The 144,179-nt window shown below is 45.6% G+C and overlaps 2 protein-coding genes across 4 annotated transcripts; both read left to right on the forward strand.

Annotated features, from left to right (window-relative positions):
- The first annotated feature begins 13,544 nt into the window (after positions 1 to 13,544).
- SPRED2 (sprouty related EVH1 domain containing 2) lies at positions 13,545 to 108,344 on the forward strand. Of its 3 annotated transcripts, XM_083435419.1 has the most exons (7): positions 61,342 to 61,447; positions 65,161 to 65,318; positions 81,121 to 81,298; positions 84,401 to 84,569; positions 85,435 to 85,499; positions 99,539 to 99,688; positions 103,120 to 108,344. In XM_083435419.1, the coding sequence occupies exons 3-7, from the start codon at positions 81,155 to 81,157 to the stop codon at positions 103,771 to 103,773; spliced, it is 1,182 nt and encodes a 393-aa protein (XP_083291545.1). In that variant the 5' UTR covers positions 61,342 to 61,447; positions 65,161 to 65,318; positions 81,121 to 81,154; the 3' UTR covers positions 103,774 to 108,344. The 3 variants fall into 3 exon arrangements, with proteins under 3 accessions (XP_083291546.1, XP_083291544.1, XP_083291545.1); XM_083435420.1 differs by lacking the exons at positions 61,342 to 61,447; positions 65,161 to 65,318 and adding an exon at positions 13,545 to 14,042; XM_083435418.1 differs by lacking the exon at positions 65,161 to 65,318 and having other exon boundaries at positions 61,330 to 61,447.
- A 13,772-nt stretch (positions 108,345 to 122,116) lies between these two features.
- On the forward strand, positions 122,117 to 124,371 carry LOC310675130 (uncharacterized protein). Its single transcript, XM_083435261.1, has 2 exons — positions 122,117 to 123,214; positions 124,116 to 124,371. The coding sequence occupies exons 1-2, from the start codon at positions 122,345 to 122,347 to the stop codon at positions 124,152 to 124,154; spliced, it is 909 nt and encodes a 302-aa protein (XP_083291387.1). The 5' UTR covers positions 122,117 to 122,344; the 3' UTR covers positions 124,155 to 124,371.
- Positions 124,372 to 144,179: the final 19,808 nt, after the last annotated feature.

The following is a 144,179-nucleotide window of genomic DNA, read 5'->3' on the forward strand; positions in this document are numbered from 1 at the left end:
CTCATCTCACTCTATAGGACGGGAGCCAGCGCTGTCCGGAGACACTTCCGGGTCACGTGGCCAGCGTGACAAGCTGCATCTGGAGAGCCAGCGCAGCACACGGAACGCCGTTTACCTTCCCGCTGGTAAGTGGTCCCTATTTATCTACTTGCACCCAGAGGTGCTTTCGAACTGCTAGGTTGGCAGGCGCTGGGACCGAACAGCAGGAGCTCACTCCGTCGTGGGGATTCGAACCGCCGACCATGCGATCGGCAAGTCCTACACGCTGAGGCTTTAACCCACAGCGCCACCCGCGGCCATTATTACCCTGGTGCAATTGGAGATGGATATGGGAGTGAGTGATCTTGAATGCAACTTCCTTCCCTCCTTTTAAAACAAGCGCCCGGATCCATCCCAAATAAATTAGAGCCTCCCAGATCACAAGCAAATCACGATGGTATCGTCGTGTCTTTATGTTCACTTTTTGCCACAAGGAGTGGAACTCCTTATGCTGGGCTCATTCCTTGGTAAAACTCTGCAAGCCATTTAAGTGTTTTGATGTGCAATTAAAAGAATGATCACAAGGTGTCACTATCACCCAAGACATGAACCAGGAGAATTCAATCACTACCACAGCAAGAAGAAAACAGGCTCCTACCTATGCACAGGAAGTGAGAAGTAAAAAGAGTTCAGTGTGCTTTGAGGGGTGGGGGAGAGATGGGCAATACCAATAGTGAGACTGATGACACCTCAGTTTTCTGAACTATTTTGCTTCTGCAAATAAAAGTGTAAATGCACCAACGGAGGCTTCCATGCTGCCTTTCAAGGCAGCCCCACAAGCACTCAACCACCATTGACAGCAAGGCTTCTTAAGGGTTGACAGAAAGCATGGAACTTTAATTTGCCTGTAAAGGTGTACCTTATGTGTGGTGCTCCCAGTTCACCTCATTGCGCGTCTGATCAGCCTTTCTTGCAGGGGGCACAGAACTTCTGCCAGGGCTTCTTTCCTCTGCAGGGCCTCGGGCACACAATTTATGAGGGGGCGCAAAAGCGGGGACACGGGTGGCGCTGTGGTCTAAACCTCTGAGCCTCTTGGGCTTGCCGATCAGAAGGTTGGCGGTTCGAATCCCTGCAACGGAGTGAGCTCTGTTGCTCAGTCCCAGCTCCTGCCAACCTAGCAGTTCGAAAGCACGCCAAAAAGTGCAAGTAGATAAATAGGTACCACTCCAGCGGGAAGGTAAATGGCGTTTCCGTGCACTGCTCTAGTTTCGCCAGAAGCGGCTTAATCATGCTGGCCACATGACCCGGAAAAACTGTCTGCAGACAAACGCCGGCTCCCTTGGCCTGTAAAGCGAGATGAGCGCCCACTCACTCAGCACATGTGCCCACATTGGGCTCTGGCAACTGATGCTACGCCGCTGAATCCATGAAGCATTTCCCCACCCAAGTTGATGGTTTTAATAGATCAAGAGATAATGCGCTCTGTAACTCTCAAACCATCCCATCCCATAATGTTTCCCACTGTCCTAGAATCCTCCTAGTTCAGGAAAGGGCAATTGGGATGATCCATTTTCGTATTTGCGTGTGGGAAGGCACACCTCAACAGTACGTCTGTAGCAACCTTTTGCACCTACAGAATATTTAAATGCCTGGCACTAAACATTCCAGTGCCGCATAGGAGCAGAAAAATCTAAATTCCAGAACATTTTCTTTCCATCTTTTCCACTGGTTTCTACATCTTTTGAAAAGTTAACTGGCTTTTGCTATCAAGAGCCCTTAAAAAAAAAAAGGCATGATGATAGGAGCACTTTCCTTATGTCGAAATCTTCCACACAGAGAAGATGATGAGATTACTTCTCCATATATAATTACATCCAGTCAAATAGTTACCCCCTGGTGAGAGATATTTCCCTAAAGACCTCCACTTCAGCTCAAGTACTTCTCAGCTAATGCAGACTTAACTGTTCTGTTAATGCACGATAAACACAGCTGAATTAATTGTTTGAAGACATATTCATTTGGAACATCTGGATTGCCTTTTTGCAAGATTAAAAAAACAAAGTTAGGCTGAATACATTACAGTGGACAGTCTTCCCCAACCTAGTGCCCCCCCCCCCAGAAGTTGTTCGGCTGCAACTCCCATTGCAGTGGTGTCCAAACTTTTTTTCAAGGAGGGCCAGATTTGATGAAGTGAAGGGCCGCGAGGGCCGACCAAAGTTGTTGACCTTTTTCCTTTTTTTAGGATTTTACCCCAGAATTGCTTTTTTTAGGATTGAACTTGTTGAGATGTTTTTTTTTTAGGATTGATTGAGGGGTTTTTTTAGGATATTACCCCAGGAAAGATGCTGGGAAAGATGGAGGGCACAAGGAGAAGGGGACGACAGAGGGCGAGATGGCTGGACAGTGTTCTCGAAGCTACCAACATGAGTTTGACCAAACTGCGGGAGGCAGTGGAAGACAGGAGGAGTGCCTGGTGTGCTCTGGTCCATGGGGTCACGAAGAGTCGAACACGACTAAACGACTAAACAACAACAACTGCGGACAGAAGCAGTATCTGGGCGGAAATCAGCAAAATGTCTCAGAAAGCCATGTGGACAGTGCCCCCCCCCCCCAAATAGCCAAAACTTTGGGCAAAAGTAAAAAAAAAAAAGCTCAACTATCTTGCCAAAAAAACCCAACAACTTTTGAGCTCAGATTTTCACTTTTTGAAAGATGGCAACCCTTGTTGTTTAGTTGTGTCCGACTCGTCATGACCCCATGGACCAGAGCACGCCAGGCACACCTGTCTTCCACTGCCTCCCGCAGTTTGGTCAAACTCATGCTGGTAGCTTCGAGAACACTGTCCAACCATCTCGCCCTCTGTCGTCCCCTTCTCCTTGTGCCCTCCATCTTTCCCAACATCAGGGTCTCTTCCAGGGAGTCTTCTCTTCTCATGAGGTGGCCAAAGTCTTGGAGCCTCAGCTTCAGGATCAGCCTTTCCAGTGAGCACTCAGGGCTGATTTCCTTAAGAATGGATAGGTTTGATCTTCTTGCAGTCCATGGGACTCTCAAGAGTCTCCTCCAGCACCATATTGGCAACCCTACTTACCCCCAAATTTTTGTGTGTGACTAGAATTTGCCTTAGAATATATTAAAGTTTCTGTACACATCTACTGTTATGTTTACACTAAGGGTTAATGGAGCATCTTCACAAAATGGCTGCTCCAAAACTGCAAAGTTGCTGCCTCTAATCCATGTTGACAGCCATGAGCTGATTGCAAGTGAGAAGGCAGGTGGATGAGGTCTGAGGCAATCACCATAATGACCCAGTCACCATAATGATCCAAGGCAGAGGGGTTTTGTGGGTTGGCCAAGCTGGATTTAGAAGTGGTAAGCGCCACCTCCATCCCATTGGCAAAGACTGAGAAGAAAATAGAAGCAACACGTTGAAGCTAACATGCCTGGCTCTTCAGACATTCCTCAGCATCCAATGACATATGACAGCCACACATTAACATCAATGTTTCAGCCCCCAACAAGTACAATGGCAAATCTGCCCATGAAGCACAAAATGGTGGGGTGGCTGTTGGTTCTTCTGTAAAGTTAGAGCAAAGCCAAACCTGTTTTGACCTGGATTCTTGGAAGGAATGTAAGCAAGCAAAGCCGACAGGGTTCAGAGATAAAAACAAAACAATAACAATGAAAGGGCTAAATGCTGCTAAGAGATTAGCTAATGACAATAAGAGGCTGGTTGCTGCCTGCAGAAACCTGAAAGGAAAGTGGAGGGTTCCAGGCATTGGAAGCCATTGCTATGACAACCAGGCAAGCTTCTTAATGAAGATATTTACAAAAGAAAAAGTATTGCAAAGCCAGGATTAATACACACATGTGTAACGAGAGGGACGCGGGTGGCACTGTGGTCTAAACCACAGAGCCTAGGGCTTGCCGATCAGAAGAGCGGTGGTTCGAATCCCCACGATGGGGTGAACTCCCGTTGCTCGGTCCCTGCTCCTGCCAACCTAGCAGTTGGAAAACATGCCAGAGAAAGTAGATAAATAGGTACCACTCTGGTGGGAAGGTAAACGGTGTTTCCGTGTGCTGCTCTGGTTCGCCAGAAGTGGCTTAGTCATGCTCGCCACATGACCTGGAAAAACTGTCTGCAGACAAACGTCAGCTCCCTCGGCCAGTAAAGCAAGATGAGCATTGCAACCCCAGAGTCGTCCACGATTGGACTTACGGTAGCTGTCGGGGTCCTTTACCTTTATGTACAGAGAAAGCAAGTGATACATTCATGTGGAAGCAACACAATGCCTTTACCATGACTCCAACAGCATTCTGAAACACAGTAACTGGTCTTTCATATTATGCATTTAATTCAGTTCCATGCATGCTTACCTGCAATTAAACCCTACTGAACTAAATGAGGTTTTCTCCCAACCAAGTAAAGGCCATTCCATACCATAGAAGCCGCGGTCCCTTTGCCCCCCTAATAAAATATTTGAGCAGGCCGGGCCTCCCCAAAGTTGATAGGCAATGCCATTCAAATTGTGTATGTGCACCACATCATGTGATCGACAAATACACGTGCCTGCCTTGTATGCATCAAAACAGACTTGGAAAACCTTTTACATTTCAGATTAAGCTCACATCCACAAGGATTCGGTTTTAAGATGTTTTCTCCCTAGTGGCTGCTGTGGCTGAGATGGAGGGGAGATTACTGTACCATTGTTTAACAAAAACCAACGATATAAAGCAAGACTTGAACGCTGCTATACTTCAGCAAAACAAAAGCTGCTGAGTTGGAATCCATGTGCAGATTGGAAAATATCAGCTTTGGACTGAATCGAGACTGGGAGTGGCAAGCTCGCTACAGAAATACTGTAAGTACCCTTCCCTTGGTGTTCCTATTCATCATTGCTTTGCCAGTTCATTATGGGTTGGGAGAGAGTCACACCCACTCTGATTACTTCCTTTATCTTTTTCAGTGGACTTTGTTTGCATTTGATTCTGCAAGGTAATGGGACAGGGCTATCTCTTGCAGTGTGCGCTTCCTGGTCCCAGTTTATAATGAAAAGCAACATGGCACACAGACAGACACCTCTGTCAGCTGAAGATTACACTTGGTGCATCTGACAAAGTGTGATGCACCTCACAGAGCTGTCTCTCTCTCACACAAATCTTGTGGTGTGTGTGTGTAGTAATTAGATTTGTTACCCCACCCTAACCATGAAGTCCTGGTGAGGCTTGCAACGATTTAAATATATAGTAGTAAAAGCAGTTACAACATATTACAATCAAGAGAGCAGGGTGGGATTGAATGAGACATCTCAGGTGTCAAAGGCCAGGAGAAAAAAGTGTGTCTTCAACATGTGATGAAAACTACACAATGAATGTCCCAGAGGGAAAGCGAAAACTGAGGGGCTGCCACAGAGAATGCCCCCCTGCAAACTTCTAATTGTGGTGGAACTACAGGTGAAATGTGCAGGTATTAATACCTGAGAATGTCTACAGGAAAGGAGGATCCCCCCCCCCCCGATTTTGGGGGCCCAAGTAGTTTAAGGCTTCAAACCCTAATGTGAGCACTTTGAGTTGCCCCTGAAACAAATTGACAACCATTGCAGTATATGCAAGTACGGTAATCTAACTGCTCTGCCAATGGAAGGCTACAGGCCTGCACTTTTTGAGGGAGTGCAACTCCATGCAAAACAGGCTGCCTCCTCAGAACAAATAACATCTCTTCTTTTCAGGATTCAGCTTCAATTTATGGGGCCATATCCAGGCCTTTTTCAACTCCAATCTAGCACCTCAACCACCTTTCCTGATTCAGACTGAAGGCACAGCTGGGTGTCAACTGTATTTTGCTAACACCTGACTCCAAATCTCCTAATGACAGTTCCCAGCACTTTCAGATGAATGTTAATAATAATAATAATTTATTTATACCCCGGGCCATGTGGCTGGGTTACCCCAGCCACTCTGGGCGGCTTTCAACAAAATATTAAAATACAATAGTCTATTAAACATTAAGAAGAAGAAGAGTTTTGATTTTATATCCCGCTTTATCACTACCTGAAGGAGTCTCAAAGCGGCTAACATCCTCCTTTCCCTTCCTCCCCCACAACAAACACTCTGTGAGGTGAGTGGGGCTGAGAGACTTCAGAGAAGTGTGACTGGCCCAGGGTCACCCAGCAGCTGCATGTGGAGGAGCGGGGAATCGAACCCAGTTCACCAGATTACGAGTCCACCGCTCTTAACCACTACACCACACTGGCTCTCCTTTTAAAAGCTTCCCTAAACAGGGCTGCCTTCAAATGTCCATTCCACTGTCAAACAGCTCTGACAGTCAGAAAGTTCTTCCTGATGTTTAGTCGGAATCGTCTTTCATGTAACTTGAAGCCATTGGTTTGGGTCCTACCCTGCCATTTTCTCTTACAAAAAAAGTGGGTTTTGACCATTATGTGAAGCCTGTGCCATGCCAGAACTCTGGCTTTCCAAGAAGTTTTTGGGGGCCGTGCAAGCAGCTCAGCCTCCCATCCCGCCAAAGCCACCGCCCTGGGCCATGTGCCCTCTGGAGGCCCTCTGCATCCTCCTCCAGAGGTGCCCAAAGGTTCTGCTGGGGCAGAGGAAGGGGTTGCAGATGGGTGGTGGAGGTGGTCCCTTGCCCACTGCTTCCTCTTCTTGGCTGGTATGTCCCAAGACGTGAGCGTTTGTTGTCCTTGTTCTGCTCTCAGCCAGTTCCTGGCTGTTTTCTGGGAGTCGGCCAAGCCTAGGGAAGCAGTCAAGGTGGGCTGGGAGCTCATTGCTGAGACAGCGAGGAACAAGGGGAGCAGGGACAGCGGTGGCTGGAGGAAGAAAGGCCCAGTGGAGCCTCAGAAGTTACCATGCAATGATTACACCATGAAAGGTCATCGTCCAATTTTGGGAGTTAAAAAACAGGGTGTGACGATTACGCGGTGACAACGATTATGCAGTGAAATGCGGTATGTTTTACAAGAAAAATCGTTCTCGCACCAAGAAGAGAAGAGTTTGGATTTGATATCCCGCTTTATCACTACCCTAAGGAGTCTCAAAAGGACGCAGGTGGCGCTGTGGGTTAAAGCACAGAGCCTAGGGCTTGCTGATCAGAAGGTCGGTGGTTCAAATCCCCAAGAAGGGGTGAGCTCCCGTCGTTCGGTCCCTGCTCCCACCAACCTAGCAGTTCGAAAGCACAAAGTGCAAGTAGATAAATAGGTACCGCTCCGGCAGGAAGGTAAATGGTGTTTCCGTGTGCTGCTCTGGTTCGCCAGAAGCAGCTCAGTCATGCTGGCCACATGACCCGGAAGCTGTACGCAGGCTCCATCAGCGAGATGAGCTCCGCAACCCCAGAGTCGTCCGCTACTAGACCTAATGGTCAGGGATCCCTTTACCTTTAAGGAGTCTCAAAGCGGCTCACAATCTCCTTTCCCTTCCTCCCCCACAACAGACACCCTGTGAAGTGGGTGGGGCTGAGAGACTTCAGAGAGAAGTGTGACTAGCCCAAGGTCACCCAGCATGTGGAGGAGCGGTGAAACGAACCCAGTTCACCAGATTACAAGTCTACCGTTCTTAACCACTACACCACACTGGCTCTCAACCCAAGCAATGGTGACCTACTACAGATGTCATGACAGATCTTTTTTATATATAAAAAAAGCTTTATTAATTTTGCAGAAAGCAATCAACAAAAACAATCCAAGATCAATACAAATTACAAAAAGAAAAAGAAAAAAATTAAGTCCATACATCACAGATTCCACTAGGACTTCCTGTCACCCCAATGTGTTTCCTGGGTTACATTATCAACTGCACACTTTCCATTGTCTCTTATAAATTATCTCAGATTGGATGTCATGACAGCTCTTGGCAAATTACCTTATCTGGTGATCATGGAAGTGCCTGCATTTAACCTATGTTGACTATTGGATCAAGCAAAATCTGTTTTAAAAACTTGTCGCGTTTTCACTAACTGCAATACACTGCATTGAAAAAGCTGTGAACACTATATATTTGCAGCATAAACTTTCCTCTAGAAGGAGCGGAACTCATGTATCATGCCAAAGCTGACTAAGCAGAACCTGCTGCCTTGAAGTAATGCAGCAATGGCTGATCCGGTGCAAATCAATAATTAGAGATAAAGCGGTGTGCTTCACTTTATTACATCCTGTTAGCAATATTCCTAAGGACGTGATCTTGTGACACTCAGAATAGCATCACAGCTTCAATGCTATTCAAAGTTTCTGGGGAACGAACCCCACGGAAATCTTTGAAATGTACTTCTGACTAAGCACTCATGGGATTGCACCGTCAGAGATCAGTGAACAGTTTCTCTTACTCCTCACATTGCTCGCACCCACCTCTGTGGAAGATTTCATCCCTTAAAGTTGTTAGGTCAAAATATATTAGATTAAGAGTTGGATCCCTCACAACACACTCTCTTGCCTAGGGCTTGCCAATCAGAAGGTTGGCAGTTCAAATCCCCGCGACGGGGTGAGCTCCCGTTGCTCGGTCCCAGCTCCTGCCAACCTAGCAGTTCGAAAGCATGTCAAAGTGCAAGTACAGTGGTATCTCAGGTTAAGTACTTAATTCATTCCGGAGGTCCATACTTAACCTGAAACTGTTCTTAACCTGAAGCACCACTTTAGCTAATGGGGCCTCCCGCTGCTGCCGCGCCGCCGGAGCCCGATTTCTGTTCTCATTCTGAAGCAAAGTTCTTAACCCGAGGTACTATTTCTGGGTTAGTGGAGTCTGTAACCTGAAACACGCTGATTCCCGGACTGTCTGCAGGCTGCCTTTGGAAGGCGATTGGGCCAGATCCGGCCCCCGGACCTTAGTTTGCCTACCCATGATCTAATGGGTTTTTAAAATACCTTTTTGCCAAGGGGTTTCTACAATCCCCATAGTTCTGGAATTTCCTGCCTAATCCTCACCTTGCCCACCTTAGTGAAAACTGGCTAAAACTGACCATCTTGTTTGCTTAAAAAAAAAGGATGAAAGGCTTTGATAGTGAGCAATTATCTGAACCTAGGCATCTCTGTTTGCGATCGGCCTTCAAATCACCTTACCATTGTGGGGATGGATCTCGCTTAGAAGTTGAGTACCATGTACTTGTGTTAATCTTCTGGTCAGAACATGCGTTGCTACTCTTATACTGGCAATTATAGCTTCTGAACTGGGAGCCTTTCTAGGTACAACTAGGTAGGTGTTTGTTCTCCTCAGAAAGAAAGGGAGTGGGATGAAGCACAACAGTAAATCGGATGGGGGGAGAGTAGGATGTGTTAAGTTGTGGGTGAACATATCAGACGACACAGTGATTCTTCAAACAGCTCTTGTTTATTCACAGGCCAGAACACAACTGAACTGAAGGGTTCAGCCAGCCTGCTTATATAGAGCTCCACTATAACGCAACAGTAACCACTTTCTGTAACTATCCAATCACTGAATGTCACTTTCGATCCCTTATTTGCATATGTGGACCTGAGTGAAAACTATCTACAGTATCCCTCTGCTGGCCCAGGGTGAGAACTTCAGTACATAACAGGATAAATCGACTTCCTGACCTTTCCAGCAGCCCAGGGACCACATTGTTAAGGTTCCAGTGGCAACTGGACTCATTCTTGCAGCTCTGTTTGCTTTGGCTTACATCTCTCATCAGCCTTAGGACAGCATGGCTGTCCTGGCTGGTGCTGATGCAAATTGCAAAACAAAACGATTGGAGGGCGCCAAGTTACCAAAGGCTGGGGAGTGTCAGAGCACAATCTCCATCGCTTTGCACTCTTAACAGCAAGCCCAGCTCATTTCAATGACCGTCATTTTAATTGCCTGAATAATAATAATAATAATAATAATAATAATAATATTTATACCCCGCCCACCAGGCTGGGCTTCCCCAGCCACTCTGGGCGGTTTCCAAAAAAATATTAAAATACTGTAATACATTAAACATTAAAAGCTTCCCTAAACAGGGCTGCCTTCAGATGTCTTCTAAAAGTCTGGTAGTTGTTTTTCTCTTTGACATTGGGTGGGAGGGCGTTCCACAGGGCGGGAGCCACTACTGAGAAGGCCCTCTGCCTGGTTCCCTGTAACTTGGCTTCTCGCAGCGAGGGAACTGCCAGAAGGCCCTCGGCGCTGGACCGCAGTGTCCGGGCAGAACTATGGGGGTGGAGACATTCCTTCAGGTATACAGGACCGAAGCCGTTTAGGGCTTTAAAGGTCAGCACCAACACTTTGAACTGTGCTTGGAAACGTACAAAGTCAGCCTTGAGGTCTGGGACAGAAGAGAAATACGGAGCAATGCCTTCCAAAACAGGGCTTTCGTGATGGAACTATACCAGGGATCCACTGAACATATTAAGGCAATAATAAAGGTAAAGGTAAAGGTACCCCTGCCCGTATGGGCCAGTCTTGACAGACTCTAGGGTTGTGCGCCCATCTCACTCAAAGAGGCCAAGGGCCAGCGCTGTCCGAAGACACTTCCGGGTCACGTGGCCAGCGCGACATCGCTGCTCTGGCGAGCCAGAGCCGCACACGGAAACGCCGTTTACCTTCCCGCCAGTAAGCGGTCCCTATTTATCTACTTGCACCCAGGGTGCTTTCGAACTGCTAGGTTGGCAGACACTGGGACCGAGCAACGGGAGCGCACCCCGCCGCGGGGATTCGAACCGCCGACCTTTCGATCGGCAAGCCCTAGGCACTGAGGCTTTTACCCACAGCGCCACCCGCGTCCCAAGGCAATAATACAGGATCTCAAATTGAAAAAGTAATGATGACTTCTCATATCCTGTAGACACATGTGCTGGCTAGGCTGTTTATGCCTGGCAGCCACTGCCACCGAATTCCATGCAGCTACTCGCAGTTGGCACCGCTGTACATTCATGTGAGGTTTTGCAGAATTGCCCATTAAGTATTATAGGATAATAGGTATGCATGCTGCGCACTTAAAATACATAGCAATCATGACTTATTACCCTGCATGGGATTCTGTTTACAGCATACCTTAGGGGAAGGCACTTTATATAAGCGGGCAATAAAATGACTTATGAAAACAACCACTAGGGAAAGAGATAAAAACAGTCTACAAACAGAGATGCCCCATGCTTCTGACTTAGCACTGGAGATGGTAAACGTAAACAGATTTAAAATATGTACAAGTTATTAGGAAGTTATTAGGGACGCAGGTGGTGCTGTGGGTTAAACCACAGAGCCTAGGGCTTGCCGATCAGAAGGTCGGCAGTTCGAATCCCTATGACCTTGCTCCTGCCAACCTAGCAGTTCAAAAGCACATCAAAGTGCAAGTAGATAAATAGGTGCCGCTCCGGTGGGAAGGTAAACGGCGTTTTCGTGCGCTGCTCTGGTTCGCCAGAAGCGGCTTAGTCATGCTGGCCACATGACCCGGAAGCTGTATGCCGGTTGGAGGTCTAAAGGTTCCCAACACCTGGTCTATTGACCTTATTGAATGTGCAAGAAGACCCTACTAAAGACAAGGCCATAAACTGTGCGTGAAGGATATTAATATTTTTTGAACACTGTGTGAAGTTCACTGTAGGAAGGATATATTTACTGCAGGGATGGCTAACCTGTGGTCTCCCAGTATTGCTGGACTACAACTCCCATCGTTCTTGACCATTGGCCATACTAAGCGGGGCTGATGGGAGTTGATGTCTCCCATGTTATACTATTTTATTGATATGTCTCTAGGATTCTTTTTATGGATCAAATTTTTATGTGTGTGACCTTTGTTGTATATTTCATTGTTTCTCCCCCCCCCCCCCCCGCTTGTAAACTGCCTTGTGTTTAGTAATATAGAAAGGTGGTATACAAATTAAAACTGAAATGAAATGATGTCCAACAGTTTCTGCCTCAAACTCAGTCATACCATGTTGAAGGCATATAAACCAGTATGCTGACAATCTGGTTATATTTCTTAACATAAGAGGAATCAGCAAAGGAATCAGTGGAGGAGCTAAACAGAAGTGCAAAAATGTAAGGTTCTAAGGTTAATGCAGCTAAAAACGAGCTACTTGCTTTGAAAATTGAGGGAAGGTCGACTGAAGATGGAAACTAGAGTATTAGATTGTGTAAAACTGTGAGGTATTCAAGAAAGGGTGTTGGATACTAATTATATGAATAAGCTGCATGCCAATATGAAATGTTTCTAACATGTGAAGTGTGAAATAGGGAAACTCTTGTTGATAGGTTTATTGTAGGTAAGGTGAGATTTTCCATATATATATTTTTTTCCATTTTATTTGACTGTGAAATATAACCAATGTATAATTGTGGGTTGAGTACCGTTAAAATAAAAACAAAAATGAATTTTTAAAAGAAACATTACGATCACAGCAGGCCAATTAATAATAATAACAATAATTTGTGTATTGCTTGGAGTGAAGGAAATTGCAAAGGATCTCTTGGAAGATGGCATTAGCAACCTGTCGAATAATTCTGCCTCCTCTCCTTCAGCACCTTTGGGCCCAATCCCACAAGGAAACCATCCTAACTACCAAGCTAGCACTTCGCATTTAATTCAAAAGATCCGAAATGCCCTGGCCTGGTTTCCTCGGCCACTATACATTTATAAAGAAACCAGAGGCCTTTCTTCTTGGAATAACAGGTTTAGAATTGCCCAAGAAAGATGTTAAATTATTTTTGTATGCCACAACTGCTGCTCGTGTTCTGTTAGCTAAAAAGTGGAAAACCCAAGAATTACCAACAATAGAAGAATGGCAGATGAAGATGATGGATTTTTCGGAGCCAGCCAACCTAACTGGAAGAGTCCGCAACCAGGAGGAGGAGGAGTATCAGAAAGAGTGTATTAACATTAATGATTACTTAAATATGTTAAGTTAAATTAACAGAAAACAGCTTGCAGATACTTAATTGGCTCAGGATTTTATTTATGTTGAGTGTCGAATCAATATGTTTAATTTCATAATGTGACGATCTAAGGATGTTCATGTTTAAGTTAAATTTTATAAGAACTGTGATTTGGAAAAGGACATGCAATGAAATTCAACCAAGGGGAAGCGAGGAAGTCACTTAACAACGTTAACAAGTATAATTTTAAATAAGGCTATGATTTATGTTTGTTTGCCTTGTGTGTTTGTTTGTTTGTTTGTTTGTTTATAATATTGTGAAAACCAATAAAAAATTTTGGGGGGGAAATAAGTGTAATTTTCAACCAGGCTATGATTTATGTTTGTTTGTCTTATGTGTTTGTTGTTTATAATATTGTGAAAACCAATTTAAAAAATGGGGGGGGGGGGAGCTGCGATCGGTTCGCGGAGCATTCTGCACACGCTCAGAGAAGCTCCGTCGCTGCGCCGCACGTGCCGGGACCCTGGAAGCTCCGGGGGGGGGGGTGATACCCTTACCCACCCACCCGCGGGCCAAGGGGTCGCCCCGTTTCCCCCCGGAGCATCCCCCGGGGCCCCGGAGATCCCGAGCCCGAGGGCGGGTCGGGCAGCGGAGCCGCGCTGGCCCCAGGCCGCCGCCGCCGCCTCCCGCCCATCTCGAGTCCCGGGAGCGCGGGAGGGAAGCGGCGCTGGCGCGGGGCCGGCCCGCCTCGCTCTCCCTCCCCGACAGCAGCTGGGCTGGGATCACGTCATCGCTTCCGCCCAGCTTCCTCCTCCTGTTGGCGGCTGCGAGAATCCAACATGGAGTAAAGGCAGCGATGGGGCTCGGACGGGGCCGCCGGCTGCTGCTGCCGCTGCTGCCGTGGAGGAGGCGCCCGGGCGCACCGGACGACAAGGCGCCCACGCCGCGCTGCCTCCCCGCGCGCTGAGCCCGCGCTGCCTCGCCTGTCCCGACCAGGCCTTCGAGGGGGGGGGGGCGGGCGACCGGCCCCCCGCCTGCTTCCCTGCCTGCCTTCTCCATCCCTGCCCCCCAGGCGGCCTTCCCCGCCGCCCGTCCCGTCCTCCCCCCGCTCTTCTCTCGCGCGCTCCCCGCATCTCTCCCGGCGATGTGAAGCCCCGGGAAGATGAGGAAGAGGCGCGCAGCCCCCCAGGCGGCTGGCGGAGGGGGATGAGCTCCGACGGGGAGAAGATGACCGAAGAAGCCCACCCCGACGAGTAAGTGGCCGGCCGCGGAGTGGGGGGGGGGCGGGCGGCGGCGAGGGAGGGAGGGGGAACATCTGGCGGGGAACATCTGGAGAGCGCGCTGCTCGGCCGGGGCATCTTTGCCCTTTCCCAAGTCTCTTCCCCCCCCCCGACGACGCCCCCTCCTGGGTGGCGAGGCTGTGGCGGAGGGCGCCCCGCTTCTCCTTTCTCGTGGGGGGGGAGATGTTGCACGGCCCCCCCTCTGGGAAGTGGCTTTGAGGGGGGGGCGGCTAAGAGGACGCCTTGCCTTCCCTTCGCCGGATGTGCTTGGGGCCAATGCCCCGCGGCGCCCTCGCTTCTTCGCGGTCCGCTCTCTGTTCCGCGGCTCGGTCCCCCCCCCTCACGCCCCCTTCGCGTCCGCCATTGCTGCGTCGTGTTCCTCCCCCCCCCCCACCCCTCTTGAATCGCGCTCATTTGCATAACGCGTTTCCATTCATAAAAAAAGAGAGAGGGAGAGAGCAAGCCGCCCTCCGCTCTGGCCGCGGGAGAAAGCGAGCTCACGGCGGGGGTGGGCTTGGGGGGGGGGGAGGCCGGGCCTCTGCTGCCGGGCGGATCCGGGCCCCGCCGAGGGGAGAAAGCGAGGCTTCGGCTCTCCCGCGCGGCGAGGAAGGCCCCCGGCCTGGGCCGGCGCCGAAGTTGCGCTGGGGGGGGGGGGATCGGGTGGGCAGCGGCTCCCGTCGGCCTGCGAAGCTGTGCAGGGGGCGGCGTTTGTCTCCGCTTGTTACTATGCCACGCATTCGTGTGCTTTTCTGTTGCAAGCCGCCCTGCGGTCCTCGGGCGAAAGGCGGCGCAGGAACTGAAATAAAAAACAACTAGCAGAAGGCGAGGCAGCCTCGGGCCCCAGGCGCTGCTCGGAGCTCGTGGTTGGCGTTGCAGCCGATCGGCATTCTGTGTGTGTGTGTGAGCGGGAGCTTGCGTGCAAATAAAAGGGGGGGGGTCTTAATTAATTTCAAGCCGCCTTTTCCCTCGAAAGCTTTCTAATTTCCAGGCGAATCCCGCGCTTGATCTCCGTGCAACCGCACCTCTCCTGCAAGGCACGGCTTTCCTTTGGCGAAGTGGCGGGGCGGGGCTGCTGAGGCTAGTAGCGGTGAAAGGTGACTTGCCTCGGGGACAAACCTCTCTCTCTCTCTCTCTCTCGGGCTCGGCAGCGTTTCCTCCGCACCGCGGCACTTTCCCTCGGCCTGTGTTTTTTGTGAATAAGACGGGTTCCCGTTATTGTCACATGATCTTGACATTCATAAATCCGGTAACCTTCAGCCTTCGTTCATTCACCAACTCGCTGTCGTTGCTGCCTTGCCCTTTTCCTGAATAGGGAGGGAGAAGCAGGGGTTATACACACACAGTGTGTGTGTGTGTGTGTGTGTGTGTGTGGAGGGGGGGGGGGACAGAGATAGAGAAAAGGCAAGCCTGCAGAATTAGGAAATAGGCGCCCTGGTCCAAAATAGTCCTTATTGGCACCAGAAAGGGGCCTCGTTTCCATGCTGGAAATGGGAAGTGAGTCACTTTCTTTCCTCCCCCCCCCCTCCTCCTTAATGCAACGTTTGATGGTCGAAGGTTTGAAGCGCACATCCGTGGAGAGGATGTTGCTGTTGCTAATTCAGCTTTGTGGAAATGGGGAGGGCTGGAGGGAAAGAGCCGTTCTTACATAAATCGCCCTCGCCCGTTTCTAGCTGGAGTTTGACAAGAGAGAATCTTAGCAGTATTGTGAATCGTCTGCTGCTTAGTTTGTGATCTGTAGCTGCCGCGGAAATAATATATAGCTGCACTTACTGCTGCAAAACCCTCTCGGGCTTCTGGGCCTTGCAAAGGTGGAAGGAAGATTGCTTCAACATCCATCTTGCTTGTGGCTCTGCTTCCAAGGCTGCTTTGAATACAGGGCTGTGGTTTGTTGTTGGGCCCAGAATTGAAGGGCCTGCATTGTTCCTAAGGTCTTCTGTTCTTCTGATCAAGCCTTAAACTCCTCACCTTGACAGGTTGCTGCTGTGAGGACAGGGAAAGGGCCAGAGTACAGGTTTTTACACTTACTTGCCCGATTCTCTCTCTTCGTGGAGAAGTCTCTTCTTAGGGTGGCAAAATGAAAACTGCTCCTGGGCAACAGACAGGGTGGAAATCATGGGCCCTGCAATGATTGGCAGCTTTGTTCTGTTCTCTCTCACCCCATCCCCAAGAAGTAAGAGATAAATTCATTGCTCTTGTGGGAACAGCCTGAACTTTGGAGCTTTTTAAAAAACATTCTGCAAACACTTACACTGTGAGAGAAAGAAACAAACAGTGCATTAGGAGTAAGCCCATGCTGCAAAGTAGGGATAGTAGACAAGGCTGAGAGATTACCATATATAGGACCATATTTTGGGGCCTGTGGGAGCGTGACTTAGAACAGCTTTTTAATGTAGTTCAGAGCTGCATTCCCCATATTGTAGATTTGGTATGAGGGTTGCAACTAGGAAAAAATGGCTGGCTTTCACTTCATAGCTTTATGTTTGTAGCTGTTTTGAACTAATTACTCCGCTGCAGCAAAGGCAAATCCCATTAAAATTTAGTTACAGCCACTCATTTTGCTCTCCTCCAAGCTGATGATGCTGGCATGCTGGTGATCTTGAATATGTCCACATGCAATCCAAAGGAATAGCTCAAAGTTAGAATCCAGTGGGCATTTGCCTTATCTGTGTGGCACCTAACCATGAGATACCTTACATCACACTTACTGTTTCAGCACCACCAACATCTAGAAATGCCCTTTATTCTGTGAGACCAACACAGTTGTTGCAGAATCTCTGTCCCTTTTATAGTAAGCAGTCTGATGCAAGCTTATTTGGCATGGGTACAAGGATGATAAAAACAGTTGCCTAGTCCTCTCTACCAATGGCGGTGGCTATTTTAGTTTCGGCAGGGGTGGGGTGTCTGCTATAAGCAACCATTTTTAGCATTCATTTATAGCAGGGTTGGGGAGAGTGTGGCCCTGCAGATGTTGATGGGCTGAGCTCCCATCACCCCTGATTATGGACCATGCTGCCTGGGGCTGGGGCTTCCAACAAGATCTCGTAAGACCCCAGGCTTCCCACCATTGATTTCACAGTATGGAAAGTGCAAGACTCAAAACAAAAATCCTTCCTTCTTGCAGATGGCTGCAAAATATTAGCAGCTGTAAATCAGGATAGCCAACCCTTTCCAGCACAGAGGGCCACATTGACAGTGTTTAATGAACCAGAGGGCCACAGCTAATTCGTAGGATAAATGTAACTGTAAAAGGGTAAAGGGACCCCTAACAGTTAAGTCCAGTTACGAATGACTCTGGGGTTGTGGCGCGCATCTCGCTTTACTGGCCGAGGGAGCCAACGTGTAACTGTATGCTCCAAATATTATTTTTTGGCCTGGCCAGTGCCAGACATGTTATCCTTTTTCCTTCTAATAGTCGTATTGTAATATTAATGCAGGTGATTTGTTAGACCTGAAAATGGAAATTGCAAATTTGTGTTTCATTCCCTGCTTTCATGGATGCCATTTTTGCCATCGGTTATATTTGGATGCATAGGGACGTGGGTGGCGCTGTGGGTTAAACCACAGAGCCTAGGACTTGCCAATCAGAAGGTCGGCGGTTCGAATCCCCGCCACGGGGTGAGCTCCCGTTGCTCGGTCCCTGCTCCTGCCAACCTAGCAGTTCGAAAGCACATCAAAGTGCAAGTAGATAAATAGGTACTGCTCTGGCAGGAAGGTAAACAGTGTTTCCGTGCGCTGCTCTGGTTCGCCAGAAGTGGCTTAGTCATGCTGGCCACATGACCCGGAAACTGTACACTGGCTCCCTCGGCCAATAAAGCGAGATGAGCGCCGCAACCCCAGAGTCGGTCACGACTGGACCTAATGGTCAGGGGTCCCTTTACCTTTACCTTTATATTTGGATGCATGAGGATGAAGAACTAGTTTTGTAAATGCGGGGGGGGGGGTGCATATTGTCTGCTTGAGCTCTAATCTGTTTATCAGGGACATCCCTGTGATGACTGCTTCTTGTTCTTCAGAAACTGAATGGTGTCTTTTCAGCACATACCGCCTTGTTCAGACATCTTGACTTTGCACAACAGGGAGAAATGTATTGGCCGTTAAAGACTATGTCTTTCTCCCCCCCCCCCCCTTTGATTTAGCTAATACCATTATTGATGGCAGAGATTCTAGGCCATTTGCATGAATATTTACATTTGTTACAGGATTCCATGCTCTTGAATACTAACCTAGGTAACTTCCTGTATCCCTGTACATTAATCGACAGTTAAGTGTGCAAGACATTTCCCTTCGGTGCATTATGTTAACGAAGGTTGAACGGGAATGGAAGTATTAAGTCTTTTTACATGTAGCTTTCTGTTAGCAATATGCCATTTAAATAGCAGCTGGTTGGGGGGGGGCTGAAGTTATCCAATGATTTTAATGTACTTTCTTGTAAATGTTCAATTAACTGATTACTGTTAAGCTTTAGTTTCATTTCCTATTAGAAACAATCTTTAAAAGTAACTGATCGCTGTAAGTATTACCAATGGAGACACTACCTAAAACCTTACGGATATGATCTGATATAAAGATATTTTGTGCCGGCATATAAATTCTTCAGGTGTGATATACTGCTTGTATCCTCAAAGCGTGGTAAGATGGTTTTACAACCAGCTAGCCTGGTATGCTAACATTGTAAAAAGTACGATTGCTAAAGCATTGCTAAAGGATAACACTATAACACTAATATTTCCAAGGTTTACAGTTGTGGAAATACATTGTCAGAGAACAACTCCCAAAATCCATATTCTTAAGACTACCACACACAGAATCATTAATGAAATGCATATCTACATAGAAGTGGTTATTTTACAAATAGGATTGCAGCCTGTCTAAGCAACAACAACAATAAAAATTTCTAAACACACTGTCACTGTTGATGCATTCTGAAGAAGATATTGGTGAACTGCATATTTTAAACTTCTGCCTCATTCAATTTTGCCTCATTCTGCCTGGTTTGATTTTTTAATGTTCTGAAAGTACTCATAAGACTTCCAGGAAAGAAGGAACTATTTTTCTTCTTCCACTGAGAGGTTTCTCTGAAAAGATTTCAAGGGAAGTTGGAGTTCCTTGAAGGCTTTTTGTGAGGTTGGGGAGGGGATCTTCAAGAAGATGATCTGACAAGTTGCGAAAAAAGTTTCTAACAGTAAGAGCTGTTTGACAGTGGAACGGACCCCCTTGGGAGATTGTGGACTATCCTTCCTTGGAGGTCTTTAAGTAGAGGTTGGAAGGCCATCTGTCATGGATGTTGTAGCTGAGATTTCTGCATTGCAGAGGGTTGGACTAGATGACCCTTGGGTCTCTTCCAACTCTACGATTCTATGATTACTTGGAAGAGGGGTTTGGTTAACGTTAAAGAATGAGGATTGGATGTGTATTCTAGGTTGCGTTTAGAATCTTCTGCAATATCCAGAACTTCCTTTGCAGACAAATGTATGGAAGGGGCCTAAGGTATAAAGTTTGAAAGAAGATGTATTCTGAAGCAAGAGGTAAAGGTAAATGACCCCTGACCGTTAAGTCCAGTTGCGGACGACTCTGAGGTTGTGGTGCTCATCTCGCTTTACTGGCCGAGGGAGCCGGCGTACAGCTTCCGGGTCATGTGGCCAGCAGGACTAAGCCACTTCTGGCGAACCAGAGCAGCGCACAGAAACACTGTTTACCTTCCCGCCGGAGCGGCACCTACTTATCTACTTCCACTTTGACATGCTTTCGAACTGCTAGGTTGGCAGGAGCTGGGATTGAGCAACAGGAGCTCACACCGTTGCGGGGATTCGAACCGCCGGCCTTCTGATCGGCAAGCCCTAGGCTCAGTGGTTTAGACCACAGCAAGAGAGATGTATATAAAACATCTGGATAGCTCAGTTGGTTAGAGTGTGGTGCTGATAATGCAACGGTTGCAGGTTCAATTCCCGTATGGGACAGCTGCATATTTCTACATTGCAGGAGGTTGGAATAGATGATCCTCAGTGTCCCTTCCTAGTCTACAATTCTATGAAAACTCTGGAATTAAAGGATATTTTTCCTTGGATGTTGGTTCCTCCTCCCCTTGCCCTGCAGTGTTAGACATCCTTTGGTCTAGTGTAAATCATGCTTTTAAGTGAAGCTGGTCATTAGAATCATAGAATAGAATCATAGAATCATAGAGTTGGAAGAGACCACAAGGGCCATCAAGTCCAACCCCCTGCCAAGCAGGAAACACCATCAGAGCACTCCTGACATATGGTTGTCAAGCCTCTGCTTAAAGACCTCCAAAGAAGGAGACTCCACCACACTCCTTGGCAGCAAATTCCACTGTCGAACAGCTCTTACTGTCAGGAAGTTCTTCCTAATGTTTAGATGGAATCTTCTTTCTTGTAGTGTGGATCCATTGCTCCGTGTCCGCTTCTCTGGAGCAGCAGAAAACAACCTTTCTCCCTCCTCTATGTGACATCCTTTTATATATTTGAACACGGCTATCATATCACCCCTTAACCTCCTCTTCTCCAGGCTAAACATGCCCAGCTCCCTTAGCCGTTCCTCAGAAGGCATCGTTTCCAGGCCTTTGACCATTTTGGTTGCCCTCCTCTGGACACGTTCCAGTTTGTCAGTGTCCTTCTTGAACTGTGGTGCCCAGAACTGGACACAGTACTCCAGGTGAGCTCTGACCAGAGCAGAATACAGAATACATTTGTAAGCTGACCTTCACAGTTTTGCTAATTTGGTTTGGAGGTACCTTTCCGCCCCTTCCATTGTAAGATCAGGTGTTAGACTGCAATTCAACAGCTTGTTCCAGGGTTATTCCACTAAGCGGGAGCAGGGAACCTTTTCATCTCCGTTGTTTCCTGCCCCTCCACTCAGGTCACTTTGTCAAGTGAGGAGCCATCCCTTGCATGGCACCAGGTCACCCATTTTTTCTTTGCAGTGTGATTTGAGTTCAAGACACACTGCAGAGGAAGAGCCCAGCCAATTCAAGGGGAAGCTTGAAGTCACCACTAATCAACTGAGCAGTGGTGACTTAAAGCCCTGCTTGGATCAGCTCAGTGGCGTAGTGGGGGGGGGGTGCTGGGGGGGCCGGCCGCACCGGGCGCAACATCTGGGGGGCGCGCACTCGCACTCGCAGCTCTCTGCCCCTACCTGGCTCACTCACTCTCTCTCACTGCAGTGCTGGCTGTGCGAATCCAATCCGAGCCGCCGGGTCGCCGCCCACTGTGGAGGGGAGGGTGCCAGGCGTGCAGTGCAGTGCGGAGAGAGAGCGAGGGACTATCTGGGGGAGGGACAGTGCAGTGGGGGGGGGCGCAAATTACTTGCCTTGCCCTGGGTGCTGACAACCCACGCTACGCCACTGGATCAGCTACACCCCAGAGCTTCCAATTGGATAGTACCTTCATGCGACAAAATGGCTTCCCTATGTAGCCCCTAATTAAGGTCCTCCACTGCTGCATTGAGGTCATTGGCACTTCTTTGGAGTAGGCGACCTAAGGATTTCGGCCTTAGAAAATAAAATTAACCTGTTTGTGGTACTCTGATGCTGAATGGATAAATAACCCAAAGTTTCCGGTCTGTGAAATCCAAAAGATTGAAACCAGGCTTCCTCAACCTCGGCCCTCCAGATGTTTTTGGCCTACAACCCCCATGATCCCTAGCTAGCAGGACCAGTGGTCAGGGATGATGGGAACTGTAGTCTCAAAACATCTGGAGGACTGAGGTCGAGGAAGTCTGGTTTAAACCTTAAGTGTGGGTGGGAGTGGTGGCATCGTGGGAACATTTCTATAAATTGCCATTTAAGGCAGAAGCAAGAGCTCGTGTGAGTAAATTAAGGATATAACTGATAATTAAGAATAATAAAAGTGCTTATTTTCCTTGCTAGCTGCCCACCTAGTAGCAGTGTTGGATTTGCTGCAGATCTGTCCACTGAGGGCAGAGCAGGCAAGCAGGCTGTGTCAGATCTGCCTCCACTGGACCCATTGCAACATCCCTGTCATCCTTACCTGCTTTAGAGTCCTGTTTTATAGGTTGTAAAACTGCCTGGTGTCGGCTTCTGTTTTGTGGTTAAGAAGGTTCTTGCTCAAGGGAATTTCCGGTGGAATAGGAAAGAAGCACGGGAGGCCAGGAAGCTGTCTCCTAAGAATAGGCTGAAGGCTGGAGCTGAGCTGGTTTGAGTCTGAAATTGCCTGGGTGGGAATCAAACGTAAGTGTCCCTGAGCTCCTTGGAAGAACACGGGTAAAAGTGGAATGAAATAAATGCATGCCTCTGTATGGGACAATATGGTTTGGTTTTGTTGTTTGTCTAAGGCGCACCGACTGGGTGAAAACTCCATGTCCCTGCCATAGAATGCTGCTTGTAGATGAATGTTTCCTATGTATGTAATCGTTTCTAGCTTTAGAAATCTAGACTTGCAATGGAAAAAAGCCCCTTCCAGGGAAAGCCCTGGAGGAGAAGGGAGATAGAAGGCTGTGAGGCGACAGGGACTTTCAGTCTCAACAACTGATTCTCAGGGAGTAAGACTACCAAGAAGTGTCATTAGGCCTGACACTCAACCAAGTTTGTGGAGATCATAAAGAGTTACCGTATTTTTCGCTCTATAAGACACACCAGACCACAAGACGCACCTAGTTTTTGGAGGAGGAAAACAAGAAAAAAATATTCTGAATCTCAGAAGCCAGAACAGCAAGAGGGATCGCTGCGCAGCGAAAGCAGCAATCCCTCTTGCTGTTCTGGCTTCTGGGATAGCTGCGCAGCCTGCATTCGCTTCATAAGACGCACACACATTTCCCCTTACTTTTTGGGAGGGAAAAAGTGAGTCTTATAGAGCAAAAAATACGGTAATTCCGACTTTGAGCAGTGTTTTATTGCCAGCTCACTCTTAGACATAAGACATTTGTTTCAAGCTTGTGACATTGGAAGCAGAAGTTTGCATCTCTATGATACTGGCCTAATGTGGGCATAACACTGACCATGGTTTGCAAATTGGGAGCCAGCTGAATGAATACACATTCCTGTTTTCTCTTCCTCCTTCTCACGTCAGTTTATGGAAAGATGAAGTGTCTTGATTCCAGGTTCCATAAAGTCATTTTCCTCCTGTGCACTGGCAGAGTGTGTCCCTTTTTCCTCCATCCTCTTCTGCCTCGTCCTGCACACCCAGCACAATGATATTTTTGCTGAGCTTTTCTGCAAGGCTATGGTGGCGGCACTATGCTGCTGCTCATAAGTCCCACAGAAAGCCCAGTGCGAGGGAGAAACACGACCTCAAGGGAGGGGGTCAGTGTTGGCTGCCTGATGAGCCTGCAGTGATGGGAAGGGCCGTATCTGGGGCACAGCACATGCAATGCTTGCAGAAGGCCCCAGTTTTAATTCCTGACAGCTCCAAGTGGGATGGTGATATACCCCTTTCTGAAACCTTGGGAGAGCTGCAGCCGCTTTGAGAAGGTGGACCTGGTGGTCTAATTCTGTATAAGGCAGATTCCTGTGAGTAAGCAAAGCCAGTTTGCCTGTTCTCCTGGTCCGATGACAGGAATTGCTTCGTGATATTTCGGTACTTATGTTAGTAATGACACATTCTGTGGAAAAGCTGGGGTAAAAACAGTGTTAGAATCTCAGGTATATAAGCCAAGTGCAAAATGGCTTCTTAAGCCAAGGTTACACTCACCATTTTTGGGCATTTTACACTATTTTACAGTTGCCACTTTTGGGCAAGACAGCTCTAAAGTCTTATTTTCCAAATGATGGCCTGACCGTGATTGGTTCTCAGTTAAACATCTGGCTACGTCAGATGACTACCTTGAGCTAGGTTAAGAGCTTTGAAAACATAAAGAAGAAAAGTCCCATGATCCAGGGACAGTCCACATGTATATTGGCCTACTCCGACTTCTTTTTCGTAATGGCGACTGTTCCTGCTCAGGCTGCACAGAAAAAGCATTTTGGTTCCAGAATTCATTCTGCTTGTGCAGATAAAATATAACTGATAGAAGACTACAGGGTGTGGTATTAGCTTGCAAAAACAGTCCAGATTCAATTATCCCCAGGCATGCGCCTCCATGGTGGCAAAATGGAACGTGTCCAGAGGAGGGCAACCAAAATGGTCAAAGGCCTGGAAACGATGCCTTATGAGGAACGGCTAAGGGAGCTGGGCATGTTTAGCCTGGAGAAGAGGAGGTTAAGGGGTGATATGGTAGCCATGTTCAAATATATAAAAGGATGTCACATAGAGGAGGGAGAAAGGTTGTTTTCTGCTGCTCCAGAGAAGTGGACACGGAGCAATGGATCCAAACTACAAGAAAGAAGATTCCACCTAAACATTAGGAAGAACTTCCTGACAGTAAGAGCTGTTTGACAGTGGAATTTGCTGCCAAGGAGTGTGGTGGAGTCTCCTTCTTTGGAGGTCTTTAAGCAGAGGCTTGACAACCATATGTCAGGAGTGCTCTGATGGTGTTTCCTGCTTGGCAGGGGGTTGGACTCAATGGCCCTTGTGGTCTCTTCCAACTCTATGATTCTATGATTCCATGGTGGAGATGTCATCTGCCATCTTGGCGCCCAGGCATCATTACTTTGTTGCAAGTGGTTGAAAGCCAAGTGCAAAATGTGTCTGGCACCTGGCTAATTTCGAACACTGGGTAAGAAACAGACCTGTGTCTGGATATGCCCTTTTTGATATATTTTTTTAAAGTAACCAATAATAGTATATGGAGGACTTTAACGTGTTTAGCCTGTGTCATGTGCTATCTCAGTGATCTTTAAAAACAGCCTAAGGTAAAGGTAAAGGTACCCCTGCCCGTACGGGCCAGTCGTGTCCGACTCTAGGGTTGTGCGCCCATCTCACTTAAGAGGCTGGGGGCCAGCGCTGTCCGGAGACACTCCCGGGTCACGTGGCCAGCGTGACAAAGCTGCTCTGGTGAGCCAGCACCAGCGCAGCACACGGAAACGCCGTTTACCTTCCCGCTATAAAGCGGTACCTATTTATCTACTTGCACTTAGGGGTGCTTTCGAACTGCTAGGTGGGCAGGAGCTGGGACCGAAAGACAGGAGCTCACCCCGGCGCGGGGATTCGAACCGTCGACCATGCGATCGGCAAGCCCTAGGCGCTGAGGTTTTACCTACAGCGCCACCCGCGTCACACCCAAAAACAGCCTAGGCCACTCTTATTCCAAAATTGCTGATGGGGGCTGAGGGAAGAATATCCCACCTGCATTTCAATCTCTCTTACTGTTAATTTTACTTTTTTAAAAAAAAAATATATAGTTCTAGTATTTATTGGAAACCTCTTAGAGATTTTATTACAGTTAAGCAGTACATCAATTTTGTTCCATAAATAAAATCCTGTTGCCCGCTTGATTAATTATTGTGGTGGCCTTGCCCAGCCTTGCCCTCCAGATGTTCTGAACTACAACTCCCAGCCAGCACAGCTGTTCTATCAGCTCTTCTAACAACTTTAAAAACCGAACGTTAATGTGCCTTTAATACGTGATTTTTGCTGCTGCGTGGGTGGGAGGGCATAGGCTGCTGCGGTTGCTTCTCAATGATTGTTGTTGTTAGTATTTTTCCTGAGCAAGAGAACATTTCATGCGCTGCTTTTGTTCTTTGAGCTCTGGAACCAAGCGTCCGTGGATAGCAGTGAGAACAGGCGCAACAAATCTGAATATAACGTTACTTTGCTTCAGAGGACTCCCAATGATTGCTCTGTGTGATTTTAGTTCTATCTCTCACTCCCAGGCAGCCCCTTCCTATGAAATATTATCAGTGGCTTTGTAGTAACAGTAATTACCCAACTGTATTTATCCTCAGGGAGCACTGGCTGTGCGGAGGGACCCCTGTTGTGCTCTCCTGTCGCCACATCAGCCTGCACTTTTAAGGCAGGAAAGGCTGTCCTGGGAAATATAAGCATGAGTGGCTTGCATCCAAAACAAAACAAAAATTAAGCTCCTTTTAGTTTAAATAGTGGGCACTGGGCAAGAAGAGGGTTTGAACGGGTGGTTTTAGCAGTATACTTGCCTTCAAAGTTGAAATGTTTTAACTTCTGTATGTAAGGGCTTTTTGAAGTTCCATAGTAAGGAATTTGCAGGCCAGAGAGACATAGCTTTTATCTAGTTAACGGTGTTATTGCAGCGCTGCAGTCCGCGGTACACATGTGTGTGTGCACGTGTATAGTCACACCTTGACACCAGGCAACTTGACCTGGAAAAAAGCATTCCTGCAATGAGGAATGACAGAGATCACAGGTAAGGTAAAGGGATCCCTGACCATTAGGTCCAGTCGTGGCCGACTCTGGGGTTGCAACACTCATCTCACTTTACTGGCCGAGGGAGCCAGTGTACAGCTTCCGGGTCATGTGGCCAGAATGACTAAGCCACTTCTGGCGAACCAGAGCAGCACACAGAAACGCCATTTCCCTTCCTGCCGGAGCAGTACCTATTTATCTACTTGCACTTGGATGTGTTTTCGAACTGCTAGGTTGGCAGGAGCAGGGACCGAGCAACGGGAGCTCACCCCGTCGCGGGGATTTGAACCGCCGACCTTCTGATTGGCCTAATCCTTCCCTCTCCAGGTGTGGGTTTCTCTGCACCCCTTCCTGTGTACCACTTAAGAGTTGGAAGGTAGCCTCCCAGTTGAGCCAATGGGAATGGTGGTTTTTGATTTTTGGTTCTCTGTCTCCAAATGCTTAATTGCTCCACAGGGGATATACAGTGGTGCCTCGGAAGACGAAAAACTCGCAAGACGAAAGAGTTTTTCGTTTTCTGAGTTGCTTCGCAAGATGGATTTCCCTATGTGCTTGCTTCGCAAGACGAAACGTCTTGCGCCTTTTTTTTAAAACCGCCAATGCATTCCTATGGGAAACCGTCAATACACAGTGGTGCTTCGCAAGACGAAAAAATTCACAAGACGAAAAAACTCGCAGAACGAATTAATTTCGTCTTGCGAGGCACCACTGTATTTGGCAGGGTGGTCATATAACCCGACCAATTCACCCACCCACATGCCTTTAGCAATTAGTCAAAACCAGGGGTCAGCAAACTTTTTCAGCAGGGGGCTGGTCCACTGTCCCTCAGACCTTGTGATGGGCTGGACTGTATTTTTTTTTTTGGGGGGGGGTGAACAAATTCCTGTGCCCCACAAACAACCCAGAGATGCATTTTAAATAAAAGCACACATTCTACTCATGTAAAAATACGCTGATTCCTGGACCGTCTGCGGGCCGGATTTAGAAGGCGATTGGGCCAGATCCGGCCCCTGGGCCTAAGTTTGCCTACCCATGGTCAAAACAGTTATTGGAGTCAATAGAAAGCTTGTTCTTTCTCTTTAAGCATGGTCGCCAAATGGAAAGGAACAAGGAGGGATGGTTCTGTGGGCCACATCTGGTCATGGGCTAGCAGTTCCCCTCTTCTGCTTCAGAGGAACATGGAAGAGGGAAGAAGCTTGTTTTCTCCTGCTCTGGAAGGTAGGATTCAAACCAGTGGCTTCACGCGCCAAGAAAGGAGATCCCAAATAAACACACGGAAAAGCTCTCTGACAGTAAGAGCTGTTCAACAGCGGAACAGTCTCCCTCAGGAGGTTGTGGACTCTCCTTTCTTGGAGGTTTGGAAGCAGACATTGGATGGCCATCTGTCATGGATGCTTTAGCTGAAATTCCTGCATTGTGGTAGGTTGGACTAGATGATCCTCAGGGTCCATTCCAACTCTATAGTTCTATGATTCTGTGAGCTGGAGCAATTCTAACTACCGTATTTTTTGCACCATAACACTCACTTTTTACCTCCTAAAAAGTAAGGGGAAATGTCTGTGCGTGTTATGGAGGGAATGCCTACGGGTGGCATGCCTACGGATTTTCCTCCTCTAAAAACTATGTGCGTGTTATGGTCGGGTGCGTGCTATAGAGCGAAAAATACGGTACTTAATTCAGTTGTGATTCTGGTATCTGAGGTATAAGGAATAGTAATCTAGCTGTTGGGATTAGTAATAATTGAGCGAATGAGTTTATTGTGCAAGCAGAGGGCTTGACAGATGCTGAATACATATGCAGCAGATCTTTGAATGCAAATTAGATTCGCAAAATATACAACATTGTACAACTTGTCTCTAACTCTGCTGGCATTATATGCAACAATTTAGAATATTCTGGAATTTGAGAATATTTAAGAAACTGAATACCTCTGTTCCCACTTAGTAATTTTTATTCCCTGTTAATTCAGTGCAAGCCTCTTTATACTAGACGAGAGAGCTGCAAATATCCCATGATCTTGGGTATCTAGGCACTCAGACCTTTGTAGAACCAGGAAATTTTGGAATATTTTCAATCTTCTTTTTTAAGTTAAGTACTGAAAATATAAAGGTAAACAAAATTGAATATAAAGTTTTCTTCCTTCTTTGGTCAAATGCTAGGTAAAGGTAAAGGTACCCCTGCCCGTACGGGCCAGTCTTGACAGACTCTAGGGTTGTGCGCCCATCTCACTCAAGAGGCCGGGGGCCAGCGCTGTCCGGAGACACTTCCGGGTCACGTGGGCAGCGTGACATCACTGCTCTGGCGAGTCAGAGCCGCACACGGAAACGCCGTTTACCTTCCCGCTAGTAAGCGGTCCCTATTTATCTACTTGCCCCCGGGGGTGCTTTCGAACTGCTAGGTTGGCAGGCGCTGGGACCAAACAACGGGAGCACACCCCGCCGCGGGGATTCGAACCGCCGACCTTTCGATCGGCAAGCCCTAGGCGCTGAGGCTTTTACCCACAGCGCCACCCGCGTCCCTGGTCAAATGCTACCCACTCTTAATTTGTTTGGTGTGTGTCCTCCAACTGGTTAATGGAAGTTGTAGAGGTTGGCTTTGCATATATTTGGACCAACTACATGGAGAAGCAGCATATGAAATACAATTATGGCAGAAGCTGTGAAAGTTCTTGGTTTGTGAATGAAGTGTTTATGGTACACAGAAAAAACTGCAGTAAAGTTGGTTCTCTGCTTCCATTAGAGCAGCATCTCACCTTTTTGGAGGTGTTTCTTGCACTGGGACATAGGAGTTTATGTGGTGTGTCCTTTTCCTTGCACATTAGTGATCCCTTGTTTCACCCCAAAAGCAAACTATGTGATTGGGGAATGTTCATTCGTGAAATGGGTTCCTAAATACTGGTAGGATTGGGATGATGACATTTACTGTTGCCTTTTTTTAATAATATTTATTATTATTATTATTATTATTATTATTATTATTATTATTATTTTCACATAAAAGAAGAAAAAGAAACATACAAAAATAAAAAACAAATAAAAAAAACCAATTCAATTTTCATAGTATTTCTTACATTTGCTTGTTTCCCGGACTTCCCCATTTACTGTTGTCTTTAAGTACTTCTTTGTATAACTCTGAATTGGAGCATAAGTTGCACATTATTTTAATTCCTCTATGACTTAGATCAAGGGACGCGGGTGGCACTGTGGGTAAAAGCCTCAGCGCCTAGGGCTTGCCGATCGTCAGGTCGGTGGTTCGAATCCCCGCAGCGGGGTGCGCTCCCGCTGTTCGGTCCCAGCGCCTGCCAACCTAGCAGTTCAAAAGCACCCCTGGGGGCAAGTAGATAAATAGGGACCGCTTACTAGCGGGAAGGTAAACGGCGTTTCCGTGTGCGGCTCTGGCTCGCCAGAGTAGCGATGTCTCGCTGGCCACGTGACCCGGAAGTGTCTTCGGACAGCGCTGGCCCCCGGCCTCTTGAGTGAGATGGGCGCACAACCCTAGAGTCTGTCAAGACTTGCCCGTACGGGCAGGGGTACCTTTACCTTTACTATGACTTAGATCAGGGGTGCCCAAACTTTTTTCAAAGAGGGCCAGATTTGGTGAAGTGAACATGCGTGAGGGTCTGCCAAAGTTGTTGAGCTCTTTTTAATGATTTTTTAAGGATTGAAGTTGTTGAGCTTTCTTTACGGTTTTACCCCAAAGTTCTTAAGCTTTTTTAAGGGTTTGACCCCAATAAATAAACTGCCACAGGGGCCGGATAAAACCAGTTGTGGGGTGGATTAGGCCCCCGAAGCAAAGTTGACACGCCTGACTTAGATTCAGACTTGGCCCCATCATGGATGACCACCTTTACTCGCCTCTCTCAGGATCTTGAGAAATTGGATTGGCGCAGAGACGTGACACAGAGCATAAGGCAAGTCAAAATGGTCTCCTCGAAGAAGGGCAGTTAAATCAGAGGAGCAGCTTCTTCCTTCTTCCTTGCCCCCTCTCATTCTCTCTGTTTCTTTCAAGGCATTCAGGGGAATGACCACCTAGAGACAAGGCGAACACTGTATAGTTAACTCCTGCTTTCAGCCTATATTTTCCACAAACATGTTTTAACAGTGTAATTTTAGAACTGTTAAGATGGGAGGGGGGAAGGTCCTGTGCTTGTATTTTAACACTTGGTAAGGAATCTTCTGCCTGTTTATATAGGCTGTGAGTAAAAAGTTATGCCCTGGAGCTGATCTAGGTTATGAAAAATTCAAGTTGAAACATATACAGGAGTGGTGTGTGTGCGTGCGCGCGCACACAAACGTGAATCTCAAGTTGAAGCAAAGCACATAAATGCTATGAATACACTAATGCTCAAATGCCGGAGTGGGTGGGAGGCTGGGACGTGTGTGTGTGTGTGTGTGTGTGTGTGTGTTTTTCTTATCCCTTGTCTTCTGGCTATGGACCTGATATTTAATGAAATCATGCAATCAGCCTGAACCATTGCCATCTCAGTATGTATTAAAAAAATCTAAAACATTGCAGGCATTTTACCTGGTTTCTTATCACATGTAGTGAGGAAAATTCTGAGATGTGTGGTGTTCAGTGGATCAGGCCCCCAGCCATTCCTTTATGGCTTTTGATTCTAGGTTTGAAAATGAATGCATTTGTCTATCCAATCCTTTTTTTTTTTTCATATGATGAATTTTATAAGGATAAAAACAGTTCATCTTTGAGTACTTGGAATGTATGGAGCTGATACTTTGCCCTCTGTTGGGAATACAAGTTCTCTTAACCTTGTATTCCTCCCATGATCCCACTGTAGGAAGAGGAATGGGATTGATAGCCAGCAGAATCTTCATAACAGCAGTCTGTTGAAAATCTTAAAGGAGAGCAACTAAACATCATCTTCTGACCTTGAAATCTAAGGTTATGTCCCTGTTTTTGACAGTCAAGAAAATCAAATTGCGTCTTATAGAGCGAAAAATACGGTAGATACTTGGTGAGCTCATTTGTATATTCTTACATTTGCCCTGAAATCTTTGTTGGGTGTTGGCCGCACCAGGCTACAAAGGTTAAGCAATACATTTAGTACTTTTGAAGCCTAGGTATCCCCTGTATATCTTGAAATCAAAGAATTAATAGCTAACTTTGCTAAACTTGAACGGCTAGGCATCAGAGCCACATTATTTAGCAACTCAGATTTAGCAAAGTTATTTGAAATGGCACAATGGGTGATATGATATCTTGCAAACGGAGAAGAGTTGTCTTGCGCTGATCTGATTCATCATGCTTAGTTCTTGGAAAGCTTATCTTATTTCCAGTTACATTGTTGAGGAACCTTCTATGCAGATAACTCTGATTTGTTCTGACACATCTTAAGAGATGTGATTTTCAGAACCAGAAGGCAGGAGGTGAGCCATAAAATTGGGAAGTTAGAACATTTCAATTGTATTTCGTTATCTCATCCACCGTATCACGAACAGGCAACATTTCGTATGCAACTTTTTGGGTTCAATGTACTAATCAGATAGGGAAAACTAAGACTGCATTTTCAGAAATCTCCTCTGTGAATAATTGCTAGGCTTGTGAGGTGAGATGTGAAGCTCTGCTGGCCTCACCTGAAATTTTAAATGGGTGCTTTTTCATGGCTTTCCTTCCAATGTGCATCTAGAGTTAGCAGATATTTTGCATTTCAGGGCGCAGTCATTACAGTTCACCTCCCAGCAAAAGGAAGCACAATGCTCAATAGCAATACATACTTTAAATCAGGATCTAGTGCAATCTTGATGGGGTTTTGATGTGTGCATTTTGGAAACCGTTTTTGCATTGGATGTGATACCGGAGGCAGTGGGCATTCTCTCTACCAGATGGGTCAAATGGGCAGCTCTAATATTATCCCTGCATTTTCAGACACAGCAGTCAATCACTTCTGCTGCTTCTCCCCCACCCCCACCCCAGTGTGTGTGTGTGTGTACTGTAGTGGTACCTCTACTTTCGTTCACCTCCAGTTCACCTGCAAACCTGGAAATATTTTCCGGGTTTCGCTGCGCGTGCATGCACGAAAACACTCTACGCACCATGCGCAGAAGCGCTAAACCGTGCATGTGTAGAAGCGGCACCTCCGGTTGCAAATTCCTCAGGATATGACTGGAGCTCCAGAACGGATCCCATTCGCAACCAGAGGTACCACTGTACTACATACAGTGGTGCCTCGCAAGACGAAATTAATTCGTTCCACAAGTTTTTTCGTTGTACGAGTTTTTTCGTCTTGCGAAGCACCACTGCAGTTAAACACTAACAATGGCGGGGAGGAGCAGGGAGAAGCAGGGCAGCTGCCGCAGCCGGTACCTCAGACTCACCCGCGCGTTGTGGCCACCGTGCGACGCGGCTGCTGGAGGGCGGCGGGGCTCAGGAGCGCGACTCCGGCCGCAACGCTGGCTGCTGGCGGCAACGGCTCTCTGAGAGGAGCACGCGAGGGGGGTGGGCAGCGGCGCGAGGCAGCTGGAAGGTCGGCCGTCAGCCGGAAAGTGGAAGGGAGCCGGAGGAGCGGGGAAGCGAGCGTGCGTGCGTGCAGTGACCGTCGCCATGACAGGAGAGGCAGGGCTGTTTTGTCTAGCGAAGCAAGCCCTTAGGAAAATCCGTCTTGCAAAGCACCTCAGAAAACGAAAAACCCTTTCGTCTAGCAAGTTTTTCATCTTCCGAGGCATTTGTCTTGCGGGGTACCACTGTAGTAGGAAGAAATAGGATGCTGTTTTGTAATGCTTTGGAAGAGAGCTCACAATGGGCAAAACACAGATAGTGATTAGTCCCCTCAAGGCTGTTTCTAGACTTAGCCCAGAAAGATTCACACAGGCATGTTATATAAGGCTTAAAGCCGCAAATTTAAAATTGCCATGGAACCAGCAGTCCCCTAACTCTGGTATCTACCTTTGTTAATGAGACATGGTTGTTTTCTTTGTTAATTCATATAGTGTTTAAAGCAGGCATGGCCAAACATGGCCCTCCAGATGCTTTGGGACTACAATTCCCATCATCCCTGACCACTAGTCCTGTTAGCTAGGGATGATGGGAGTTGTAGTCTGAAAAAAACTTCTGGAGGGCCAAGTTTGGCCACGCCTGGAAACTTTAAAGGAACATAAAATGCGGCTGGAGGCAGAAAAGCTTATGACCATCGATAAAATGGAAGGTCATTGTTTCTGTCTCTCGGTCCAGACCATAGCATCTCTTTTTCTAAGGGCTGGTGAAGACAATTCTTTGCATGCTGGATTCTTTCCAGTGTGGTGTAGTGGTTAAGAGCGGTAGTCTCGTAATCTGGGGAACCGGATTCACTTCCCCACTCCTCCACATGCAGCTGCTGGGTAACCTTGGGCCAGTCACACTTCTTTGAAGTCTCTCAGCCCCACTCACCCCACAGAGTGTTTGTTGTGGGGGAGGAAGGGAAAGGAGAATGTTAGCCGCTTTGAGACTCCTGAAGGGGAGTGAAAGGCGGGATATCAAATCCAAACTCCTCCTCCTTCTCTTCTTCTTCTTCTTCTTCTTCTTCTTCTTCTTCTTCTTCTTCTTCTTCTTTCGCTGGCCTCCTCCCTTGCTCTCTCCACCGGGGCCTTTCCCCCTCACCACCTCACTGCAGGAAGCATTGAATGGTCAAACCAGAGAGATCTTGGGCCCTGCATCACTAAGTCAGTCAAATCTCATGTTCAGTTTAAACACAGGATCTTCTTGGTTGGGTCTTTTCCTGATACAAGGCGATTTGGAGGATGAATGAAGCAGGGACATGCTGGGGCGTCCTCACAATTCCCTCCCCAGGTAAAATTTGGGAGCCACATGCCATCAGAATGGGCTGTAGGGACATCATTTGTATTTTTGTTGAATTTGCTGATGGAAGTGAGATTTCCAAGGCACTCATGGCAGGGAATTGAAAGGGCATTCTGTGTCTCCTAAGCCACACTTCTAGACTTCAGCTTTGGTTGTAATTAATGCTGAATTAGATACAGGTAGAAGTTGACTTCAGTACTTGGTAACAATAAATAAATCCTTCAAGCACGAGGCTGGGCTCTTTAGGAATATTTGCTGGGAGAGTGACTTTACGTGAGAAAGAGAGAGAGAGAGAAAGAACGCATAATGTTTGTAGAAGCGTTACAATTTTTCTGAATGGAGTAAATGCATTGATGATTAGCTTCTATCTCCAGCATGCTTATATGAAATACAGTGGTACCCCGCAAGACGAATGCCTCGGAAGACGAAAAACTCACTATACGAAAGGGTTTTTCGTTTTCTGAGGTGCTTCGCAAGATGGATTTTCCTAAGGGCTTGCTTCGCTAGACGAAACGGCCCTGCCTCTCGTGTCATGGCGACGGTCACTGCACGCACGCACACTCGCTTCCCCGCTCCTCCGGCTCTCTCCCACCTTCCCGCTGACGGTTGGTGCCTCGCGCCGCTGCCCACCCCCCTCACGCGCTCCCCTCAGAGAGCCGTTGCAGCCAGCGTTGCAGCCAGAGTCGCGCTCCTGAGCCCCACCGCCCTCCAGCAGCCGCGTCGCACGGTGGCCACAACACGCGGGTGAGTCTGAGGTACCAGCTGCGGCAGCTGCCCTGCTTCTCCCCGCCCCTCCCCGCCGTGGTGCTTCGCAAGACGAAAAAACTCGCACAACGAAAAAACTCGCGGAACGAATTAATTTTGTCTTGCAAGGCACCACTGTAAATAGTGTTTCACTGCTGCATGCTCTTGCATTTCTGCTCAAGGGTTTACAGTGGAAATTTTATCTTGCAGGCAGGATTTGTAGCCCAGCCTACATAATAGGGCTGGACGATAACTGGTTTTCAACATTGCGATATACCACCAACTAAATCATGATACTTTTATGTATCACCATGTCTGATAGCATGCTTCAACTCATACACACCAACTCTATGGGGCCCCAAAGTATGCAGGGATGATGGGGCTGAATCCCCCCCAGTGTTGAGGGGCTGGACCCTGCTGGGCCTCCTCACGGTGGCGGCGGCGGCTGAGTTCCTTTGCAGGCCAACCGTGGTGGTGGAAATGACGAAGCATACAGTCATACCTCGGGTTACAGACGCTTCAGGTTGCGTGTTTTCGGGTTGCACACCACACCGAACCTGGAAGTACCAGAACGGATTACTTCCGGGTTTTGGCGCTCACGCATTCGCAGAACTACTAAGTTGCGCTTTGCGCAGAAGCGCTGAATGGCAACCTGTGCATGCGCAGACATGGCGCTGCGGGTTGCAAACATGCCTCCTGCACGGATCACATTCACAACCGAAGCGTCCACTGTATAAGGAAATAAGAAGAAGATGAAGCATATAAGGAAATACAGTGGTACCTCGGGTTACATACGCTTCAGGTTACAGACTGCGCTAACCCAGAAATAGTGCTTCAGGGTAAGAACTTTGCTTCAGGATGAGAACAGAAATTGTGTGGCGGCAGCGCAGCAGCACCGGGAAATCCCATTAGCTAAAGTGGTGCTTCAGGTTAAGAACAGTTTCAAGTTAAGAACGGACCTCTGGAACGAATTAAGTACTTAACCTGAGGTACCACTGTATAGGGTTGGAGGTACAGAGATGTAAACAACACAGCAAGGTTTGGGTTTTTTTGTCTGTTTTCTCTGAAGTAAAGGCACCACCAATACAGAGGCACAAACACACACACACACATGCAAAAGAAGGCAAAGGCAACAAGATACCAGGAGCAAGCAGGGAGACGGAGGGGCCTTGCTGCCATGAAAAGTATCTGTTTGGGAAATCTGCTGCCGAGGGCTCTGCTTTCCAGATCTTGCTGTACCAATTGGCTGGCATGTCCCTCCCTGGGCTGGGAGCTGCCGTGTCTGGGCTCTGCTGGCTGCTTAAAGTTCAGTTCAGCTTTGCGTTTCTGCCGCTGGTTCTTTGGTTGTCTAGCCATGGGCGTGTGTGTGCACGTGTCTTTGCTCCTGGGTTGTTAGCAGGATCCGTGTCATTAGATGAACTCTGGAAGTTTTGGGGGTGAGAGCAGGAAGTTACGCTTAAAGAGTTGGTTTGTGTGCTCATTGGGAAAATGGCTGCCCACCCTCAGCGTGAGGTGCCTTCTTGCCAAGAAAAGTGCTGCCCCCCTGAGAAGCTGTCAGTCCCCACCTTTTGCTCACCTTTCCCTCACGGTATATCGCCTGGTTCAAGCACTTGCCCACGATGTCATTTCAATACTAGTATTGGACGCTATAGCAATTTATTGCATAGCCCTACTACACAATTCATTCCGTACTGACATTCCATACTCCTAGTGAGGCTTTACAATATTATTTGCACAAGATCAAAACATGGATTTGGATTTCTTTGGAGGTGAAGCAAGGGGTGTGATACGGAAGGGGGGGCATGTCTTCTTCACCTCCTTCTTCGCTACAATATATCCATTTATTTCCAATTGTCAATGACAAAAGGGACTAAAATCTATAAAATTCATAGAAAATCAACGTGCCAATTTGCTCAATTTCTCTAGGACTCCATGACACCTCCCCTGTCCTCCATAATCCCTCAAGCAAGGTGTCAAGCCCCTAATCCTGTCAAATCACTCTGCCAAGCCCTTCCTCTGGGCAATGCCAGGTGGCAGACTATGCATACGTGGACCATTGTCTTCTCATCACCGGGACTCAGGATGTGCTTATCTACGCATATCTCCAGCTCTGCATATTCCCCCCTCCCTATGTTAATCCTGTGTAACCCAACCTCTTCTTAATATATTCATGATGTAGTCTGTGTAACCCAACCTCTTCTTAATGTATTCATGATGTAACATGATGTAACTGGGATGTATTTTGCACTGTATTCTGGGACATGGAGGGAAGTTTCAAAAGTTCATGTCACCCCTTTCTCGCCTTGAACCTGTTGCGCAATAAACATCTATCTTCTGCAGTTTGCTCCTGTCTCCGGCTGAACTCATTTTCCTCCGCAGGGACCCGCGGACTTAGTCCAACGAGCTGGGTGGCAGAGCAGCCTCGCACCCAGATTTTGCCATAACAGGGTGTATGTGCACATACATGTCAGGTCTATAAGCTGTGCTTGTGCAGCTGTTTTGTATTTCTGGTACTTAAAACTAGGGGTAGACAACCTAAGGCCCGGGGGCCGGGTGCAGCCCAATCGCCTTCTCAATCCGGCCCGGGAATCAGCGTGCTTTTACATGAGTAGAATGTGTCCTTTTATTTAAAATGCATCTCTGCATTTTAAATAAATAATAACCCAGAGATGCATTTTAAATAAAAGGACACATTCTGCTCATGTAAAGACATGCTGATTCCCGGACCGTCCGCGGGCCGGATTGAGAAGGTGATTGGGCTGCATCCGGCCCCTGGGCCTTAGGTTGTCTACACCTGAGCTAGACTGATGATTGGGAGAGGGCACCAGGATCATATAATACGGGTCCTAAAGGATGTATACTGGCTCCCAGTATGTTTCCGAGCACAATTTAAAGTGTTGGTCCAGCTCCGAGGGCCTTCTGGCAGTTGCCTCACTTGTGAGAAGCAAAGTTACAGGGAACTAGGCAGAGGGCCTTTTTGGTAGTGGTGCCCACCCTGTGGAACGCCCTCCCATCAGATGTCAAGGAGATGAGTAAGTATAAAACCATTAGAAGACATCTGAAGGCAGTCCTGTATAGGGAAGCCTTTTAATGTGTAATGTTTTGTTATGTTTTTATGTATGTTGGAAGCCATCCAGAGTGGCTGTGACAACCCAGTCAGATGGTCAGGATACAAATAAAATGTTGTTGTTGTTAATACAGTGGTGCCTCGCAAGACGGAAAACCCGCAAGACGAAAGGGTTTTCCGTTTGCAGAGGCGCTTCGCAGGACGAATTTCCCTATGGGCTTGCTTTGCAAGACGAAAAATGATGAAAAAATTTGAATTTTTTTTTTGCTCCAAAACCCCTTATTTTGAATCGCTAAGCTGCTAAAAGCATTTTAGCAGCAAAACCGCTAATCCCCCACCCCTTAAAAAGCCATTTTTAGCCCTTAAATCGCCAATAGTGCTAATAGCGCTACTCCGTCAATGGGCTTGCTTCGCAAGACGAAAAAACCGCAAGACGAAAAGACCCGCGGAACGGATTCTTTTCGTCTTGCGAGGCACCACTGTAGTCTTGAATAAAATACCTCTTTGCAAAGGGCCTTTAATTGCTGGTCGTTCTTTGTTTTGTTTACAAAGTTTTAAGACTGAGGGGTGGCGTACGGTTGCATATATATATCCTGAGGTGAAGTTGGCGGTGTTGAGGACATAACATTTTTCAAGTGCTTTATTCTTCAGCAACAATTTCCCCCATTTCATAAGTCTATTGCTAACTGCGAATGCCTGCCAATTGCAATAGAAGACAAGCTTGGCAGTTTCAATCTTTCAAGCTTTGTTTACTAAAATTCAAGTAAAGTAAACACATTGAGTTAGATCACACTCTAGGGTGTCAAGAAAATTTCCAGTGAAAACCACCCAAATTTCCATTGGAAGACTTTATGGTAACTTTACCAGTTTTCTCCCCCCCACCCAAAAAAAAATATAATAATAATATTGCTGGAATTCAGCTGTCCATATAGAGAACTTTCACTTGTTTAGGAGCCAGATAATCAAAGGGTTGTGAAACCTGTTTTGCCTCAAGAAATTCCTTTTTTAAAAAAATAATATTTTATTATGATTTTCCATAACATTACAAAAATAAAAAACAAAAACAAAAAACAAAAACAAAAAAGCAATTAAAAACAATTCAATCTTTCATAACATATCTTGCATTTGCTTGTTTCCCGGACCTCCCCTCCCCTCACCTCCCCTCTTTGTATTCCAATTCAATTTATTTATTCAGCAAATCCTTTCCCTCTTTACCTTTATCTTTATCTTGATCTTAATATATTATGACTTTAACTTTTCACCTGTTAACACCATTTTTGCATATTCCTTCATAACATTATTACTAAAAACCCCTTAACCTCAATCCAACATCATTCTAACATTAATTTTGCAATATTTCTGTAGATAGTCTTTAAATTTCTTCCAATCTTCTTCCACCAACTCTTCTCCCTGGTCTCGGATTCTGCCGGTCATTTCCGAAGAAATTCCTGTCTTCCCATCACTAGGCATCAAATCAGTGGATACCTTTAAATGGGCTTATATGGCGATTTGACCCCATATATTGCTTCCTTCCCCTTCCCCAAAAGTTAGCTCTCATCACTCTTGTACCTTTTTTAAGAAAGGAGAGGCTGTCACTGCCCACCTTTTCCTCCACCAAACTGCATGCCACTAGAACAGGCTGTTTCCATGGCAATGCAGCTTGTTTCCATGGCAGAGTGCTGCTAATGTGGCGGACTTCGTGGTTCACTTTGTTCACTCTGTTCCTAAATCCGGAAAACTGAAAGCAGCCTCCTTAGTCCAAATGATCGGGACCGGAATCGGCGGGTAGGCTGGCAGGTGGGAAGCAAGCACTGGGACTGCTGCCTGTGTTTAAGACGTCGTGTCAGAGCTGGATTTGAAGTTCACCCCCCGTTGCCTGTTCCAAGGTCTTAATTCTGTGCTTTGAACCTGAAATGAAAATGTCTTTGCATATGCGGAAGGATTGAAATAGTCTCGCAATACCTGCAACCCGGAGTTTCCATCTTCTTTGCAGATCTGTCTGTTGTGCCTCTAACAGCAACTTGGTCTGCAGACATGAACAGGTGGCAGATTATTCCCTCTGGGAAATGAAAATATAATAATAATAATAATAATAACAACAACAACAACAACAACAACAACAACAACAACAACAACAACAATTTATTTGTACCCCGCCCATCTGGATGGGTTTCCCCAACCACTCTGGGCGGCTTCCAACGAAGATGAAAAATACACTAAAATGTCACATATTAAAAACTTCTCTGAACAGGGCTGCCTTCAGATGTCTTCTGAATGTCAGGTAGTTGTTTATCGCTTTGACATCTGATGGGAGGGCGTTCCACAGGGCGGGCGCCACTACCGAGAAGGCCCTCTGCCTGGTTCCCTGTAACTTCACATCTCGCAGTGAGGGAACCGCCAGAAGGCCCTCTGTGCTGGACCTCAGTGTCCGGGCAGAACGATGGGGGTGGAGATGTTCCTTCAGGTATACTGGACCGAGGCCGTTTAGGGCTTTAACCAACACTTTGAATTGTGCTCAGAAACGTACTGGGAGCCAATGTAGGTCTTTCAAGACCGGTGTTATGTGGTTTCAGCGGCCACTCCCAGTCACCATTTGCCCATAGTTTCAAGCACCCCAGGCTGCTGTTGACCTAGTCTAAGGGTAGCCAACAAGGTCCCTTCAGTTATTGTGAACTAGAATTAGTGACGGCCAGTATGGCCAGTGGTTATGGGGTTTGTATTCTGCAACATCTGAAGAGCTCCCTGCACCTGGTGTGTTCTTAGTTACCTGACAACCTTGTTACTGAAAAAGGCTTCCAGATCAGAGGGTACGATTGATAAGCAAGCTCTCATCTTTAAGTGCATTGTGTCAAGCCAACCACATCCCTTCCCCAGTGCCTGCAGTGAATAAAGGATCTAATTGTAGTGTCTCCAAGTATGTCCTGGGGGACGAGGCTTCAAGCATCTCTAGCAGATGTGTGTGTTGAAATTGATTCCTAAACACCTGTTCTATCCAGCAGCTTCTCCAGAGCCATTAGTCAAGCCAATTCATATTTTTGCAAGTTCTTAACTTGTATCTATGTAGTTTTTCATCTCGATGATGCGCTCAGGTGTTCCAAAAGTTAGCACACTTGCTGTTCTAGAGGGATTCTTCTTCTTCACTTTGAAAGTAGTTTTGAAAGCAGAAAAATGACTTGCTGCACCCATGTTTTAGAACCACACACACAAAAGGCGAATACTGAACTCTGTGCATGTGCACTCACAGTGGCACCGTGTAAAGGGAGTTGTTCTTAGGCTGGGTTATGAGTGTGTTCTATCTTTTATTCACTTTGTGAAAAAAAGGGCTTTTATGTGGTTCATGAAATGTCCTTTTCTGCTCAAAAATCTGATACTGTTCAGTCCTATGCAGTGATTGTGCCTAGGAATTCTGCATGTGTTTTTCCCTTCTAGGCAGTTAGCAGCTTGGTTTCCTGCATCTTCTGATAGAGCAGGTTTTTTTAATTGAGAAAAAAAAAATCACGGTGAAATCTTTCATTTTAATGGTGTGTGAGAAATACAAGCAATACTGGCCTGGAATGGGAGTGTAGTTTGTATAATGTTACACTGAAGCGTAAGGTTATACTGGCATATAGTTTATCAGAGGAGATAGGGAAGCCTGTGGTAACTTTACACTAAGTAGTTACATCCTAAGAATTTGACCTGTGGTCTAAGATGCCTTAGTGAGAGGACTTGACGACCAGCAGGGGTTGCAGGCTGTTGTGATAACCCAAGAATCCAAAGGCACCACTAAATGTGATTGGAAAAGTTCTTAACCTGCTGCTGGCCATTGTGCAAAGGGCTACATAGAAAGTGCTTCAGTTTTATCTCTCTAAAATAAATAAGAGCAGTTGCATTTGTAGGCGTACTTTACACGCTTTCTCTAGGGCTGATAGTAAGCAGAGTATGTATAATTCAGCTCTGCATTCTGTTCTTGCCAATACAGTGGTACCTCACAAGACGAATGCCTCACAAGAAGAAAAACTCGCAAGACGAAAGAGTTTTTCGTTTTTTGCGTTGCTTCGCAAGACGAATTTCCCTATGGGCTTGCTTGGCAAGACGAAAACATCTTGCGCCTTTTTTAAAAAACCGTCAATGCATTCCTGTGGGAAACCGTCAATGCACAGTGGTGCTTCGCAAGACGAAAAAATTCACAAGACGAAAAAACTCGCAGAATGAATTAATTTCGTCTTGCGAGGCACCACTGTATTGTCTTTGTGTGTGTGTGTATTTGTTTCTGTGTTTATAATCAGCACTTTCATAAAGAGATATCATGGTGGTATGCATCACAAAAGAATATGATATGCAGCATATCATTTTTAAAAGTAATTTTGTAAGTTGTGTGTGCTTGTTTCTCATTTTGATCCTTTTACATGGTTTGTATGTTTTGTGGTATTTTATGCCTTGAGACTTGCCATTATTTTTATTAATTACTGTTTAGTAATCATTTATTGTAATTGGACTGGTAAGTGTAAACTATGTAACTATTATTTTCTGATGTTTAATTTTACTGTTTACTATTAGATTCTAATGGATTATTGAATATTGCTTTATTTGATATAAGTTGTTTATTTCAAAGTTGTTGTGACGTTTTGTCTTGGATCAGATTGTTATTATTAATGTTTGATGTTTTATTGTGTGTTTATATGTGTTAGAAACTGCCCAGAGTGTCTGGGGCAACCCAGTCAGATGGACAGGGGTATATATGTAAAAAATTATTAAGAATAAAATAAGTGAAAACCATCCATAAATACAGTTTGGTTAAAAAATGAAAATTCATACGTGGTTCAGTTCCTGGTTCTTTCCGTACCAATTATTTTAGAATTCTGTTCTCTAGTGTTAGCATAGTTACTACAGTGGTACCTCGCAAGACGAATGCCTCGCAAGACGAAAAACTCACAAGAAGAAAGAGTTTTTTGTTTTTTTAGTTGCTTCGCAAGACAAATTTCCCTATGGGCTTGCTTCGCAAGACGAAAACGTCTTGCGCCTTTTTATTAAAACCGTCAATGCATGGGAAACCGTCAATGCATTTCCTATGGGAAACCATGCTTCGCAAGACGAAAAATTCACAAGACGAAAAAACTCGCAGAACGAATTAATTTCGTCTTGCGAGGCACCACTGTACTGTCAAGAGCTGAGATATCTCTAAAACAATGCAAATACGACTAAGAAATCAACCTGGCCATTGCCAACACCCAAGCAACACTGGTCACAGATAAGCCCCAATGGTGGAATCCAGCATGGTCTGAGTCCTTCCTCTCCACCCCCTTTTAGCTGCTCTTTTCTGTGAAAAGGAACTGAAGGTTCCATGGCATATGTGGGTAGACATAATTGGATGTTACCCCAAATCAATAACTTTTACAACAAAAAGGAGTAATAACGCAATCTCTGCTTCTCTCCTTTGCATTGTCTCCCAGAATCAGAGTTCTTATAGGGCTGCCTGGAGCAGTGGGGGCAAAACTCATCAATTTAAAGCAGTTTAAATGGTTAATCTTCTTTAAGAGGTTGGGGAATGTAGAGTAGACTCAAGTGCCTTGCTAACCAAACCAACTCAAAGTAGCGTGAATCAAGAGTCAAAGAGGGGAGAGCGAAACTACATAGAAGAAATGTATTGCAAAACTAAGTGGAAAATTAAAATGTTTGGGTGGAGGGAACACCAGAAGGATTGATGGTGTTGGGTTATAGCGTTGTGAAGAACACAACCATAGCAGAATTATTTCCCATGTGTGGAATTCAACACTTAAAATGACTTTTCCATATGACCTTATGGGGGCAGAGGGACTCAGGAACAGCTTCACCCATGGTATACTGCCAGGTGAAGCAACCATTGCAGTTTGGCCCTTATACTGATCTTGTTTTGGTTTTTTTTTTTAAATGATATTTTATTAATTTTACAGTCAATAAACACACAATACAAACAAACAAATACAAAAAATAAAAATAAAAATAACACATACAAACAATACAACAACAAATTTATAAAATAAAGGAAAAAAGAAAAAGAAAAAAAATTAAAATCATTGTGTCTTTACATTATTTGACTTTAGCCTGGGTCTGCGACTTCCCCAAACCTTCCCACTCTGTATTCCAAATCTTATATTCTGACAGTAAGTTCTTACCCTCTGGCTTATCTTTAGTTCAACTTAATCTTAATATCTTAACATAGTTACATTTCCATATATCTTAAAACATTAGTCTTTCTTAGTCTTTAGGTTTTTATGCTGATATTCTTTTAAGTTCAGTCTAATGTCATCAAACATTCATTATCTTATAGTGTTTCTGTAAATAGTCTTTGAACTTCCTCCAGTCTTCCTTCACCGTCTCTTCTCCCTGGTCTCTGATTCTGCCAGTCATTTCTGCCAACTCCATATAGTTGATAACCTTCATCTGCCATTCTTCCAGCGTGGGTAATTCTTGTGTCTTCCAATACTGTGCAAGGAGTATTGCTGCTGCTGTTGTAGTGTACATAAAGAATGTCCTGTCCTTCCCCTGAACCTGTTGGTTGACCATACCCAGGAGAAAGGCTTCTGGGTTCTTCCGGAATGTGTATTTAAACACTTTTTTCAGTTCATTATAGATCATCTCCCAGAAGACCTTAATCCTTGGGCACGTCCACCAAAGGCCCTTATACTGATCTTGGACGATGTATCAATACATTGCCCAGACCTACTGTCCTGGATTTAAACACCATGTATGTAACCACTTTTGTCTGGACTGGGAATTCCTGCGTTGGCTTATCATCAGTGGTGGTTAGTTCCTGTGGCAACAACTGGTCATAGAAATCACCCATCCACCACAAGTACCTCATATCACTAGTTCTGTAAGAATAATACTTGCATACAACATACTTTCATGCGTATTACGTCAGATCTGGTGCTGACTGAGTCTGCTATCAGTACAGATTATCCTTTCTGGATTATCAGTAGGAGTGGTTTACTTTGAGTCGGGTGGGGTTATAATTTCCCTAATTTTATTCTTCTGGGTGTATAATGGTGGTGATTTTTCATCATTTACATTAGGAATAGCCAACATGGCGCCCATCAGATGTTGTGGACTCCAGTTCCCATCTGCCCCAGACAGAATGGTGAGGGAGGATCAGGGTTGGGGGTCTGCAACATCTGAATGACACCATGTTGAAGCCCCTTGACTTCTGTGATACCTAGAAAAATCTTTTGAGAAGTACTGACTCTTATAATCTGTACAGTTAAAATGTTAAAGGTGAGCTTCAGTATTAAATATGTCTTTGAGCTAGATGGTGGTGAGTGAGAAATCAAGCTGTAATGCTACGTTATGTCCCCAGAATATGGATTTCCATGACATTTGTCTTCAGCCTAAGCATTCTGTTACTGAATGGTGGTGGTGATGCCAGTGTTAGAAACTGAGATATGAAAGCTAGCAGCTAAATGGCACCTTAAACCTAGGTTATGGGCTCAACAACGAAATGTCTAGGCATGCATTTTTTAAAAATAGTTTTTATTGGTTTTTCGATATATACATCCTTTATGAAATATATCTCTAACAATTTTCCATTTTTTCCTGCCCCCCCCCCCCCGGACTTCCCTCATACTTCCACCTTGTTTTACTTTCAATTTATTCATCCTGCGTAGTATTTCCCCAATTAATTCCTAATACATTTACATCTAATTTTTTTATTATATACATTTGTGAATGTTTACTCAAACTTTGCCAGTGAGTCCAACTCTTCATCTTGTATCTTCATATATATTGTAAATGGTTCCCATTCTATTTTAAAGTCTTTGTTGTCCCTTTCATGTAATTTATCTGTTAATTTGCTAATTCTGCATATTCCATGAGTTTCTCTTGCCACTGTTCTTTCGTTGGGGTTTCTTCTGTCTTCCAAGCTTTTGCTGGTAGAATTCTTGCCGCTGTTGTTGCATACATAAATCATTTCCAGTTGTCTTTTCTTATTTCTTGATCTAAAATCCCTAGGAGGAATGCTTCTGGTTTCTTAACGTAAGTCTTTTTAAACATTTTTTTCAATTCATTAAATATCATTTCCCAATAATTTCTGACCTTTCTGCATTCCCACCACATAGGATAAAATGTACCATCTTTTTCTTTACATCTCCAACAAGTTTTTGATCCCGTCTTATACATTTTAGCCACTTTCTCTGGTGTAATGTATCATCTAGGCACACATTTTTATAACAAGAATACAAAGCTGAAAGTGAATGAACTGCAGCTAAAATATTATGTTCATATTTCACATGATCTAGTCCTTCCCCTGCCCACCCCCATATATTCTTTTTTTTAAATAATTTTTATTGACTGGTTTTATGTTACAAAAAACAATACAGCCATACTACCACTAAATATAATTAAGAAATAAAAATTACATACATCGCTATTTAGTTTGCTATTTGTTATTTACCGTCATATTTCCTCCCAAACATTGCATACAACAACACACATATGTGCAGACACCCACACCTGCACAGAAAATGATAATAATGAAAGTAAATATTTTTCCCCCTTTTATCTTCCAAAATCTTTTCTTCAACTTTGACTTCCTGTCAAGTCCCTTTGCATATTTTTTTATCTTACATTTGAATGTACACAAAACAATAAACCTTTCTATATAATTTTTCTAATACATTCTGAAAACATAATAAATCCTTAATTGTTGTCCACCTCCTTTTAGTTCCTTTATCATTCGAAGGCTAGCACAGAGTCAAAACTATTATTGTATTTTTGAACGTATCTTCTATAACCATCCCATTTTTCCGCAAATTTTTGCTTTGAGTTTCCTCTGAGTTTACTAGTCAGTTGAGCCGTCTCCACCAATTCCTGTAATTTCATTTGCCAATCTGTTATTTTTCTTAAGAGGGGTCTCTTCTCCCGTCTTCAGAGACTAGCTGGAAATAGGGAGGCAGTTCTTTCACTCTGCAGTTTTACTCTGAAATCTTAGGGGCAAAGTACTGTGCCCAGAGCTCAGAAACCGCTCACGCTAATGAAATTCCCCCAAATGTGCCTAGAACAATGGGAGTTTCAAACACTGGGTGCTACATTTGACTGACTTATCAGTTGCACATGCCAGTGGCAGATTATAGGGTTGCGAGCTCTTGCTCTTTCCATCTCTGTAAAATTAGTCCATTTTCACCCCTCGATAAATTTCCAGGTTGGATCCTCTGCAAATGGCATATGTAGTCCCAACTTGGTAAGTCAAATACAGGCTTGTCACGCTTTGGGAGGAGATTTACCTTTCTCCTGTCTATTATTAGAATTAGGTTTGGATACTCCCACTTGTGCTGCCATCTCCAAAATGTACCTCGCTTGCATGTTACAGGTATCTGACAAGAACTTGATATTCACTGTTTATGGCATGGTTTGCAATTCCCCAAAGCAGATGTGTCTAAAGTGGCAAAGTATTTGAAGTCAAATAGAGCAGAACAATTTTTAAAAGTAAACTCATCTAGCATAGGCACAAGCATTCCACTGATCCACCGCATTACCCAATTTGCACAGCTTTGGTTATAGCAGCAAGAGCCTCTGTTATCAAGAGACAGAAAAATGGCAACATGGGTTATTTACAAGATCAAAGGGGAAAGGCTCTTGGACTCAAAAGTCAGTGAATTTGCTGATCAGAACTGCCTAACTGTGTGCCAATGAGCACTAGGGTATTACTGTCAGAAGACACATTCAAAATTCGTAAGGTTCTGCACTTAGACAGGAAGATCTAGGGGCACAAGTATTAGATGAGAGACACCTGGCTTACTAGCAGGACATGTGAAAAGGATCTAGAGGTCTTGGTGGACCACAAGCTGAACATGAGTCAACAGTGTGATGCAGCAGCAAAAAAAGCTAATGCTATTCTAGGCTGCATCAGCTGAAATAATAGTGTTCAGATCAAGGGAAATGATAGTATTGCTCTATTCTGCCTTGGTCAGAGCACACCTTGAATACTGTGTCCAATTCTGGGCACCACAATTTAAGAAGGTGTTGACAAGCTGGAACGTCCGCAGAGGAGGGCAACCAAGATGATCAAGGGTCTGGAAACTAAGCCTTATGAGGAGTGCTTGAAGGAGCTGGGTATGTTTAGCCTGGAAAAGAGGAGATGTGATAGCCATCTTCAAATATCTCAGGGGCTATCACATGGAAGATGGAGCATGCTTGTATTTTCCTGCTCTGAGAGTAGAACTCGAACCAATGGCTTCAAGTTACAAGAAAGGAGAATCCGACTAAACGTACAGAAAACGTTTCTGACAGTAAGAGCTGTTTGACAGTGGAATGGTCTCCTTCGGGAGGTTGTGGACTCTCCTTCCTTGGAGGTTTTTAAGCTGAGGTTGGATGGCCATCTGTCATGGATGCTTTAGCTGAGATTTTGTATTGCAGGGAGGGGGTGGATCAGATGATCCTTGGATCTTTTCCAACTCTATGATCCTATGATATGATTCTCTTAAAGGTAAAGGTACCCCTGCCCGTACGGGCCAGTCTTGACAGACTCTAGGGTTGTGCTCCCATCTCACTCAAGAGGCCGGGGGCCAGCGCTGTCCGGAGACACTTCCGGGTCACGTGGCCAGCGTGACAAAGCCGCATCTGGCGAGCCAGAGCCGCACACGGAACGCCGTTTACCTTCCCGCTAGTAAGCGGTCCCTATTTATCTACTTGCACCCGGGAGTGCTTTCGAACTGCTAGGTTGGCAGGCGCTGGGACCGAGCAACGGGAGCTCACCCTGCTGCGGGGATTCGAACCGCCGACCTTTCGATCGGCAAGCCCTAGGCGCTGAGGCTTTTACCCACAGCGCCACCCGCCATCTCTTTCTCCCCCCTCAAATTGGAGTGCAACAAGGGGGAAAGGCAAGACCATCCTTATAGTGTAACTGTGAGTAAAATTTTGTACAGTACGTCTCTTTACTACATTTTTTGGTCTTTAAGATACCACAAGAATTATTTGTTGCTTTTGCTTTATGGACTTTCTTTCTTTCTTTGGAGATTAGTTGAGATTTGGACATCAAATGATTGTGGCAATGTAACCTGGAGCATAAGGGACACGGGTGGCGCTGTGGTCTAAACCACAGAGCCCAGGGCTTGCTGATCAGCAGGTCAGCGGTTCAAATCCCCGTGACGGGGTGAGCACCCGTTGCTCGGTCCCTGCTCCTGCCCATCTAGCAGTTCAAAAGCACATCAAAGTGGTGGGAAGGTAAATGGTGTTTCCGTGCGCTGCTCTGGTTCGCCAGAAGCAGCTTAGTCATGTTGGCCACATGACCCAGAAGCTGTCTGCGGACAAACATCGGCTCCCTCAGCCTATAAGGCGAGATCAGTGTGCAACCCCAGAGTCGTCCGCGACTGGATCTAGGTCAGGGGTCCCTTTACCTTTACCCTGGAGCATAAGAGACTGGTGAGAGGACAAAAGGAGATCCACAGATTTTGGTTTGCCCTAGTAGCCAGCCGTTATTTATGGTTGTCATAGATCTTTTCCCAAGAGTCATCTGCCATGCTCAGGGAACTTGGAGGAGGGATTTGATCAAAAACACACTTGAACTTACTACTTCCCTGGAGCCTGGCAGGAAGCAAATGAGAATTTAGCAGTAGAAGTGAGTATCTGATCCCTCCTTTTGAGATCCCTGCAGTTTGCAGAAAATTTGCTGGGATAGAGGGGATTTTCCTGATCACTTTGAACGATACTTACCTTTATCTGTCTTGCTTGGCATGCCATAAGTGATTAAAATGTTTAAAGCAATAATGCAAAACTCGACAACTCAAAACATAACATCAATCACCTATGGGGAATAAACAGTCACAACTAAGCAAAAACTGCAGTTAAAATGCTTGAGCAACTGATTCTTTTAGGGCTTTTCTTTTAGTGTTAATGACAGTGCACATTTTTAACTCCCCCCCCCCCAATTGTTTGATGTTCCAAATGCACGCTGACTGGCTGCAGCCCCATGCAGTTCATAATCTTGTTGGAAAATGCATGGTTTTCCTGGTGAGTGAAGATGCTCTTAGTCACTTGCAGAAAAGTCCCCAAAGCAGTTGTTTTTATGCTTGGAGGAGATAATGGCATATTGGGGGGGGGACGGACGGACTAGCAAGCCCTGTTCTTTCCTCCTACAGGTGTTTCAGGTAGGCAAAAGTATTCAGGGACCACTCTGAAAGCGAAGTTATGGCTATGGCTCAAGCTGTGTTTCAGACCGGTGGGTTTGGCCCCCTTGATTCTGAGGGACAACTTTAAATCTCCATGGGAAGGGGAGATAGTGGAGGAAGTGCAGAAGTGCGGGTTGTCCTCCCTTTATATAGAGTCCATGACGTATAGCCATGCAAAGGCGGTGATCGCTCAAAGGTTAAGGGATATTGCCAGACAGGAGGACATAGCCTGTGTGAAACCTGGGTTGTTTCTGGGGGAGCAGTTGTATCGGGCTGCCCCAGGTCGCTACCTGGCGGATATCCCCTACGTGGAATACCGCAGACTATTTACTGTGGCTAGGCTGAATGTTCTTGACTTGGCGGTTCTGAAGGGAAGATATGGAGGAGTCCCATATGACCAGAGATTATGCCACTGTGCATTGGGTGAGGTAGAATCCACAGAGCACATTTTACTGAGTTGTCCCATCTACAACGATTTAAGACAGTATCTTATAACTCCATACTTACCCCAGCTCAGTTCCTGACAAAGAGGAAAGCAGACAGCGTATCTGGGAAAACAACTTTGTCAGTGGCTAAATTCCTTTTCCTGGCACTCAAGTGTCAGAAGCGTATAATTGAATGCCTTGATGTGGGTTATCTGTGAGAGGTCTAGTATTGTGGCCCTACCTTATTTATGTACCCCCATGATGTTATAGATTATATTTATTGTGTAATGTTTTATTTCTGACTATCGGTCGAATAAAGGAAATTGATTGATGGTTCAGGGACCACTGTACAAGGGGCATGTGCAGGAAAGTGTACGATGCTCATGAGTAGAACAGGCTTCTGCTTGGGCAATGAAACTCTCCCTGCTTCTCTTTTGTACTGCAGCTCCCATGCCCTCCTCCGTCTACTCTGGAGGTGTGGGGGACCCTGTCTAATGCATCTGCGAAGGGGAAGCCCCATCATAAGTAGAAGGGTGCTTGCACAACATTGAATTCCACCCTCAGTTGTTTTTTCGTTTTGAAATAAAAATAAAAATGGATGCTTTAGATAGATTTGTGGGATCTTTGCCTCGTATCGTATAAAACAGCCAAAACAAAACCAGCATTTTGGAAAAGGTGCAAAGAGAACAGCTTTAATCATGAATCCTTTTCTTTTCTTCTTTTACTGTTACAGAAAAGCTTGCCAGCAGCATGTCTAGACATGATGTTTTGTAGCATCCCTCTGTACAGTATATAGTCAAATTTAAACAGTGCTGGGGCGTGTAATGAATTTCTGAGTGACTACTAAATTCCTTGCATGGTGCTTCAGGGCATGAACAAAGAAGCCAAAGGATGTTAATCTTGGAAGTGAGAGTAGTCTGCAAGTTGTCTTGGTTTATAGATAACTCTTCTTAGTCCTGCTGGTACCCTTGATTATTCACCTGGTTATTCTTATACACCTGGCTATTCTTAAAAATTGTCCTCTTGTCTAAAGTTTGACATTGGCATGAGCTATAGTTCTACAGCAGGCATAGGCAAACTCTGGCCCTCCAGATGTTTGGGACTACAATTCCCATCATCCCTGACCACTGGTCCTGTTAGCTAGGGATGATGGGAATTGTAGTCCCGAACATCTGGAGGGCCAGAGTTTGCCTAGGCCTGGTCTATAGGGTACATAAAGGTGACAGGATACACTGCAGTAACTTGAAATCTGCCACCTTCTCCTCTTAAGAGTAAGCAGAGTGCTGCAAAGGAAAGGAACCTTAATCTTCCATTTATTTTATTTTTATTGGTGGTGTTATTCATTTATGGTGACTTCCAATGCGCTAGAACGGGCGTCATACAAAAGTACAACCTAGGCAATGAAACAGGAATGAAATGAATGGCAAGAATTCACAACAGAATCACGGTTCCTAAAACTCCCACATTTTCGCAGTCTCTCCCCACCCCACCCTTTTCTCCTAAGCCACACAGAAGAAGACACAAGGGATCCTTTCTGCCCCGCCAGTGCTTTCCCCTGGGGAAATGGCTTTTCAGATGGATTGTGTTTAGGAGACGTCAGATGGTACCCCCAAGAGTTAGCTGACAGGCTGTGTGCTCAAGCAAAATAGTTCAGGCAAAACTAATTCCAGGGGCATGTTTGTGCCTGATACAGTGTCACTGCCAGTAGATGCAGGAAAAAATGTATAGGAGAGCTTTTGTATATTTACCTGAAAAGTGTTAATCATTAGTGGAAGGCGGGGGGGGGGGGTGGAATCCACATGCCAGCAGCTGTAGGAACAAGCAGGAACAACAGAGGCAGAAGCTGGGCATTAGGTTTGTTTGTGCAGTTTGCTAGGAATCCCCTAGTTCAGGTCTTGACTCCCACATGAACTCTCTGCAGACAAGCTGCTCCCTTTTTAGCCTTACCTTCTCACACCACCAGGACGCGGGCGGCACTGTGGTGTAAACCACAGAGCCTAGGGCATGCCGATCAGAAGGTCGGTGGTTCGAATCCCCGCGACGGGGTGAGCTCCCGTTGCTCGGTCCCAGCTCCCGCTAACCTAGCAGTTCGAAAGCACACCAGTGCAAGTAGATAAATAGGTACCGCTCCAGCGGGAAGGTAAATGGCGTTTCCGTGCACTGCTCTGGTTTCGCCAGAAGCGGCTTAGTCATGCTGGCCACATGACCCAGAAAAACTGTCTGCGGAAGCGGACAAACGCTGGCTCCCTCGGCCTGTAAAGCGAGACGAGCGCCTCAACCCCAGAGTTGTCCGCCACTGGACTTAACTGTCAGGGGTCTTTTACCTTTACCTTCTCACACCGCCACCCTATCTGCTGTATGGCTGTGATGATAGTGAGCAACATTACTGGGTTGCTGAATAGATTGCTGAGGGAAACCCTTACATGCATCTTGGGGGAATCACACATAGTAAGGGGCTTTTGGCCCAACCCAGGGTCATGCAGCCCTTTGGACCCGCCCCAATGTCACATGAGCTAAAACCCTGCGCTGCTGTGCTTCTAGTTCACATGGGAAGCTATGGGCCTAGGCTTCTCCCTGCAGATGTCCACATCTCAGGTGTGTCGATTGGGACCAGGGATTGGAGGCCACATGACCTTGAGGTGGCTCCAACAATGAAGTTCTCACCTACAAATCCACACATGTACACGAAGCGCATGTGAAGCTCTTTGTGAACACAGAAATGCTATTGGCCTAGGTTCTTTCTGGGATAGTGCACGTTTTGGGGAAAGAATTATGTTCGTTCCACTAACCCAAAACTTTGCTAATTACATGTCGTCTGTTTCCCCTCTCCCGGGATTCTAGAAGGCAGTTCCTAGAGCAAAGAATAGGAAGTGTCCTCTCAGTCTGTCAGAGGCTGTCTTCACATACACAGGAAGTCCCTAACTCACCCACAGTTTGAGACCCATTGGCTACCCTCACCTGGTTTAGTTGGCCAGTCAAAGCAGTTCCTGGGGTGTGGCTGCTGTTGCATGCTGACAACTTTGAGGAGCACAGGTGAGATCTGAGTGCAGGATGGGGGCCAAAGGTGCACAGACTACCCCAGAAGGGGCGCAGTGTACACCTCCGGTTGCGGACGGGATCCGTTCCGGAGGTCCGGTCGGATCCCGAGGTTTCCGCAACCTGAAGCCCGCTTCTGCGCATGTGTGCGCGGTGAAACCTGGTAAAATACTTCCGGGTTTGCCGCGCGCATCCCAAAGTTTATGTAACCAGAGGGTTACGTAAACAGAAGTACGACTACATATCATAGGATCCAAATTCAATCAATCACTGATTTTATTTATGCTTCGGTCTCTTTAATCCCCAGTGCCAGTTTCTTAAATTTGGATTTGGGATGGGTTTATGGGAGCAGCACTGGATGTTGCAAATCTTATTTTGAAGCCTTGGGATTCTGAACATGTAGCTTCTAGTTTAAATTGTATCATTTATTTATTATTCTTTACATTAATGCTGTACATTGAAGCATGGACTTCACAATTTATTCTTTTCATTACCTTGCAGCTTGTGTGAGGATTTTTTTTGCTGGCATTGGCTAGATCTCACATTTTATTGGTGGAAACTGCTTTAATTGTTAAAACCCATCACGTTATAGCTGATCTGTTTTACCGTAAAGGCTGAAGTTTAAATTTATATATATATAAAATGTGTTACCTCTTCCTTGGTTATTAGATGAGGGAAAGTGGAGTATCTTTTCGGTTAGGCCAACTTAAAGTTCACTCCTAACTTTAAGAGGTTAAGTTTTTGAAAGCCCTCCTCAGAACAATTCCAGGAGTACAGAATCAAAATTGCTTTTCAACAACCTTGGTAAATCTGTGGATAAAATTGTGTTTCTTTCTTTTTAACCTGGTAAAAGTTGGGTGTTGTAGAACCCACACCTTAAATTCAGCTCCTGAGAGATGTACCGCATTTTTTGCCCCATAGGACGTACCTAGTTTTTTTGGGGTGAAATAAAGAGGAAAAAAATTATTTCCCCCCCCCAGGTGCGGGGCTGGGGCGGGGGAAGCCCGAGCTTCCCCAGCCCCCAGAACAGGCTGCTATCCGCAAGCCGTGGGAGAGCTGCACGAAGCCCGAAGCTTGGGGTGTGCTGAGCTCAGCGCGCCCCAAGCTTCTGGGTGCCGGGCAAGCTCTCCACTAGCCGTGGGAGAGCTTCGTCTCCCACGGCTAGTGGATAGCTTCCTGAAGCCTGGAGAGCGAGAGGGGTCGGTGCGCACCGACCCCCCTCGCTCTCCAGGCTTCAGCGAAAGCCTGCATTCGCCCCATAGGACGCACACACATTTCCCCTTTATTTTTGGAGGGGAAAAAGTGCGTCCTATAGGGCGAAAAATACGGTACTTCCACCTGTGAACCTACTGAAGGGAGCAAAGGGTGCTGACTGAGTACTGCGAATTTGCCAGTGTTAATACACACACACACAAATGTTACCTACATTGATTAGCTGATAGGACTGGTGCTCAAAACTGGTACTGGAGATACAGTGGTGCCCCGCAAGACGAATGCCTCGCAAGACGGAAAACCCGCTAGACGAAAGGGTTTTCCATTTTGGAGGTGCTTTGCAAAACTAATTTCCTATGGGCTTGCTTCGCAAGACGAAAATGTCTTGCGATTCCTGGGGGTTTTTTTCCGCTCCCCACCCACTTTTTCTAAGGCACTAAGCTGCTAATAGCCTTTTAGCAGCTAATCCGCTAATCCCTTAAGCCTTTAATAGCCGCTAATAGCCGCTAAACCGCTAATAGCGCTAATCCGTTAATGGGGTTGCTTCGCAAGACGAAAAAACCGCTAGACGAAGACACGGAACGGATTAATTTCGTCTTGCGAGGCACTACTGTAGCACTTTATGGAATCTGGCTTCACAAAAAGCCGCCTTATATTTTTATACGTAGGTTTTGTAATGGGGTCACTAGGTTTTCTCTGACAGCTCAGCTTCCCACATAACCACAGTGACTGAGACTTTCTACTTCAGTTTCTAGGTAAAAAGATGACCTCTAAGGATTGTTCCCTAATCTATGGCATTTCTCATCTGAAGTATTATTAGACTATTATTTTTAGGTTTCTCTTTCATATACCTGACTGTTCCACTTTCCTGAAACCTTACCTATGATACGCATTTTCAAAAAGGCTATTAAAAATGAACCCACTCTTAGAGCTGGCTGAAATCCGGGTACTTAGCTTTTTACATTCAAAGGGGACATTCATCCAAATTGATTCATGGTGCCCAGGAAATGCTAAAGTTTCTGTCTATTTATATACCTGATTTGTTTCAAGAGATAAATTTCTTTACTTAGAAAAACTAGGAAGAGAAGGAATTTGATATACAGTGGTTGTTGTTGTTTAGTCGTGTCCAACACTTCGTGACCCCATGGACCAGAACACACCAGGCACTCCTGACTTCCACTGCCTTCCACAGCTTGGTCAAACTCATGCTGGTCGCTTCAAGAACACTGTCCAACCATCTCGTCCTCTGTCGTCCCCTTCTCCTTGTGTCCTCCATCTTTCCCAGCATCAGGGTCTTTTCCAGGGAGTCTTCTCTTCTCACGAGGTGGCCAAAGTACTGGAGCCTCAGTTTCACTATCTGTCCTTCCAGTGAGCACTCAGGGCTGATTTCCTTATACAGTGGTACCTTGGGTTAAGTACTTAATTAGTTCCAGAGGTCCGTTCTTAACCTGAAATTGTTCTTAACCTGAAGCACCACTTTAGCTAAAGGGGCCTCCTGCTGCTGCCGCGCCACAGGAGCACAATTTCTGTTCTCATCCTGAAGCAAAGTTCTTAACCTGAGGTAATATTTCTGGGTTAGCGAAGTATGTAACCTGAAGCGTTGCCTGTTACATAATTTTGCAGCCAGCTTAGATAGCAAAAAATGGGGAGAATGAAAACTAAGGTTTACACATGAGAAGCAGCCAAACAGGTTTCAAGTGGGTCCAGGAATGCCCCAAACAATTCTAATATTATTGGACATCCAAAGATTGTGACAGATAGGTCTGCTATGACCAGAAAGTATGAATAAACCGTATGCATGCAGAGCAAATGGTTCTCAACCACCCACCCCAAACGATCCAAGTTACAGGTCAAAATTGCCCGTGTATGTACAGGAGAAATTCTAGAAAGCTTCTGCCTATTTTGCAGATTAGAGAGACAAGCTTCAAGGGAAATCTATGAATTCATGTTAGAGAGTTCAAATGCAAATGCAAGCTCCCCTTCGCTACTTCTCCTTTTGCAGCGGATGCAACACAGTCACAAGACACCTATAAATGCACATAGAAACTCTGCCTCCATACATGATGTCAGAAAGACAAGAGACTCGCTTCCTCATTCAAGCAACACAGCCAAGAGGAGCAGATAAGGAGACAGACATGTAGAGATGTATGAGAGATGCTAATATAGCAATGATGTGAAATTATTTAGGTATGCAGTGACAGCAGCAAGAATTTTGATGGCCCAGAAATGGAAACAGGAAGAAATGTCGACTAAGGAAGAATGGAGAATGAAGCTGATGGAATATGCAGAGATGGACAAATTGACCGGAAAAATTCGGAACCAACGCGATCAGAGATTTACCGAGGACTGGAATAAATTTACAGAGTATATCAAAAATGTATGTGAGGAGCAACTAACGCTTGTTGGCTTTCAAGAAGCTTTGTGAAAAAGATTGATTGAAATGTTGCTTCAAAGATATGATAAGATTAAGATCGGTAAAGTGCAATATAAATTTAAGAAATGTGAGTAGTAGTGATAATATGGAGACTTGTCAGATAGGCTGAGGGAAGTCCAAAAGATGTATATGTAAAAGGCGAATGTTAAATATGGATGGAATGTATATTGGAAACTGAATAAAAATTAATTATAAATATATATATATATATATATAGCAACCACCACCCGAATTTAAGGGAGAAAGAAGACTCAGAAAGGTACAAGAAAAAGAACCAACACACATACCTGTCTCCTCCTAGAACTGCTAGCACATTTGCAAAGCTTAAGCAGGGTTGGGTCTGGTTTCGAGTTGGATAGGGGGCTGTGTGTTGAGATTACTGCATTGCAGGCAGTTGGAGTAGACCAGGCTTTCTCAACCTCAGCCCTCCAGGTGTTTTTGGCCTACAACTCCCATGATCCCTAGCTAGCAGGACCAGTAGTCAGGGATGAAGGGAATTGTATTGCTGTATTGTTTTTAACCCTTGATTGGAAGCCACCCAGAGTAGCTGGGGAAACTCAGCCAGATGGACAGGGTATAAATTATAAATTATTATTATTGTAGTCGCAAAACATCTGGAGGGCCGAGGTTGAGGAAGCCTAGATGACTCTCAGGTACCTCCCAACTCTTCAATTTTATGAGTCTATCATGCCTTTCTCTCTCCCTCTTTTGATCCGTTTAAAGTTGTCGTATTTTTCGCTCTGTAAGACGCACCAGACCACAAGACGCACCTAGTTTTTGGAGGAGGAAAACAAGAAAAAAAATTCCGAATCTCAGAAGCCAGAACAGCAAGAGGGATCGCTGCGCAGTGAAAGCAGCAATCCCTCTCACTGTTCTGGCTTCTGGGATAGCTGCGCAGCCTGCATTCGCTCCATAAGAAGCACACGCATTTCCCCTTACTTTTTAGGAGGGGAAGAGTGAGTCTTATAGAGCAAAAAAGACGGTAGTTTAAGATCACAAAGCTGGTAGCCATAGTTTTCCCGTTCAGATGGGAAGATATGGTTAATTAGATACTTCCTGTGCATTGTGAAAACAGTTTGTGCTGATCTCTCCTTAAGTCAAGATATGATCCAAACAATGCTGTGTCAATATTACATGCAGGACAACAGGGATGGCTTGGCTTTTTGGTTTGAGGTGTCTGTTGAGAAATCATGGAAGTTTTACCAACAATGATGGCTTAAGCTGTTGTTGGTTCACATCCCTTGCACCAGGCATGTCCAGAGTTCGTTTCGGGGGCCTAATCTGGCCCGCCGGTCAGTTTAATCCATCCCCTTTGGCAGTTTATTTCCTGGGGTAAAACCCTAAAAAAACCTCACCAACTTCAATCCTAAAAGAAGCTCAACAACTCCAACCCTAAAAAAAGGTAAACAACTTTGGTCAGCCCTTTGGTCGGCCCTTCACTTCATCAAATCCGGCCCTCTTTGAAAAAAGTTTGGCCACCACTGCTTTATGTCAATTAAATCATATAATATATGCCTGAAGACTCTACATATTCCATTCTGGAATACCCATTGGATTTCCCTTTTCTTTTTCCTCTTTTGAAACAGAGGCAGCTTTCATATTGTCACTGGGGTTGTTGTTTTTTTTGGGGGGGGGGAGTTTAATAACATACTGGCAAATTCAGGTTGTAAAATTAAAGTGGATTTGGTGCTTTTGCACAACAAACCTGTTTCTATCTCCTCCCCCCCCCCTGCCCCCAACCTTCAAACAACTTGACTTCTTGCAGTTAGGAAAGTGACAGGAAAATGCACTGGGAAGTGTGGGGTGAGAATTCTTTGGTGTAACATTGTGTAACCTCCCTTCAAAGAAAATTGGAGCGAATGCCCAAGAAAGAGCTGATATGCAGACAAATCAGGATGAATGTTCAGTAAACAGATCTGTCTGGAAGCAGCCAGAGTGTGAAAGGCTTGTCTTTGGTTTGTTTTCAAGTACACCCCCTGCCTGCCTCAGGATGATAAACAGGCCTGTTATGGTGTTTTTAATCTCTCTTATGGAAGGAAGTATGCTTTTAAATAAACATCAGATACCTTTTTCATTTCTGCTATCTTGAATGAAAATGAAATCTTTAAAATACCTTGCTGTTTGTGTGTGCGCGTGCCACACTGTGCTCTTGAAACGGTTTCAAAGGTACTTCATAATTTCCCCCTTTCTCTCCTTGAAAAATCCAAGTGAATTAAAAGCAATTAGAGCTTCAAAGCCAGCTATATTTAAAAATAGTGGCATTTTTGTGAATGTTTCTTCAATAGAGTCCTTCGCCTATTGGAAACAGCAAGCCTGGATTTCTTCCAGCCTTCTCCTATATTATTTGATAACTTAGTTGTGACTAAAGCCTTTAACATACTCTGAATATTCAGATAAATGCTGCTTTTTAATTTTAAAAAGAGCACCCTGTGCTCCTTTTGATCTGACTCACTTATCCCTTTCATCAACGCCTGCCGTCCTCTTCGCAAACCACTTCTGCTACTGAGCTCTGTCATCTGTAGGCTGCACAGTTAATACGGGATTGATCAAAACTGGGTGGTTGTGATGCATAGCTAGATTTACATAAGCCTGCAGAACTATCTGCCTTGTTTCAGGCTTCTCTTGGCTGTCAAAATCTAGAGAATTCTAGTTCCACACTCTGCTCTACATACCTCTTAACTGTCCCTCCAGGCGATTCCAGTGGCTGGTCCCAACATGTGGAATTGGGGGGGGGGGTCCACCTGCTCCTGCTCTCTGATTGTTATGTAGCCTCCCCCTTCTCTTAGGCAGAGGCTTGTCCTGTTCCTCCGCACCCTTCTCTTTTGTAGGAAGTTTGTGCTAACATCCAGTTTTGACTTGCTTATAGGGGAGCTTCAGTTGTGGTTTGCTGGTCCCAGCCTTGGTAGCCCTTGCACTTGGAAATGCAAGTGTGCAAATGCAGGAGAGCACTTGTGCGGTAGAACTAATATTCCCACAACTTCCCCCATCTACCTCTCTCCCCCCCCCCCCGCCATGTTTAAATCAGTTGAGCTCCAACACCAGAAATATGCTCAACCTCTGGGAGCAAAGGGGCTTTAAAAGAATTGGTGAGTGCAGAAGGGGTTAAACGCCCCCTTCTCGACATGCCAGTTCTCCAATACAAATGACCCCTATGCCCCTCCCCCCAATGGTTGTTGGACCTTGGCAATTGATGCTTCCCTATGAAGGACATGTCTTATGACATGGGTAGGCAAACTAAGGCCCGGGGGCCAGATCCGGCCCAATCGCCTTCTGAACGGACGGTCCAGGAATCAGCGTGTTTTTACATGAGTAGAATGTGTGCTTTCATTTAAAATGTATCTCTGGGTTATTTGTGGGGCCTGCCTGGTGTTTTCACATTAGTAGAATGTGTGATTTCATTTAAAATGCATCTCTGGGTTATTCATGGGGCATTTTTATTTTTATTTTCAGAATATAGTTTGCTGACTCCTGTAAGCCCCAAGTGATCAGCCAGATGGGACCAATATGTAGTTCCATAATGACCAAATCACGAAGCGGAGGAAGAAAATAAAAATATATAATGGAATTAAGTATTTATTTCAATGACATTGTGATAAATATTTCAGTGCATTTTAAGGACAGATGTTCTTTTATCAGCGGAAGCTATTTTTAACAGATTCCGTCCATAAGCCGCAATGCAAGGCTCTTGCTAACTTCTCAGGGGGGCAGTGGGCTGGCCTCGCATGGCTCTGTGGCCTGTGTTTGACTGGGTTGGTCACTGTTTTGTGCAGGTGCGGTCCTCTCCCCAGGTGTACATTGCACCAAATCGGAGTAGCACCAGCCCCTAGCATCCTTAGCGGTCCTGAGTAAAATGTTTGTGTTTGCAGCTTTTAACCTCCTAACACTGGAAGCAGTGCTGAGACATTCAGTTGGTTCAGGGCAATGCAAGGGTGGTTGTTCAGTAGTGAGGGCAGGATATAAATGGTTATAGCAGGATGCTGCTGCTGGTTTTTAAAACAACACCAACGGAGAAGATGGAAGAGTAAAGGTGGAAGTGTTGGGTCAGTTTTTGGTTTAATTCACTGTGGGAATGCTGAAACATGAGGAACTACGCAACTGGCCTATAAAATGCAGAATAGTCCTCTGATGACTCATCTAGTACAATGCAGTATATTTGTCAAGGAGACTGAATCATGCAAGCGGGGGGGGGGGGAGCCACTTTTCTACTAACCAGCTGGTACTCGAGTCAGCAAGGCAATCCATTTTATCGTATGGTTTATAGTGGCAATAATGGTAAAAACTGCACGCGGGGTTATAAAATGTAGAGGAAATGGCATCTGTCGGCAGGTACGTGTCTTCCTCTTTTAGATGCTGTGTGTGCCTGGGCTCAGGTAGCCGGATTTTTCCTCTTTCCGTGGTTTCTAGCCTCCCTTTTTAAAAACAAGTCTGTAAATTCTGCAGTGGTGTGTTGTGGAAAGAAGGCACATTTTAATGGCTGACATTTAAGATGTTTCACCGAGGAGAGTAACTTGTGCTTACATGACCCCTTTGGACTGAAATGTGGAGTTTGGGGGGGGGGGATGAAGGCTACCTTTTCATGAACTGAGTGACAGGGCAAAAAGGGAACTGGATTTTGAATGGCAAAGCACTGGGACTGCGGCTCTTTATCTATATGAGTTGGCAGGTGACTAACATTCCTTGAAGGGTGAGTGTATCTATCATAGGTGATTTGAGTTGTGGTAAATTAGACTAACCAACGGTGTATGCAGTAATAACAGAGGGCTCTTGCCCTGGGGAGGATTTCCCTCTCACCAAATTCAAAAGGGACAATTTCTTTTATCCTTCGCAAAATGCTGTATTGCTATTTATTTTTGTCTGTATGTGCTTTATGCAGCTTTAAAAAAAACAAAAGAAACCAGGGATGAAAAAAAGACAAATTCAACCACAGGTCGAGGTACATTTATGGAAGTCTGTGGGGACACTTACATTTTGCCAATGGCCTGGTGGTGCAGCTTGGTGATTTATAGCTATGCCTGTAAAGCATAACAAAGCCTAGGGGTAGGGCCAGTTTTGCTGATAGATGTGCTTAGCATCACAGCTTAAGCTAATGGTCCCTAAAGGTAAAGGACCCCTGACAGTAAAGTACAGTCGCGAACAACTCTGGGGTTGCTGTGCTCATCTCGCTTTACTGGCCGAGGGAGCCGACGTTTGTCTGCAGACACTTTATCTGGGTTATGTGGCCAGCATGACTAAGCCGCTTCTGGCGAAACCAGAGCAGCGCACGGAAACACCGTTTACCTTCCCATCGGAGCGGTGCCTATTTATCTATTTGCACTTTGACGTGCTTTTGAACTGCTAGGTTGGCAGGAGCTGGGACTGAGCAACGGGAGCTCACCCCGTTGCGGGGATTTGAACCGCCAACCTTCTGATCGGCAAGCCCTAGGCTTAGTGGTTAGAGCACAGCACCACCTAGGTCCCCTTCAAAGCCCCTCCAAAACTTTAAGCAGGCTTCACCAGCAAAAGCTCATCTTCCAACAGAGCCCATCTTCCTATCATTTCTGTATCTGTAGAATATTTTGCCAAAAGACAGAAGTGAATTTTGATAGAGAAACGTTATTGAATAAATGCTTTCCCTTTTGTATTAATTTGCTGTTAACAAAATGCAGACATAACAGCAGCAAAGAAAACACAATAATCCAAAATGTTAATCATAAGGCATCACAGCCTGGAAGGACAAATGCTTTGACACATGGCTCGGCAAGCAATACTTGTATTAATGAACTGTAGCCATAGCACATGTGACCATGCTATCTACAGGGAGACTTGTCTGGGGAGTTTTAGAAGAAACAGGAACAATAGTAGTTGTCTAACGACAAGGTTATCTTGATTTTTAAAAATGACATACATCATCTGTATGTCTTTTTTCCCCTTTTTTTATTAAGTAACAAATAATTCTCTGAGGACCGTTTTCAGCCGTGGATGCAATTGTAGAAGAATTATCAATTCATTGAAATTCCCACTTCTGTGTGTTCACTCTCTCAATATGACACCTAGTTGTTTTATTAAAAGCAATTGTACCTCACACTCTGCGCATCTTACAGTATTTGAAATCTACAATTATCTGAAAGAAACAGGAGCCATCACTTAAAAACAAATACTTGCTGCATGAAGCAAAAGTCTGCTGGAATAAAACAAAGTGTTCACCAATTGGCAAAGAAGAAGAAGAAGAGGAAAGGCAAGAGAGGATATGTGTATATGTCTGTATTTTCACAGTTTATTACATGCTCATTCTATGAACATCAGGGAAGGAAACTGTGAGTGAGTGGTTCCTGGATCTTGGAAGACAGAAAGGTGCCTGCCCTGTGTAACCTCCCAGATAGATTACTATGTGGGTCTATCTTTGGAGTCAGTCTGGGGGCTGCCATTTGTGTACTTGTGAGATAACAAAAGGCGAGGTGGATGAAATACCCTGAGTTGGATTATATTGTTTTCAGTGTTGCTTTCAATCTTTCTTGTCCCCACTCACCTCCATCCTGCGTTCATTTTATTTTATTTTGAAGAACAGAGTTTATGACTCATAGGACAGAAAGTTGGGCAGGGGGAGGAACAAAGGAGGCAAAGAGAAGAGAAATAAATGTTTGATGTAAATCAGAAAACGTAGCTCATTCCCAAATTCCTTTTGTTGGAATGTTAAATAATGTGATGTTTCGCTCGAAAACTTGGTCCAGAGATTTGCCTTTTCACCTACGGAATTCATGTCACTTTTCAGCCTGCAATTCTCTTGTGATTTTCAATACTGTGATCAGTAATCATTAAGTTCTCCCTTCCCCACCCACGGTCTCAAGCTGTCAGGATCAGACCAGCATGCACAGATCTAATCCAAAGAATCTAGCCAAAGTATTACAATAGTCTGCCCCCGATCAAACAGTGAACCCCAAAGAAACACTTTCAAAGAGAATGTGAAATATGACTAGTAAACAAGGCAAATCGACAAGGATGTGAAGAAAGCATGACAAGTTGCACAGTGCCTTTTTTCTTGCTATCAAGAATCTCCATCACATAAACACAGTGACCTTGGACTTTCCCATCCAGTTGTGTGAGGCTTCTCCACATTTTGAGTGTTCTGCTGATCTTGCTTTTTGTTTGTAACTTGTCTCACTCACCAGCTGATTATAACCTGGGATCTAAAAACAGATCTTCATAAGGCTGAAACATCAACCATCACCAACAAAAGCCACCCCCAAAAAGGCATCTTGCTTTGGCAACTCTGCAGGGGGGGGGGCATAGGCTTTTTGCTGAGCCCACTCTATTCTGCACTTCTGGCCATTTGCAGCCTAAACTTTTGCAGAAAAAATATCCTAGAAGAATGCTGTGGCAATTTCAACCAGATGTAAGGGAAAATATGACCTTGAATGTCTTTGGGGCTCCAGGCTTTTTAAGGGCTTGTTGAGATAGTATCTCCTTGAGTTATGTCTGGAAAACAACACTCCTGCATCTTCCCGATGGCTGAAAATGAAGCTGTGAAATGGGACCCAGAGGGACATCACAAGAAGGTTTCATTGCGCTGAGCAGCAATTACCTTTTGTGTCTTTTCTGCCAGGGATGCGCAGAAGCACTCCAGTAGCTCCACATCTAAAAGAACAGGACACCATGTCCCCAGATAACTCTTGCCCAAGATCAACCGATAGGGCAGCAGAGTGCAATCAAAGTGATAGCATCTCCCAATGATTCCTGGATATATGCTTTCTCCTGGGATAGAAATCCTTTTGCCTATCCCAAGCAAAAAACCTAATTGGCATCCCATTTTCCACTGTTTCATGCAAGGAAAAGCACGGCAGATTGCACAATCCTTTTTTTCTGGGAGGAAAACTGCCTCATCCTAACAACAAGGGAACTCCTCCCATTCACTGGTCTACATGTCAACAATCTCATGCTTCTATTAATAGGTTTGTTTTATCCCATGGGTGGTATCCTAGAAAGCAACTCCCTTCCATTGGCCCATCTGGGGTAAAATAAATTTCATTGGTTAACTTCAAAAGCTATGATGTCATTGATTCCAGATCTCAGACCAACCCTCCAATAAATAGAGAGAAGAGTTTTTGCTGGTCCACATCTTCCACTTCCACTTCCAGAAACATGACTAAGGCAATACCAGAGGTGTGGCGATTAGAGGACCTGTTTTTCTCCAGGCATCTAAGCTTTATATATTCTAGAAGAGGTAAACCTTTGAATGAAAAGCATTTTAGTTATAAAAAAAAAAACTAGGAATGTGATCTTTTGGTACTTGTCTTTTGAGCCAGCGTTCTTGTCCTTTGTTGATATTGTAACAAAATGCTTTAGCCTAGGAATTCTGCTTATGTGATTCTGGTAAAAGTGATGCTTTCTCTGTGTGCAAGCAATGCAGACTAATGTATACTTTCCAAAAGGATTTATTGCTATTTATCATACAAGGACCTGCAGCCCTTATAGCCTGCTGTAAGTAGGAGCAGATATTCTTTTTATGGTGTTAGGAGACTTACCCACAGTGTTTAAAAGTAAACCATTTCAATTTCCCAATGTTGGATGGAAATGGCGGAAATGACCGGCAGAATCCGAGACCAGGGAGAAGAGTCGATGGAAGAAAATTGGAAAAAATTTAAAGTATATTTACAGAAATACTGCAAAATTAATGAATGTTAGAAGAATATTGGGATGAAGCTACATGGTTTTAGCAGAAGTGTTATTAAGAATTATATGAATATTAATTGTTAATGTGATAAAGTGGAAAATTTAAAGTTAAATTGTGTTAGGATAAATTATAGAACAAAAATTGAATAAGAGGGAAAGGATTTGTTGAACCAGTTAATTTGAAGCAGAACACAAAAAAGGGAGGTGCGAGGAAGTCGAGGAAATAAGCTAATGAAAGATATAGATATAAAATTTGGGTGTGTGTTTTTGTTTTTGTTTTTTATGTTGTATTGTTGTATTGTATTCTTTTTATTGTTGATGTATTGTTTGTTGAATCCATGTATTGTTTTTATTGATTGTTTTTTCTTTTTATAACTATAAAATATCTAATAAATATTATTATTTAAAAAAAAAAAATTCCCAATGTTGGCTTGTGTTTACAGAGTCTCAAACGTAGGCTGTATTCATCACCAAGAGTAGACCACTTGGATAGCAGCTGAGGAGGTAGCATCTTGCTAGCCACCAGAATAGTTTGGTGTTTGAGTTTTGGGGTTTCTTGGTGGGTTGTTGCTGCTAGTGATTTAGTTTCCATGCAAATTTAAGTCGGTGTTAAAATTTACTGGTCACCACTAAAACTTGTACTGTGCTAAACTTGCAGCCATTCTACACATCACACAGAATGTGATGATAGCCTAGGATTGCATATTCATTCGCTTGCCACAAAGAAAGCTGCGCTAAACCTTTTCCCCCCTCTGGTTTCCTAGTTATGCAGGGAATTCTGTCTGTGCAGAAGCACACTCAGATCTGACAGATATGTCATACCCGCCACCAGAAGTAGCACGATTCAGGAACTTGCTGCTTTAATCTGCATAATGTATTGATAGGTTCTTGATCTGCAAAGAAAAGAACTTTGTGTAATCACCTGCGTTAGAAAAGCTGTGATTCCCGCGAGTGTTTTGAAGAAGAGTTTCAGGCAGAGACTCAGCAAATAGATCCAGAGATCAGGGCCAGCTTAGCTTCAAACTGTGGTGACACGCATGGCCATCTGAAGGGCGTTTGTTGAAAGTTAAGAACATTGCTGCTAGCAATATATATTACAGCTTCTATAGCCTACGTATACTAGCGGTGTTTAAAATGAGAGTCTCCATAGCGACCCGTACTTAAAAGTAGAAGTCGGCAAATGTGTCCTCTTCTTTTGCTCTTCAAAATATGGCAGCCCTAGGTAAAAGATCTGAGGAACTGCTGTAGTTAAATGATTCCTCCAGTAGATTTGAGATTAGAGTTCAATTTTGTTTTTAGAGAATGCTAGCCTTCAGATAATGCTCTGTTTTTCCCGAAAACAAAAAACACCTACCAGGCAGCCAATGAAATTTGCTCTTTCCAAGTAATTGGATCAATCTGGTTTATTCCTTTTTACCATGACCTCATGTGAATGCGAATGCAGAATGTGAAGCTGAATGGAGTTAGTGCAGATTCTGAATGGTGTTTCAGCCATTAATTTGCCTCTTTATTGGATTCCGCCCTTTCCTTTTGTCTGTTCCCATTTAACAACCTCCACCTTTGACCTCTGACACTATAATGTTCTTTTGCTGAATGGATGCTTTAGAGCCAGATGATTATTCCATTGTAAATTGTGGAGTCATTAGGAGCACTCTATTCTTAAAGCTTTTTGCTGTGCCAAATGGTTTGTTCTATGCTTGAAGATTCTGGAGAGAAATAAAGGGGTTTGTGCTCCACAGAACTCAGTTTGGTCATAGCGCAAAGTGTAAGAATATGTGGGTTACATGCACCCAGCCACATCAGTGCAAAGTAATTTAATGCATGTCTAATTATAGAATTATTGAAGAATTATAAGTCAAATGCTTGGGGAAAGTTTGCTCATTTTAATTTCCCCCTTGCTTGTAAAATAAACATGTTCTGAAATCATTTCAGATTACAACTTGTTTATGGCGAGAGGAGTAATTGTTCGTTTTTATGCAGTTTGTCTCTGTTTTACCAGTGAATTCAAAGTTGCTTTTTTTACTTCTTTAGTGCATTTGTGTCTTTTGAGTGGTGAGGGGGATGGGAGGTGTTAACTATGAAATGAAACCCATCTAAGAGAGAAGCAATTTAGGCTTTTCCAAGTTATTTCTTGTATTGGCCAACACTTTAAATTAAAAGTGTAAAGAAGAATTATTAAAGTTTGGAAGAGTTTCAGCTCCCCATTTTGGTCTGTTGAAGGCCAGAGACTTGCTTCTGACTTCATAGCAAAAATCCCCTTTCCATCACACCCAAACGCTTTAATAATTTGCAGTTTGGGGATCCATGGCCCCTTCTGATGGTTACAAGATGGAATTATGCTTTTAAATATAGTGATGTCTTGCTATTTCCAATCTGAGAAATCTGCAAGCAGATCAGCCTACCACATAATCTTAGCTGAACAGAGCAGAATGCCATCCGCTGGTGCCATTATCAAAGGACCTGACAGAAGGGCTGTCCCCCAGCCTCCCATATGACGCTTGGTTTCTAACACGCCCACCCCCATTCAGAACTCAAGTGAAATCAGAAGTGTTCGCTCCCACTACAAAATTCAAGTACCGTATTTTTTGCTCTATAAGACTCACTTTTTCCCTCCTAAAAAGTAAGGGGAAATGTGTGTGCGTCTTATGGAGTGAATGCAGGCTGCGCAGCTATCCCAGAAGCCAGAACAGCAAGAGGGATTGCTGCTTTCACTGCGCAGTGATCCCTCTTGCTGTTCTGGCTTCTGAGATTCAGAATATTTTTTTTTCTTGTTTTCTTACTCCAAAAACTAGGTGCATCTTGTGGTCTGGTGCGTCTTATAGAGCGAAAAATACATATTTTCTATTACTGCTATTGCAAAAAGTTGCTGTTGCAAAAAGTCACTGTGGTCAGAACTGAGCTTTGCATAGAATTGTCATTGGATTCTAATGGTCTTTTGGCTCAACTGTTTATAATTGTTGAGAAGTATGAGCTCCTCTCTCTCAGCTTTCTACTGAAAAGTAAAGACAGCTTTATTTGAGGCTGACCGAGCTGCTGCAAGGGTTGTGTGTACACACACAACACACACTGCTGTTCTTGTTTACTTTGATTTCCTTTTCCTTCTTAAATACTCTTTCAGCCATATTAAGGTACTTTGGCATGAGATGGGGAATGCATTTACATATGTTTTCTCTACACCTGGTTGTTTACCTGCCTACTACTTCCATGCATATGATGAAGTGGGCTCTTCCTCCTTGGAGGTTTATACCACAGTAGGTCTGTTTCAAGTGTTACATCTGTTATGGTGCTTCTTTTTTAAAGCCTTAAGGCTAATGGGAGGAGGTGGCACTCAAAATGTTTTCACACTGTGCCTAATGCAAGTTAGCACAGCTACTCCTTTTCCTGTATCAGTTTAGCCACTCCTTTAAACTTTAGGCAGGGAGCAGATGATTTAACAGGTTGGGACTTCCCTTTCCCCTTTTACCATAATTTTAAGCATGGTAATGCAACACTGGGATGCAGGTGGCTCTGTGGGTTAAACCACAGAGCCTAGGACTTGCCGATCAGAAGGTCAGCGGTTTGAATCCCCGCAATGGGGTGAGCTCCCGTTGCTCAGTGCCTGCTCCTGCCAACCTAGCAGTTTGAAAGCACGTCAAGCGCAAGTAGATAAATAGGTCCTGCTCCAGCGGGAAGGTAAATGGCGTTTCCGTGCTCTGCTCTGGTTTGCCAGAAGCGGCTTAGTCATGCTGGCCACATGACCCGGAAGCTGTCTGCGGACAAACATCGGCTCCCTCGGCCTGTAAAGCTAGAAGAGCGCCGCAACCCCAGAGTCGTCTGTGACTGGACTTAACTGTCAGGGGTCTTTTACCTTTACCTTCTCGCACCACCACCAAGTAGATAAATAGGTACCACTCCGGTGGGAAGGTAAACGGCATTTCCGTGTGCTGCTCTGGTTCACCAGAAGCGGCTTAGTCATGCTGGACACGTGACCAAGAAGCTGTACGCCAGCTCCCTCGGCCAATAAAGCGAGATGAGCGCCGCAACCCCAGAGTCAGTCACGACTGGACCTAATGGTCAGGGGTCCCTTTACCTTTACCTTAATACAACACTAAGAATGAAAAAGTTCACATTGATTACTTAAAAAGAGCCCATTGATGAATTGTTGGAGCTTGTGGTGATGGCTGCAGCTTGGGAGCAAATTGAATTAATTTTGGTTATTCTCTTGCACACAAACTAGAATGTTGAATCCATGTTTTAAGGTTGGCATCCTGATCCTGGCTTGTTTGGAAACCATGAACCATAATTCCCAGCCTGCGGAGAACGGGAAGCTGTGGTTAAACTGGTGTGTCCTTGGTTTGTTTGTCCTCTTACCCACTTGCATCAAAGGAGGTGAGAAGCCAGGATTAAAAGTTGCATGAAGGTGCATGAAGTTATTGTGTATCTTGGTGCACTGATTACACAAAGATCATAGAATCATAGAATCATAGAGTTGGAAGAGACCAGAAAGGCCATCGAGTCCAACCCCCTGCCAAGCAGGAAACACCATCAGAGCACTCCTGACATATGGTTGTCAAGCCTCTGCTTAAAGGCCTCCAAAGAAGGAGACTCCACCACACTCCTTGGCAGCAAATTCCACTGTCGAACAGCTCTCACTGTCAGGAAGTTCTTCCTAATGTTTAGGTGGAATCTTCTTTCTTGTAGAAAGATGCACACACTCTCAGCCTGGCATGGGGATAACAATTCCAACCTAACTAAAACATTGTTGTAAGGCAGGGGTAGGCAACCTAAGGCCCATGGGCCACAAGCAGCCCACGGGAATCGTTAACCAATATACCTGAAGGAGCATCTCCACCCCCATCATTCAGCCCGGACACTGAGGTCCAGAGACAAGGGCCTTCTGGTGGTTCCCTCGCTGCAAGAAGCCAAGTTACAGGGAACCAGGCAGAGGGCCTTCTTGGTAGTGGCACCTGCCCTGTGGAACGCCCTCCCACAAGATGTCAAAGAGAAAAATAACTACCAAACTTTTAGAAGACATCTGAAGGCAGCCCTGTTCAGGGAAGCTTTTAATGTTTAATAGATTACTGTATTTTAATATTCTGTTGGAAGCTGCCCAGAGTGGCTGGGGAAACCCAGCCAGGTGGCTGTGGTATAAATAATAAATTATTTTTATTATTATTAACTGGCCCACAAGCCAACCCCCAACCGAGCTGCCCACTTAGCGAGTCCCTGTGCGCTGCGCTAAACCAGCATGGCGTGGGGACTTGCTTCTGCGGCGCTGCAAAATGCGTCTGTGCGGACACAGACACCGGAAATCGTGGGCGCGCACTTACACGCCCGCACGATCTGGCCAACGGGGAGACCTCCGCTGGAGTGCACCGGCCCCAGGCGAGGTAAACATTGCTGACCCCCGTTGTAAGGATTATTGCGTAAGTACAGTGGTGCCTCGCAAGACGAAAATAATCCGTTCCGCGAGTCTTTTCGTCTTGCGGTTTTTTCGTCTTGCGAAGCAAGCCCATTAGCGGATTAGCGCTATTAGCGCTATTGACAGTTTAAGGGCTAAAAACGGCTTTTTAAGGCTTAAGGGATTAGCGGTTTTGCTGCTAAAATGCTTTTAGCAGCTTAGCGCTTCAGAAAAAGGGGTTTTGGAGCAAAAAAAAATCGCAAGAATTTTTGTCAATTTTCGTCTTGCGAAGCAAGCCCATAGGGAAATTCGTCTTGCGGGTTTTCCGTCTTGCGAGGCATTCGTCTTGCGGGGCACCACTGTATTTTGAACTACTTAAAAGCACTACATAAATAGTAAATATTAATAATAAGTATAATTATTGTACAAAATGCATTTTGGAAGGAAATTAGTTGTTTATGTTATAGCAAGAAAGCTGACAGTTAGTGTGTTTTGAGCTATATTTGAGTAACCAAATTTGTGAGTCTTCTCCTTGCTGCTTTCTAAATGAAAGAGAATTGGGGGAGGGGGAGTGCTGTTAGCGCCGCACATTTAGAGACAGCAGATAATTAAACGCATATGTTCTGCTTCTTGACCCAAGTCCTATGTTTGCCAAGGAACACTTAAAGAATACAGTCCAGAAAGTATTTTTAGATTTTAAGCACCCCTGGAGATAAACTGCAAGTACTGTAGTTGTATTTTAAGTCAAAGCAAGATGATTCTGCAGTGCAGACTTAAAAATAAATAAACTGAAAGGATGCTGTTGTTACACTGAATCTGTTTCGGTGAATAGCAAACGAAATATAAAAAGGTAAAGGACCCCTGACAGTTAAGTCCAGTCGCAGACGACTCTGGGGTTGAGGCGCTCATCTCGCTTTATTGGCCGAGGGAGCCAGCGTTTGTCCGCAGACAGTTTGTCCGGATCATGTGGCCAGCATGACTAAGCCGCTTCTGGGAAAACCAGAGCAGCACATGGAAACAGCGCAAGAGAATGGGCTTGGTGGATGCTGGCGTGTAGGGCATATGATTGGCATCTCACCACCCCCCAAAAAGCCTCCAATATATTTCGCTTCTGTATGGTATACTGCCCAGCTATGCTGAAGACAACCTTGTAAGTGGGAGTCTCCATTTTGCTTTTCCTGCTAATTGGTGTGGGGCTACCCACCTCAGTAAAGGGACGCGGGTGGCGCTGTGGGTTAAAGCCTCAGCGCCTAGGGCTTGCCGATCGAAAGGTCGGCGGTTCGAATCCCCGCGGCGGGGTGCGCTCCCGCTGTTCGTTCCCAGCGCCTGCCAACCTAGCAGTTCGAAAGCACCCCCGGGGGCAAGTAGATAAATAGGGACCGCTTACTAGCGGGAAGGTAAACGGCGTTTCCATGTGCGGCTCTGGCTCGCCAGAGCAGCGATGTCACGCTGGCCACGTGACCCAGAAGTGTCTTCGGACAGCGCTGGCCCTTGGCCTCTTTGAGTGAGATGGGCGCACAACCCTAGAGTCTGTCAAGACTGGCCCGTATGGGCAGGGGTACCTTTACCTTTACCTTACTCACCTCAGTATTGGATGAATTGATGAGTCTTGTTCTGGGTGGGATGAATGCAAACCTTGAGACACTGCGATGGAAGGCAAGGGCTGGCAGGTTTCCACGTAGCTCAGGAGTCCAGAGACCTGCATTTTCCCTAAGCTTCCACCACCATAGATATCAGTTGAGCTAAAGTAGCTAAATCAGCCAATTAACACAAGTCAGAGCAGACTGCACAGATGAAACTCTGCTGTAAGAATGGACTTGAGTTGTTGGGCTTACAGGTTACACATTACAAGGGACACGTTCAAGGGCATCTGTGACCTTGGTGGTTCTGCTATGCAAAGTGGATACAGGAAAGGATCTGTGGAGCTATTGCTGGGCAAGGGCGATTTCACTCCAGTATAGCACCAGGGCTAAATCCTGCCATGGTGCAGCCGTCATGTCCTGCATTTTACAGAATGGCATATTACTGCATATGGCAATCTCTTGTTTCCACCAGATCGTTCTGTTGGCTGTCTGGGGAGATGGTGGTACATTTATTGTGTGAGTTTTGTCTTGAAGAGTTCAAAATATGTTTATATTCTGGGGGGAAGGGCCGTTTCTTCTGAGACAGAAGGTACAGTGGCCATACAATAGAGTACAGTCATACTTCGGGTTGAAGTAGCTTCAGGATAAATACCGTATTTTTCGCTCTATTAGACACACTTTTCACCTCTTAAAAAATAAGGGGAAATGTGTGTGCGTCTTATGGAGCGAATGCAGGCTGCATGGCTTCAGCGAAAGCAACGCGAAGCCGTCGATGAAATGGAAATGAAAAGGAGAAATGGAAGGGGTTCCGCTTCTCCTGCCGCTTCGCTGAAGGGGCGCTGCGCAGAGAGGGAGAGAATATTTTTTTCTTGTTCTCCTCTAAAACTAGGTGCGTCTTATGGTCGGGTGTGTCTTATAGAGCGAAAAATATGGTATTTTCGGGTTGCACGCTGCAGCAGCCTGGAATTAACGGAGCACGTTACTTCCAGGTTTCGCCGCATGCGCAGACGCTCAAAATGACATCATGCGCAGAAGCGGCGAATTGCAGCACGCGCAAACGCGGGTTGCATTCACTTCTGGATGCAAATGGGGCTCCGGAACGGATCCCATTCACATCCAGAGGTACCACTGTATACATTTTAACTGGTGTCGAAAATAGTTTCATGAGTGATTTACTGTCTCTTTCTGGTGTCTTTGATACAATGAAGCAGCAACTACATTTTTCTGCCCTGAGGAAATGTTAGCAAAGTATCCTCAAAAGGGCTGGGCAGCAAATGTGTCCTGGCACACCTTTATGGCCTGGCTATCTGTCGTTGGCACAGATCTGTCTCAAGACAATGGAGTGCATCTCCAGGGGTGAGAATAACACTGACTGCTGCGGCTGCAGAGACCAGGAATGCGTAACTATTGCCTCCAGTGTGGTGTAGTGGTTAAGAGCGGTAGACTCGTAATCTGGTGAACCGGGTTCGCGTCTCCGCTCCTCCACATGCAGCTGCTGGGTGACCTTGGGCTAGTCACACTTATTTGAAGTCTCTCAGCCCCACTCACCTCACAGAGTGCTTGTTGTGGGGGAGGAAGGGAAAGGAGAATGTTAGCCTCTTTGAGACTCCCTAGGGTAGTGATAAAGCGGAATATCAAATCCAAACTCTTCTTCTAACTATTGTCTCCTGTGTTGTTTCTGCTGCGTTAGCAGCAACAAAGTGACCTCTCTGGTGCGCAGACCTGGGCAGTGTGTATGGAGGTCCTGGGGTGCCCAAATGAAAGCAGAGTAATACATTTGGCACCAGCTTGGTGGAAGGAGGTGTACAAGGTGCTATCCAACCATCTTAGGGACGCCACTGTGGATTTCTGTACGGTTCACTCCTTGGTTTTTTCTCCTCCCAAAGATGTCCCTCAAGGCAGCAAAGGTTTAGGATCAGAGTTTTCCTTCTTCTAGATAGGCTACCTTCTCAGGTTGATGATCCCCATCGGCTCCTCACTTCCCTCTGCAGCACGTGTAGGAGCCAACCACCTTCTTGAACGTTGGAGCCACTCTTGGTCTCATCATCTCAGTCTGTCAGAGGGTTTGTTCCTTTGACTTTTCTTCTCCCAGAGATGTCCCACAACACTGTCTAACCAGGAAATATTGTTGTGTCAGTGTTGCGTGAAGTAGCTCGGCATCAAATTTAGTTTTCAGTATATTTTGTATTTTGGGGGTGGGATGGGAGCTTCAGTCTTGTACACAGTTAGAAAAGGGTTCACAGGCAAGCTTTGAGTGTTCAAGCTTAGTAGGGTTGTCGACTATATATTTTGGAAACAATTTGGAAGTTGGGAAAGGGGTTATTAATTCAGGACATGACAGATTTGGGTTCCCTTGTTGAATCCGTTTATTCTTGAATATATAAAGGAAACAGTAAGTGAACAGGATCAAAGCTAATGACTAATCTGTTTAGTGCTGTTGAGGCAGAATTGTCCTCAAAGTGGCAATCATGTGATATTTAAGTTGAAATCCATCTTTTTAAAGAATGTGGAAAATAGTGTGTTTGGTAAAATTGATGTTTGAATTCAGGGAAGAGAGGCAGAGAGAGAGAAAAATGTTGCATTTGAACGTTTGAAATACAGGATATGTTCAGGTTTAAATTTTTAATTTACTTATTACACTAATTTACACCACAGCTTTCCAGATACAAATCCTTCCAAGGCAGCTTATATTATCTTTTTTATATATATAAAAAAGAAGTACAGTATTATAAACAATGGCAGCAGTATCTAAAAGACCATACTCCCTCATACAAACCTGCCTCGGTTTTGAGATCTTTGAGGGAGGCCCTTCTCTCAGACCCGCCACCCTCGCGGGCAAATTTAGTTCGAATGTGGGAAAGGGCCTTCTTGGTGGCTGCTCCCTCCCTGGAGAAGCTAGACTGGCTCCCTCATTGTTTTCCTTCCGCCAGCAGGTGAAGACCTTGTTCCAATAGGCTTTGTGGAACTGACTGCATTTAGTGAAAGGGTTGGTTCCACGCTGTTTTTGTTGTGATTATATGGTTTTAATTGATAAGCTGTATAACTGTTTATCTGTCTATCTGTCTATCTATCATCTATCTATCTATCTATCTATCTAATCTGTCTGTCTATCATCTATCTGATTATAATTTCAATCAATGTTTAATTGTTTTTAATGGTTATTTTCCTACGTTTTAGCTGTTCTTATTTTTACCTGTAAGCTGGCTTGAGTCCCAGTCACGGAAAAAGGCATGGCTTTAGTAATAATAATAATAATAATAATAATAATAATAAATGTCATCAGGCTCCTTCCAGCAGGGGAGTTGATGGTAGAGCAAACCTGGTATGGGTTCTGAGGTAGTCTTGCCTTCATCTGCCCTTCTTCTGGCCTCCTTCTGGGTAACTGATAACCAAATACAGTGGTGCCTCGCAAAACGAAAAGAATCCGTTCCGCAGGTCTTTTCGTCTTGCAGTTTTTTCGTCTTGCGAAGCAAGCCCATTAGCGGATTAGCGCTATTAGCGCTATTGGCACTTTAAGGGCTAAAAACGGCTTTTTAACACTTGGGAGATTAGCGGTTTTGCTGCTAAAATGCTTTTAGCAGCTTAGCGATTCAAAATAAGGGGTTTTGGAGCGAAAAAAAAGTTCAATTTTTTTCGTCATTTTTCGTCTTGCGAAGCAAGCCCATAGGGAAATTCGTCTTGCGAAGCGCCTCTGCAGACGGAAAACCCTTTCGTCTTGCGGGTTTTCCGTCTTGCGAGGCATTCGTCTTGCGGGGCACCACTGTAGCTTGGGATGAGGGGAAATCGAGCTGGAGCAGTTTCTGAGCTGTTCTCCACCTGCCTACCTACCATTTTCTTCTCACCTCATGAATTAAGGAGTTACCATTACTATTCATGTCCGTATTCTTTTCTTACACACACAAGTAGGGGACAGGATGGATATTTATCTGAGGAAGGCTGTGCTTGATGATTAGCCAAACACAGTTGCAACTGTATTTGAAGAACACATTTTTAAAGATTTGCCTTGAGAGAGTCTTTAAACCTCTTTAGGTGACCACCAGCATTACGCTTTCCAGTTTTAAGTTCGGAATAGGGTAGTTGCTTTGGAAGACGATCATCAGCTATCTGAACAACATGACCCGTCCAACGAAGTTGATGTTGAAGAATTATGGCTTTGACACTGGTGATCTTTGCTTCTTCTAGTACAGTGGTATTAGTTTGCCTGTCTTCCCAAGTGATGTGCAAAAATTTTCAGTCACCATTGATGGAATCTTTCAAGGAGTTGGAGATGGCATTTATAAGTGGTCCGTGTTTCACAAGCATACAGTAAGGTTGGTAGTACAATAGCTTTGTAAACAAGCATTTCGGTTTCTTTGCGAATGTCCCAGCCCTCAAACAAATTGCAGTTCAGTTAGGAGAAAGCTGCACTCACAGAGCTTAGACGGTGCGGGATTTCGGCATCAATGCCAGCCCTTGTGGAGAGATAACTGTCCAGGTAGGAGAAGTGACTGACATTTCCCAACATTATACCATTGAGTTGGATTTGTGGCACTGCAGAGGGGTTGTTTTGTGCTTGTTGGTGCAGCACTTTCGTTTTTTGGATATTGAGCAATAGGCCAAGCTTTTCGTAAGCTTCTGCAAAAATATTTAGGATGGTTTGGAGTGAGCACAACTACGTTGTCATCAGTATACTGAAGCTCTATGACAGCAGTTATGGTAGACTTACTCTTTGCTTTCAGCCTACTCAGATTAAAGAGCTTTCCATCTGTTCGATATATGATTTCTACTCCAGTGGGGAGTTTCCCTTTGACAGAGTGTAGGATCATGGCAATGAAAACAATAGAGCTGGCGCAATAACACAACCCTGTTTAACACCTGAACCCACTGTGAATGGTTACTGTTATATTGTCATGGAGGAGTCAAAGGATGTTCACAAAATTCTCTGGGCAGGCAATTTTCAGGAGGAAGGTCCACAGGACACTACGATTTACAGTGTTGAAGGCCTTAGTCAGGTCAATAAATGCCATATACAGGGGTTGGTTTTGCTCTCTGCATTTTTCTTGAAGCTGGCAAGTGGTGAACATCATGTCCACTGTCCCCCTAGAAGGTCGGAAACTATTTTGGGATCCAGGGTAGCCTTGGATATTGTTAGAAGACGGTTTGCTAAAATCCTTGCAAGAGTTTTGCTGGCCGCATCTAATAAAGAGATGCCTCGATAATTTCCACAATCTGTTCTATCACCTTTTAAAAAAGAGATTGATAATTTTGGCACCCCTAAAGTCTGCTGGGATCGCCTCTCTCTTCCAGATTTTTTTCCATGAGCTTGTGAATTTGTTGTGTAAGTTCAGTTCCGTCCGCTTTGAAGACTTCGGCAGGTATCCCAACAGGTCCGCTGGCTTTGTAGATTTTCATTTGGTTAATAGCTGTACACAATTCTCCCAAATTTGGAGGTATTGCAAGCTCATCACTAATTTGTTTTTGTGGAATTTGTGAGAGGACCTCAGCAGCTACCGGGGAGTTGCAGTTAAGGAGATGTTAGTAGTGTTCTTTCCAGCGCTGTGTACCTAATATAGCTGTCCGCTTAGAAGTTGGACAACCACCCATTAACGCGCAGTTGTGGATTCTAAAGATACACTACTGGTTAAAACTTATCTTTTCCCCGGTCGGTTTGGCTCCTTTAACACTCTTAGACACCTTTCATTCTACCTGGAAAGCTTCCCTGTTTGAAAAGATAAGAAGCTTGGGATTCTCCCCGCAGATCTTGATAGCGGCAGGATATGAGAGAGCCAGAAGTCAAGTGCTCCAACGCATTAGGGACATAGAGCTGCAATGTCATATGGGCAGAATGGATAAACATGCCACAATTAGAGACTTTGGGAGAGGGTTCTCACCCGCAAATTATTTGGCTGATTTACAAATACCTAAGTACAGACACTCCTTTACCTTGGCCAGATTTAACGTTCTGCCCTCTGCCTTGCTGCTAGGCAGATACGAGGGCAAACCATATGAGTCACGTGTTTGCCCATGTGGCTCATCGGAAGTGGAAACAAGTCTGCATGTATTGCTGCACTGTAGTTACTACGAGGATCTACGCCTGACCTTTATTGCCCAAGTTCTACAAAAGCTTAAAAATGAATCAGAACTCCAACGTATGAGAGCCTTAGTAGAAGATAAGGTTCCTGAAATTACGATCAATGTTGCCAAATTCTGCGTAGCCGCTATTTGGCGCAGGAAACAAGAGCTTTCCAATGTCAAAGTGCAGGCAAACACTTAATTCTACTCATGCTGCCTAATTTTAAATTACTGTTATGGCCTAATCTGTATTGAAATTCTCCTTTGTTTTCTCTGGTGTTATGTTTCGCTGACTAGCTGTACGAGTTAATCTGGTCTGTGACCGTTTAATAAAATTTGAATTTGAATTCCAGCGCAGTGCAATAGTTTCTTTTTCTTTTAGAAGTGTGGTACCATTGGTTGAGCGTAGGGGGCATATGCCATGTTTTATTGGCCCATAGATGGTCTTTGTGGCTTTAAAGAAACTCTGTGCATCACAAGTGTTTGCTAAGTGCTGGATCTCTTGAGCTTTTTTTTATCTACCAGGTGTTTTTTTAGTTCTCTGGTTCTTCTTTGAACCTCAGCCTTAGCGTTGGCTTAGGTTTTCTTCATAGTGGTGTGCAGTTTCTTTCTCTTTGCCAGATCTGAAAGGCCTTCCTTTTCTTGTCAATAATGCATTCAATCTCACTGTCATTCTCATCAAACCAGTCCTGGTGTTTCTTGGTTTGGTATCCAATAGTTTGTTCACAGGTTGCAATAATGGATGTTTTTAGCTTGGTCCAGTGTTCCTCAATGTTTTCAGGGAATTCTGAAAGCAGATGGTCCTTAAGAGTCATTTGGAAGCAGTCCCTCTTAATAGGATCTTGAAGGGATTGAGGGTTCATTTTGTGCCTTGGTTTCCTTCTGAAGCCTGCATTGAGGTAAAATCTTGATAGCCATCATGGAACATATTAATCAGTGATCTGTCCAGCAGTTGCTGGCACTTGTCATAGCTCTGGTAGGTAGCACATCACGGCGGTCTTTAGCATGGACAATAGCATAGTCTAAGGGGTCCCAGTGGTTCAACTGAGGATGCCTCCGTGATGTTCTAAATTTATTCTTTTGTTGAAAGAGTATTTTAGCAATAACAAGGTTGTTCGCTGCACATATAGTCAAAAGTAAGATTTCATTATGGTTGCTGTTACCAATTCCTTCTTTTCGAAATCTCGCCCAATTCTTGCATTAAAATCACCCAGGAGGATAATTTTCTCCTCCTTTGGAACCGCTGATAGGATGGTATCCAGCTGAGAGTAAAAAAATTATTTCATGTCTCCATTGGCATCCAGTGTTGGTGCATAAGCTCTTAAAATAGTGACCTTCTGGTTTTTGGCGAGTTTTATTTGAAGGGTTGAAAGTCTCTCATTAATGCCCGTAGGGACTTCTGACAAGAGCTTCACAAGATTGTTTTTGATAGCACAGCCTACTCCATGTATTCAACGTTCTCTTTCTAGAATCTAGAAGAATGTGTAGCCTCCTTTTTCTTCCTTCAGTTGTCCCTCTCCTGCTCTTCGAGTTTCTTGAAGTGCTGCAATATCGATGTTAATGTGTTGCAACTCTCTTGCAATGATGGCAGTTCTGCATTCAGGATGCTCATTATTTGTGTTATCCAACAAAGTCCATATATTCCATGTTCCAAAGTTCAATTGTCTTTTACGACCGCTGTGTGGTGACCCCACTGGGCGCAGTAATCCAGTCAGGGGGTAAGGGAGGCAGACTACTGGATGGATGCAGTTAGAATTTATGGTAACCCTAGAACTTATGGCACAAGGCTCTTGTTGCTCCAGCTCAGCCTCTAGTCAAATTGTTCCTTCATAATCCCCTCAGATTAATTACATATTTCCAATTGCCACCAGTTGATTCTTAACCCAAAAAGTTCACATCTGCCTAAGCTGCCACAAGACTGTTGAAACACAGGCTTATTTTTGTGGCACGAGCTTTTGTGGACAATACATTATTACCTCCAAAATGTAAGTGTAAGATGAAAAATAATGTTTCAGAATGAAACATGAAGATGGAACACTTTCACTGCACACGCCAATTTCTGAAGACAAACTCTTGATTATTCAAAACCGAAATATTTGAGATTTTCATTTCTCCTTCAGAGAGTAAGAACTTCCCTTCATGTGTATGAATCAACCACTTTGGCTTATTGGCGCATGAGAGGGTCGTGGTATCTCTCTATTATATCAGAGAGCACTGTTAGCGGCTTCATCTGCAGAAGCTGGCTGATTTCACCCCCATGGATTCCGATAAGTGGATGCTAATATTTGTGAACTGCGCTGCCTGATCTAACGGTCTCTTGTTCTTGTTGTCTGTTTCAGTGACAGCTATATTGTGAGAGTCAAAGCTGTGGTTATGACCCGAGATGACTCCAGTGGAGGATGGTTGCCGCAAGAAGGTGGCGGTCTCAGTAGAGTTGGTGTCTGCAAGGTCATGTGCCCAGAGGGCAGTGGAAGAAGTGGATTTCTGATCCACGGAGAAAGGCAGAAAGACAAACTGGTAATTTAATCTAATTCAGTATTTGCTTCCCCTTCCTTCCCCCTCCTCCGCAGCTTTCTTAGCATTTCACAAGACCATACATGACCCATCAGGCAAAAACCCTCCTCCCACTTCAAAGGAACACAATCTATTTTCTCCCCCAAAATAGCAGCTGCACATTAATGTTTTAAAACCTCCATTTTTATGTAGTTAACACCTTCTTATTCAAAGAAGTGAAGCTGACAATTTTCCTCCACCCTGCCAAAATCCTGTAGCATCGCAGATTGTAGTATAAAGAATAGAAAAAGCCCGTCACGTTGCACTGAGTAATTCAAGCTTTTAAAATGGCAATGAATTATTTATGCCACCTTCTGCTTGAGGTATAGGCTGGCAGAGCAAAAATGCAAGGGTAATTTATCTTGCGCATTGACACTTTGCTCCTTACCATAGCTGTTTATAGAACCAAGAGTTCCTGCTTCTTTGCACAAAATAAAACGGGAAAAGGGGGGGGGGGGGAATTCACATTTAAATCATGAAGCTGCAAGAACGAATCAGCTAGCTACCAGACGTAGGTTCCACCTACAGATTTAGCCCAACCAGGGATGGCCAGTGGATGACCTGTGAAGTAGATTCTTACCAAATTCTTGTTTTCAGAAGTTGTTGGCCCAACGTCACTTAAACACATTTTGGCTTTATGTGATAAAAGTTGGATCTGCATCAAAATGTTGCAGTACACGGCATGCCCTTGTTCTGAATTTTGGCCAGCCATGCTCTTTTCCATGACACTCCATTCCATCCTCTTTCCTCACCCAGACACTCAGTGCTCCATGCCCAGGGAGCATGCTCAGTCCTTATTTTGTCCTTCTCTGTCTAGGGTTTTTTGGTCATTCTGCAGAAATTTGGGGTGATAAAAACCTCCCTCCCCTCTTGTGCATAGATGGTGGTGTTCTGGCTACTTCTGGAGAACTGGTTCACTATTCGTATGTATATATCATTATCTGGCCACATCTAAGAATGTGCCCTATAATCACAGACGTCTTGCTGCTATCTTTATTATGCATCCTGACTTCATAGAAGGGGTTTGGGCTGTGAAATACAGTGGTAACTCGCAAGACGAATGCCTCAGAAGACGAAAAACTCGCAAGACGAAAGAGTCTTTCGTTTTCTGAGTTGCTTTGCAAGACGGATTTCCCTATGGGCTTGCTTCGCAAGACAAAAACGTCTTGCGCCTTTTTTTAAAAACCGCCAATGCATTCCTATGGGAAACTGTCAATACACGGTGGTGCTTCGCAAGACGAAAAAATTCACAAGACAAAAAAACTCGCAGAACGAATTAATTCCGTCTTGCGTGGCACCACTGTATGATAAATACACCTACCCTGGGCCACTGTTTGATAAAAGGCTGGCTACTGAGGACACAACAGCAGCTATCCCTGCATAGGCACATCAAATTTAAAACTATAAAATGTCCCATGAGCAGAAACTTAACAGGGTGCACCCATAGTACCAACACGCTTGCAGAACACAATTTTTTGTAATCTCTAAGAAGCTTGGAGCCCCTGTACGTGGGGTCGCTGCCATTTAATCCTCATAGCAACTCTGTGCCAAGTGGAGATTTGAACCAAAGTCTCCCCATCCGACTTGCAATTCAGTATCCACTGCACCACATTTTCTCTATCAATATTTGCAGTTGAATCAAAGAAATGAGGCAAGCCGCTCACTACAGAAGAAGGCAGAATAAGTGGCCAGGTGTGACAAGTTAGTTTGCCGTGGGGCAGTTAGAGTGTGCGCGTGTTATCTGCATATATTTGATTTTATTATGCACAAAATTTGCATATCCTTATTAACGGTACTAGAACTGTACTTTATTGTTACATTTGTCTACTAGAGTAACTTCTTGGTTTTTATGCTAAGCAAGACAAAGGTGCACATTTTGCAGAGGGAGTTGGGTAGCTCTGGTTAAGTTTTGGAATCTGTTTGCAATAATAATAATAATAATAATAATAATAATAATAATAATAATAATTTATTATTTATACCCCGCCCATCTGGCTGGGCTTCCCCAGCCACTCTGGGCGGCTTCCAAAAAAAAATATTAAAATACTGTACTACATCAATGGTTTGCAATGGTAGTGTATAATGTCAGGGGCAAAACTAGGCTTAATTTAACCCAGGTCCAAGGCCCAGGTTGGTACCCTCCCCGTGCACATTTTCATACACAACACGGGTGGCGCTGTGGTCTAAAGCACTGAGCCTAGGGCTTGCCGATCGGAAGGTCGGCAGTTCGAATCCCCGCGACGGGGTGAGCTCCCATTGCTCGGTCCCTGCTCCTGCCAACCTAGCAGTTCGAAAGCACATCAAAGTGCAAGTAGATAAATAGGTACCGCTCTGGCGGGAGGGTAAACGGCATTTCCATGCGCTGCTCTGGTTCACCAGAAGCGGCTTAGTCATGCTGGCCACATGACCCGGAAGCTGTACGCCGGCTCCCTCAGCCAATAAAGCGAGATGAGCAACCCCAGAGTCGTCTGCGACTGGACCTAATGGTCAGTGGCCCTTACCTTTACCTTTTACACACTGGGAGCCTCAATGGTGCCCCTCTGGAGGCTTCACCTGGGACAAAACACCTGGCTAGCCCCCCACTCCCTACTCCAGCTATGGCTCTGTACCTCTGGATGCGAATGGGATCCATTCCAGAGCCCTGTTCGCATCCTGAAGCAAATGTGACCAGCATCTGCGGGTTGCGATTCGCTGCTTCCGCGCATGCGTGGGACGTCACTTGAGCGCATGCGCTAGCGGCAAAACCCGGAAGTAGCGCACTCCGTTACTTCTGGGTTGCCGCAGAGCGCAACCTGAAAATGCTTAACCTGAAGCTACTTCAACCCGAGGTGTGACTGTATAATGTAATGGTGTTCCTTTGTCATTCCAGTGGGAACTGTTTGAAACATTTTGGTTTCACTTCCAAAGCTATTTTTGCCGACCTATTCTGTGAAGAGAGCATCTCTCACCAAAGCATAGAGACTAGACATGTTTTGACGATGCGAGAGGCAGTAAATGAACCAAACTAACAAACCCACAACCTTCACTTGTTAACATCCTTTTACCTCTTTGCATTTTGAACCCCAGGTGGTATTGGAATGCTATGTGAAGAAGGACTTGGTCTACACTAAAGCAAACCCTACATTTCATCACTGGAAAGTCGACAACAGAAAGTTTGGGCTCACTTTTCTAAGCCCTGCTGATGCCCGAGCGTTTGATAGAGGTGTGAGAAAAGCCATTGAAGATCTCATGGAAGGTACAAAACCAGCACCCAGGGACTATGTTTTTTGTTTCTAAGTCGCTTTGTTGTTGTTGTTGTTATAACTTGAAGGCTGAATTTCACAAAATTTTCACTGAAATTAGCTACTCCTTAAATCAAAGTCTTTTGTATCAGCTTTCAATTTCTTAGGGAGGATGTCATTCAAGTTATTCAGCTTTCAATCTCTGTAAGGTCTAGGAATTTATATATCTGAAGCTAATCCACAAATAAATACAATATTAATTGACTCACAAAGTCTCACATTGAATGAAGTTTCAAATGATTCTAGCACATGACTTCTTAAGCAGCTTTCTGTGACTTCAGCCTTAATCGTTGTTTGTCTTGAATGAATTGTTTGGGATTTTATGCTACCAGATTAAGCAATTTAAAAAAACTAACCTTAAATTTGTTGAAGCAGTTTTTTCTTAGTTACTTCTCTTACCCACATAGAATAACTACCCCTTATTTTGACACAATTTCCTTTACCATTTTCAAGTATGTGTTTTGGATCTTGCCAAGAATATTCAGATAAAATTAATTGCTTCTGTAAAAACAAGGAGGGAAAAAAACATTGGCCACATTCCAGGAGAACATATACGTCCGTTCTAAGCATGCAGCTGGGCTCTTTGTATAGGTTTTTTTCCTTTATTTCTGGAGCATACCTTCCACCATCCCTCATCACCAGTTGGCTTTTGAAACATGGGCAAGTTTTTATATATAAGTTATAAGACACTTCTGTGCCCAAAATGAAGCAAATTCCCTAGTTGTGTATGTGCACAGCTTTGCACCAGGGTCAGTAGGCTTGTTGTGGATTGTGATAATTACATACAGAAACAGTGTACGTTTTAAAATGTCTTTCCAGGATCTACAACTTCATCCTCAACAATCCACAATGAGACTGAAGTTGGAGATGATGATGTCTTCACAGTAAGTATCTCTCAATGGGAATTGCTCTTTATGCCCTCTGAATGGCTTTGTTGCTCTCCACTAAAGGCTGTCGTGTATCTGACTGGTTGCTATCAGTACAATGAAAGATATTCTCAGAGTCCAAAGACACGGTGAACATGTATTTCTTTGTTCTATTATTTCAGCACCTCTTTTCCCACCCTTCTGTGAAAAATCATACTCAAGAATACGGTACCAAAAAAATAATAATAATAAATCAATGAGCAAGTTAAAATACAATACTATATATATTTTTTAAGATATTTATTAAAAGTTTTTTAGTTACAGAAAAAAAGTGTAAAAGAAAACAGAAACAATGAAAAATTTAACAAACAATACATCAAAAAAAGAAGAAAAGAAGAAAAAACGAACAATACATCAAAACAGCATAATAAAGAGAAAAAAAGAAGAAAAACACATTCAAATTCCATATCATTATCTTTCATTTACTTGTTTCCTCGACTTCCTCACACCTCCCTTTTTTGTATTCTGGTTCAAATTAGCTAATTCAGCAAATCCCTTCCCTCTTTCTCAATTTTTTGTTCTATAATTTGTCTTAACATAATCTAACTTTAAATTTTCCACTTTAGCCCTTTAGCAATCAGTTTTTGCTTAATTCTTTATCACATTTCTGCTAAAACCATATAACTTCATTCCAGTATTCTTCTAACATTCAATAATTTTGCAATATTTCTTTAAATATACTTTAAATTTTTTCCAATCTTCTTCCATCAACTCTTCTCCCTGGTCTCGGATTCTGCCAGTCATTTCCGCCATTTCCATGTAGTCCATCAAAAATACAATACTAACTATAAACACACAGCGTCGTTAGTATAGACCTGCACAAGTTCTGATAGAAGCAATAATCCTGATCCAAAGGTTTTTTAAGAATGGGCAGAAGTGGGACAGGATAAATGATCCCTGGGACCCCCAGAGCTGGAATGTCCCCCTCTCTTGACCTGACAAGCCATGCATTTTGTTGGTGAATAGGCAACAAGGAGGGCCTCAGAAACAGAGCACAGGTCTTGAACAAGTTTATACTGGAAGAGGTGATTCTTGAGAGACACTGGTCCCAGGGCCATTTCGTCCCAAGGCCAAAGCCAGCGCCTTGAAATGAGCCCAGGACAAATTGGTAGCCAATGAAGCCGGAACAAAATTGGCACAATGCGATGTCTGGCTGCAGCCTTCTGAACCAACTGAAGCTTGGGGACTGTCTTCAAGGACAAACCCATACATACAGTTTATTACAATAAACCTAGCCTGGAAGTGGCAAGGGCATAAAAGACTATGGATCGCTCCCTAAGCCTGAAACTTCAACAGCAAAACATTTCTGTACTTCCCTCTACCTCAGTTTTCCCAGGGGCAATTTTTAGATTGTAAGGGCCTTGTACAGTGGTACATTCCGGAGGCCCGTACGCAACCTGAAAAGAACGCAACCCGGATCTGCGCACGCGAGGGTCGCGATTCGCCACTTCTGCACATGCGCGTGACGTCATTTTGCACGTCTGCGCATGCGTAAGTGGCAAAACCCGGAAGTAACCCTTTCCGGTACTTCCGGGTCGCTGCAGGACGCAACCTGAAAATGCGCAACCTGAAGCAAACATAACATGAGGTATGACTGTACTCTGTAAAATACTGTGCATGTCTAAACTCCATCGGGAGTTCAGCGGGGAAAACCGCAAATTGTATCCTTAAATTCTTCAGGGCACAAGGGGGCTTCTTCATCCTCGCAGCTCTAAAATTATACAAGGCCAAAACTTTGGCACAACTCCTCTATGGTTCCTTTTTGGGCCTTCCTTCCTCTGCTTTCTCCCCACTTGAGAGAGTTCAATCTAGATTTCTTAGAGCTCTCCTCTAAGTCCCCAGATGTGTCTCAAACGCATGGGTTAGATTGGAAACGGGGATGCTGAGAGTGGAGGCTAGCATCTGCCTAACATCAATCTACTGTACATGTCAAAAATAATAATAATGCCGCCCCTATTTTTGTTTCTTGCTTTTCTTGGTAACTGAAACAGGGACTTGCTGTTCAGTTCTTTGCATCCTAGAGGGCTAGCAATAACTACGCCACCTCCAGGCAGCCACAGTTTAGGGATCCAATCCAGGGGCCTGTCAGGTGAGCCAACAAACTTTGGATCCAGCAGAGCCACCTCTGCAGTGGCGTAGCGTGGGGGGTGCAGGGGGGCCGGACACACCGGGCGCAACATCTGGGGAGGCGCGCTCGCACTCGTAGCTCTCTGCCCCTACCTGGCTCACTCACTCTCTCTCACTGCAGTGCTGGCTGTGCGAATCCGATCCGAGCCGCCAGGTCCCCGCCCACTGTGGAGGGGAGGGTGCCAGGCGTGCGGTGCGGTGCGGAGAGAGAGCGAGGGGCTATCTGGGGGAGGGACAGTGCAGCGGGGGGCGCAAATTACTTGCCTTGCCCCGGGTGCTGACAACCCATGCAGCGCCACTGCACCTCTGCAATACCCTGTTTCAGACCTTCTTGCCGGCTGAAGCAGAGTTGTCACAACAGAGCAGGTGTGTGCACTGGGGAGGCAGAGTCTCAGTCCGGTCTGTAAGGGAAAAAACCTTGTGTGACCCAGTCTTAAGTCTGTTCTTACTGAGCAGTGTAAAATCTGGTTGCCGTCATGTAAGCAGAGGAGAGGACCTGCGGAAAGTATCTGCAGATTTTTAAAATAAGGAGGTGAAAGTTGAAAGAACAGACTTCTTTGACATTTCTGTTTCAGTGGAAAACCATGACTGCCTCTCTAATGTATGGCTGAACTTTCTTTTTGCATGAGAAGAAAATAGTGGAGATAGTTGGAGGGGGGATGACCGGGGCCCGTGCAGTCGAATCTTTTTGATTATAGAGGATGAACGTCCTCAGCCTGAAAGGCTTGATAATGTTGAGGGCCTGAAACGGGCTTCCTGTAGCGTGTGACCAGATCCTCCGTGACAGTTGGCATGTTGTTTTCCTCTGTTCTTTTGTCATAGTTATAAGGCAAACAACAGCAGGCAGGGTTAAAAGGTGACTTCCTCTCCTCCAGAGCAAAACTATCATTAGCAGCTGCTTCCCAGCTACCTGCCAGAAGTGATTTATAGATTCTGTGATGGAGAGGGAAGAATGGAAGATGGGGGGGGGGGGACGGTTTGCTGTAGGAGAGCTGGAATGGCATACTATTTAATAGCGAATTATTCAGCAAAGATACCTTCGTACATCTGCATCAGGTCTGTACTGCTTAAAAACATCAGCTGTGTATATCTTTGCCCCCCCTAAAACGCAAATTGCAGTCTGTGCAGAGGTGGTGCTCTATCCCTGAATCAGCCCAAGAACAAAGACCTCAATAACTCCAGAAAGGGCAACAAGCTTTTTGTTTATTTGGAAGATGGTAAAGTCAATGCACATATATGAGCCCTATTGATTTCCAGTGAGTGTTTACTATGCACTTAACTCTCTCCCTTTTTCTCCCCACCCCCCTTCAATGAAATCAAAGGGAGCTAAAAGGTCCTTACTGTGGCTGAATTATGCTCTTTGTGTTTTCCAAAGATGAAGTTTCCCTTTAGGAGGCATCTCTGCGATGTAATGTAATGTTACCTTAACTCCAGAGCCTCGTTACAATCCACAATGTTTTCCATATGCTTGAAAATAAATTTCTCCAGCCTCTGCGCGTTGTAGCCTTGCTCTTCTCTAGAGGCGACCTGAGTAAAGCCAGTTGTTCATTTTTGCCTTGACTGAGAATGCATCTTGCTTGCCAGCAATCTGAAATTGCACTTTGCTTCCAGTTAATTAATCCACTTTCTGCACTCAGATTGTTTTTCCCTTTGGATAAATGTTCATCTTTTGGGAAGTACCACTGAATCATGATGTAATGTGCTCTCTCTCTGTTGCATAGCCACTCATTCTGTGCAGCGGCGAAGGGAAGTGACACGAGGCTGCAACTACCATATTTGCTTTGTCTCCTTATTGCAGCAGGACAATAAATAGCAAAATTTGTCGAAACCCTCCCAAGATGACCATCCCGAAATCAATCTCTTTTTTTTTAAAAAAAATATTTTATTAATTTTTTCCAAAGCACTACAAAAAGAAAAAGAGTAAAAAGAAAAATACAAAATTAAAAAAAACAATTAAAAACAATTCAATCTTTCATGACATATCTTACATTCGCTTGTTTCCCGGACCTCCCCACACCTCCCCTCTTTGTATTCCAGTTCAATTTATTTATTCAGCAAATCCTTTCCCTCTTTACCTTTATCCTTATCTTGGTCTTAATATAGTGTAACTTTTAAGTTTTCACCTGTTAACAATCCATTTTTTCATATTCCTTCATAATATTATTACTAAAAACCCCTTAGCTTCAATCCAACATCATTCTAACATTCATTAATTTTACAATATTTCTGTAAATAGTCTTTAAATTTCTTCCAATCTTCTTCCACCAACTCTTCTCCCTGGTCTCGGATTCTGCCGGTCATTTCCGCCAATTCCATATAGTCCATTACCTTCATCTGCCATTCTTCCAGGGTGGGTAGTTCTTGTGTCTTCCAATACTTCGCGCCGAAATCAATCTCAGGGAGCTAAGAAAAGCTGACGGTGCAGATTATCGTTGCTGTCCTTGAAAGTGTAAATGCAGATTCTGGAAGATGGGGGTCTTTGTAAACCTATGTAGCCTTTTGAAGGGATGCCAATACCGTATTTTTCACTCCATAAGACACACTTTATCCCTCCTAAAAAGTAAGGGGGAATGTGTGTGCGTCTTATGGAACGAATGCAGGCGGGGAAAGCCCCTAAGAGCCGCACACATGCTCCACGTGGCTCTTGCGGGCTTTTCCCCGAGGAGGGAGAAGGGACTGACACGGCCAGTCAGTCCCTTCTCCCTCCTTGGGGAAAAGCCCCCGAGAGCTGCACACCCTTTAAAGAGCATGCGGCTCTTGCGGGCTTTTGCGGGAGGTGGGGGAAGGGACAGGGGGCAGCCCCTCAGTCCCTTCCCCCACCTCCCAGAAAAGCCCCCAAGAGCCGCACTCCCTTTCACGAGCTGCATGGAGCATGTGTGTGGCTCTTGGGGGCTTTTCCCCCAAGGAGGGAGAAGGACAGCCAGTCACTGATGGGCTGTCCTTCCCCCCACCTCGTAGAAAAGCCCGCAGGAGCTGCACACCCTTTAAAGAGCACATGGCTCTTGCTGACTTTTAATACGGTAGTTTTGTGGTGGCAGGGAATTATGGCCCAACATCTTTTGGGGACCCAAGGTTCAGGAAGGCTGTGTGAATGGATTCTTTAAAAAAATTAAAAATCCACTGAGAAATTGAGTGTTTCACAGCTCTGCATCTTTCTGAATAGTGATTTCTCCAGCCCTGTGATAAAGGCCTGGGCTTGTGCAGTAACCATAATTAATGTTGATCATAGCTTATTATGTACTGTGGTTAAAGCCAGAGCATCTCACAGGCAGTCACTCAGACCATGTCACAGCATAGTTTCTCTCCCATTTATTTTGAGTTTTGAGCTGTGCTTCTCTTGTGGCTCTGCATCTTGTGAGCTGCGACTAGAGGTTCTGGTTTTGCATTTAATGCTTAATGCTAAGGTTAACTTTGACCAAGAATTACCGTACTTTTCCACGTATAAGACTTACGTTTTTTCTATAAAAATCGTGCCAAAAAGTGGGGGTCGTCTTATACATGGGTGGTGCACAGGGTGGACGTTTGATTGGTTGCTGCCGCAGCTCTCAACAGCTGTTGTGCGTGTTATTGGTGGCTGCGTCAATGGGTGGTGTTGATTGGCTGATGCTCCTGCAGTTGGGCAGGCGACTGGCAGCTTCTGTTGGGATGGGACAGACGGAAGGCGGATTTTGGGACACGTGCAGGTGAGCGATTTTGGGCAACCCCCCCTAAATAAAGCTCAACAATCCTGGGCAATCCCCCCATTTTCTTAACTTTGAGTCCGCAAAAATAGCGGGAATCTTATACATGGGGAAATCTTATGGACGGAAAAGTACTACAGCAAACCTTGGTGAATAAGTGTTGGGTTCAAATAAGAAAGTTGAACTTAGGTAACCTAAGCCTATGGCTTAGCATTCTGTGTGGACCAGGTCAGTGGAGCCAGTGGCGTTGCGTGGGTTGTCAGCACCCGGGGCAAGGCAAGTAATTTGCGCCCCCCCCTGCACTGTCCCTCCCCCAGATAGTCCCTCGCTCTCTCTCCGCACCGCACGTCTGGCACCCTCCCCTCCACAGTGGGCGGCGACCCGGCGGCTCGGATCGGATTTGCACAGCCAGCACTGCAGTGAGAGAGAGTGAGTGAGCCAGGTAGGGGCAGAGAGCTGCGAGGGCAAGCGCGCCTCCCCCCCCCAGATGTTGCGCCCAGTGCGGCTGGCCCCCCCTGCACCCCCCACGCTACGCCACTGAGTGGAGCTAGCATCTCTGTGCAGACCTGTGCTCTGTCCACACTTGTCTTTGGCAGGCTATTCCCAGCCTGGTTTGCTTATGCTAGCTGTTGACTTCCTTCTAGAGCAGACAAATGTTCATCCTGTTTCTCACAGTGATCAACGACATGCTTTTGGGAAGTCCGCACCCAGAGCGTGTTGGAAGACAATCACCTCCCCGTCCGGCCACCATTCCTCTTCAGCCAGTGATACTCCGTGGCACGTTGCCTTTGGACCTGATAGGTCTGTGCGGGCATCATGACCAGTGCTGCTGCTGTGCTGTGATGAATTTGACTATTGTCCTTTTAAAGCATTTAAAACTAGTGGCCACCGCTGCATTTGGTGCTGCAAATTCTATACTTTTCACACAATGTAAAGTATTTCCCTCCCTATGATTTCTGATAGGTGTGCCCCTGTGCACAATCTGTGAGTTGTGTTCCCCAACACACACACACACACACACACACACACTGAGAGAGAGAGAGAGAGAGAGAGCTTTTGTGCCAAAATGAGAATAATACAAATGATGAACAATTAAGGTAAAGGTACCCCTGCCCGTACGGGCCAGTCTTGACAGACTCTAGGGTTGTGCGCCCATCTCACTCAAAGAGGCCGAGGGCCAGCGCTGTCCGGAGACACTTCCGGGTCACGTGGCCAGCACACGGAAACGCTGTTTACCTTCCCGCTACTAAGTGGTCCCTATTTATCTACTTGCACCCGGGAGTGCTTTCGAACTGCTAGGTTGGCAGGCACTGGGACCGAGCAACGGGAGCGCACCCCGCCGCGGAGATTCGAACCGCGATGAACAATTAGTGACACTCAAAGGGAGAGACCTTGCAGTAGCTGGAACGGACTGCCCCTGCTGGCACCAAGGAAATGGGCATAGACAAAGCAGGCAGAGCTCATCCTGGGCCAAGCATCCATCGGCATGGAGAGTAGCAACTGATGGATATGTATATAGCCTTTGCTGGGGTCACTTTGCCGCCTGTCATCTTATGTGCATATTTGACTTACTCAGTCACCCCAATAGGGGTTCAGTTAACCCCCAAAGCCACACAATTAAGAATATCACCACTTCAGTGAAGGAGAGGGCCTCTGAAACACAACATGGCAATTCACACCTCATGGTAGTTGATGACTACTTAGAACATGGGAGTTGTGAAGCCTGAAGCAAAAGGTTTTTATGGCATATGCTTGACCCCACCTGTTGACAACTGTCTTAGCTTTGCTATAAGTGACTTTCCATATACATAATGCAGTATATTTAGCACATGGGAAAGATTTATCTGGACCTTTAGATCCTGCTAACCAACTCGAGCATCCTTTTCTCTTCGTAGTCAGCATAAAAAACATGAAATGAAGAAACCAGATCTCTTTCTGCTGCCTCCTTCATGAAACCTTTGGCCTACTTTGGTCTCCCAGATGAGTGTCAAGTATGTTTCAGCCACACTATTAAAATATGCACACAAGAGGGAGAGCAGCGCTTACATATCTATCCCTACCCCCACCCGCTCTCCCTTTTTCTCACAAACAACATCTCAGCTGAGTTTGCAAAACAAATTTTCGTTTGTTTTGCCAGAATGTAGATTAGGGAGTACAGGGGAACCCTGAAAATTATGAAAATTGACAATCTGAATGAGAAACAAGACCCTCTAATAATGATGATGTCTTCACACCATCTGGTGGAAAGGAGGATTAAAAATGGTTTCTGCAGATGGTTGTTTGTTTCTTTCCAATCTGCTTGAGATAGGATGGTTAGGCCAGGCTTCCTCAACCTCAGCCCTCCAGATGTTCCAGGGGTGCCTTAGAACCTTATCAGGGTTTCCCTAAAAAGAGAAAATTTCAGAGCCATCGTTGCTGAATGCAGCGATTAGAAAGTTGTTTGGGCTGGTCTGTCCTTCGACGTCCCTCGAGAACGTGTTTAGGTTTCTTTTTTGGTGGAATTTGGAAATAGTGAGAAAGGTTAAGGACCCCTGGATGGTTAAGTCCGTCAAAGGCGACTCTGGGGTGCGGTGCTCATCTCGCTTCAGGCCGAGGGAGCCGGCATTTGTCCACAGACAGCTTTATGGGTCATGTGGCCAGTAGGATTAAACCGCTGCTGGCACAACGGAACACAACGATGAGTGCTAGAGCGCACGGAAATGCTCTTTACGTTCCCGCTGGAGCGGTACCTATTTATCTACTTGCACTGGTATGCTTTCGAATTGCTAGCTTGGCAGGAGCAGGGACTGAGCAACGGGAGCTCACCCACCTCCTAACTTGTTCTGTTGATGAGCCAGACTGCTGCTGCTGGGTTTTTTTTTCCTGCCCTGGAGGTCTTGTGCCTTGCACAGTTCTGGCTTCCTTGCTCTTTCTTGTGCCCTTCACCCATGTCTTCTTGTAGAAGATCCATTCCCTGTAGGTGCAACAAGTGCTCAGGAGCCAGGGACCACAGTCATGTTCCCAGAACTCCCTTGCACCTGTCTCTGCTGCAGCAGAGGCTGTGTCAGGGAGTCCCAAGGTGTTTGTTCTCTCTCTCTCTCTCTCTCTCTCTCTCTCTCTCTCTCTCTCCTTGTCAAGGGGCAGAAATTGCAATGCTGCACAAGACCCACCTGTTCCAAAGCTCATAGGAGTGTTGGATGCATCCAGTGTGTTGCCTTAATTGATGTTTATTTAGTCCTGATTTTGCTCTGCCTTGATAGCTTTACTTAAGGGCAGTTTAAAAATCTCTTAAAAATGAAATATATAGGGAGGAATTCAACGCCTCGCTAAGCTGATTATTCCATCAAGGCAAGTGTTTCGACTTGCCAAATCCCTCCCTCCTCCCCTATGCATTATTAAAAGGTAAAGGGACCCCTGACCATTATGTCCAGTTGTGACCGACTCGGGTTGCAGCGCTCATCTCGCTTTATTGGCCGAGGGAACCAGCATACAGCTTCTGGGTCATGTGGCCAGCATGACTAAGCCACTTCTGGCGAACCAGAGCAGCGCACGGAAACGCCGTTTACCTTCCCGCCAGAGCGGTACCTATTTATCTACTTGCACTTGACGTGCTTTAGAACTGCTAGGTTGGCAGGAGCTGGGACCGAGCAACGGGAGCTCACCCTGTCGCGTGGATTCGAACCGCCGACCTTCTGATCGGCAAGTCCTAGGCTCTGTGGTTTAGCCCACAGCGCCACCCGCATCCCAATATGCATTATTGCAGAGGTTTTAAAACCCAGCTACCACACCAAGCCAGTTTTGAGGTCTTCCAGGAAGAGAAGGGGAGAAGGCCCCATTGCAGTAGTAGAAGCCCTTGCATAGGGCTTCAGCTGACAGGATTCATTAGTTGAATCCTGCCCATAGTAATTTCACCCCATTATGTAACTTAAGCTTTTTGTGATATATTGTCCTGGTCTATATAGCAATGTAACTTTTAGTGTAAATATGCAATAAACAATTTCTAGCTGCAGCTTCTGTTGAACCCATAACAACATAATCCTTGGAAAGGATTTTGACACTTCCAATAGGTCTATATATTCCAATAGATGTATATTATATATCTATATATAAGCCAGTGTGGTGTAGTGGTTAAGAGCAGTAGACTCGTAATCTGGTGAACCGGGTTCGCGTCTCCGCTCCTCCACATGCAGCTGCTGGGTGACCTTGGGCTAGTCAAACTTTTTGAAGTCTCTCAGCCCCACTCACCTCACAGAGTGTTTGTTGTGGGGGAGGAAGGGAAAGGAGAATGTGAGCCGCTTTGAGACTCCTTAAAGGGAGTGAAAGGCGGGATATCAAATCCAAATTCTGCTGCTATATGGTTGCAGATGTTCATCACAATATGTCACCCATAAAAGTTTGATCCAGGATATTCCTGAGAGCTGGATTCTTATTAGAGGTAAAAATAAAAACAAAACTCTGCACAGTGTATTGTGCTTTTATGTGCCATTCTTACCCGTTTGACTCACACAGGATTTTGACTGGGATGGTGAGTGCAGTGGGGAGAAGCATGCTTTTTGAAAACAAAAATGTGCATCTTGTTGGATTCCCAGAGTGACAAACAGAGTCCTGAGAAATGTTTGTGTGTTCCTGCATTCTGCCCACAAGGTGATGCCCTGGGCAGGCCACGCTTGGCATGGTTGGAGAAAGTCGGCCCTGGCAGCCTGACAACAAGATGATTGACAACTTCCTGTTAACAAAGTGAAAAGGATTAGAGAATTGCCTTGCAGCCTATAATGCAAGACATTGGCAAGGCTCCTATGAATATTCAGAGGGAAGGGAGAGTTGCAGCTGGCCGCTGAGTTTGTTCCTGACTTCCCTATCTCTTTGGTAACCAGGCTGGGAGAGGAGGAAAGGCCGTTCCAACCAAGGGCTGACTTGGACCCAGGTATCTTCATGGAGGCAGAAGGGCAGGGGAACTGCTATAAGACCACAGGGCAGATAAATGCCAAATTTCTGTTCTACAGCTTCCAGAAGACCTATTCAGATTTGATACTGAGCTCTGATCTATTCTGATTTTTAGGAAATATGCATGGAGATTTAAAAGTGTGCAAAGTCTTCTTTACTGAAGTTCTGTTCCGTCTAATTGCATTTGAAACAAAAAGGCAGTTAGTCAGCCAGAGCCAAGCAGTGGGGTAAATGCAACAGTTGTAAAATAGAGGAAGGAGGGAAGGGGAAAAATCAGCCTCTCCTGATTAGTGGGTTGAATCTAACTAAGGTATAGTCAGAGTGGACCCATTGGAATTAATGGTCCTTAGTTAATAGTCACGCCCATTCATTTACAGGATTCTTCTCTGAGTAGGTCCATTCTTCATATCCTAGGTGCTTCTTTAAGCATATCCTAGGAGGTCTTTAAGCAGAGGTTTGACCACCATATGTCAGGAGTGCTCTGATGGTGTTTCCTGCTTGGCAGGGGATTGGACTCGATGGCCCTTGTGGTCTCTTCCAACTCTATGATTCTATGATTCCCGGGCATAGGCTGCTTAAAGTGGCAGGCTTAACTGTTTCATTGGCATATACAGAGTTGTTATCTTTCCACTGTTAGCTTGCTTGACGGTTAGCAGTGCCAGAAGAGGTTGTTCTTGATGATGCAGAATATGATGAATCAAGGCAGCAGGCCTGTGGACAAGTAATTCTTAACTGGTTGGGATCATGAAGTCGTAGTTTTGACTTCTTAAATATAGTTATGGACATTTAGAACTATAAAAGATCAGAACTTTAAACAGCAGCAACAACAACAACAACACATAGTTTTATAAACTGTTGGAGCAAATTGCAAATTGGTCATAAAATTCAAAATAGGGGGTTAAAGGCTTTGAAGCAAAATAGGGAGCAGCCATGCAGAAAGAGGAAAGAAAATACCATATAGGACGCAGCGTCCCATAGGATGCACCTAGTTTTTTGGGGGGGGAAATAAAGGAAAATTTTTTTTGCTTTATTTCCCCCCCAAAAGCAGGTCGGGGAAACTGAACCAGGTCGAGGAACAGCGGGATGGCGGCGCTGCGCCTCCTTGCTGTCCCCCGAGCTTATGGGGCTGGCCGATGTCTGCCCGGCATGCGGGGCGCTCTGCTTCAGGGCGCATCTCGCACCGGCCGGCAGGCTGCTATCCGCAGCATGGGGAGCCCTGCGGGGAACTCCTGCAGGGCTCCCCACACTGCGGATGTCTGTCCGGCATGTGGGGTGCTCTGCTTCAGGGCGCCGCTCACGCCGGGCGGCAGGCTGCTATCCGCAGCGTAGGGAGCCCTGCGGGAACTCCCGCAGGACTGCCTAGGCTGCGGATGTGTTCCCGAAGTGCCGGGCTCTCTGCTTTCAGCGCGCCCGGCGCTCCGGGAAGCAGGCTGCTATTCGCAGCCTAGACAGCCCTGCGGGAACTCCCGCAGGGCTGCCTAGGCTGCGGATGTGTTCCTGAAGCCTGGAGAGCGAGAGGGGTCGGTGCGCACCGACCCCTCTCGCTCTCCAAGCTTCAGCGAAAGCCTGCATTCGCCCCATGGGACGCACCCAGATTTCCCCTTCATTTTTGGAGGGGAAAAAGTGCGTCCTATAGGGCGAAAAATACGGTACTTTCCAGGGACAGATGTCCATCCCTCCAGATTTATATGCAAGAATGAATAAGATGACAGGTGAGATATTCTATTTGTCTAAAATAGAAGTATTTGAGTGCAAATTTTGTGATAAATATTTCATGCAGATCTACATGCTTTACATTCATACTTTTGCTATTTACAGCTTTTAAAAATTCCTCCCGACTTCAGCTGCGCATTCATGAGCTTGTGCTTAAGAGTTGAAAGGAAGGTTATTGCAGGCAGAGACTTCTCAGAGCAGACAGAAACGATATTTTAAGAAGTCAGATGGGGTCACTTATTTGCAGTTATGATCATCTACTCTTAACTTTAACTGGAATCTGCCACTGAAATAGAACCCAACAGCTGATGCAACTAAAACTTCCAAAATATTCCTCCAAGATGCGTCTTTGCTTTATGTAAAGTGTCATAACATTTATTGATCTCCAGTTTCTCCTTTTTCAGAAGAAGGGAAGGAAGATAACAGCCAGCAAATTTATTTATAAATTTTAGACTATTCAATAGATATTGGGCTCCTTGTAACCAGTCAAAGGGAGCAAGGGGGATGCGATAGGTGTTCCATTTCACTGCTCTGGTGTAGGCAAAGATGCTAATCTACCTGAAGGGAACCTATGTGGAGATTAAAAAAAAAAAATCACTTGCACATAAGCTGCAGCAGACAATAAACTGATCTTGATCGGTTAGCTCAGTTTTGCCAGTGTGGCATCTTCATGTCTTGTCACATAGCTATATGAGGATGTGGCTGTATTTTTCCCAGCCAGTCCTGAGAGCTGAAGTTGAGTATGACTACCCAAGGAGTACAAAATAAGTACAGAGAATCAAATCAGGGTGTGTATTTTTAACGCTATTCCACTTTTAAGAGGCACATAAGTGTTGGTCAGACCCCAGCTTACATGTATTTTCAGTGGCGTAGCGGGGGGGGGGGCCGGCCGCACCGGGCTCAACATCGGGGGGGGGGGGGGCATGCTCGCACTAGTGGAAGAGACTCGAGTGCTAAAATCCACGGGTTAGAGGGCGCAAATTACTTGCCTTGCCCCGGGTGCTGACAACCCACGCTACGCCACTGTGTATTTTAGATTAAGACGCGGTTAAAAATATGCACTTGTCCCACTCTTTTTGTGCGCTGTGTGTGTGTGTGTGTGTGTGTGTGTGTGTTGGACTAGGCAGATTCGGGGGGGGGGCGAGAGTAGCCATGTTAGTCTCTGCTGCGTCGCATGCATCTGATGATGTGGACTCCAGCCCATGAAAGCTTATGTCACAATAACTTCCGAAGTCTTTCAAGTGCCGCAAGACACCTTATTTTTATTGTAAAGCAAAACGGTGCCCAACAGAGGAGGCAAAACCCAAGAAACTGCCCAAGTTCATTTCTGTGAGCAGATTAAATATATATTGTAGACCAACATTTCTCAAGCCATGTTGCTGTTCATGAAAAACATGTGTGTTTCTAAAGAGGTTTATAGGGCGGCAGTGTGATTTTTTGGGGGCGGGGGATCGGCCACAGTGCCTAAGGAGAAATATGGATTGTAGCTCAGATTGTCTATGGAAATGGAGCTGTGTTACTTACCTTCCCTCTTCCCATTTATGTTACTAACAGAATGCTACAGACAGCTCCTCTAATTCTTCTCAGAAGAGGGAGCAGCCTTTGCGAACACTGGCATCTCCTCCATCCTGTGAGCACCACAGAATTTGCACCCGGGGACATTTGCACGACCAGTTTAACCCCGACCAGTATCATCTAGAACAGGTAAGCCTGTTTTCAGTGTTTTCCTATTGGCGTCTTGCCCCTGCCACTCACGGGCACACCAGAGTCCGTACGCTTCAAATAATTCTCTGTGGATGCATTTCTAGTGGGAGCTGGAGCTGGGGAGGGGTTCTCTTGATAAGAAGGCTTGCTTGCCATAGTCTTCCAAGGACTATTTGGCTGACCTTCAGGAAGCAGTGCAAGACTTCTCTTGCCAGGTTGGTATATGCCAGTTGCCTAGAAAGACGGAGGTGAATCCCTGTGATTTAGCATTTCAGGGGAGGGCTTCCAGGTAAAAGCTAGCTGCTCCACCAATTCAATTCTTCTTGACTGTTTCTGAGATAAATTGAAACGTCAGCATGAGCCTGGCTGCAGAGACTGTTACACAGATCTGTTAGATCTGGAAGGATATAACAACAGATTTGGATGGCACTGTGTCTATGGGTTGAGACGGTAAAAATACATAAAGGATTCCTGAGCCACATCATAAGAAAGTCAATTTATGAGGTGTGCAATAAATATAAAAGTCTATTAGAACGTAAAACTCCATGGTGGCTCTTGCCATTGGAAGCAATTGTGGTTAAAAAATTAAATGTGGAAGGAAAATGGGCCACCTACAGAGATGTAGTGATGGAGTTAGAAGAAGAAGAAGAAGAGTTTGGATTTGATATCCCACCTTTCACTCCCTTTAAGGAGTCTCAAAGCGGCTAACATTCTCCTTTCCCTTCCTCCCCCACAACAAACACTCTGTGAGGTGAGTGGGGCTGAGAGACTTCAGAGAAGTGTGACTAGCCCAAGGTCACCCAGCAGCTGCATGTGGAGGAGCAGGGAAGCAAACCTGGTTCACCAGATTACGAGTCTACTGCTCTTAACCACTACACCACACTGGCTGGTGTGGAAACCAGTTGGAATTAAAAACGTTTGAGGAAATAAAAGAATCATTGAGGGATCGGTTGCATTATCATCAGAAAAATGAAGTGCTTAAAGAGGATAAAAAAATGGTTTTGAAACAACAAGATCAAGATTTGAGATAGATTAATTGAATGATAAGACAAAAATATTGTTGAAAATGTATAAATTATTATTGGAATGGCATACTAAAGATGAGGTAAAATTGGTAATGATACATTTGGCTAAAGATATTGGACATAATATAAAATATATACATAATATACAGGTATTAAGTTTACAGCATGCAATACGCTTAAAGAAAATGTTATGAAAATGGTGTATAGGTGGTATTTAACACCAGTTAAACTAGCCAAAATGTATAGAACAAAAAATGAATGTTGGAAATGTAAGGAAAAGGAAGGTACTTTTTACCATATGTGGTGGATATTTAAAGAGGTAAAAGTTTTCTGGAAAATGAAATATAATGAGTTAAAGAAACTATTTAAAAACACCTTTGTTAAGAAAACCAGAAGCCTTTTTATTGGGTATTGTGGGTAGAGACATACCGAGACAAGATAAAAAATTATTCTTAAATGCAACAACTGCGGCAAGAATTTTGTTAGCCCAAAGATGGAAACAGCAGGAGTTGCCAACAAAAGAATAGTGGCAGATGAAGCTGATGGACTTTGCAGAGCTAGCGGAACTGACAGGAAAATCTGGAACCAGCGAGACGAAGCATTCTAAAAGGACTGGAACAAATTTATATTACCGTAATTTTCGCTCTATAACACGCAGATTTTTTTCTCCTATAAAGTAAGGGGAAATGTCTGTGCGTGTTATTGAGCAAATGTGTGGTCCCTGGAGCTGACTGGCCGGAGCGCAGGGGCAAAAGTCAGGCAAAAATAAGATCGGGCGAGCGGGCGGAGGGAAGGCGGAAGCTGCTGCTTTCCTGCATTCTGCCTCAGGGTCTTACTGCCCATCCGCTTCTGTTTCTGTTGCTGCGTTTGCTCAAACTCAACAAAGAGCAGGGAATCCCCTGCCCTCCTGGCAAGCAGAGGGTTAAGGAAAGGATCGAGTCCTTCTAATTCTTTCCTAGTCACACTGCGCGCAGGCTCCAGCCCACCACCTCCTCCTCTCCGTGCTCTAGAGACTCGCAGGCAGCCGAAAAACATGCAGGTGGGAGAGAGAGGGGGGGGGAGAGTTGGCTTGGGTGGGGGGGGGACTTTTGCCTTCCTTTCCTCCCCCCCCCCCATTAATCCCCTCCCCTGCATTCTTAGCCAGCTGCTTTTCCGCACACCCCTCTCGTGCTCCTTGTCCCTTCTGTGTTTTTCCTTCCCTCCCCATTTAAAATGTGGTGACAAAGCACGGATCCACATGGATCCTCAGGATTTTTGCATTTGGTCACCCCAAATTCACCATCAGATCACATAGCATGTCCATGGCTACAGCCTGCACCAAAAAAATCACGCACCCACTGTTGCCTGGGGCCACAATGGTACAAAAATGTGGTTACAAAGCACAGATCCACATGGATTATCAGGATTTTTGCATTGGGTCACCCCAAATTCACCATCAGATAACATGGCATGTCCATGGCTACAGCCTGCACCAAAAAAATTACGCACCCACTGTTGCCTGGGGCCACAATGGTGCAAAAACGTGGTGACAAAGCACGGATCCACATGGATTCTTAGGATTTTTGCATTGGGCTACCCCAAACTCACCGTCAGATCACATGTCTGTGGCCACAGCATGAAGCACAAAAATGATACATCCACCGTTTCATTCAGATTTTTCCCCCCTTGTTTTCCTCCTCTAAAAACTATGTGCGTGTTATGGTCAGATGCGTGTTATAGAGCGAAAAATAAGGTATATTTGAAAGACAACTGTAAGCAATTAACATCATCAGCAGGGTTATCTGAAGATCTGTAAGATGAAATTGCTACCTATTCAGGCTAGGTAATATAATATTTTAGGTAATGGTATAACAAGGATAGGAAACAAAGCGAAATGCAAAGTTTAATTTTGTAAACCATCAGACGGGAGAGAGGGAAGTCGTAACGCTCAGTTGATCCGAAGAGATAAATAAGAGGGTACGATGTTACGTAATGTGATTATATGCAAAACCAATAAAAATCAGAGAGAGAGAGAGAGACTTACAGCTGACAACAGCAGGCAAAAATTTCAGTTGCAGTGGCCCTTTCTCCAACTACTGCAGCCATTGCTGGTCGCCTGGGTCATTTTGCTGTTCCTCACTGAGTACAGTTGGGATATCGTGCAGGTTATATCTGTGAAATGCTTTTGATCCACTTCCAGCTATATGTACCACAATAACATGGATAATGGGATTATTAGAATTACTGTTTCTGGCATTTGAAATGAATGAAAGCGCTCCTCATCCACTTCAAATACCTTTTGGTGTTTGGAGCAGTGAGAAATTTAAAACGAAGTCCACCTTGCTTGTATCCTGTTGTTATTCTAAACTTCTTGTGCGTGTCATGAGCGTTGCCAGCTTTTGAGATGTTCTTTTTGTTCTCCAACAGTCCCTCCCACGATCCTATCGGCACGTCAGCTTCCCGGACGATGACGAGGAGATTGTTCGGATTAACCCACGGGAAAAGATCTGGGTGACGGGTTATGAGGACTACCGCCACACCCCCATGCGGGAGAAGTACATTGATCCGGACGATGGGGACTCGTATGTGCGATTTGCCAAAACCGAGGCCTCCAAAGACGATTACAATTACCCGTACGTGGGCAACTCTGACTTCGATCTGTGCGAAGACATCAAGGGCGCTGTGGTTAAGACTCAGCCCGCCAGGTGCAAATCGCGGCGGCGAAAGGAGGACGGGGAGAGGTCGAGGTGCGTCTACTGCAGGGACATGTTCAACCACGAGGAGAACAGGCGGGGTCAGTGCCAGGATGCTCCGGACAGAATAAAGAGCTGCATCCGCCAAGTCAGCTGTATGTGGTGTGCGGACAGCATGCTCTATCACTGTATGTCTGACCCAGAAGGGGACTATACAGACCCTTGCTCTTGCGACACCAGTGATGACAAGTTTTGCCTCCGGTGGTTGGCCCTTATCGCCTTGTCTTTCCTTGCCCCCTGTATGTGCTGTTACCTGCCCCTTCGGGCTTGCTATCACTGTGGGGTCATGTGCAGGTGTTGCGGTGGGAAGCACAAAGCAGCTGGATGACAACACTCGAAGCTTTCCCCTTTTAGCTAAGGAGCATCTTGGTCCAGAGCGTTCTCAGTTTTTACGTACGTCGTCACACGGCCCAAGGAGACTGACAAGAGTTCGGAAACCAGTGGGCTCATCCCTCCTCCTCTTCCCCCTTTCTTTCTCTCCCCTTCCCACTCGGCTGCTATGCATTGATTGCTCACTGAGTTGTAACAGACTGATGTGCAGCATAAAAGACTTTTGTATTATTGATCTGTAATCAAGCAAGAATGTCTTGTACATGTTTATACCGCCCCTCTTCCCTTCCCCTCAGTTGAATGGTTGAGTGTGGTGGACTTTCAGAACTTATTACGGCTGTATCTGTATTTAGCAACCTATTGACACATGTGGAAATAAGGTATAATGAAATCCCACTTTAAATTGTGTTCAACTTGCAGCCAGTAAGTGTGTGTGAGAGAGAGAATGTGTGTGTGTGTATAGAAATTGTGCTAATAACAAATGTGTACCATGACACAGTATCGCTGACAATCTTTATTGTGAGAATTTTGAGTCCATCAGTTCTTTTGACAGTTGCTTTGAATGATTTCTCTGCTCACCAAGTATTCAAGCAAAATGTGGGAAATGAGCCTTAGTATCACCTGTATAACATTTGTGAATCTGAGAACTTGTGTTTCAGACCAATTTTACACCTGAAAGGGAAACCCTTAAGTGTCTTCTCTCTTCTCCCCTCCCCCCACACCACCACTTTAGTCTTTCTCCTCCAGATAACATTGGAAATTATAGCTTTAGTGTTGATATTCTTCACAGTGGAAATACTCCTCTATCCTACAGTGTTTCTATTTGAAACAAAGGGGGAATTTCACAAGTTACTAAATTAGCAGGTACACTCACGTGCTTGTGCCGTAACTTGAAACATATGAGGGAACATAGTTGTCTTTTATTTTTATTTTAACCATGTCTACAGTCTTGTGTACTAAGGATGGGTGACAATTCTGCTCTCTCCAGAATCCAGGAGCATTTGGGGAATGGATGTGGGGCTCTGTGTTTTTCCAGCGTTTCCAAACCAACCTGGGAATACAGGGGAGCCTCCCCAGCCAGCAAGAGCTGGTCTGTGCGAAGTGTTTTCATATGTGCTTTGCCTGCCTCTCTTCCTTGGAGGCCTTTTGGGCCAGGCGAGGGTGTTTTGAAACTTCTCCTGGGACCACAGAGGGGAAAACACCACTGCCTGCATCTGAGACTGTCAGGTGTGGGTGTGGATCCAGCGCCACCACAGGCATCCTATCATCACAGCATTTGACAATCACCTGGGCGCAGGTAAGGGCATGGCTTCTCTTTTTCATTATTCAGTTTTCCTCAGAAGGCCTACAGGAATCTGAAGGGGGGGGGAGTGAAATTGGCAAACATCACCCCCACCAGTCCGGAGAAGCCTAGTAAAACTTTCTGAGCTAATCAGTTTCACTGGGATTCTCTAAGCTAGCTGTAGAGAAATGTGTGTGTGTGTCAGTTTCAAGAAAGCTTTAACGTTGCTGCGCATTGCAGGGTCTCTTTCTTCCACTCCCCCCCCCCCAAGTTCATTGGTGAAATTGACCGATAAAGGATTCCCCCCCCCCCCACCTGGGCAGCAAGTCTCTTCCATCCCCCAAGCCTTTGGATCTGCAAAGTAGGTGCGCTTGCAGTGTGGGCACGGATAATTCCTGGTGGATTTAATGCGCAGATAGGAAGCAGAAAGTACCGAGGGGGAAAGATGTGCTGTGTTGTTACCAGGGTTTTCCATGGTATGTCCTGATCTGACCCCCCAGTTCTGTCTGCTGTGCAGACTACAGGATCCGCCTGGGGTCAACAGAGGGTCGTGCCTCTTTCTGCTTCCAAATGCACTGAACCAGCATATTTGGGATCTGCAGAGAACCCAGGGCAGACATCCCTTAGGCCAGAGCTGGGTCAGTCCCAGGCACCTGGTCACCTTGGTGCCTTCAAACCAAACACTAGGAGCATTGAAGCATTCCCCCCCAGCCCTGCCCTAAGTTAGAGGCAGGCCCTGCGGAAATCCGTGGGTGCCCCAACACGGAAAGGCAGTTGATTTCCGTAGTACTTGGTGGTGCATAAAACGTGTGTGCTTTGCAGGATCTGTACCTTATAACAGGCTGCTTCTTTCTTGGTTGTGAAATGCGTACAGTAGGGTGACCCGATGCTTTTGACTTTGTGTGGGTTTGATTTTCTTCTTCAAAGCCATGTCTTGTGTACAAGGCTTGTAATTATCTGGGGAAATAATAATATTTTTCTAATATATGACATGGAATGGCCATTTTTTTTATTCAAAGGAATAATGTAGAGCAGTTTAGCTATAATATAGCATAGTACAATCTGAGTAATCCGAGGCAGCTATAGGCACCGGCTTGTGAGAACTGGCGCTGCTGTTTCTGCCATAATCTTTTTTCCGCAGCCAAGTGCCGGTGAGTTGCTTGCCCTTGCCCCCCCGCCCCCCCTTCTTGCACATTGACATGAGTCTTAAAGGAAGAGGAACTGAGTTTTGTTTTATTTTATTGCCAAATAGATGCAAATAGCGACATGCTTGCCACTCTCCTTGTGAAAACGGGCCACAAGGAGTCACCACAGCTTTTTGTCACATACGCAATGGGTGTGTGTGGCATATGTTACGGTTGAAACCTGAAGCTTGAGGAGGTCTGCTTACACTCAGCCACTGACCTAATGATTTGATTACGAGCTTTTCTGTTTCGTTTTTAAACTCCTGGGCACATGGCGGCACCCATTGGGCCAACCCAGAAAATCCAGGGCCATTTGGCAAAGCAATTATTTGCAAAAACAGACCCTCTACCCTACCCTCTTTTCACCAGACAAGCCACTGTTGTGAAACTCAGGGGAGCAGTTTCAGAAACCAAGCGGGGAGACCTTTGGGGTGTGGCGGTGGGGGTCTGTGTTGAAACTTGAACATTCCTAGGGACTTCTGTGGGATCCTTCTTGCCTTTGCAGCATAGAAGCGACTGGAGCACAGGCCTTTTCCCACTCAACACAAAGGCACAGCCATAAGCTCCCAGGGCGGTGGGGTGGGGTGGGGGTGGGAATTTGTGGTGGAGCTCCTCCCCATGCCAATAATTACCCTTGTTTTTGGGAGGAGCTGCAGCATGGGCTCTTCCCAGGCGGTTTGGGACTTCCCACATTACCTTTCCACACAGAAAAGAGCATATTGCAGTAACTTCCATTTCTCAAAGGTAATGGAAAGATGGCCCCAGACATCATCATTATATAGAATCAAGGCAGAAGAATTCTGGACTGTACCACTAAAGTTAGGGAGTCACATTTAATTTCCCCCCTATTAAAAAACAACAACAACAAAAGACTCGTTGTTTGTAACAAGCTAGCAGACCGGAGAGATTAAGCATGCATATTTTTCTGATGTGCTAGTCTATTAAGCAGGTAAAAAATAAATAAAATCTGCAACCTGCAGTGATACAGTCTAGAATTCTATATAATGTGTAGATTGGCTGTGTGATCTCTCTAGTTCATATTTTGGTATTCAAGATTTGGGATTCGTCTGTAACATATATAATGTAGGCTTCAATGTTTTTGCATTGGTTAGGTTTTACGTTTGTAAATGTAAACGGCAAGGGAAGTTTTTCATTTTCATTTTTTTATTATTTTATTTTGTAAACTCGTGGAAAGAATGAATATTTTGTGCCTAATAGCAAATGACAAATCGCTGTAAATGGTGACTAGCAAACATCATGCCAGCCTCAAAATAAAATAATAACAAAGTGATGGGGACAGTATTTTGGTTTTGCAAGTTGTTCCGCTATTCTGAATTTCTGTAAGGTCTCCCCCCCCCCCCAACAAAAGCACAACACTACAGAAGAGATCTTACAGGTTGTCTAGCCTCTCAGTTCAAGTGCCCCTATTTATTTTGCTAAAGCAGACATGCTCCAAGCCTCGATGTATGTCCTCTTCTGTAAATTCCCTCTTTTCTCTGGTTTTGTTTTAATCCTGATTCAGTCGTTCCATGTTTGTTCTCCCTCTCCCTCTCTCCCCCTCCATGTGAGTTGTTGGGGGGTGTTTTTGTTTTCGTTGGCGCAGCGAAATTGGCACAAGGGTAGAAATGGGAGGCTGGGAGGGGGGGGTTTCCCCCCTGTAAATATTTCCCATTGATCTCCACACTGCAGCTGAACAGCGTGTAGAGTTTTTCCTCTGTTGGTTTTTCAGTACTGACATTAATCATCTGAGAAATTATTCAGATTTTATTTTTGTATCTGTGGTAACAATCCATTAACCAAAAGCTGTTTCCTTCCCCCCCAGTTCGGAACATTTCCCCCCCCCCCCAAGCTCTTGCTCACATTAACAAATTTAAGTGCCTGAAGCAAACCTTCTATTATGTATCTGTATACTAAAAGTTTAAAACTCTGTTGTATTGATTTTTATAAGCCTTTTTACCTCTGTGTAAAGAATATATATACAAGTGTATGATGTATATTTTAGTTCTTAACTTCTTTTTTTATTGTTTCTAATATGTATGATCATTGTAGCTATTGCTTTAAAAATGTACCATGTAAATATAAATACATCATATCAAAAGAAAAGCTGTGTGACATGCTTTGCAAGTCTTTAACCGAATGGTTTGGCTATCTGAAAGATGAGAACCAAGGTGTATCTTTGTGCTGCATTCCAGAATACTAAACGTGCACCCAAATACATTTTCTGAGCAATAATCTCTTAGCACAAGGAAATTGTAGCGTGAACTGGGAAAGCGTTGTCATGTCCTTTCCCCATGATAGCAGCTGATCTAGAAAGTGCAGTCATGGATATTGTAGCTGTAATGGTTCTAGGGGTTGCTCGTGCGTAAGTTGCCGCCACTCCTGGCTAGGTTACTTGATTGAACCCTTTCTGTCTGGACAGCCTCAAGTTTCGTGGCTGCCTCAGTCGCTGGCAGAATCCGTCAGTGGGCGTTTCTTGAACCTTTTCCAGCATAAAAGCTGTTTGACGCCCAGTCTTCTCCTACTCTCCCTGCGCGGGAAGTCTTCTGCGCAGGGAGGGTGTGGGCAGCGGAGTATCCGTACTCTCTCTGCTGGTCTCCGGCGAGGAGTCCTGGAGCCACCTCTCCGATTCCCCCATCTGCCCCCCTTCTCCACTGGTGTTACGCTGATTTCCTTCCCCAGCGGATGGGCTGCCTCTCTCCCTGCTGGGACCCTCTCCGGCATCCCTCTGGAGCCTTCTCTCCGCCTCCAGCTCTGATGGCAGTTCCCTGACAGTAGCTCATGCTACTTTTTCCTTCACTGATCTCAGGTGGAGAAATTCAGTTCCACAAACTGGTCCTAAATTCAAAGCTGCTCTTCCCTGCACTTCCTCGACATAAGCAGGACAATATTTGTGCCTGCAGTTCTTCCATGAGGAAGGAGGAGACATTGATCTCCATTGTAAGTGCGTTGGGAAGTGGTGACAACATAGTGCCCCCCTAACTTGAAGTTTTATAGGGAGAAGTTTTATAGTTTTATAGGGTAGCGCTGTGGTCTAAACCAGTGTTTTTCAACCTTTTTTGGGCAAAGGCACACTTGTTTCATGAAAAAAATCATGAGGCACACTACCATTAGAAAATGTTAAAAAATTTAACTCTGTGCCTATATTGACTATATGTAAAGTACCGTATTTTTGCTCTATAAGACTCACTTTTTCCCTTCTAAAAGGTAAGGGGAAATGTGTGTGCGTCTTATGGAGCGAATGCAGGCTGTGCAGCTATCCCAGAAGCCAGAACAGCAAAAGGGATTGCTGCTTTCACTGCGCAGCGATCCCTCTTGCTGTTCTGGCTTCTGAGATTTAGAATATTTTTTTTCCTGTTTTCCTCCTCCAGAAACTAGGTGCATCTTGTGGTCTGGTGCGTCTTATAGAGCAAAAAATACGGTAATTCTCTTGAATAGGAATCAAATAAACACAAAGAAAGTATTTTATAATTACTTTATTATGAAATAGTAAGTAAACAGAAATATGAAAAATTATAAAATACTTTATTCAGTGCGCAACCTGGGCCTGTTTGGCTGAACACAAAGCTGATATTCTGGCTGGAATCGAAGAAAGACACACATGTAGCTCTTCGTCAACAGCTCTCAGTCTCTCTCTGTACTTAGTTTTTATAGCAATCATGCTTGAAAAGCTCATCTCACACAGATATGTCGTGGAAAATGGGAGCAATGTCAAAATAGCTTTGTTTGCCAGAAGGGGGAACTCCTTGGCAGTATCCAACCAAAAACTGTCCAAAGGTAGATCAGCAAATCTTAGCTTGAAACCACGATTTTGTCTCAGTTCAGTTAGTTCCTCCTGCTCCTGTAAAGTCATGTCCTTTCCACCAACTGATGCTGAGCTATAAGGGTCCCTAACCCAGTCAAGGCATCCAGTGGAGACTGAAGAGAAATAAAATGACAACTTCTCTGGTCCTCCTGGTGACTCGAGTCGCGATGTCTTCTCTCCGCTGCTGCGTACACTGTGCTCGGGCGGGAAGGAAGTCGGAAGATGATGTCCTACTGTGATAGGTCCAGGCTGGAGTCTGGACCAATCACAGCCCGGACATCAGAAAAGTGGAGGGTGTCCCCCTGAGGAGCGCCAATCGGCGCCCCTGCTGGCCGAGGGTGGGGTCAAAACCCCACCCCATACCCAGGACACAGTCCGGCGCCCGCCTAGTGGGCAAAAATGTTAATATTTTTTTTAAATCTTTCGAATTTTTCTATTTTTCCCACGGCACACCAGGCAACATCTCTAGTGTGCCGCGGAACAGTGGTTGAAAAACACTGGTCTAAACCACAGAGCCTAAGGCTTGCCGATCAGAAGGTCGGTGGTTCGAATCCCCGCGACGGGGTGAGCTCCCATTGCTCGGTCCCTGCTCCTGCCCACGTAGCAGTTCGAAAGCACATCAAAGTGCAAGTAGATAAATAGGTACCGCTCCAGCGGGAAGGTAAACGGTGTTTCCGTGTGCTGCTCTGGTTCGCCAGAAGCGGCTTAGTCATGCTGGCCACATGACACAGAAGCTGTCTGCGAACAAACGCCGGCTCCCTTGGCCAATAAAGCAACCCCAGAGTCATCCGCGACTGGACCTAACAGTCAGGGGTCCCTTTACCTTTACCTTTAACTTGATACTAGGCTGCAGTCTTATGCAGTGCCAGTAAAATCAGCTCTGTGTGTGCATGTATGGTGTCAATGTATGGTGTTAATCCTAACTTTTTTCCCCCCTCCAGTCTTGGCATTTTGTATCAGGAAAGAAACTACATCCAACCCAAATGTTTTTAAATTACTGTAACTTCACTATAGGTTGTTAAATGCAAAATGCTATTTTGATATGGTTTACTGCTTTAAAAAAAAAAATCCCATTTCTAGTGGTAATTCCAGAATTCTCAAGTTATCCTCTCTCTCTGAACATGTAAGAACAGAATTCGTTCTCTGTTGATTCTCTGTCCCTGGGTTCATTCTTGCCCTGCCCTCTTCCTACACAGATATATCCAGTTTCACAGGGGTGAGAACCAGATCAACAGTGAGTGAGGCTTTCAGTGCTATCAACCTTGAAGAGACGGCCCAATGTAATAAAAGCATTTTAGGTATGGCGATACTGAAAGTGTACTGTAGCCTAGTGGATAATCCTCTTGTGAGTCTGAGAGACCCAGCTCTCTCGGAGAGGTGATGTACAATCCCCCCTCCCCGTGAGATCAGTGTGCAGTTCACAGAACGTACACATTTCAGCTCCAAGATCCTGATCTTTTGAGACTCCAAAATGTTGCAAACAGATTTGTGTTTCCACCCTTTGTTTCAGATGACTCTTGACTTCAGTACGATGGAACCTCAATTTTTGAGCGTCTCAGAAGCCGAACAATTTGGAACCCAAATTCCGAAGTAATTGCTTCCATTTTCTAACGTTTTTTGGAAGTCAAACGGCTTCCAGGGAGTTTCCCCCCATTGACTTTGCAGCCAGCCCATTGATCTTTGGTTTTCTAACATTTTGGAAGCTGAACAGTCTTCCAGAATGGATTATGTTCAAAAACCAAGGTTCCACTGTAGAAGAAGAGTTTGGATTTGATATCCCGCTTTATCACTACCCTTTGAGTCTCAAAGCAGCTAACAATCTCCTTTCCCCTCCTCCCCCACAACAAACACTCTGTGAGGTGAGTGGGGCTGAGAGACTTCAAGGAAGTGTGACTGGCCCAAGGTCACCCAGCAGCTGCAGGTGGAGGAGCGGGGAAGCGAACCCAGTCCCCCAGATTACGAGTCCACTGCTCTTAACCACTACACCACACTGGCTCTCAGTCGTAGTGATCTGTCCACAAATCTCAGGAACTAGAGAGAAGGGTTTAAAATTCAAACATCTTTGGTTTCTGTATCTCATGATCTCACTTGGGATTAGTTGTATCAGCTCAGCTAGGGAACAGGAAGTCTTCCTATCAGTGCCATGGATCTTCACACTTCATAGCAGCTTTCTAAACATGATGACATACTGCATATCCATAGCCCAAGGGACTTTAACTCTTGATAGGGAATCATGCTGGCATTCTGAAACAATTCCCAATAAATTTAGTGGGACTTGCCCCCGAGCAAGTAAGCCTATGATTTCAGCCTTGTTTTCTAAAGGAGGTCTCCTTCTGCATTCATGTAACTCTCCAGAGGCTATTGATTATTTTCTTGCTTTTATGTACGGAAGAACTAAGAATTACAGTATGGATACCCAATCAGCCTTAATTTCAGGCAAGGCAATATTGCCATCCTTTATTTGACCATATAAAACGCTCTCCACCTTTTCCCAGAAGCTTTACAGGTTTTAGGTGACCTAGTAACATCTGTGGTTGTATTATATATTAATTAAAATGTGCTAGTTAAACTGCTGCCCTTTCAAGGCAATGCTTCTTTGTGTAAAGCTCGTGGAGTGCAGTCATCAACTTTTAAAACATCCTCGGAGTCTTGATTCCACTACTGAGTTGTCCGAAGTGATGCTGTGCATCTGCGCAGCACAGATTGACCGCTAAAAATCAAACATTGCAGGAGGTAACTTGTGAAAATACAAAAAAGGCATTGTCTTGCTAAAGCAGCTTGATTGACAGCTCTGTTTTCCATTAATGAATGAGGGAAGAAATGAGATGAACTGTACTCCTACACTGCTTTTTGTGTTACCTAAAACACTGGTCAACACTGAACGGTTTCACTGTATCCATTACTCGGAATTAGATCTGTCATGAGCAGAGCACACCATGCAGGAATAGAGATACCCGATTCTTGCTCTCTGCAGCTGTGGAGTGTGGGTGGGTGCAAAGAAGATATTGCTAATATCCAAATCCAACCATGCTCTGGAAAACACTGCCAAAAGCAGGATACTGCCATGCTCCTGTGCATTTTAACAGCCTGGTATGCAAAAGATAGCAAGTAAACATTTTATGTTGCTTCCGCACCCCCCACTTTGATATCTTTGAACCTAGCAATGCAGCATGTGGAGATGCCAAGGTCTCGTTTATATTGAGATTGAAAATATTATCGGCCAAATCAAACGTATTCATTCTGTCTTCACTTTGAGGTCTGATGGGCCTGCTATATAGCTGTCCTTATCCATGAGGGTGTCCCACCAGCAAGGTTAGGTAGAGGTTAGTAGGCCCACAATTCCGGAACAGATGAGAAGGTCAGGCAAGCTCATTACCTTGAACAAAAAGCAAGTTGCAGATTTCAGGACCACCGTTAGTGGTCCTGCGGCAGAGGCAGAAGATAAAGGTCTCGGTGGTGTCGAAGGGAACTGGCAGATCTTTGAGAGTCTGGAGCAGGCCAGGAGTTTTCAACCAGTGTGCCATCAGGGCTGATTCAGGCAACACTGACTCCATCGTTCTTCCCTTCCCTCCTTCCTCAGATGCCCTCTCACTGTTTGTGAAATTTAGTTATCATAGCAATATAGAATCTGTGCCAAAAGGTTCATAGAACTGATTGTTAGTTTCAATTATAGCTTGGAGGACAGCCTGTCAATCGACCAGTGTAGCTGCAGCCATTGGATGGATAATGTCAGATGTCTTTGTCACTGCCAGCACAAGAGTAGTGTTGAGGGAATAGGAGAATCTGGTCATAAGACAATGTACCATTACAACTGAAGGACCGTAAACTGGAGAACCCCCTCTCCAATCGTGTTCTGAGGGTACAACCCATAGGGATATTGCTGAAGTTCAGGAGAATGTGTGTCCTATCAGAGACCAGATGAGGGACCAGCTGAGAGGCATCCTCAGTTCCACAGAAGAAGGGTGTGATAAGCCCAAACATATTATTGTGGCCATGATAACTTGAAATTTGATTTCTGCTCTTCAAGTGTTCTTTTCTCACATGGTGAAACCTGGAAAGTGATGTGGAGGTTTACGCTAAGCACATTACGGGACTATGGCATGGAGAAAAGGTCCATAGAGGACAGAATTGTGGAAGAATGCAGTGTCCTGATTAATACATTTGAATCTTACCAAGGTGGGTTAGTGTTTCCCTCTCCTGCTCCAGGGCAAAACAACACTACATTAGATGCCCAGAATATTGTGTTACATACATATTGCTAACTCTCAGAGCTATAGTAACCAGGATTCCCTGTGAAGAAGTAACCAATCTGCAGTGTTCAAGTCAGTGTGAGGTAATGCTGGCCTCTGTCCCTCTTTCCTGTCAACACACAAAACACACCTTGGTTTTTCAGAAATAGCTTGCAAAAGCTACGCAGAACTGCAGCCAGAATTTGCCTGACATGCAGCAATTTGATTTTCTTCATGGCAAAACCAACCCCGCCCCTTGGTAAAAGGATGGCAACCACTGAGAACAGGAAATCTCCAATTCCCTCCGAAGAAATGCACACCTGTATTGTGACCATCAGGAAGCAGCTGGTCTGTGGCAGCCATAAACACTTCCCAGCTGTCTTTCAAGCCTTGTCTGGAATTATGACATCCACGATAGTCCTCCCTCCTTTTGCGGTGGGGGTGCTGTTTCTTCGGACTTTCAGCAGAGAATCCAGAAGAGGAAAGGGAACTATCCCTCTTAAATGCTGGGAGAGAGGTAAATTGGTGCATTTCGTGATCACCAGCTGAAGCGCAGCCCAAGGTTATTCAAGTTCATTATGATAAGAATAGAGGAGATGCGAGTGTAATGTGTGTGTGACTCATGACAGCAGATGGCTCTTGGGCTGCGCTGAATGCCATTTTAGAGAACTCCCTAGATAAGAGACCCTGAGCTCTGCTATCCAAAACACATACCCCCAATCTGGAAAGATCTGTATTTAACAGCAAGGGAAGAGCTCTTGTTCCCCACGGTAAAAGGCAAGAGGACACTTCGTAATAACATGGAAGAATGAGAGCCAGGATAATAAATAGTTATCCTTACACTCTGTAGTTTAACACTGAGATGTCAGCAGCAGCTGATGCTCAGTCTTGCTTTCAGCCCCATCCAGGTGGTGCTGAGCTGGAAGGAGGGAGAAATGGAAATTGCAAGAAGTGATGTCACCACCCAAGTCAGCGGAGCAAACTGAGGACACAGCACACTAATTATTTTACTCCGTGTTGGGCTCTGCGGGGAGGATACCCTCAAAAAGAGGGACTTGGAGCTGGGAGAAGTATTTTCAGAAGCTTAGGAATGGTGTTGTTAAAATAATTAAAATGATGTACTGTATTTTTCGCTCTGTAAGACGCACCAGACCACAAGACGCACCTAGTTTTTGGAGGAGGAAAACAAGAAAAAAAAAATTCTGAATCTCAGAAGCCAGAACAGCAAGAGGGATCGCTGTGCAGTGAGAGCAGCGATCCCTCTTGCTGTTCTGGCTTCTGGGATAGCTGTGCATCCTGCATTCGCTCCATAAGACACACACACATTTCCCCTTACTTTTTAGGAGGGAAAAAGTGAGTCTTATAGAGCAAAAAATGCGGTACTTTAAATTATATTGAAGAATCCGTAGCTTAGTGGTCCAACACATGCTCTGGTCCCATGCAGAAGACCATTGTCTGAGATAGTATAAGGCAACTTCCTGTGTTCCTTGGTGTTTGTGGTTATAAAAATAACCGTGACGCAAATCTGGAGTGGAGCGGAATCCCGAAGACAGATGCATGTCCTGTACGCCTCTTTCCAGCAACTCCTGCAGCCAAGCTGGGGCCAAATGTCTTGCTGGGCTTCCTTTGGACCACATCAATGCGGCTGAGAGGGAAGGTCTGGGCAGCCCAGGACCTTCAGACTCACTGCCTGGGCTTGCACTGGAGAAGTCACTTCACTGCTGTTAACGCAGCAAAACTAACACAGGAGGCAACAGTTTTGAGTTCACGGTCTCTGCAGGCGCTGTGACTCTCCAATGGTTTCGCTTCACCCCCCAAGGTGCACTCCATTGCCTCTCAAGACTACCGGATACCATCAAAATAAAAAGGAAGATTAAATAAGGTTGGCACAAGTAAGCAAGAGCTCAGCCGGGGGTACTGAGCTGCCGGCAGCGCCAGCAGGAACTGGGACACTGACTTGAGGAGAGAGCTATGCTATGTGCCTACCTGAGCTAATTTGGTTGCAGAAATAACTGCAGCAAGGAAGCAGGATAAACTTGCGGCTGACGGGTGGATTGTTGGCTGATGGCATCTTGCGGACACTTCATATGTGCTAACGAAGTGCAGTTTAGAGTCAATTAGTTAACCTACTGCCAGCATCTGAAGTTTAGGTACAAGGAAACTGTGTATGTGTGCTTTCTGCTAGAGATGCACTGAACTAGTCTTGGTTCCCTGTGGAGGGACCAATATGGTGACAGCTGTTGCAGCAACAATGGTGGTGGTGGGGAAATAGATGTGGGGTATTGCATCACCATTGCAACTGGATGCAATGCACAACTAGAGCATCTTAGACTTGCCAGGTGTATAGGATCTTCAGACTTTTTTTTATAATATTTTTTATTAAGGTTTTTCACATAAAAGAAGAAAAAGAAAAATACGAAAATAAAAACAAGTAAAAACAATTCAATTTTCATAGTATTGCTTACATTTGCTTGTTTCCCGGACTTCCCCACACCTCCCCTCTCTGTATTCCAGTTCAATTATTTAGTCAGCAAGTCCCTTCCCTCTATCTTATCCTTATCTTTATCTTAGTATATTATACCTTTAGTTTTTGATCTTTTTAACCTTCCATTCTTCCATATTCCTTCACCACATTATTACTAATAACCCTTTAACCTCAATCCAACATCATTCTAACATTCATTAATTTTATAATATTTCTGTAAATAGTCTTTAAATTTCTTCCAATCTTCCTCCACCGTCTCTTCTCCCTGGTCTCGGATTCTGCCGGTCATTTTTGCCAATTCCATATAGTCCATCACCTTCACCTGCCATTCTTCCAGAGTGGGTAAATCTTGTGTCTTCCAATACTTTGCGATAAGTATTCTTGCTGCTGTTGTGGCATACATAAAAAAAGACTTAAATTACCCTGTCCCACAGGTGCTAGGGAAGTTATATGCCCTGAGTTAGTTTTTAGCCTGGAGTAAATGCTGCCCCCCTCATTCTAAACTCACCAATCATACGACAAATAAACTGCCCAAGATGTCTAAAAATGTGTCAAGTAAGCAGATAGCTGGGTCATTCTTCCATATGTGGTGGCCATGTAAAAAAGCTAAAGGCTTTTGGGAAATGATATGTAATGAAATGAAATGGAAATATTTAAATGGGCTACTTCCAAAAGACCAGAAGCTTTCATTACAGTCATAACTTGGGTTGAAGTAGCTTCAGAATGGATATTTTTGGGTTGTGCTCCATGGCGACCCAGAAGTAACAGAGCGCGTTACTTCCAGGTTTCGCTGCTTGCACATGCGCAGATGCTCAAAATGACGTCATGCGCGGAGGCGGTGAAACGCGATCTGCGCACGCGCAGACGTGCAGTCGCGTCTTACGTTTACTTCAGGATGTGAATGGGGCTCCGGAACAGATCCCATTCATATCCAGAGGTACCACTGTATATCCATAATAGGGACAGAAGGCTCCAAAGAAGATGACCAAATTAGTTCTGTATGTGACAACAGCAACTAGAATATTATATGCCCAGAAATGGAAAGAAGAGAAGATTCCAACGAAGGAAGACTGGCTTTTGACAGTAATGGACTATGCAGAAATGGCAAAGCTGACAGTGAAATTAGGAGATCAAAATGGTGAACATTTTATAGAAGCACAGAGGCCTTTCATGGAATATTTATAAAAATATTGTCCTCAAATGAAAGCGTGGGCAGGATTCGGATAAAAGCAGTGGAAGAAAAATGATAGAATAATTGTAATAGAGAAACATTTTGTAACAGATAATGGTGCAATGCAGAACAACAACAACAACTTTTTTTTATTTATCTACCCCACCCATCTGGCTGGGTTGCCCCAGCCACTCTAGACGGATTCCAACACAAATAAAAACACAATGAAACATCAAACATTAATAGAAGAAGAAGAAGAAGAAGAAGAAGAAGAAGAAGAAGAAGAAGAAGAAGAAGAAGAGAAGAGTTTGGATTTGATATCCCGCTTTATCACTACCCGAAGGAGTCTCAAAGCGGCTAACATTCTCCTTTCCCTTCCTCCCCCACAACAAACACTCTGTGAGGTGAGTGAGATTGAGAGACTTCAGAGAAGTGTGACTGGCCCAAGGTCACCAAGCAGCTGCAGGTGGAGGAGCGGAGACGCGAACCCAGTTCCCCAGATTACGAGACTATCGCTCTTAACCACTACACCACACTGGCTCTAGTAACAATCTGATCGAATATAAAAAGTCACAGTAACTTTCAAATAAACAACTTATATCAAACAAAACAACTTTCAACAATCCATCACAATTTAATAGTAAACAGTAAAATTAAACATCAGAAACAATAATTTAAACAGTTCACACTCATCAACCACAAGAAAGAATTACTAATCTATAATCAGTAAAAATTGCAGCAAATTGCAATGCATAAAATAGCACAAAACATACAAAACCATGTAAAAGGGTCAAATTGAGAAACAAGCACACAACTTATAAAACTTTTTTTTTTTTTAATATCCCTGAACTCCTTTCTTCCCAGCTGCTGCTTCTGCTGTTCTTAATGTCATGGTCTGGGAAAGGCTCCCAGGGCAAGGCAGGTGGAAGCAATATTGCCTGATGAAGAACAGAAAGTCTCTCTCCCCTCACAATGCAGTAGTCCAAGCGGGAGACAGTCAGAAACAAATAAGCAGTTTGTCTTTAAGGTCCATAAGCATGAGTCTCAAAAAATCTACGGGCCTCCCAAAGCAAGACAGATGGGCTTCCTTGGGTAAGTAGTTCCAAAGTTATGATGCTACTGCAAAGAAAAGACTTCGCTGACTTCATTGTACTAGGCTTTGTAGTAAGGAATTTACCGTATATTTATCGTGAATAATTTCCTCCCAATGAATGGCTGGTCTACTCTCCTACTCACATTTATAAAGCTTCCACAGAACTTTCTCAAGTGCAATGACTGCACAAGACCTTGTCTAGTGAAAGGGGCGGTGGTTGGTTTTTTTAAAAAAAACAAAAACATAGCATTTATCCCTCCAGATGTGAATCACTGAATCCTTTTATTATCTCTGTGTCCTCAAGATTCCTTTGATGTCCTGGAAACTCACAGGGCCATTTGGGATTTTGTTTAAAAATGTACACATTTCCGTACTTTGGTTAATCTAGCCCTTGAGCCCGTGAAAAAGCCACTATCTTCTTATTTGAACAGCCCCATTTTAATTTAAAATGGATAGGTATTTGACCACACAAGTTCACTATTAGAGGGAGAAGAGAAGGTTAAGGGGTGATATGATAGCCATGTTCAAATATATAAAAGGATGTCACATAGAGGAGGGAGAAAGGTTGTTTTCTGCTGCTCCAGAGAAGCGGACACGGAGCAATGGATCCAAACTACAAGAAAGAAGATTCCACCTAAACATTAGGAAGAACTTCCTGACAGTTAGAGCTGTTCGACAGTGGAATTTGCTGCCAAGGAGTGTGGTGGAGTCTCCTTCTTTGGAGGTCTTTAAGCAGAGGCTTGACAACCATATGTCAGGAGTGCTCTGATGGTGTTTCCTGCTTGGCAGGGGGTTGGACTCGATGGCCCTTGTGGTCTCTTCCAACTCTATGATTCTATGATTCTATAATGGACTTGTCAATGGTTTTACACTGAACTCTAAAACCGACCAAGTGGCTCTGTCTTTAGATTCAAAGTGACAATGTGAGAGAGTAAGTCAGGCCAGCGGCTGCCATATTGTTCGAAGTTCATTCCTGGCAAAGACGGACAAAATCTGATGAATGATGGTGCCTTGATGTCCGGCAATGCAGGGTGCGGGAGGTCTAAAAATTCTGAAGGATGCAAAGCCAGTAGAGCACCAAAAATACACACATAGTTTCAAGGGTGGAAACTATCTTGCTTCTGGTCAGAAGCCAAGTGTTTTATATATTTATTTTCACTTGTGCCGTCAGAAGAATTGATAAATGTGATGGGGTTGCAGTTGAAGCGTGCATATTTTGTGACTTCCCAAATGAACTGAATCAGGGGCAGTAATAGAGACATCACCTCCTTTGTCAGTGGGGCCTCGCGACTGTGGGTGTCCAGGGCCGTGGGCGCCAAGCAGTGGGCATGGCCCTGGCATTTAAATTTGTGGATGCACATGGGGAATTTTGTGGGTGCTCGGGCACCCAGGTCCCCAGTGTGCTGAAGGCACAAATCAATTTGATGTACCATCATTTGTTATCCTTAGAAGTGGTACTGCTACCTTGCTTGGAAGTACAGAAGATCACAAGTAGAAAATTGCCACTGTGGTTAGTAGCCATTATCCTCCATTTGATTAATTAGTCCTTGTCAGGGACCTTGAATCTTGCACCCTTTATAAATAGTGGTGCTTCAGGTTAAGAACAGTTTCAGGTTAAGAACGGACCTCCGGAACAAATTAAGTACTTAACCCAAGGTACCACTGTACTGTACAAAGAAAATTACTTTCCCTTTCATTGGGAGGGTGGGTGAAATCAATGAGCTACATGTCTCTGCACTTCACATCAAGGAACATAAAACTCAGCTCATCGTTTTTAAATTTCATCTATAGATAGAAAAGAGGTTTGTTCAAGTTTTTTATGCAGCCAAAACAGCAGCATCTACACACAAGAGACAAGTATTTGCAGAATCAGCTTATGAACAATTTAATTATTTGATTTGAAGGTTATTTTGAAAATGTTTGAAAAAATTAATACCCGCAAATCATTTTGAGAAAAAACAAAACAAAAATGGGTTAAGTGGGACTTGATTAGTAAACTGTGAGCAGAAGGCAAACCTGAAATCCCCTCTAGACGTTAGCTATAATACTTGGATAGCCATCATAGGTCTGGGTAGGACTGCACATTATCATTTTCAGAATAATATGTCTTTGATTAAGGTGGACTTCTATCTTCTCCATTTCCAAGCCTTGACAGACGTTTTGCAAGCGCTCCAGGGATTTTTTGCTTGCCCACGTGAGCTGCTCTGACATGTCCTTGCGGCAAAGCAAGGAACTGCTTGCCTCTTGCAAAGCTCGTTTACAGCTTTCATGGTGCTTTTTAGAGGGTTTGATTAAGGTTTAGAGTTTCAGATTGGTAACTTGCTTCTTGTCCTGCCGACCATGGTTCATAGGGTGATAACTGGTCTGGCTATTGCTCTTCGTAGGTCACGGGGCCAACTTGAATAAAATATTGGGAGGCCAGATAAATCCCAGCCCACATAATCGACTCCAAGACTAGGGCTGCCATATTGGCAACCCAACACAAGACGCTGCACATGCACACCATTTGAATGGCAATGCCCATCAACTGGGGGAAGGCTGCCCCTCAAATATTTTAGGGGGCAGCAAGGGACACCCGTCTCTAGGAGTTGTGGGTTCATTCAAACATGATTAAATATTCTTTCTTATTGACAGGTTTGCCAACGCTTTGAGCACATATACAGTGGTACCTCGAGCTAAGAACTTAATTATTCTTATCCTGAAACTGTTCTTAACCTGAAGCACCACTTTAGCTAATGGGGCCTTCCGCTGCCGCCGCGACGCTGCTGCACAATTTCTGTAATCATCCTGAAGCAAAGTTCTTAACCCGAGGTACTATTTCTGGTTTAGCGGAATCTGTAACCTGAAGCGTCTGTAACCTGAGGTACCACTGTATATAAGTGTTATGTACTGAGTTCAATAGGATCCAAATTGCAGCAGTCTGATTGGTCCTAGAACAATAGGATTCAGAATGCAGCAGTCGGATTGGTCCTAGGACAATGCAGCAGTATGATTGGTTGGCAGGAACCAACCAATCATGCTCCAGATATAAGTGAATCCACAACCTGATTGGCTTACAGTAGAATTCCAGAATTAGCCAATAATGTGCAGCCTATTGTGTAAATAATGTATATAAAGCAGATACTTTGAGGGGACATTCATTCCTCCTCACCACTATGAGCTGAATAAAGAGCATGAAATCACTTTGCGACTCTGAGTATATTTCACTGGCGACGAAGGTGGGATCCCGCTGAGCTGACTGCCACACACAGCACCGCCACCTGCCGCACCGCTGCCTCGCACCGTGTATCCAGGCTTCAGCTCCGGGACACAAGGAACTCAGAATGGCAACCGACAGCAGCTTCTCGCCGTTCAACCCAGCATCTGGAGACTGGGAAGCATACGCCTCCCGTTTCACCTTCCTCCTAGAAGCCAAAGGGGTCACCGATGAAGAAGACGCCAAGAAGAGGGCGATATTCTTCAGCGTCTGCGGAGAGGAGACGTTTGAAATCGCCCGGGCTCTCCTTGCGCCTGAAGACGTCGCTACTGTTCCATACAAAACAATAATGGAACAACTGAAGGGGCACTTTTCGCCACAGCCCTCAGTGGTGGCTCGTCGAAATGCCTTCTACGCAAAGCAGCAAGCCCCCGGGGAAACCATAACTGGGTTTGTGACCTCTCTCCGCCAAGCCGCCCGGTTCTGCAACTTCTCAGAGCTGGAGAACATGCTTCGTGACCGCCTCGTCGGTGGCCTGAAGGATGAGAAGCTGCAACGACGCCTCTACGCCAAGAAGGACCTAACATTCCAGGTCGCTCTGGAGGAGGCCCTGGCAACGGAAGCTGCTGAGAGGTCGACGAAAGAGGCACGGCTGAGACTGCCACCCCAACCGAGGGTCCACCACGAAGACCTCACCGACGACTCAGGATCTGACAGGGAGGAGGTGCACCGAGTACAGCAGCGCACTCAAGCAGCCCACATACCACAGCTGCCTCGACGAGAAGGAGGGAACTGCGCAAGCTGCGGGGAAAGTCATGAGAGGAGGACCTGCCGTTTCCGCAACGCAGAGTGCAGGCAGTGCAGAAAATTGGGACACATCGCCCGGGTGTGTCGAGCTCGGTCCACCCGACACCAGGCATCAGATGACCAATCCAAGAGCCCCAGGTCCCGGGGCCCAACGCACCAAGGCAACTCGACGGAGCTCACGGACTTCCAGGTATACCAGTTGCCCCACCCCAACGTAGAGAAAATTTTTGTAGAGGTACAGATAGAGGGCGCCCCATGCCGCATGGAGCTTGACACGGGTTCAACTCTATCCATAATCTCGGCAAAGACCTTAAGGAAACTGTGTCCTACTGGGGGTCCCAAACTCAGGCCGGCCCCATTCACCCTCCGGGACTTCCAGAAACGTAAGGTCCCCACAATGGGGGTGGGGACCTTCAGGGTGCAATACCGAGGGCGGACGCGGCAACTGGACTTGCTTGTGGTCAAGGGCCCCTACATTAGCTTACTGGGATTGGCATGGTTTGGACCACTGGGGCTAGCCATCACCGGGGTGAACCACACTACCTTACAAGTGGACGTGGACGCCATATGCAAGGAATTTCCAGGGGTTTTTGATGGGAAATTGGGACAGTATACGGGCCCCCCCATTGCGCTACAGCTTGACCCCGCAGTACGACCGGTCAGGCTCAAGGCCCGCCGGGTCCCGTTCGCCCTGAAACCCCGTATAGACGAGGAATTGGACCGGCTCGTGGAGCAAGGAGTGCTGGAGCCGGTGCCTAATGCCCCCTGGGAAACCCCAATCGTCACACCCGTCAAGCCCAATGGTTCGGTCCGCATCTGCGCAGACTACAAATGTACCATAAACAAGGCCCTCACGGCCCATGCATACCCAGTGCCAGTGGTCAGCCATGTCCTTGCCACCCTGGCTGGGTCGAAAATTTTTGGCAAGCTGGACTTGGCCCAAGCATATCAACAGCTGCCAGTAGATGAGGCCACAGCAGAGGCACAGACGATTGTGACGCACAGAGGAGCCTTCAGGGTAAAGCGGCTGCAATTCGGTGTCAGTGTGGCACCAGGCATATTCCAGAATCTAATGGACTCGCTCCTTAAAGGGATTCCTGGCGTCACCCCCTTCTTCGATGATGTGTTGATTGCCGGGCCCACACCAGAGGAGTTTGAGGACCGCCTCCGCACCGTTCTGCACCGTTTCCAGACGGCAGGTCTCAAGGTGAAGCGGGAAAAATGCCTACTAGGAGTGCCTCAGGTGGACTTTCTGGGATTTATGGTGGACGCAGAAGGGGTCCACCCGACTGGGGACAAGGTACGGGCCATTTGTGATGCCCCAGCGCCCAAGAGCAAGACTGAACTTCAGGCCTTCTTGGGCCTATTGAACTTTTACCATTCCTTCCTTCCCCACAAGGCGGCGGTAGCGGAGCCCCTACACAGACTTTTGGACAAGCGGGCCCCTTGGGTGTGGGGCCAGCGCCAGGAGGCTGCATTCCAGGCAGTCAAGGACTTGCTTGTCTCAAACTCAGTCTTGGCACACTTCGACGAGAGGCTGCCGGTGGTGCTAGCATGCGACGCCTCACCCTATGGCATTGGCGCTGTCCTGGGACACCAACTCCCGGATGGAAGAGAGGTACCGGTAGCATACTTTTCCCAGACACTCAACGCAACCGAGCGGAACTACTCACAAATAGACAAGGAGGGGCTGGCAATTGTGAAGGGAGTAAAAAAATTCCATGATTTCTTGTACGGGCGGCCCTTCACCGTGGTGACTGACCACAAGCCGTTGCTTGGCTTGTTTGCCCCCGAAAAGCAGACCCCCCAAGTGCTGTCTCCTCGCGTCCTCAGGTGGTCAATTTTCCTTGCCAGCTACCAGTATGCACTGATTCACCGACCTGGGAAGGCAATGGGCCATGCAGACGCCCTCAGCAGGCTACCACTACCGGAAACAGGCCCCGACCCAGCACCCGCACAAGAGGTTATGAGCCTGGAGCTGCTTCCCGACCGCCCCATTCAGGCACAAGAAGTTGCACACCATTCCAAGAAAGACAGGGTCATCTCCCGGGTCCTGGACTGGGTGTGGAGGGGATGGCCCAGCAGCAGCCCCGGGCCAGAATTCGCTGGCTACACAACCCGCAAACATGAACTGTCAGCCCACAAGGGGTGCCTGTTATGGGGAAGCAGGGTCGTGGTTCCCCAGCCCCTCCGCAAAAGGGTCCTCACAGCCCTACACGAGACACACCCAGGGGTAGTAAGAATGAAGGCCCTGGCCAGGAGTTATGTGTAGTGGCCGGGGATCGACGGAGAGATAGAGGCCTGGGTCAAACACTGCCAGGCCTGCCAAGAATCCCGCCCAGATCCCCCAAGGGCCCCAGTACAGTCCTGGGAGTCCGCCCGAGCACCATGGTCACGCCTGCATGTGGACTTCGCCGGCCCCTTTCAGGGGAAAACATTCTTCATAGTGGTGGACTCCTACACCAAATGGCTGGAAGTCGCACTGGTACCGTCCACTTCTACATCCGCGGCCATCCGTGTACTACGCAAGCTGTTTGCAACCCATGGGCTCCCTGACACTCTCGTCTCAGACAACGGGACTGCATTTACGTCAGAAGAATTCCAAACCTTCACAGCGCAGAACGCCATCCGCCACATCCGTTCGGCGCCATTCCACCCTGCCACCAATGGCCAAGCAGAACGCATGGTGCGGACCACCAAGGACACCCTTCGCCGCATGACGCAAGGGGACTGGGAGTACCGCCTTGCCACATTCCTCCTAGCACAGCACAGCACCCCCAGCTCAACGACTGGCCGGAGCCCCGCTGAACTACTAATGGGTCGGCGCCTTGCAATCAGATTGGACCGCCTTCACCCCGATAGAGCTCAGGATGAGGTAGTGGTGGGGGAAGGCAGGAACCCCCGGACCTTCAAGGCCCAGGACCCAGTGTACGCAAAGAATTTTGGGGCAGGCCCAGCATGGGTTCCCGCCACAGTCACCAGGGTCACTGGCCCCGTGTCATACGAGGTGCTAACGGATGGGGGGCAATGCTGGCGCCGCCACTGCGACCAGATACGGCGACGATTCCCGGGAGAAAACCAGGAGGAGGAAAGGTCAGAGGAGTCCCAAGGGAACAGTGGGGCAGTGAGGCCCATAGAGCAGGAGGGGCCAGCAGGAGAGGCAGAATCAGTAAATACAGAGAGAACCCGCGAGGCCGAAAGGACACCGGAACCAGAATCACGACTGAGCGAGCCGGTTGCGCCAGACCAAACAGGCCCATCACAGCCAGCATCCTTGGAACACGAGCCAGAACCTGAACCCCGGACCAGGGAACACCACAGGCCGCAACGCATACGTAGGCCGCCGGCGTACCTCGAGGACTATGAATGCGACCTCCCGGGCAGGACTGGAACTTAGAGGGGAGGGGTGTTATGTACTGAGTTCAATAGGATCCAAATTGCAGCAGTCTGATTGGTCCTAGAACAATAGGATTCAGAATGCAGCAGTCGGATTGGTCCTAGGACAATGCAGCAGTATGATTGGTTGGCAGGAACCAACCAATCATGCTCCAGATATAAGTGAATCCACAACCTGATTGGCTTACAGTAGAATTCCAGAATTAGCCAATAATGTGCAGCCTATTGTGTAAATAATGTATATAAAGCAGATACTTTGAGGGGACATTCATTCCTCCTCACCACTATGAGCTGAATAAAGAGCATGAAATCACTTTGCGACTCTGAGTATATTTCAATAAGAGTGCAGATAGAGAGCCATTTTATGTCCATGTTTAATTACAAGGCATTCCAAAATATGCAGGTGGTAGAAAGATGGTAGAAAGATAATAGGTCTGTATAGTGAAAGCTATGGTTTTCCCAGTAGTGATGTATGTTAAGGCATCCCCAGTAGTGATGTATGGAAGTGAGAGCTGGACCATAAAGAAGGTTGATTGCCGAAGAATTGATGCTTTTGAATTATGGTGCTGGAGGAGACTCTTGAGAGTCCCATGGACTGCAAGAATATCAAACCTCTCCATTCTGAAGGAAATCAGCCCTGAGTGCTCACTAGAAGGACAGATCCTGATGCTGAGGAACCAAGACTTTGGCCACCTCATGAGAAGAGAAGACTCCCTGGAAAAGACCCTGATGTTGGGAAAGATTGAGGGCACAAGGAGAAGGGGACGACAGAGGACGAGATGGTTAGACAGTGTTCTCGAAGCTACCAGCATGAGTCTGACCAAACTGCGGGAGGCAGTGAAGACAGGAGTGCCTGGCGTGCTCTGGTCCAGGGGGTCATGAAGAGTCGGACACGACTGAACGACTAAACAACAACAGAAAGATAATACTATTTATAAAGTAGTATGTAACCCGAGGTACCACTGTATATGTATGTGAAACATTATCTGCACTCCCCAGTGGCAGGATGCAGCCAATTCCCTGACTGTACAGCAGACCCGCACTGCAAAACTAGTAATTTTAATTTTCAGAGGTAATTTTAATCCGTTTTGGGATTTTAACTTTTGCATGGTTTTTAAAGCATGGTTGTGATTCTTCTTCTTCTTCTTCTTCTTCTTCTTCTTCTTCTTCTTCTTCTTCTTCTTCTTCTTCTTGATTTTATGGTTTTTCTTTTGTAAGCTGCTTTGAGGGTTGTTGTTTTTTACAATCAAGTGGTGTATAAATTTTGCAAAATTAATAAATGAAACTATTATTTGACATGCACACTGCGCTGCAGTTCATACCCGCAGTGGTGTTTTACTGCAAATGTTAGCAGGTTGCCAGACATCTTACCCACCTTTTAATTTAGCCGGTTGTGGAGGAGTGACAGTTGTGAGACTGCCTTGCAAGACTATCTCGTTGCAGCTAACTCCCCCTTGCCCCCCCCCCCCGCCGCCCAAAGGAAAACACACAAAGCGAATCACAAACCACTGAATGCCATCTCTTGAGACATCTGGTCTGCCGTTTAAAGTGCCACATGATCAGCATTCTTCTTTTAGTCAATGTTGTAATTTGTGTCTTGTCTGCTATTCTCTATTCGTGGTTGCTCCTTATGCTGACTACAAAATAGCTGCCTGTGAAAATAAGTCAGGACTGTTCTATAATCTGCTCTTTGCTATGCAATTCACATTGCAAGGCGCATGTTCTGCATGCATATCGTCTGCCCCTTTCTCCTTTGCTACGGCATTCCTGCTCTCAGTAATGTGGAATTTATTCTGGTTTTGTTCATGCTCAGAGCAACCAGCGAACAAAACCCTTTCCTTTTTCTCCTCCATTGGTAGTCTTCAAAATTACAAAGAGGATGGGGAGAAAACAATTGCAACATTTAAAAAGTCACAGATTATATACCCTTTTTCATACTGAATAGGGTACATGGACAAGTGCCTGTATTTATGGTTTGCCACCTATGAGATCAGCCTCCTCTTTAAGTGAGCAGTGACAAAGGCTGATTGGAATCTTTCTGTTAAACATAGGAGCCACTTCTTAGGGGCTGTGGGGGCTCCGGGCCCCACAATAAAATATTTGAGTTGATAGGCACTGCCATTCAAATGGTTTGTGTGCACTGCGCCATGTGATTGTGCTGGGCGGGGCTTACCTGGACCCCTGCAATATTTTATTCAAGTTGGCACCCCTGCTGTAAACACAGATTTGGGGCTGGGGGCTTAATACAGTTGGGTTTTTTGTGTTGCTCTATTTTTTGTACACTCATTTTTGAGGCTGCTCTATCCCACGTCCTACTTCTCTTTGTTAAGTTGTGGGTGAACATATCAGACGACACAGCGATTCTTCAAACAGCTCTTGTTTATTCACAGAACTGAACAGAACAGAACTGAACTGAAGGGCTCAGCCAGCCTGCTTATATAGAGCTCCACTAGAAGGCAACAGTAACCATTTTCTGTAACTATCCAATCACTGAACATCACTTTTGATCCCTTATTTGCATATGTGGACCTGAACTATCTACAGTATCCCTCTGATGGCCCAGGGTGAGAACTTCAGTACATAACATTTCCCATAATTCCCAGGGAAGGAGCACTGCACTGTGCCAGGCGTGTCCACACTAGTCCCCTGCCCACTTTAAAGCCCATCTTCGCAGTCCTTATGGACAGAAACTTTCATTTAAAAAAACTGGAGTTTTTCTGGCCTTGGGTATAGTCCTGGTTAAGATTTTTGCAGAAGCAAGTGTTGCTGGCAATTTCCTTGAGGCCTCTGGTTTTCTAATATTTGCAAAAATTGTAAAGCAAAAAAGAGCGGAATAGAAGGGACTGATGCTCAGTCCAGTCCAGCATCGGTCGCATTCCATTGCACCATTTACAAGTTATGGGCCTGCTAGCAGCCATACTCCAAAACATCTGCAGGCCACAATGCTGGAAAAGGGTGCATATGGCATTCATGGCTGAAGAGAGAGCTTTGTAGCTCAGCTCACGTGCTTCCATTGCACTGCATCGGATCTCAAAGGGCTTAAGTTTCAATCACATCTTTCTTTTGAAAACTTTGAAATGCTTCTTAAGCCCTGGTAAACGATGCTTAACTTAGACTCGCATGTTCTGAAAACAGCCTATTTATATCCAAAACAATGAACGCACTGGTTTAGAAAGGCACTCTAAATATACAGAACATTAAGCTTAGCATGCTTTGGAGACATTTTTAGACCAAGTCTCGCCTGCTCAAGTTTTTTTTTTTTTAATATATGTATATATTATTATTATTATGCCTTTCTAAAATGAGTTAATCTGAACTCAGATAGGCCCCAGGAGGATCTGGCCTTCTTAGCCTGCTTTGTCATCTGAAATGCTTCCTCTCCTGAGGCACTGCTCTTTGTCCTGCGCCATTCCCTTACTTCCCCCTCAGTACCCCCTCTGCTCCCCTGGGGGCTGCCTGGGATGGACTAGCCAGGAATCCCCCGCTTCTGCCCCAGAACCATCGATAAAGGCTTCCTCCCTCTGCTTCCAGTCAGGGGGAGGATGTAAGCCCCTCATGGTAATCTGAAACAATACCGCTATTCATTGTTTTGCAGTTCTGGGAAATATCCTTAAGTTCAGCTCGCGAAATTAGCTGCCGCTTGAGTAAGCCACAGCTGCTGTGTAGCTGTCCCACTACGCTGCCCCCAAAACGCGGCAATTCTCATTACAGCAGATTAGTCTTTCAACATATGGGCCTTCTGTTATGTTTGTGGGGCCCGTTGCTATGAATGCATGTGTATATACACAGAAAAATTCTTCTTCTTCTGCAGATCATACCTCTGGGAGAAGAAGTCAGAGGCAGTGATTGAGCTTGCTCACATGGGAGCCTGCAAAAGCTGATTTGGAAATATACCTTTTCTTGTCTTTTGTTTTAAAAGTGGGCATGTTCCGGGGGGGGGCAATCTTCCCATGGTTTATGCACATGGGTAAAGCGACCTCTCACAGCCATCATCGGCTGGGCTCGGTTGGTAGAGCATGAGGTTCGTAATCTCAGGGGCATGGCTCCTGAGCCCCACACTGTGCAAAAAGATTCCTACATTGCAGGGGGTTGGACTCGATGACCCTACAATTCTATGATTCTATGACCCCAAGAAAGGGACCCAGGTGGCACTGTGGGCTAAACCATAGAGCCTAGGACTTGCCAATCAGAAGGTCAGCGGTTCGAATCCCCACGACAGGGTGAGCTCCCGTTGTTCAGTCCCAGCTCCTGCCCACCCAGCAGTTCGAAAGCACGTCAAAGTGCAAGTAGATAAATAGGTACCTCTCCGGCGGGAAGATAAACGGCCTTTCCGTGCGCTGCTCTGGTTTTGCCAGAAGCTGCTTAGTCATGCTGGCCACATGACCTGGAAAAACTGTCTGCGGACAAACGGCGTCTCCCTTGGACAGTAAAGCGAGATGAGCGTCGCAACCCCAGAGTCGTCTGCAACTGGACTTAACTGTTAGGGGTCTTTTGTTGTTGTTTAGTCGTTTAGTCATGTCCGACTCTTTGTGACCCCATGGACCAGAGCACGCCAGGCACTCCTGTCTTCCACTGCCTCCCGCAGTTTGGTGAAACTCATGTTGGTAGCTTTTGAGAACACTATCCAACCATCTCGTCCTCTGTCGTCCCCTTCTCCTTGTGCCCTCCATCTTTCCCAGCATCAGGGTCTCTTCTCATGAGGTGGCCAAAGTATTGGAGCCTCAGTTTCACAATCTCTCCTTCCAGTGAGCGCTGAGGGCTGATTTCCTTAAGAATGGATAGGTTTGGTCTTCTTGCAGTCCATGGGACTTTCAAGAGTCTCCTCCAGCACCATAATTCAAAAGCATCCATTCTTCAGCGATCAGCCTTTTTTATGGTCCAGCTCTCACTTCCATACATCACTACTGGGAAAACCATGGCTTTAAATATATGGACCTTTGTTGGCAAGATGATGTCTCTGCTTTTTAAGATGCTGTCTAGGTTTGTCATTGCTTTTCTCTTACATTAACTCTTACATCATTATAAAAGTTAATTTGGAGGCTAAACTAAATTTGGGGACGCTGGGCAGATCTTTGCATCCCGGCGCCGCATATGCTAAAGACTGCGCTGTCTAGGTTTGTCATCGCTCTTCTCCCAAGAAGCAGGCGTCTTTTAATTTCGTGACTGCTGTCACCATCTGCAGTGATCATGAAGCCCAAGGAAGTAAAATCTCTCTTACCTTTTATGACCCCAAGAAAGATTATTCCCAGTGTTCTGTTTACCCACATCCTTTGAGCCAGTGTGGTGTAGTGGTTAAGAGCAGTAGTCTCATAATCTGGGGAACTGGGTTCGCGTCTCCGCTCCTCCACATGCAACTGCTGGGTGACCTTGGGCCAGTCACACTTCTCCGAAGTCTCTCAGCCCCACTCACCTCACAGAGTGTTTGTTGTGGGGGAGGAAGGGAAAGGAGAATGTTAGCTGCTTTGAGACTCCTGAAGGGGAGTGAAAGGCAGGATATCAAGTCCAAATTCAAGGTTGCCAGGACAGTGTTGATTTCCTCCTCTTCACCCTTCCCCTCAGTTGCCTGGCAGGCATTCAGCGTAGAGGAAGAACTGTGCAGCTTAGTGGTAGAGCAACTGCTTTGCATTCAGAAGACTGAATCTCTTGCATGCCCAGGTAGGATGGGGAGAGAAGCCTGCACAAAGGCCTGAAGAGCAGCTGACGGTCAGAGTAGGCAAAGCAAAGCTCAGCCAGATGTTCTAGGGCAGTTTCCTATGTTCTAGCTGCTGGTGCTTTCTCATGGCACGCTGAGGAGAGGAACCAACACCTTGCCTTTTAGGGGTGCTTCAACTCCTTCCCACATGAGCAAGCATTTCCTGGTTCTGGGTGAGCAGAAATGTCTTTCAGGGGAAGCTTTGATATATTTAAAAAGAGCCAGTGTGATTAGTGTGTTGGATCGTGGGGGCGATGAAAGTTCAAATCCCCACATGGCTATGAACCTTAGACCTGACATTGTCTCTCAGCATTACTTACCTCACCAGGCAGTAGCAAAGATAAAAGAAAGGGAGAAAGGAAGAACTACAGCTGCGGTCATGAGCTCCTTGGAAGAAAGACATGATAAACAACCCACATTTTAAGTCTCAATATTTCTAATGTTGTCCCTATAGTGTCTGTTGTCTATGCTCTGGTAACCTCTAGTTTAGATTATTGCAATGCACTAAACAAGGGGCTGCCTCTGAAGATGGTTCAGAAACTTCGGCTGGTGCAGAATTTGGCAGTCAGGTTGCTCACCTGGGCAAGAAAGGTTTGAGCATATTACACTGATCCTGGCCTGACTGCACTGGCTGCCAGTTAGCTCCTAGGCCCGAATCAAAGTACAGTGGTGCCCCGCAAGACGAATGCCTCGCAAGACGGAAAACCCGCAAAACGAAAGGGTTTTCCGTTTTTCGATGCGCTTCGCAGGATGAATTTCCCTATGGGCTTGCTTCGCAAGGCGAAAATTGACGAAAATTTTCGGGGGGGGGGTTCGCTCCAAAACCCCGTTTTCTGAATCGCTAAGCTGCTAAAAGCATTTTAGCAGCAAAACCGCTAATCCCTTAAGCCTTAAAAAGCCGTTTTTAGCCCTTAAAATGTCAATAGCGCTAATAGCACTACTCTGCTAATGGGCTTGCTTCGCAAGACGAAAAAACCGCAAGATGAAAAGACTCGTGGAACGGATTCTTTTCGTCTTGCGAGGCACCACTGTACTGGTTTTGACCTATAAAGCTTTAAACAGCTCAGGACTGCAAACTTTAAGGGCCACAAACTCCATATCAACCTACCCGGATGCTGAGATCTTTGAGAACCTTTTTCATGTGCTCCACAAGAGGTCCGGAGGATGGCAACATGAGGATGTGCCTTTTCTTCAATGGCTTCCCATTTGCAGAATGTTCTTCCGAAGGAGGATTGGCTGGTGCCTTCATTATACATCTTTAGGCGCCAGGCAGAAATGTTCATCTTCAACCAGGCTTTGGGCTGATTAACATCCCTTCCCCCGTTTAAATGGGATGCAGGTGGCAGTGTGGGTTAAACCACAGAGCCTAGGACTTGCTGATCAGAAGGTCAGTGGTTTGAATCCCCACGACAGGGTGAGCTCCCGTTGCTCGGTCCCAGCTCCTGCCCACCTAGCAGTTTGAAACCACGTGAAAGTGCAAGTAGATAAATAGGTACCACTCTGGTGGGAAGGTAAACGGCGTTTCCGTGCACTGCTCTGGTTCGCCAGAAGCGGCCTAGTCATGCTGGCCACATGACCCGGAAGCTGTACGCCAGCTCCCTCGGCCAATAAAGTGAGATGAGCGCCGCAACCCCAGAGTCGGTCACGACTGGACCTAATGGTCAGGGGTTCCTTTACCTTTACCTTACTCCTTTTAAATGTGTTTGTGGAAGATAGTTGGTTTTGTTCTTGTTTTTAATTGTATTTTTTATCTTGCATTTTTATGTTGTGAACCACTCTGAGATGTGCAGCTGAAGGGTGGTATACAAATTTCATCAGTAAATAAATATTCATCCTTTACCACTAATGGGAACCTGTTGCCCTCAAGATGTTGTAGGACTACAGCTCCCATCATCCTTTGCCCAAGGCCAGGCTGGCTGGGCCAGATGGAAACTGGAGTTCAACATCTGGAGGGCCACATGTTCTCCACCCCTGTTTTAGGCCGTTGATGAGGAACTGCATTTGGTGGGCAGAAAAAATCCAGTTTAGTCATAGAAGAGGGGTTAGCTCAAATTTGAGAGAAAAAGAAATAGGAACCCTTTTCCGTTATACATAGCATCAGGTTTTAGCCATTATTAACATGTAGTGACTATTGGTTCGTAAGCTCTGCTAGCTTTTTCAGTTCTCCAGTAATTATTTGTAAGTTTGTTAATAACAACTGTCTTGTGTTTTGAAGTAGACAGAATCATCATCTGTTACCCCCCATAGGGGCATAGCTATCTCCTCCAGTACCCGGTGCGGCGGGGGTGGGGCGACCCACCAACGAGGCCGCTGCCCTGATCCTCCCGCAAGGGCCGCCACCGCCGCCACGATCCTCCTTTGCAGCGTTGCCACATGGGGGCCACACCCACCTTGCTCCGCCTCTGATCCCCCCCCCACTGTTTCCAATGTTCTGGCCATTGCTAAAGTAGTGAAAATTGCATTGCTTCTAGAATGAAAATGCCTCCGTCCGTGTAGGAGCCTCAATGTTTGCAGAAGTACAAGGAGTCTTTGAGAAGGGCAGGATCCTGGGTTGTAGAGGAAGACCGGAAGCAGCTCAGTGAGCCGTCCCAGTAGCTACCAACTTCTGTTTGACTCTTGGGAGAGAGAATGGAATACATTGGCTCGAATCCTGAACAGAAGGAGCACTTATCCTATATAAGTCCAGCTCCGAGGGCCTACTGGCAGTTCCCTTGCTGCGAGAAGCCAAGTTACAGGGAACCAGGCAGAGGGCCTTCTCGGTAGTGGCACCCACCCTGTGGAAAGCCCTTCCACCAGATGTTAAAGAGAAGAACAACTACCAGACTTTTAGAAGACATCTGAAGGCAGCCCTGTTTAGGGAAGCTTTTAATGTTTTACAGACTATTGTATTTTAATACTTTGTTGGAAGCTACCCAGAGTGGCTGGGGAAACCCAGCCAGATGGGTGGAGTATTAATAATAATAATAATAATAATAATAATAATAATAATAATAATAAAAGTTCCAGCAGGCACCTCTGTGAAAATAAGCTAGTTAGTTAGCGGGACACAAAGACATGGTTTGAACATGTTCAGTTCCTTTTTTCTTTTTTTCTTTTTGCAGTGTGACACCAGTCCAAGCTATTGGAGGTGAAATGGCTTCCTCTGCTTTGCCCCATAAATCAGTTTGACTGTTTTTGGCAAGCTCTGCTCCTCTGCCTGGTGGGCAGCTGGGATTCTAGTGGGGATCCCCTCAGCTTCTCCCCCCTCTCTGCTGTCCCGGCCGGATTGTCCTGTCTTGTGCAAATGGGATTTTTCCCTTCCCTGTCTGCCTCACAGATAATTACTTTACCAGACAAGAGTCTACAGTCTGAAGAAAACAGGCCATCCATATTCTCAAAAGCAACAGTGCTAGAATGAGCGGGAAAGCAATTTCCTTCAAAACACTCTTCCCCAGCGCTAGTAACAGAAAATGCAGATTCATAAGAGACTGCAGCCCACTCCTCATAGAATCATAGAGTTGGAAGAGACCACAAGGGCCATCGAGTCCAACCCCCTGCCAAGCAGGAAACACCATCAGAGCACTCCTGACATATGGTTGTCAAGCCTCTGCTTAAAGACCTCCAAAGAAGGAGACTCCACCACACTCCTTGGCAGCAAATTCCACTGTCGAACAGCTCTTACTGTCAGGAAGTTCTTCCTAATGTTTAGGTGGAATCTTCTTTCTTGTAGTTTGGATCCATTGCTCCGTGTCCGCTTCTCTGGAGCAGCAGAAAACAACCTTTCTCCCTCCTCCATGTGACATCCCTTCATATATTTGAACATGGCTATCATATCACCCCTTAACCTCCTCTTCTCCAGGCTAAACATGCCCAGCTCCCTTAGCCGTTCCTCATAAGGCATTGTTTCCAGGCCTTTGACCATTTTGGTTGCCCTCCTCTGGACACGTTCCAGTTTGTCAGTGTCCTTCTTGAACTGTGGTGCCCAGAACTGGACACAGTACTCCAGGTGAGGTCTGACCAGAGCAGAATACAGTGGCACTATTACTTCCCTTGATCTAGATGCAATACTCCTATTGATGCAGCCCAGAATTGCATTGGCTTTTTTAGCTGCCGCGTCACACTGTTGGCTCATGTCAAGTTTGTGGTCAACAAAGACTCCTAGATCCTTTTCACATGTACTGCTCTCAAGCCAGGTGTCACCCATCTTGTATTTGTGCCTCTCATTTTTTTTGCCCAAGTGCAATACTTTACATTTCCCCCTGTTAAAATTCATCTTGTTTGTTTTGGCCCAGTTCTCTAATCTGTCAAGGTCGTTTTGAAGTGTGATCCTGTCCTCTGGGGTGTTAGCCACCCCTCCCAGTTTGGTGTCATCTGCAAATTTGATCAGTATGCACTCCTCCTTGTTCCGAAAAACAAAAGGACCTCCACTTGTCATTTCCACACAAGCAACACTTCTTTGGATTTAGCCCATCTCCAGGGAGTCTGAATTTCAATCTCTAAGAGGCCATGAAACTTAAGATGCCACCATGTGGGGAAGAAGTGACTGCCACATGGGAAATGACAGGTAACAGCGCCTCTCAAAACCTGCTTACTTACAGGGCTCTGATCTTTCTTCCAAAGGGGGCGAGGAGGGGAAAAGGGGGAAAGGGAAAAGGGGAAAGGACAGGACTGTCCTCCAACCAGACATGTTGTGGTGATTCTTATATTGTGCACTACAGCAGAATGGAGGTGTGGAGGGATCCATGCAGAATTCTAAATACACATTGCCTGAAATTTAAAAGAGGGATGGGGGACATTCCTTTGGTATAGTAGGCTACATTCAGCCTCCGAATGCTATGCACGCACATACGCACACACAAACACACATGCACACTCACACACCCCTCTCCACCCAAGCAAGCAAGGGGCATTATCACAGGTCAAGAACCTGCAAAAACTTTTGAGGAGGTTGCGCAGCAGAGCCGAAGAAAGATGTGGCCTAGGGAGTGGGCAGGGCTCTCTGGTCCCAAGGGCCGGAGCGAGAGACCGGCTGGGCTGCGTCTGCCCGTCCCAGCTCTCAAAAGAACGGCTTAGTTATGCTTCTTAGTTCTCCCAGTTCCTTGGACTCAAACACTGGAAGGCAGACACAGCAGGTTTACTTCCGAGTGGCTGCTTCAGGCAATTACATTATATGATATATGGTGTGACACAAGCGCTTTTTTATTTAAAAAAAAAATGAAAACCAAGGAGAAGCCCCCTGCTCTACCCTCCCCCCTCACCATGATGGGCAAAGGAATCCCCTCCCCACCCCTACTGCATGACAAATACCTAAGGTACAAAAACATCATTGGTAGCATTGAGTAGACGAAATGGCATTCTTCTGCCACATTGTATTTTAAAACCAGATTCTTAAACTTGAGGAAAACTCTGGTTTCTTATTGAAATGCTGCAGGTATGTGAAACATAAATGTGTCATTTTCCCTGCTACTAATACTATCCAATTCCAGTTTACATGTTACTTATGATTCGGCTGGTAAAATTAGGTCAAGATAGATCTCCCATGCCAACGTTCAGGGCTGCCCACGTGTGTTTTGTGTGTGTGTGTGTGTGTTGTCACCATTAAGCATTTTGCGTGACCCATACAGGGACAGACTTGGGGCTTTCAGACTTCAGAGGCGTCCTGTTCTTCTCAATTCACTACCTCGTAGCTGCAGTGCCCTGTGGCACCCTCTAGGCTTGGCTCCCAGTGTGATGGAACTGGTTAAAAGGTAAAGGGACCCCTGACCATTAGGTCCAGTCACAGACGACTCTGGGGTTGCGCCACTCATCTAGCTTTATTGGCCGAGGGAGCCGGCGTACAGCTTCCCGGGCCATGTGGCCAGCATGACTAAGCCGCTTCTGGCGAACCAGAGCAGCGCACAGAAACGCCGTTTACCTTCCCGCCAGAGCGGTACCTATTTATCTACTTGCACTTTGATGTGCTTTCGAACTGCTAGGTTGGCAGGAGCAGGGACCGAGCAACGGGAGCTCACCCCGTCGCGGGGATTCAAACCGCCGACCTTCTGATCAGCAAGTCTTGGCTCTGTGGTTTACCCACAGCACCACCCGCGTCCCCTAAACCCACCTCTAACCTGTGCCTGGCAACGGTATCTGCAACTGGCAGCCCTGCTGCTTCCCTCCCAGGTGGCAAGTAAGGGGGAAGAGAGTAGATGCAGCAGAGAGATGAAGGTGAAAGGGTCCCCAATTTGCCATTTGCCCTAGCACCCCCCCCCCCCTTGGGATAGCCCTGCTGACACGGAGTCCAATGTTTTCAGAATGGGGAGGCAGAGATCTTCTGAAGCACGGTGTGGCACAGTTATGTAAGAACCGCAGTGTGCTCCATGTGGGCTTGCTCAGAAGCATCAGTGGGTGTGGGATGCAGCTGCACATTTCCTGTCATGATACTGGGAGGTGTGCACATATTTGCAGTGTGGTGTAGTGGTTAAGAGCAGTAGTCACGTAATCTGGTGAACCAGGTTCGCCTCCCCGCTCCTCCACATGCAGCTGCCGGGTGACCTTGGGCCAGTCACACTTCTCTGAAGTCTCTCAGCCCCACTCACCTCACAGAGTGTTTGTTGTGGGGGACGAAGGGAAAGGAGAATGTGAGCTGCTTTGAGACTCCTGAAGGGGAGCGAAAGGCGGGATATCAAATCCAAACTCTTCTTCTTGTTCTGCACCAATTCCCATCCTGCTTCTTGACCCAATCTGAGGTTCATCGTTAAAGCTTTTCACAGTCCGGATCCCGGTTTCCCCAGACCCTCAACCCAATCTCAACAGCGAGGCACTTTCCTTTTGCTGTAGATAAGTGTGGATGTTCCACTCAACTCAGAACCAATTCTCCTTCAGTGAAATCCCTACCTTCCATCTCAGATCAAGCCCTATCTCTGTCCCTGTCTCTCTCCCCCTCGGAAATGGCTCCTTTTATACTCTCTCCCAAAGTGCTGGCTCCACCCCCCTCTGGCTAGCTGTTTTGGTAGCCAATCAGAGAGAGGCTCCAGCATTCTGGTGGAATCCTGAGGCATTGCATCACCAGACTGTGCTCTGGCTCTGCTGTCCGTCACGGACACCCAGGTAAGTTTTCTTTCCAGTAAGACCCACCGGGCACCGACTTTTCAATAGGTTAAGGCCTTCCTCTTTTCCCAGGCATTCGGTGAATTGATGGGTTATCCTGGCTCCTATACAGTAATGCTTTTTTACTGATTTTGTTGATGTGATTTGAGGTTGTTTTAGTTACATATTGGTGACTGCTGTTTTTAACTCCATCTTCTTTATTCTGCTTGTAAGTAAGCGGGTGGCGCTGTGGGTTAAAGCCTCAGCGCCTAGGGCTTGCTGATCAAGAGGTCAGCGGTTCGAATCCCCGCGGCAGGGTGCGCTCCCGTCGTTCGGTCCCAGCACCTGCCAACCTAGCAGTTTGAAAGCACTCCCGGGTGCAAGTAGATAAATAGGGACCGCTTACTAGCGGGAAGGTAAACGGCGTTTCCGTGTGTGGCTCTGGCTCGCCAGAGCAGCGATGTCACGCTGGCCACGTTACCCGGAAGTGTCTTCAGACAGGCCTCTTTGAGTGAGATGGGCGCACAACCCTAGAGTCTGTCAAGACTGGCCCGTACGGGCAGGAGTACCTTTACCTTTACCTTTAAGTCTCCTGCAGTCTACATTTTCTGTTGAGCAATCAAAAAGAGTATGAAGAATAATTAATGTTCATCTAAAAGGCCCCAAGTATTCCTACGTCTTTTCTCCCTTCCGCAAGGCTCATTTTTGTGATAACCTTCTACTCATTTTGGTTTTTTAAAAACCCTAAAGCATGGGTAAGGCAACCTAAGGCCCTGTCGCCTTCTAAATCCGGCCCGCAAATGAACGTGTTTTTACATGAGTAGAATGTGTCCTTTTATTTAAAATGCATCTCTGCGTTATTTGTGGGGCATAGGAATTCGTTCATATATTTTTTTCCAAAATATAGTCCGCCCCCTGCCAAAGTCTGAGGGACAGTGGACTGGCCCCCTGCTGAAAAAGTTTGCTGACCCCTGCCCTCAAGTATATTCACATTTTTCAACATTTTTTCTGTTAGTTTCCTTGAAAGTCACTTCTAGGGTGTCACTTTCAGAAGGACTGTGAAAACAAAAGTCTGATATAAGCCCCTGTCCCAAAGGATGTAGTCAGGTAGCAAGTTTAGAAATCTTTTAAAATTTGTAAGTAAACACCAGCCAAGTGGTAATGAGAGCCCAGAACATGAAGTGGACGAAAGGTTTAACCTCCTCCAGTCTAATGTAATTTTTAAATGCTGTTTATCCCAATTAGCAATAGCACATAAAGGAAAAAATAATCAGGTTCAATGTAACATTCAGATGCAGCTAAGATGCCGTGAAGTTGTCTGCCAGAGCTGCTTTTCCCATTTGTGCCTCCAGGCTGCAGATGAAACTCACACCTTTTCCTATACATTGTAATATGTTATTCTACCAGGGAAATGTGTTACTGGCACTTTTCCTGAATTACAGATCTGTTTGGAGAGATTCCACTAAAGCACAGTTGCTTCTAGAAGTAGATTAACAGTTTGAATTTTCCCGTTACAATGCATATCATTTGAAGGTATCATTCCATATATGCAAAGTGTCCCTATTCACCTATAATCTCCCTAACACTGCTGATACTGATACTCCGAAATTTAATTAAGGTTTGTCATTTCTTCTTAGCCAGGTGCAGGCAGCGGGGCATGTTCTGTGCATATTTATATTTGTGTGGTTTTAGTTGTATCTGTTTTGGTTTATGCTGTGAGCTGCATTGGATTCTGCATGGGGAAAAGTAGGGTATCACAAAAGAAATCATAGAATCCTAGAATCATAGAGTTGGAAGAGACCACAAGGGCCATCGAGTCCAACCCCCTGCCAAGCAGGAAACACCATCAGAGCACTCCTGACATATGGTTGTCAAGCCTCTGCCTAAAGACCTCCAAAGAAGGAGACTCCACCACACTCCTTGGCAGCAAATTCCACTGTCGAACAGCTCTTACTGTCAGGAAGTTCTTCCTCATGTTTAGGTGGAATCTTCTTTCTTGTAGTTTGGATCCATTGCTCCGTGTCCGCTTCTCTAGAGCAGCAGAAAACAACCTTTCTCCCTCCTCTATATGACATCCTTTTATATATTTGAACATGGCTATCATATCCCCCCTTAACCTCCTCTTCTCCAGGCTAAACATGCCCAGCTCCCTTAGCCGTTCCTCATAAGGCATCGTTTCCAGGCCTTTGACCATTTTGGTTGCCCTCCTCTGGACACGTTCCAGTTTGTCAGTGTCCTTCTTGAACTGTGGTGCCCAGAACTGGACACAGTACTCCAGGTGAGGTCTGACCAGAGCAGAATACAGTGGCACTATAACTTCCCTTGATCTAGATGCTATACTCCTATTGATGCAGCCCAGAATTGCATTGGCTTTTTTAGCTGCCGCGTCACACTGTTGGCTCATGTCAAGTTTGTGGTCAACCAAGACTCCTAGATCCTTTTCACATGTACTGCTCTCAAGCCAGGTGTCACCCATCTTGTATTTGTGCCTCTCGTTTTTTTTGCCCAAGTGCAATACTTTACATTTCTCCCTGTTAAAATTCATCTTGTTTGTTTTGGCCCAGTTCTCTAATCTGTCAAGGTCGTTTTGAAGTGTGATCCTGTCCCCTGGGGTGTTAGCCACCCCTCCCAGTTTGGTGTCATCTGCAAATTTGATCAGGATGCCCTTGAGTCCATCATCCAAGTGGTTGATAAAGATGTTGAATAAGACCGGGCCCAAGACAGAACCCTGTGGCACCCCACTAGTCACACTTCTCCAGGATGAAGAGGAACCATTGATGAGCACCCTTTGGGTCCGGTCAGTCAGCCAGTTACAAATCCACTGAGTGGTAGCATAGTCAAGACTGCATTTTACCAGCTTCTTTACAAGAATATCATGCGGCACCTTGTCAAATGCCTTGCTGAAATCAAGGTAGGCTACATCCACTGCGTTCCCTTCATCTACCAGGCTTGTAATTCTGTCAAAAAATGAGATCAGGTTCGTCTGACATGACTTATTTTTCAGAAATCCATGCTGACTATTGGTGATCACAGCATTCCTTTCTAGGTGCTCACAGATTGTTTGCTTGATGATCTGCTCCAGAATCTTCCCTGGTATTGATGTCAGACTGACTGGGCGGTAATTATTTGGGTCCTCTCTTTTCCCCTTTTTGAAAATAGGGACAACATTTGCCCTCCTCCAGTCTGCTGGGACTTCGCCTGTTCTCCAGGAATTCTCAAAGATGATTGCCAGTGGTTCTGAGATCACATCTGCCAGTTCTTTTAATACTCTTGGATGCAGTTCATCTGGCCCTGGAGACTTGAATACATCTAAACTAGCCAAGTATTCTTGTACTATCTCCTTAGTTATTCTGGGCTGTGTTTTCTCTACTGAATCATTTGCTCCAAATTCTTCAGGTCGGGCATTGTTTTCTTTATCGGAGAAGACTGAGGCAAAGAAGGCATTGAGGAGTTCAGCCCTTTCTGTGTCCCTTGTTTGCATTTCACCATCTTCTCCTCTGAGTGACCCCACTGTTTCTTTGTTCTTCCTTTTGCTACGAACATACCCATAAAAGCCTTTTTTGTTGCTTTTAACCTCTCTAGCAAGCCTGAGTTCATTCTGTGCTTTAGCTTTTCTGACTTTGTGTCTACACGTGCTGGCTATTTGTTTGAATTCCTCTTTGGTGGTTTCCCCCCTTTTCCATTTTTTGTACACATCCTTTTTTAAATAAATAAATAGATGGGAAAAATTTAACCATACCATTCTCTACAGTGAATGAACCTTTTAGATCAGGCACGACCAAACTTGGCCCTCCAGCTGTTTTGGGACTACAATTCCCATCATCCCTGACCGCTGGTCCTGTTAGCTAGGGATGATGGGAGTTGTAGTCCCAAAACAGCTGGAGGGCCAAGTTTGGCCATGCCTGTATTAGATACAGTGGGTGCAGAATGCTACAGCGAGGCTCCTTATGGGGTCTTTGCTGCTGGATCACATTCATCCAGTGCTTTACCGGCTGCACTGGCTCCCGGTGGAGTACAGGGTCAGGTTCAAGATGCTGGTTTTGACCTTTAAAGCCCTATGTGGCCTAGGGCCATCGTACCTATGAGACCGCCTCTCTTGGTATGCCCCACGGAGGACCTTAAGGTCCACAAATTACAACATTTTGGAGGTCCCAGGTCGCAAGGTGGTTAGATTGGTCTCAACTAGGGCCAGGGCCTTTTCAGCACTGGCCCCAACTTGGTGGAACGCTCTGTCACAAGAGACTAGGGCCCTGCAGGATTTGACATCTTTCCGCAGGGCCTGCAAGACAGAGCTGTTCCGCCTGGCCTTTGGTTTGGACTCAGTCTGACCCTTATGTTTCCCTCCCCTTATAGTTTTGATCTATGGGCTACTTTTAAAATGAGGCTGCATTTTAAATTGCATTTTAACCTGTATTTTAAATTGTCCCCCCCCCTATTATGTTTTTACTGTAATTTTACTGGTGTTAGCCACCCTGAGCCCGGCTCTGGGCGGGGTATATATATGATATGATATTATATTATTATTATTATCATCATCATCATCATCATCATCAAAGTGCATGAGGCAACGTAGAGGCTGTGTTTGGACACAATGTTAAACTATAGTTTAGTGCTATGGGAAGGAATCTGGTTGAGCCATAAGGTCATATGCTTACTGATCCTCCGCCAATAAAATGGGTAGTGGAAGCTTTCAACTAACTGTGGCTTGTTGAAGAACATTTTAGCGAAACAAGTGAGGATTGTTAACCACGGCTTGATGTTCACTATGGTTTAGAGAAGCAAGCAACTACTAAGAAGAGTTCATAGTTTTAAAGATGTACTTGCAGTTATTTGAAAAGGGATTGAGTGGAGGGAGAAAGCACACAACAGAAGACGCTTGTCCATGTGTTTTAAGCTATAGTTTAGTGTTATGTGTGAATCAGGTTACATGATCAGGTCTGAGATTTTTTGTAAGCATACTCTTGTGTGCAATAAAACAAGACATGGGACCTTATGAATGAAATAGCCATTTGGTCCTTCC

The sequence above is a fragment of the Podarcis tiliguerta genome, assembly GCF_965153285.1.
Source record: "Podarcis tiliguerta genome assembly, chromosome: 3".
NCBI classification, from domain to species: Eukaryota; Metazoa; Chordata; class Lepidosauria; order Squamata; family Lacertidae; genus Podarcis; species Podarcis tiliguerta.

Excerpts from the sequence above, each read along its gene's own strand:
- SPRED2 (XM_083435420.1), top strand. The coding sequence starts at position 13,996 with ATGAGCTCCGACGGGGAGAAGATGACCGAAGAAGCCCACCCCGACGA. Across the intron at positions 81,299-84,400 it reads AAAGGCAGAAAGACAAACTG|GTGGTATTGGAATGCTATGT; the intron begins GTAATTTAATCT and ends TTTGAACCCCAG. Across the intron at positions 85,500-99,538 it reads GAGATGATGATGTCTTCACA|AATGCTACAGACAGCTCCTC; the intron begins GTAAGTATCTCT and ends TGTTACTAACAG.
- LOC310675130 (XM_083435261.1), top strand. The coding sequence starts at position 122,345 with ATGGCAACCGACAGCAGCTTCTCGCCGTTCAACCCAGCATCTGGAGAC. Across the intron at positions 123,215-124,115 it reads CGGAGCTCACGGACTTCCAG|GGATTCCTGGCGTCACCCCC; the intron begins GTATACCAGTTG and ends CGCTCCTTAAAG.